The sequence below is a fragment of the Nicotiana tabacum genome, chromosome 19, assembly GCF_000715075.1.
Source record: "Nicotiana tabacum cultivar K326 chromosome 19, ASM71507v2, whole genome shotgun sequence".
In the NCBI taxonomy this organism is placed as follows: Eukaryota; Viridiplantae; Streptophyta; class Magnoliopsida; order Solanales; family Solanaceae; genus Nicotiana; species Nicotiana tabacum.
The window spans coordinates 378127-522305 of NC_134098.1; the positions used below are offsets into that span (position 1 = coordinate 378127).

General features: G+C 38.8%; 3 protein-coding genes and 1 long non-coding RNA gene across 14 annotated transcripts; 2 read left to right on the plus strand and 2 right to left on the minus strand.

The window, feature by feature from the left end:
* Positions 1-6822: 6822 nt before the first annotated feature.
* On the minus strand, positions 6823-7792 carry LOC107790618 (uncharacterized). Its single transcript, XR_001649068.2, has 2 exons — positions 7350-7792; positions 6823-7094 (listed from the first exon to the last, which is right to left on the minus strand). It is a non-coding gene; the product is annotated as an uncharacterized LOC107790618 (long non-coding RNA).
* A 55748-nt stretch (positions 7793-63540) lies between these two features.
* On the plus strand, positions 63541-92900 carry LOC107780082 (protein ANTI-SILENCING 1). 6 transcript variants are annotated; one of them, XM_016600602.2, is made up of 12 exons: positions 63541-63771; positions 64073-64554; positions 72812-73001; positions 73141-74192; positions 79016-79042; positions 81679-81771; positions 87125-87203; positions 87463-87553; positions 90314-90422; positions 90530-90646; positions 90733-90814; positions 92499-92900. In XM_016600602.2, the coding sequence occupies exons 2-11, from the start codon at positions 64177-64179 to the stop codon at positions 90772-90774; spliced, it is 2178 nt and encodes a 725-aa protein (XP_016456088.1). In that variant the 5' UTR covers positions 63541-63771; positions 64073-64176; the 3' UTR covers positions 90775-90814; positions 92499-92900. The 6 variants fall into 6 exon arrangements, with proteins under 6 accessions (XP_016456088.1, XP_016456089.1, XP_075095556.1 ...); XM_016600603.2 differs by having other exon boundaries at positions 72812-72980; XM_075239455.1 differs by lacking the exon at positions 79016-79042 and having other exon boundaries at positions 73141-74213.
* A 14948-nt stretch (positions 92901-107848) lies between these two features.
* Positions 107849-113903, plus strand: LOC107796197 (FRIGIDA-like protein 4a). 2 transcript variants are annotated; one of them, XM_075239458.1, is made up of 5 exons: positions 107849-108486; positions 108961-109467; positions 110806-111182; positions 112259-112434; positions 113074-113903. In XM_075239458.1, exons 2-5 carry the CDS (start codon positions 108983-108985, stop codon positions 113722-113724), a joined length of 1689 nt encoding a protein of 562 aa, XP_075095559.1. In that variant the 5' UTR covers positions 107849-108486; positions 108961-108982; the 3' UTR covers positions 113725-113903. The 2 variants fall into 2 exon arrangements, with proteins under 2 accessions (XP_075095559.1, XP_016474430.1); XM_016618944.2 differs by lacking the exon at positions 107849-108486 and having other exon boundaries at positions 108580-109467.
* A 1981-nt stretch (positions 113904-115884) lies between these two features.
* LOC107796196 (pentatricopeptide repeat-containing protein At2g20540) lies at positions 115885-121031 on the minus strand. Of its 5 annotated transcripts, none has more exons than XM_075239461.1 (4): positions 120945-121031; positions 117879-120085; positions 116460-116531; positions 115885-116379 (listed from the first exon to the last, which is right to left on the minus strand). In XM_075239461.1, exon 2 carries the CDS (start codon positions 119747-119749, stop codon positions 118121-118123), a length of 1629 nt encoding a protein of 542 aa, XP_075095562.1. In that variant the 5' UTR covers positions 119750-120085; positions 120945-121031; the 3' UTR covers positions 115885-116379; positions 116460-116531; positions 117879-118120. The 5 variants fall into 5 exon arrangements, with proteins under 5 accessions (XP_075095562.1, XP_075095560.1, XP_075095561.1 ...); XM_075239459.1 differs by having other exon boundaries at positions 116460-116597; XM_075239460.1 differs by having other exon boundaries at positions 116460-116597; positions 120887-120997.
* Positions 121032-144179: the final 23148 nt, after the last annotated feature.

Consider the following 144179-nt stretch of genomic DNA (forward strand, 5'->3'; position numbering starts at 1 on the left):
TGACGTAGTACATGCTTTCCCGCAAGGTACCGCAGTACCCCGGCTATGATGAGGTAGTGGAGGCACCAAAGGGATTGCAGGACATTACGTCCTTATTGGAGTCTACGTCAAAGCTAAGCCAAGCTGCGAGGAATGAGAGGGACAAAAACTTCAACAGGTATCTCTATAGCTCCCTAAATATGATAAGTTGTTTAGGTTTGAATCAGTCAAAAGTTAATCATAAGTCTCCGTGAGAACGATACTCTACTCACCACTTTATTACTTGACGATCACGTATACTTGAGTGTCTGTTTGGTCGCAATATGTTTTTGGCGCCGTTACCAGGGTGAGGGAAATACTTCCTGACTTATAATTATATAAAACATTTTTAACTTTTTTTTAGCTAAGTTTAGAACTCACATAGTCTAATTAGTTAGTAGTAGTGTGAAAAAAATCAGAAAAAGCTCGGACTTTTCCTGACGATGGATCTTTTGGACAAATTTCTTGAGGGATTAATGTTCGGTTAAAAATACCAAAAAGATTTTCGTTTGTTTTTGTTAGGATAGCTAGGTAATATCCCTTGATTTTTTTTTGGACGCCGGTTATTTTCCAAGGGTGTAACTTGAACCGGGTGTTTTGATTTTTATTTTTTTAAGATTAGGATAGGAAGAAGACTGAGTTGCTCTAAGATACCTATTAACATGTTTGGTACTGGCATTTTAAGCTATGACATGCGCTCTGTCTTCTTGAATATTTGATTTGAATTTTAATGCCTAGGTAAAATAAGTAGCCTACTCTGTGACGCATTTTTCTCAATTGTTTGACTTGTATGTCACCTAGTGCGGTATTGCTTAAACTTTCTCAACTATATGTGCTTGCTTGACTTGAGAGTTGAATAGAATCGTCTTGATTGAGTCATGTGCAATGTGTATGTAAGGATTCATGGTATTTTGTGCTATCCTGTGTAGTATAGAACATGCCCTGTATGTTAATCAAAGCAAAATCATTAAGTGGTGCTAGTCTAGGAGATGACGTAGGCGTTTCTTGCTTGATCATAGAGATGTTTGTCACTCATAAATAAAATTCTTCCATTGCTAGCCCATTTGATATTATAGACCTTTTCTTTGGTGCCCACATTACAAGTCGTATCCCTATTTTGTTCTTAATTTGAGCTTGTTGAACCTTTACCTCCGAAGGCACTTAGGAGCTAAAAGAAGTAAGGTGAGAGGTTTGGGAAGTAGCTTTCGAGTGGAACCATAGAAAGGCCCATAAGATGCACTAAAATTGTGAAAAATACCACTAGCCGATGAGCCTTAATATATGAAGTGTGTGTAGGCAAAAGAGAGAAAAGAAAGTTTCAAGGAAAAAAAAGAAGAAAAAAGAGACAAATAATGTTGATATCAAAAAAACAAAAAAAAACACCTCCTAATCTTACTAATTCATGCTAGTGGGGATGTAGAAGTGCTTAATTGAAGAAAGGGCTATATTGTGTATGGTTTGTGGTGAGTGAATTGGTTGAAAAGAATTTATGCTCGATTCTTGAGTGTAGTATATTAAAGTATTTAGGAGGGTTAGTCATTATTCCTAAATATTTCCTACTCGTCTCTTAGCCGACATTACAACCTTAAAGTCCTAATTGATCCTAGATTTGTCTAGCTTAGATTAGTAGAGATGTACACTTGATTTGGCTACCATAGGATGCACATGAAATTCTTTGTGAGAGTGAGTGAATTTTGTTCAATTGTGAGATGTCCTTAATTTATGTTCAATGGCATATTTGAACGTGTGGACTATTTCTATATTCACTCTTTTGTTTGTGGTGAAGGCACTTAATCTCATGACGGATTGGTAACGGTGTAAACTTCTCTTGTTGGTGAGTGCGAAAGTTGATGGTTCTTAGTGGTAACAATTCAACTCTTGAGGTAGGGTAGTTGTGGATAGGCTGTTTGAGTTGGTTAAATTGTATTGTGTATACTTGGGCATGTTTAAAAAATGGGAAGAATGTGAAATTCGTGTGTTCATGCTTGATTGCTAGTATCGACCATAGTCAAAAGGTAGAGTGTATAATTGAATTAAATTTGAATTGCTCTTTCCTAGTGAGATATATGTTTTGGGGTGTAGTTATAGTTCCATTGCTCAAGGACGAGCAAGAGTCTAAGTGTGGGGTGTTGATATTCGGCTTAAAGTATGTATATTTTTATGCATATTGCCTCGCATTTTACTCATGTCTCGTAGATTTCGGATGTGTAACATAATGATTAGTGCTAATTTGTGGTATTTCTATGTGTAAGAATCATCCGGAGATAATTTTGGGTGAAGGTGCGCGAATTGAAGCAAAAAGGGGAAGAAAAGGGAAAAAGTCATAGTGTAGCGCCACAAGCAGTGTGGGGCGCTACTTGTGACGCACAAAACAGAAACCCTCAGAAGGCCAATGCCAGGGCTAGCGTCCCACGCTACCCTAGGCACTGTTGATGTGAATTTATCCTAGTTTGCCCGAGACTCGGTTCTTTCGACCCCAAGACGCACCCAAATCATATAAAAGCAAACCTAAACCTATTTTTCCAAGGGGGGAGGCTACTTTGAGAGCGGAACAAAAGTACGAAATACTTGGGAGTACGGAATTCATCAATTCTTCCATTCTTCTTCTAGTATTCATAGCTTTTATATTTGAAAATAATATTTTGATGATTGTTATGAACATGAGTGGCTAAGAAACTTATTATTCTGGGGTCATGGTTGATACATAAATGTCAACGTTTGAAGTTTAAATTGACGAGATTTTATCACATTGGGTTGTTTATTTAATTATGTTCTTAATTATTTTTGCCATGTAGCTAACATTGAAATACTACCTACAAATCTAGATTTGAACTCGAAAGTGGGAATTCTAGATTGCATATAGGATTAAATAGAGCAAGCTTCTTGAACCCGGGCATGGGGAAGCGGATTTGCAATTAGGATAGAAATATACCTAATTGGCTTGCTTGGTTGAAATATAGGAAGTGTAAATGTGTTCTTGTTAGTCTTAATTTCATAGACATATAGGTATTAAGTTAACTTGAATAGGCGAGTAAGAGCTCGACAAATTCTTTCGAGTAACATCAACCCTGTCAATCAACAACTCTGATAAATCAATTAGTCAATTTAAGCAAAGAAAGAAACAAGATTGTTAGCTAGCCTATGACCCTGGAATATCCTCTCCTACTGAGTTTTATCCGAAATTGACTACATGTTTCAGTCGATCTCTAGTTTATTTAACTACTTAATAGTTTCTTTGGTTGTTAATTAATTACCTACACATTTTGAGAAAAATCTCTTGAATAGATAAGTTGTTTGAGTTTGAATCAATAAAACGTTAATCATAAGTCTCTGTGGGAACGATACTCTACTCAGTACTTTATTACTTGATAATCATGTATACTTGCGTATGTGTTTGGACGTAACAGACACACGAATATCATACATAACCTTTACCTGCACATGATGATGCACATTTTATGGGGATGGTACATGGTTACATGGAGTATGAGAATCCTCTTGAGACCTCTGGCAAGTAATATCATATGTCATCAGTCCTGAATCTAGCGAATAATGCCAAAGATGAGTTGATCAAAGGGGTCGAGAACCTGCCCACTAAAGTTAATGAGATTGAAATTGGGGAAGGTCCTAGTGATGCTGATGAGAAAATTTGTGGCTAAAATATCAAGCTTAGCAATTAGAAAGTCATTCACTCCTCTCTAGGAAGGAATCTTGGTGGCTTGTTTTGATATTTTTTCTATTCTAGGTAATTTCAGGGTTGTGATCCAAATTTTGTTTGTTTTGTTGAGTCAAACTCGTGTATCCTTTTATTTTGTCCCTTTGTGAGTCTTGTTTGTTTGTTTTGTTATTATTTCCTTTATTTGGGGTTATCTCAAGGTTTTAACTCAGATTTTAGTTTACTTATCTTGAGTCAAACTCTTCTATCTTGTTATTCAATGAAATTTAGTTTGTCGTTTTATCATTTTGTGTCACTCTGTGCTTAGTTCTTTTTCTGCTTGTTCAAGTGACATGATATGCATGCAAAATTTTTGGCATGATCTTAGAAAATTGATTTAGTCTTGAATTGGATAACTCAGATAAAGATACTTTTGAGGATGAATACAGAGTGAAAATACTTTAAAAGTAAGCATGAACCAGATTTACATGGAACCAAATGGTCATACCCATGGAGGTTTAGGATCTATATCTCCAAAGCATTGTGAAGACCAAGCTTAATAATATAAAATGAGTTGAAACTTGTCGAAAGTTTAGCACTAATGGATGGAAAGTATCTTTCAAAAGAAGGTGCAATCCAGACAATTTGAAATGGACCAGTTAGTGCGGAAATGCATTCTCCCACACCAAGAGGGAAAAGTTGCCCAAATTGACAAGGTTTATTCACTGTAAATAAAGTATTGCGCATACAACTTTACACTAAACAAGACCAAGAAGGCAAACATGTCCATCAACGTTGTGATTGCGAATAGATATATGGTTGGCGTTCTAGAGGCTGGGAGGCCCTTTTTCCTCTATACAAACACTTTACATCCTTCGTCACTTCTTTTGAGCCTATGTCATTTTCATTGACCCCCCTCTCTAGCAATCAAGTTTAGATTCAAATTGACAAGGTTCATTCACTGTAAATAAAGTATTGCGCATATAACTTTACACTAAACAAGACCAAGAAGGCAAACATGTCCATCAACGTTGTGATTGCGAATAGATATATGGTTGGCGTTCTAGAGGTTGGGAGGCCCTTTTTCCTCTATACAAACACTTTACATCCTTCGTCACTCCTTTTGAGCCTATGTCATTTTCATTGACCCCCCTCTCTAGCAATCAAGTTTAGATTCAAAAAAAGTCCATGTCCCAAAAAGTACAAACTGGGGTAACTTTTAGAAAAATCAAGTCGAAAGAAAAAAAAAAGTACAAAATAGCTCCCCCAAAAGGAAAAAGAAAAAGAAAGCTCAAAAAAAGGAGAAGAAAAAAGAAGCAAAAAGAAAAAAAATGATGAAAAAACAACAACAAATCATTAGGTTAAATGTAGGAACTACGTTTGACCTAATTCCTTTAAAAGGAACCTTACTCTAAGGTTCAGCCCAACCTCAATAAAAAAAAACTTCCCAGTATTTGAAACTAGAGCATAAGTTTTATTTTTATATTTTTGAAAGAGTTGTAAGTGTACAACCCATCACATTGAGTTTATTTTGAGCCTTCATGCTGCCCTTTCTTTCTAACCATATCCAAAATCCTTCCAAATAAAGACCTCGTGATCAGTTTCGAGAAGGCCAAGCATGGCACGAAATGGGCAATGATTGTCATATGACGAACAAAGTCCTGTCGCTTGCTCAAGAAATTCAAAATAAAAGAGAAAAAAAAAATGAGTCTTTTTGGTGAAAACCTTCACGAGCACTTTAAGGAGATGGTAGGTATAGATAAATAAAGAGAGAAACTTATTGGTAAAAACCCCTCGGGGCACCACTAGTCGAAGGTGAGTCATGAGTCTAATGCAAATTATTGGCATAAAGATGCTCGTTTTCAAAGTTCGAAGGAATGACAAGAGGAAAGGTTAGACTAGTTTAATAAGATCAGGCCGCTAAGTCCAAAATTCATGTCATTATCACTAAGACTGGCTACCACACTTAGATGAGCCCCTTCTTTCCTTCTTTTCCCATAAAAGGAGCATTTTTTGTTAAAATTGCTTTCTTCTATTTGTGCATATCACACCTCCTTTTTCCCTAGGGATAGGGGAGTTTTTCCAATTAAAGTGATATTATTCAAAATGGGATTATTTTATTCAATTCAGAATCGCCATTTGGAATAATTTATGGTGTCCCAAGTCACCGATTTATTTTAAATCCCAAATCGAGGAAATTTGACTCTATTTTTGTGGTCCGCGAACACAGAAGACCGGGTAAGGAATTCTGTTAACCCGGGAGAAGGTGTGAGGCACTCCTGAGTTCCGTCATTTTAGCACGGTCGCTCAACTATTAATAATTGCCCTAATTATCTGATTTAATACATGTTTAAAATCTATTGTGCATTTTTAACTTTATAACCGCTTTTATTTATTTATGGAATTATTTCTGGAACAAGTCACGATTGTCGCACTTATTGTTTTTGAACACACTGCGAACCGCGTAACATGAAAAGTACCCGCGATTAACAAAATGTTTATTATTATTATTGGAGTTATAGTCGAGTCGCATGAAATACACACCTGAATTGAAAAATTATGTATCACGACTATGCCACGGGAACCGTACCCATTGTCGTGGTGATTTAATCACGCGCCTAAAGCAAACTACGATATTCGATTAATAATCAATTTTTCTAAGGTTTGGGATTACATGTGGAGGTCTAGATTTATGGAGTTTATTTGTTGGGAAAGAGTATCAATTTAGTTATTGATTCAAAGCATGCTTATATTTAAATCGCAAAGGCTTATTTCAAAATTAGTTGGTGAAAACTTATATCAAGAGTACAAATCCTGATGAATGAATTGCAAAGTGGACTCGTAACATTAAGAAGAGGCCGTGTTTTCCGTAGTTGACGATGGATTAAAGGAGTTCTTGCTATTTGTTTGTTTATTAATCATAAAGCAAATTGGGGTGTGGGCCAAGCATTCATTTTCAAGTCCCAAACAGGCTATGTAGTAAATATGGAGAGATATGCATTGAAGCCCAAGGCATCATACCCTTAGAATAGTGAGCTTTTCATCAAGCAGCACTGAAATCACCCCTTGTATCTCTAGAAAAAGTTTGGGCTTTTAAGGCAAGCCCAATAATATCGAAAAGGCAAAAGAATCGGCCAATACACCAATAAACGAACTAAACACAACTCTTAATCTAAAGTTATTCAACACATAATTACAATGAATTAACAATAGCTATTACCATGAATTGCATGATCTATCAGTTTTAAACTACTTCCACTTCCATTGTATTTTCTACATAGAAACAGCACCTCAGTCGCATGGCTTTCATTCTTTCCAACGATACTCAATTTACAATGAAATGGCCATTGGGCTATTCTTGTAGATCAAATCAGCCATGGATAGTAGATGAACAGGCAAGCTAAGTTAGAGTGATATCATCCTGTCAGCATCACTTGGCATGAACTTTATTTTTTAAGATTTTAAACTATTGTCATCAAACAAACATCAAGTGGCTTGTTAGCAATTAACTGACTCAGGAATCCATTTTTATATGAGTGTTTTCAAAAATTAGCAAAGGATAAGGATTCAGGCAAATTTAAATATTAAAACTAGTTAGATCTACAACATTTGCCAAACAACAACTTGAATTTGATTCCTGACTTCAAAGTTGAGCAACAGAGATGACTGAACATACCTATTAGCAGAAAACAGGCTGAAATTGAACCAAGTAAAGGTGAGAATCCAAAGAAACAAACCCAGCTAGCAGTTCCAGTACAAACAGCAACAAACAACAACCAACAGCTTCACTTTTGAACTTCGAACAACCTTTTCTTTTTGTAAATTTAGAGAAGGGGAACTTGAACTGTAGAAACTTAGCAATTAACTACTCCCTCTATCTTCTCTGAAATCTCAGTTTTTGTTTCTGGGGCTCTCAAAAATTCTAGGATTTCAGAAAAATTTAGGAGGCCAATTTTTCTATCTTTAACAATGTGTGTCTATATCAATGAACCAGAGAGGTGAGAGTTAGCGTCTCTTGTTAGAAAGAGTGATTATCAATCAGGCGGCGGCTAGGGTTTGTTTGGGTCAAGGGGTGAGATTGGGTTCTGTCCTAGAGTGTAGGGGAAATAAGGGGTTTTGATCTCTTAAGGGAATTGGGAAGGGAAAACGACGTAGTATTGGGTTTAGTACGCCGTTTAATGGTCTCAGGGGTGAATGGTTTGGACCGGGTGAAGTGAACTGAGGCGGGCAAATTTGGATTTTGGGCCTCAAATCAAATGGCCCAAACAACATTAAAGAACCAATAGCCTACTTTCTTCTTGTTTTGCTTTTAAACTCTAACCCAAATTAATTAAAATCCTAAATTAAATTCTAACTCAAATCTAATTTGCAAAATTAAACATACTTACCTATGTTTCTAACAATTAACTAATTTATTTAACTTATAATACATCTAAAGTGCCTAATGTATTTTTGGTATTTTAATATTTTACAAATGCAATTAAAGTGCCTAATGTATTTTTGGTATTTTAACTGCTTGCTGAACTCCTTATTACACCAACGTCAAAATGAAGAAGAAACTAAATAAGCCTATAAGTTACGAGTTACAAGATTCCTATCTATAAGTCTTCAGAAACTTAATCTTGAGTTTTGACTGGTTCTTCATGCAGACTCTGATCTGAATCTTGATGATTGCTAGCTGCAGGTTCTAGTTCGTTCTTCTACGGCTTTTCTGATCAAAATAGGAAATACGATACTCGTGACTTCAGTCATGTCTTGAGCAGTTCACATATTTCATTTGCTTCTGCATTTTGGATTCACTTTCTTTCCTTATTTTGGATTGAGACTTTTTCTTCTGGTCAACTCGAAACTTGTGCCTCGGGGGAAAACCTGCTTAGACATCAAAACAAACAAACGAACAAATTTTTTTCTTCCCCAATTTTCACTAGGAAAATTTTGTGAGTTATTTGTAACAAAAATCTATACTACATCATTATTGAAAACGATAAAAAGGGTCGAGAATGGTGTACCCGGAGAAAACATGATTCATTAGGAATGGTGTACCCTGATTTTCAAAATGGTACCTCAACTAGGGAGTGGAAACACTATATTGGAAAACGAGAATAGGGACTGGAGACACTATACCTAAAATAACGTCAACTAGGGAGTGAAAACCCTATATTGGAAAATGATACTAGGGAGTGGAGACCCTGTGTCTAAAATAAAATCAACTAGAGAGTCGAGACCCTATATTGGAAAAGCGACTAGGGAGTGGAGACCCTATGTCTAAAATATCATCAACTAGAGAGTGGAGACCCTATGTTGGAAACAAGACTAAGGGAGTGGAGACCCTATGTCTAAAATATCATCAATTAGGGAGTGGAGACCCTATGTTGGAAAAGAGACTAGAGAGTGGAGACCATATATCTAAAATATCATCAACTAGGGAGTGGAGACCCTATATTGGAAAAGTGACTAGGGAGTGGAAATCTTATGTCTAAAATAAAATCAACTAGGGAGTGGAGACCCTATGTTAGAAAAGCAACTAGGGAGTGGAGACCCTATGTCTAAAATAAAATCAACTAAGGAGTGGAGACCCTATGTTGGAAAAGCGACTAGGGAGTGGAGACCCTATGTCTAAAATAAAATCAACTAGAGAGTGGAGACCCTATGTCTTAAATATCATCAACTAGGGAGTGGAGACCCTATGCTGGAAAAGAGACTAGGGAGTGGAGACCCTATGTCTAAAATAAATATCAACTAGGGAGTGGAGACCCTATGTTGGAAAATAGACTAGGGAGTGGAGACCCTATGTCTAAAATAACTTCAACTAGGGAGTGGAGACCCTATATTGGAAAAGAGACTAGGAGTAGAGACCCTATGTCTAAAATATCATCAACTAGGGAGTGGAGACCCTATGTTGGAAAAGAGACTAGGGAGTGGAGACCCTATGTCTAAAATATCATCAAGTAGAGAGTGGAGACCCTATGTTGGAAAAAAGACTAAGGGAGCGGAGACCCTATGTCTAAAATATCATCAACTAGGGAGTGGAGACCCTATGTTGGAAAAGAGACTAGAGAGTGGAGACCATATGTCTAAAATATCATCAACTAGGGAGTGGAGACCCTATGTTGGAAAAGTGACTAGGGAGTGGAAACCCTATGTCTAAAATAAAATCAACTAGGGAGTGGAGACCTTATGTTAGAAAAGCAACTAGGGAGTGTAGACCCTATGTCTAAAATATAATAAACTAAGGAGTGGAAACCCTATGTTGGAAAAGCGACTAGGGAGTGGAGACCCTATGTCTAAAATAAAATCAACTAGAGAGTGGAGACCCTATGTCTAAAATAAACATCAACTAGGGAGTGGAGACCCTATGCTGGAAAAGAGACTAGGGAGTGGAGACCCGATGTCTAAAATAAACATCAACTAGGGAGTAGAGACCATATGTTGGAAAAGATATTAGGGAGTAGAGACCCTATGTCTAAAATTAAATCAACTAGGGAGTGGAGACCCTATGTTGGAAAAGCGATTAGGGAGTGGAGACCCTATATCTAAAATAAATATCAACTAGGGAGTGGAGACCCTATGTTGGGAAAAGCAACTAGGGGATGGAGATCCTATGTCTAAAATAAATTCAACTAGGGAATGGAGACCCTATGTTAGAAAAGCAACTAGGGAGTGGAGACCCTATGTCTAAAATAAAGTCAACTAGGGAGTGGAAACCCTATGTTGGAAAAGCGACTAGGGAGTGGAGACCCTATGTCTAAAATAAAATCAACTAGAGAGTGGAGACCCTATGTCTAAAATAAACATCAACTAGGGAGTGGAGACCCTATGCTGGAAAAGAGACTAGGGAGTGGAGACCCGATGTCTAAAATAAACATCAACTAGGGAGTAGAGACCATATGTTGGAAAAGATATTAGGGAGTAGAGACCCTATGTCTAAAATTAAATCAACTAGGGAGTGGAGACCCTATGTTGGAAAAGCGATTAGGGAGTGGAGACCCTATATCTAAAATAAATATCAACTAGGGAGTGGAGACCCTATGTTGGGAAAAGCAACTAGGGGATGGAGATCCTATGTCTAAAATAAATTCAACTAGGGAATGGAGACCCTATGTTAGAAAAGCAACTAGGGAGTGGAGACCCTATGTCTAAAATAAAGTCAACTAGGGAGTGGAGACCCTATGTTGGGAAAAGCGACTAGGAAGTGGAGACCCAATGTCTAAAACAAAGTCAACTAGAGAGTGGAGACCCTATAATGGAAAAGAGACTAGGGAGTGGAGACCCTATGTCTAAAATAAACATCAACCAGGGAATGGAGACCCTATGTTGGAAAAGAGACTAGGGAGAGGAGACCCTATGTCTAAAATAAAATGAACTAGGGAGTGGAGACCCTATGTTGGAAAAGAGACTAGGGAGTGGAGACCCTATGTCTAAAATAAACATCAACTAGGAAGTGGAGACCCTATGTCTAAAATGACTTCAACTATGGAGTGGAGACCCTATGTTGGAAAAGTGACTAGGGAGTGGAGACCCTATGTCTAAAATAAAATGAACTAGGGAGTGGAGACCCTATGTTAGAAAAGCGACTAGAGAGTGGAGACCCTATATCTAAAATAAAATCAACTAGGGAGTGGAGACCCTATGTTGGAAAAGAGACTTATGGAGTGGAGACCCTTTGTCTACAATAACGTCAACTAGGGTGTGGAGGCCCTTTGTTGGGTAAAGCAACTAGGGGGTGGAAACCCTATGTCTAAAACAAAGTCAACTAAGGAATTGAGACCCTATATTGGAAAAGCGACTAATGAGTGGAGACCCTATGTCTAAAATAAAGTCAACTAGGGAGTGGAGGCCCTATGTTCAGAAAATCGACTAGGGAGTGGAGACCCTATGTCTAAAAAAACATCAACTAGGGAGTGGAGACCCTATATTGGAAAAGAGCCTAGGGAGTGGAGACCCTATGTCTAAAATAAACATCAACTAGGAAGTGGAGACCCTATGTTGGAAAAGAGATTAGGGAGTGGAGACCCTATGTCTAAAATAAAATCAACTAGGAAGTGAAGACCCTATGTCTAAATTAAACATCAACTAGGGAGTAGAGACCCTATGTTGGAAAATAGACTAGGGAGTGGAGACCCTATATCTAAAATAACTTCAACTATGGAGTGGAGTCCCTATGTTGGAAAAGAGACTAGGGAATGAAGACCCTATGTCTAAAATATCATCAACTAGGAAGTGGAGATGTAACGACCCGGCCGGTCGTTTCGAGAATATAGCCCCATTTTCACCATTTCTACTTCTTTTTGTGTTATTCATCTATATTATGTTATATCGAGTTATTTGGTTAGGGACCGGAGTGGTTTCAGAGTGAATTGAGGTACTTAATCTCTTAAGTAGAAACTTAAGTTGGAAAAATCAATCGGATGTTGACCTATGTGTAAACGATCTCGGATTTAAATTCTGATGGTTCTGTTAGCTCAGTTAGGTGATTTTGGACTTAGGAATGCGTCCGGAATGTGATTTGGAGGTCCGTGGTAGAATTAGGCTTGAATTGGCGAAATTGGAAATTTGGCGATTTCGGTCGGCAGTGGAAAATTTGATATCAGGGTCAGAATGGAATTCCGGAAGTTGGAGTAGGTTCGTAGTGTCATTTTTTATGTGTGTGAAAAAATTGAGGTTATTCAGACGTGGTTTGGTAGGTTTCGGCATCAGTTGCCGAATTTGGAAATTTAGAAGTTCTTAGGCTTGAATCCGAGGGTAATTTGATGATTTGATGTTGTTTTGAGTGATTTGAAGGTTCGACTAAGTTGGTATGTTGATATATGACTTGTTGGTATTTTTGGTTGAGGTCCCGAGTGCTTCGGGGTGATTCCGGGTGGTTAACGGATTTGTCAAAGTTGGAAAATGCAGCTGAAGCTGCTGCTACTGCTATTTTTGCACCTGCGGAAGAAAGAGTAGCAGGTGCAAGGCCGCTAGTGCGCGTGGGGAGTGTGTAGGTGCGGGCAATGCTAGGCTAGGCAGGTTGCGCACGTGCGAGTTGGAGGTCGCATCTGCGAGCCCGCAGGTGCAAAACCTGGGGCGCAGATGCGGAAAGGGGGATGTTGGTTAGGCTTCGCAGTAGCGAAGGAAACGCGCAGGTGCGTCTTCGCAGGCGCGGGGTTTTGGGCCGCAGATGCTGAAGCTGGGATCCTAAGTGATTTCCGCACCTGCAATGTATTTTTCCGCAGGTGCGGTGGCGCTGAAGCGTGAAAGTTTCCGCAGGTGCGTAAAACCTGGGCAGAAACCATAAATAGAACCCTTCGCGAATTTGGTTCATTTCCACCATTTTCAAGTCGGTTTTTGGAGCTTTTGTAGGGATATTTGAAGGGTGATTCAAGGGCTATCAGTGAGGTAAGTTGCTTGAGCCCTAATACTCGTATATATAGTGATTTTTCATTGTTTAATCATTGTAATTAGTAAAAATGAGGGGTTAGGGCTTGAAATATTTGGAGAGTAATTTAAGAATTTGAAGGACCAAACGATGTCGGATTTTGATGAATTTGGTATGGTTAGGTTCGTGAGTGAATGAGCTTTCTAGTTTTATGAATTTTGTATGATTTTAAGACGTGGGCCCGGGGGGCGGGTTTGAGCCAATTTTGGGTTTTGGTCTAATTTTGTAGTTTTTCTTATGGAATTCATTCCATTTGCACGTATTGATGGTATTGTACTAGTTGTGAATAGATTCGGAGCATTTGGAGGCCAAGTCCAGAGGCAAGAGCATTGTGGGGTAGAGATTTGACCGGTTTGGGGTAAGTAAAGATTGTAAATCTCGTTCTGAGGGTACGAAACCCCGGATTTTGTATCATTCTACTATTTTTAGTGACGCACATGCTAGGTGACGGGCATGTGGGCGTGCACTGTTGGGGATTGTGACTTAGTCCGTCCCATAGCAATTGTAAAGTTGCATACTTTGTTGAAACTATATGTTACTTATATGTTTTAGAAAGAATTTCTTTAAATTGGGCAGAATACCATGTTTGGGCCTTGCGCCAGTGCTGTTTGGACCCTTAGGGGCTGTTTCTTACTATACTCTCATTGTTTTCGATTGAAAAACTATACTCAGTCATGTTTATACTTGTTTACCGCATAACTCAATTTTATGACTCTATTTTGATACATATAAATATTTTGGGCCGAATGCCCAGTTTTACTAAAATGCCCGAGTGGCTTGAGAGGTTTATGACTGAGCGAGGCCAAGGGCCTGATTGTGAGGATGAGTGTGGATCGGGGCTGCCCGCCTGCAGCATACTTTATTATTATAGCACGTGAGTTGTCCGTGCAGATTATAGCGCTTGGGCTGAAGGAGCCCCTCCATATTCTGTACACACCCCCAGTGAGCGCAGGTACCTACTGAGTGCGAGTGCCGAGTGCTGAGTGATTGGGAGGCATGAGTGATTGTGAGGTATGCCCGAGTGGCAAGAGTGTTTGTGAGGTATGCCCGAGTGGAACAAGTGACTGTGAGGTTTGCCCGAGAGGCTATATATGAGTGATGTTTTGCCCGAGGGGCTGTTTATGATTTCATCATTTTGCTCACCTTTGCATTTTTCCTCTGTCTGAAAACTGTTGAAAAATATCTTTAAATTATTTTTACTGGAACTGGGTTAAACGAGTTGTTTTGATTCAAAACCTCATTTTAAAAGTATGTGGTATTTTACTGATATTTCCCGATATGAATGTTATATGCTTTATTGCTCGTCACTACTGCGCAGTCTTTATTTATTGTTGTTACTTACTGAGTTGGCGTACTCACGTTACTCCATGCACCTTGTGTGCAGATTTAGGTGTAGCTGGACACGGTAGCGGTTATTGATTGTTTTGGTTGCAGATTTTCTTGGAGATAGCAAGGTAGCTGTTTGGCGATCGCAGCCCTTGCTCTTCTCCCTCTTACCTTCCTCTAGTTGTATTTAGCTATTTTTCCAGGTTGAGTTAGCCTTGATATTGTTAGACAGGTTGTAGTAGATGCTCATGATTAGTGACACCCCGATGTCGGGTTTTTCCTTCCGCACTTTTATTTTGATTGGAACTCTTTTACGAAGGTTTTTATGTTAAATAACATTGGAATTATCTTTAAAATAAAAATATCAATTTGTTTTGGAAATGAGTCGGCTTGCCTAGTTCCATGATAGGCGTCATCACGACAGGGGTTAGTTTGGGTCATGACAGATTGGTATCAGAGCCTAGGTTACATAGGTCTCACGAGTCATGAGCGGGTTTAGTAGAGTCTTGCGGATCGGCACAGAGACGTCTGTACTTATCTTCGAGAGGCTGCAGAACCTTAAGGAAACTCCACATTCTTGAATTCTTGTCATGTGAATCTGTTGATTCTAGTAACTAAACATCTGTTATTCCATTCTCTCACAGATGGTGAGGACTCGTGCTACCAGTCAGGAGGGCCAGCCACCAGTACCACCAGCCAGGGCCGCGAAAGGCCGAGGCCGCGGTAGAGGTCGTGGTAGAGGCAGAGGTGCAGCCCGTACAGCAGCTGGGGTAGTACCTGCAAATCCACCGGTTGTCCCAGATCAGGACCAGGTTCCAGTTGTTGATGCACCAGCTCGGGCACCACCTATGCCTATTGTGATTCCAGGCCTTCAGGAGGCCCTAGCTCAGATTCTGACAGCGTGTACTGGCCTTGCTCAGGCGGTCTCTATTTCGACGGCCGCAGCCACTTCTCAAGCCAGGGGGAGGCACTCAGACTCCAGTCGCTCGCACACCCGAGCAGGTTATTCAGGGACTTCAGACACCGGAGGCACCACCAGCCCAGCCAGTTGTTGTTGCTCAGGATTATGTGGTTCCTGCTATGCCTGAGGATGATCAGCATAGGTTGGAGAGGCTTGGGAGACTCTATCCACCACCTTTCAGTGGCACAGAAAGAGAGGATGCTCAGGACCTTTTGGACAGGTGTCAGAGGATACTCAGTATTGCTGGCATTTTAAAGACTTGTGGGGTCTCATTCACTACATTTCAATTTTCTGGGGCTGCACTCAGATGGTGGGAGACTTACGAGAGGCGTAGGCCTGTTGGCGTAGCACCCCTTACTTGGCAGCAGTTCTCCGTGGTCTTTTTGGAGAAGTTCTAGTGCGGGCAATGCTGGGCTAGGCAGGTTGCGCAGGTGCGAGTTGGAGGTCGCATCTGCGAGCCCGCAGGTGCAAAAGCTGGGGCGCAGATGCGGAAAGGGGGATGCTGGGCAGGCTTCGCAGAAGCGGAGGAAACGCGCAGGTGCGCCTTCGCAGGCGCGAGGTATTGGGCCGCAGATGCCGAAGCTGGGCTCCTAAGTGAGTTTCGCACCTGCGATGGATTTTTCCGCAGGTGCGGTGGCGCAGAAGCATGAAACTTTCCACAGGTGCGAAAACCTGGGCAGAAACCATAAATAGAACCCTTCACGAATTTGGTTCATTTCCACCATTTTCAAGTCGGTTTTTGGAGCTTTTGGAGGGATATTTGAAGGGTGACTCAAGGGCTATCAGTGAGGTAAGTTGCTTGAGCCCTAGTACTCGTATATATGGTGATTTTTCGTTGTTTAATCATTGTAATTAGTAAAAATGAGGGGTTAGGGCTTGGAATTTTTGGAGAGTAATTTAAGGATTTGAAGGACCAAACGATGTCAGATTTTGATGAATTTGGTATGGTTAGGTTCGTGAGTGAATGAGATTTCTAGTTTTGTGAATTTTGTCGGATTTCGAGACGTGGGGCCGGGTTTGAGCTAATTTTGGGTTTTGGTCTAATTTTGTAGCTTTTCTTGTGGAATTCATTCCATTAGCGTGTATTGATAGTATTGTACTGAGTGTGAATAGATTCGAAGCATTTGGAGGCAGATTCCAGAGGCAAGAGCATTGCGGAGTAGAGATTTGACTGGTTTGAGGTAAGTAACGATTGTAAATCTAGTCCTGAGGGTACGAACCCCGAATTTTGTATCATTCTATTATTTTTAGTGACGCACATGCTAGGTGACGGGTATGTGGGCGTGCAATGTTGGGAATTGTGACTTGGTCCATCCCGTAGCAACTCTAAAGTTGCATACTTTGTTGAAACTATATGATACTTATATGTTTTAGAAAGAATTTCTGTAAATTGGATTGAATGCCATGTTTGGGCCTTGCGCCAGTGCTGTTTGGACCCTTAGGGGCTGTTTCTTACTATCCTCTCATTGTTTTCGATTGAAAATCTATACTCAGTCATGTTTATACTTGTTTACCGCATAACTCAGTTTTATGACTCTATTTTGATGCATATAAATATTTTGGGCCGAATGCCCTGTTTTACTGAAATGCCCGAGTGGCTTGAGAGGTTTATGACTGAGTGAGGCCGAGGGCCTGATTTGTGAGGATGAGTGTGGATCGGGGCTGCCCGCCTGCAGCATATTTATGACTGAGTGAGGCCGAGGGCCTGATTTGGAAGGATGAGTGTGGATCGGGGCTGCTTGCTTGCGCTGAAGTAGCCCCTCCGGAGTCTGTACATACCCCTAGTGAGCGCATGTACCTACTGAGTGCGAGTGTCGAGTGGTGAGTGACTGGGAGGCATGAGTGATTGTGAGGTATGCCCGAGTGGCAAGAGTGATTGTGAGGTATGCCCGAGTGGCACGAGTGAATGTGAGGTTTGCCCGAGGGGCTGTATATGAGTGATGTTTTGCCCGAGGGCCTGTTTATGATTTCATCATTTTGCTCACCTTTGCATTTTTCCTCTGTATTAAAACTGTTGAAAAATATCTTTAAATGATTTTTACTGAAACTGGGTTAAACAAGATGTTTTGATTCAAATCCTAATTTTAAAAGCATGTGGTATTTTACTTAGATTTCCCGATATGAATGTTATATGCTTTATTGCTTGTCACTACTGCTCAGTCTTTATTTATTATTGTTACTTACTGAGTTGGCGTACTTACGTTACTCCCTGCACCTTGTGTGCAGATTCAGGTATAGCTGGACACGGTAGCGGTTATTGATTGTTCTGGTTGCAGATTTTCTTGGAGATAGCAAGGTAGCTGTTTGGCGATCGCAGCCCCTGCTCTTCTCCATCTTATCTTCCTCTAGTTGTATTTAGCTATTTTTCCAGGCTGAGTTAGCCTTGATATTGTTAGACACATTATAGTAGATGCTCATGACTAGTGACACCCCGATATTGGGCTTTTCCTTCTGCATTGTTATTTTGATTGGAACTCCTTTACGAAGGTTTTTATGTTAAATAACATTGGAATTATCTTTGAAATAAAAATATTGATTTGTTTTGGAAATGAGTCGGCTTGCCTAGTTCCACGATAGGTGCCATCACGACAGGGGTTAGTTTGGGTCGTGACAGATTGGTATTAGAGCCTAGGTTACATAGGTCTCACGAGTCATGAGCGGGTTTAGTAGAGTCATGTGGATCGGTACGGAGACGTCTGTACTTATCTTCGAGAGGGTGCAGAACCTTTAGGAAACTCCATATTATTGAATTCTTATCGTACAAATCTGTTGATTCCAGTAACTAAATATCTGTTGTTTCATTCTCTCACAGATGGTGAGGACTCATGCTACCGGTCAGGAGGGCCAGCCACCAGTACCACCAGCCAGAGCCGCGAGAGGTCGAGGCCGCGGTAGAGGCCATGGTAGGGGTAGAGGTACATCCCGTACAGCAACTGGGGCAGTACCTGCAGATCCACCGGTTGTCCCATATCAGGACTAAGTTCTAGTTATTGATGCACCAGCTCGGGCACCACTTGTGCCTATTGTGATTCCAGGCCTTCAGGAGGCCCTAGCTCAGATTCTGACAGCGTGTACTGGCCTTGCTCAATCGGTCTCTATTTCGACGGCCGCAGCCACTTCTTAGGCCAGGGGAGGCACTCAGACTCTCGTCGCTCGCACACCCGAGCAGGTTATTCAGGGACTTTATACACCGTAGGCACCACCAGCCCAGCCAGTTGATGTTGCTCAGGTTTATGTGATTCTTGCTATGCCTGAGGATGATCAGCGTAGGTTGGAGAGGTTTGGGAAACTCCAGCCACCACCTTTCAGTGGCACACAGAGAGAGGATGCTCAGGACATTTTGGAATGTGTCAGAGGATACTCCGTACTGCTGGTATTTCGCAGACTTGTGGGGTCTCATTCACTACATTTCAGTTTTTTGGGGCTGCACTCAGATGGTGGGAGACTTACGAGAGGCGTAGGCCTGTTGGCGCAGCACCCCGTACTTGGCAGCAGTTCTCCGTGGTCTTTTTGGAGAAGTTCGTGCCTCGATCCCTTAGAGAGGAGCTGCGTAGACAGTTTGAGCGGCTTCGCCATGATGATATGTCTGTAACACAGTATGAGATGTGATTCTCTGAGTTGGCGTGTCATACTATCTGGTTGGTTCCCACGGACAGAGAGAGGATCATGAGGTTTATTGATGGCCTCACTTATCAGCTACAGTTCCTCATGACCAGGGAGCGGGTTTCAGGTGCTACCTTTGATGAGGTTGTCGACATTGCTCGACAGATTGAGATGGTTCGCGGTCAGGAGATGGTTGAGAAGGAGGCCAAGAGGCCTCGTGGTCAGGGTGGATTCAGCGGTGCTCCTTTTGGGGGTCAGTTCCAGCACGGTAGAGGTTATCATTTCAGACAGGCTCAGTCAGATCGGTCATTTCACCGTGGTGCATTATCTGCCCATGGTTCTCACAGTTCTCATCAGGGCCACTCATCACTTAGTGCCCTTCCAGCTCAGAGTTTGTCCCGTTCTCCACCTGTTCAGGGCTCTTCCATGCTAAGTTCTTCTACCAGTTATCCCGGTGCTAGGGGTTCCCTTCAGTTTCCGCCGCCAGCACTAAGGAGTTATTTTGAGTGTGGGGAGCTTGGGCATATGTGGAAGTAGTGTCCTCGTCGTCATGGAGGTCTATCTCAGCAGAGGAGTCAGCCTCCGACTACAGTACCAGTTATCTCACCACCCGCCCAGTCGGCTCGGGGTGGAGGTCAGTCAGCTAGGGGTCGCCCTAGAGGGGGAGGCAGATCAGGGGGTGGTCAGGCCCATTTTTATGCTCTCCCTGCCAGACCAGATGTTATTGCTTCAGATGTTGTGATTATAGGTATTGTCTCAGTTTGTCACAGAGATGCCTCAGTATTATTTGACCCTGGTTCCACGTATTCATATGTTTTCTCGTATTTCGCCCATTTTCTAGATATGCCTCGTGAGTCTCTAGTTTCTTCTGTTCATGTATCTACTCATGTGTGTGATACTATTATTATAGAATGTGTATATCGGTCATGTGTGGTGACTATTGGGGGTCTGGAGACCCAAGTGGACCTTTTGCTTCTCAGTATGGTCGACTTTGATGTGATATTGGATATGGATTGGTTATCTCCATGTCATGCTTTTCTAGATTGTCACGCTAAGACAGTGACGTTGACTATGCCGGGAATTTCGAGGGTTGAGTGGAGCGGTTTTGTAGATTATGTACCAAGTAGGGTGATTTCATATTCGAAGGCTCAGCGCATGGTTGAGAAGGGTTGCCTGTCTTATTTGGCTTTTGTGAGGGATGTTAGTGCAGAGACTCTTATCATTGATTCTATTCCGGTGGTACATGATTTTCCGGATGTGTTTCCTGCAGACCTGCCGGGCATGCCGCCTGACAGGGATATTGACTTTGGTATTGATTTGGTGCCGGGCACTCAGCCTATTTCTATTCTACCATATCGTATGGCACCGGCGGAGTTGAAGGAATTGAAAGAACAACTTCAGGAACTCCTTGATAAGGGGTTTATTCGACCTAGTGTGTCACCTTGGGGTGCATCGGTTCTATTTGTGAAGAAGAAGGATGGTTCCATGAGAATGTGTATTGATTACAGGCAGTTGAATAAGGTCACATTCAAGAACAACTATCCTTTGCCTTGTATTGATGATTTATTCGACCAGCTTCAGGGAGCGAGGGTGTTCTCCAAGATTGATTTGAGGTCCGGTTATCACCAGCTGAAGATTTGGGATTCAGATATTCTTAAGACAGCTTTCAGGACCCGATATGGCCATTATGAGTTCTTGGTGATGTCTTTTGGGCTGACCAATGCCCCAGCAGCGTTCATGCATTTGATGAACAGTGTATTCCAGCCCTATTTGGACTCATTCATCGCTGTATTCATTGATGACATCCTGGTGTACTCTTGTAGCCAGGAAGAGCACGCTCGGCATTTGAGGATTGTATTACAGAGATTGAGGGAGGAGAAGCTTTATGCAAAGTTCTCTAAGTGTGAGTTTTGGCTCAGCTCAGTTGCATTCTTGGGGCATGTGGTGTCCAGTGAGGGTATTCAGGTGGATTCGAAGAAGATAGAGGCGGTGCAGTATTGGCCCAGACCGTCCTCAGCCACGGAGATTAAGAGCTTTCTTGGTTTAGCAGGTTACTACCATCGCTTTTTGGAGGGATTTTCATCTATTGCATCGCCGTTGACCAAATTGACCCAAACAGGTGCTCCATTCAGGTGGTCGGATGAGTGCGAGGAGAGCTTTCAGAAGCTCAAGACTGCTTTGACCACAGCTCCAGTGTTAGTTCTGCTATCAGCTTCAGGTTCTTACATCGTGTATTTTGATGCCTCGAGGATAAGCATTGGTTGTGTTTTGATGTAGGAGGGTAGGGTGATTGCCTATGCCTCGCGCCAGTTGAAGACCCATGAGAAGAACTATCATGTCCATGATCTTGAGTTAGCAGCCATTGTTCACGCCTTGAAGATTTGGCGTCATTATTTGTATGGGGTTCATTGTGAGATCTATACTAATCACCGAAGTCTGCAGAATCTGTTAAAGCAGAAGGATCTTAATTTGCGTCAGCGGAGATGGTTGGAGCTTCTTAAGGACTATGATATCACTATTTTGTACCATCCAGGGAAGGCCAATATGGTGGCCGATGCTTTGAGTCGTCGGGCAGAGAGTTTGGGAAGTTTAGCATATCTTCCAGCAGCAGAGAGACCTTTGGCATTGGATGTTCAGGCCATAGCGGGCCAGCTTGTCAGATTGGATATTTCGGAGCCTAGTCGGGTATTGGCTTGTGTGGTCTCCAGGTCTTCTCTTTATGACCGCATCAGGGAGCGTCAATATGATGACCCCCACTTGCTCGTTCTTCAGGATAGGGTTCGGAGAGGTGATGCTAGGGATGTGACTATTGGTGATGACGGTGTGCTGAGAATGTAGGGCCGGATATGTGTGCCTAATGTAGATAGGCTTCGAGAGTTGATTCTTGAGGAGGCCCACAGCTCGTGGTATTCCATCCATCTGGGTGCCGCGAATATGTACCAGGATTTGAGGCAGCACTATTGGTGGAGGCGGATGAAGAAGAATATATTTGGGTTTGTGGCTCGGTGTCTCAACTATCAGCAGGTTAAGTATGAGCATCAGAGACCGGATGGCTTGCTTCAGAGATTAGAGATCCCAAAGTGGAAGTGGGAGCGGATTACCATGGACTTTGTAGTTGGACCCCTACGGACTTCGAGGAAGTTCGACGCTATTTGGGTTAGATCGGCTGACCAAGTCCGTGCACTTCATTCCAGTTGGTACTACTTACTCTTCAGAGCGGTTGGCTGAGATTTACATCCAAGAGATCATTCGCTTGCATGGTGTCCCGGTTTCCATCATTTCAGATAGGGGTACTCAGTTCACATCGCAGTTTTAAAGGGTCGTGCAGCGAGAGTTGGGTACTCAAGTTGAGTTGAGCATAGCTTTTCACCCTCAGAAGGATGTGCAGTCCGAGCGCACTATTCAGATATTAGAGGACATGTTGCTGCTTGTGTCATTGACTTTGGGGGTTCATGGGACCAGTTTCTACCACTCGCGAAGTTTGCATATAACAACAGTTATCAGTCGAGTATTCAGATGGCTCCGTACGAGGCTTTATATGGGAGGAGTTGTAGATCTCCGGTTGGATGGTTTGAGCCGGGTGAGGCTAGGATCTTAGGTACAGACTTGGTCCAGGACACATTAGATAAGGTGAAATTAATTCAGGAGTGGCTTCGCACAGCACAGTCTAGGCAGAAGAGCTACGCGGATAGGAAGGTTCGTGATGTGTCTTTTATGGTTGGGGAGAAGGTTTTGCTGAAGGTATCACCCATGAAGGGTGTTATGAGGTTTGGGAAGAGGGGCAAGTTAAGCCCCCGGTTTATTGGGCCTTTTGAGGTGCTTCAGAGGATAGGAGAGGTGGCTTATAAGCATGCCTTGCCACCCAGCTTGTCGAGTGTGCATCCAGTGTTTCATGTTTCCATGCTCCGGAAGTATATTGGAGATCCGTCCCATGTTTTGGATTTCAGCACGGTTCAGTTGGAGGGTGATATGGCTTATCATGTGGAGCCGGTGGCTATTTTGGATCGGCAGGTTTGAAGGTTGAGATCAAAGGATATAGCTTCAGTGAAGGTGCAATGGAGAGGTCAGTCTGTGGAGGAGGCCACATGGGAGACTGATTGGGAGATGCGGAGCAGATATCCACGCCTATTCGAGACTCCATGTATGTTTCTAGACCCGTTCAAGGACGAACGAATGTTTAAGAGGGGGAGGATGTAACGATCCGGCCGGTCGTTTCGAGAGTTATAGCCCCATTTTCTCCATTTCTACTTATTTTTGTGTTATTCAGCTATATTATGTTATATCGGGTTAGTTGGTTGGGGACCGGAGTGGTTTCAGAGTGAATTGAGACACTTAGTCTCTTAAGTAGAAACTTAAGTTTGAAAAATCAACCGGATGTTGACCTATGTGTAAACGATCTCGAGTTTGAATTCTAATGGTTCCGTTAGCTCCGTTAGGTGATTTTGGACTTAGGAGTGTGTCCGGAATGTGATTTGAGCTCCGTGGTAGAATTAGGCTTGAATTGGCGAAATTGGAAATTTGGCGATTTCGGTCGGCAGTGGAAAATTTGATACCGGGGTTGGAATGGAATTTCAGAAGTTGGAGTAGGTTCGTAGTGTCATTTGTGATGTGTGTGCAAATTTGAGGTCATTCGGACGTGGTTTGGTTGGTTTCGGCATCGGTTGCCGAATTTGGAAATTTAAAAGTTATTAGACTTGAATCCGAGGGTAATTTCATGATTAGATGTTGTTTTGAGTGATTCGGAGGTTCGACTAAGTTGGTATGTTAATATATGACTTGTTGGTATTTTTGGTTGAGGTCCCGAGGGCCTCGGGGTGATTCCGGGTGGTTAACCGATTTGTCGAAGTTAGAAAATGTAGCTGAAGTTGCTGCTACTGCTATTTTCGCACCTGCGGAAGAAAGAGTCGCAGGTGCGAGGCCGCTGGTGCGCGTGGGGAGTGCGCAGGTGTGGGCAATGCTGGGCTAGGCAGGTTGCGCAGGTGCAAGTTGGAGGTCGCATCTGCGAGCCCGCAGGTGCGAAACCTGGGGCGCAAATGCGGGCAAATGCAGGTGTGGGCAAATGCAGGTGCGCCTTTGCAGGCGCGAGGTTTTGGACCGCAGATGCCAAAGCTGGGCTTCTAAGTGAGTTTTGCACCTGCGATGGATTTTTCCGCAGGTGCCGTGGCGCAGAAACGTGAAAGTTTTCGCAGGTGCAATAAACCTGGGCAGAAACCATAAATAGAACCCTTCGCGAATTTGGTTCATTTCCACCATCTTCAAGTCGGTTTTTGGAGCTTTTGGAGAGATATTTGAAGGGTGATTCAAGAGCTATCAGTGAGGTAAGTTGCTTGAGCCCTAATACTCGTATATATTGTGAGGATGAGTATGGCTCGGGGCTGCCCGCCTGTAGCATACTTTATTATTATAGCACGTGAGTTGTCCGTGCAGCACGTGAGTTGTCCGTGCAGCACGTGAGTTGTCCGTGCAGATTATAGCTCTTGGGCTGAAAGAGCCCCTCCGAATTCTATACACACCCCCAATGAGCGCAGGTACCTACTGAGTGCGAGTGCCGAGTGCCGAGTGCTGAGTGACTGGGAGGCATGACTGATTAGGAGGTATGCCTGAGTGGCAAGAGTAATTGTGAGGTATGCCCGAGTGGCACGAGTGACTGTGAGGTTTGCCCGAGGGGCTGTATATGAGTGATGTTTTGCCGGAGGGGCTGTTTATGATTTCATCATTTTGCTCACCTTTGCATTTTTCCTCTGTCTGAAAACTGTTGAAAAATATCTTTAAATGATTTTTACTGGAATTGGGTTAAACAAGATGTTTTGATTCAAATCCTAATTTTAAAAGCATGTGGTATTTTACTTAGATTTCCCGATATGAATGTTATATGCTTTATTGCTCGTCACTACTGCTCAGTCTTTATTTATTGCTGTTACTTACTAAGTTGGCATACTCACGTTACTCCATGCACCTTGTGTGCAGATTCAGGTGTAGGTGGGCACGGTAGTAGTTATTGATTGTTCTGGTTGCAGATCTTCTTGGAGATAGCAAGGTAGCTGTTTGGCGATCGCAGCCCCTGCTCTTCTCCCTCTTATCTTCCTCTAGTTATATTTAGCTATTTTTTCAGGCTGAGTTAGCCTTGATATTGTTAGATAAATTATAGTAGATGCTCATGACTAGTGATACCTCGATGTCGGACTTTTTCTTCCGCACTTTTATTTTGATTGAAACTCCTTTACGAAGGTTTTTATGTTAAATAATATGGGAAATATCTTTGAAATAAAAATAACTGTTTGTTTTGCAAATGAGTCGCCTTTCCTAGTTCCACGATAGGCGCTATCATGACAGGGGTTAGTTTGGGTCGTGACAAGACCCTATGTTGGAAATGAGACTAGGGAGTGGAGACCCTATGTCTAAAATAACTTCAATTAGGGAGTGGAGACCCTATGTTGGAAAAGAGACTAGGGAGTGGAGACCCTATATCTAAAATATTATAAACTAGGAAGTGGAGACCATATGTTGGAAAAGAGACTAGGGAGTGGAGACCCTATGTCTAAAATATCATCAACTATGGAGTGGAGACCCTATGTTGGAAAAGAGACTAGGGAGTGGAGACCCTATGTCTAAAAATAAAATCAACTAGGGAGTGGAGACCCTATGTTAGAAAGCGACTAGGGAGTGGAGACCCTATGTCTAAAATATCATCAACTAGGGAGTGGAGAGCCTATGTTGGAAAAGCAACTAGGGAGTGGAGACCCTATGTCTAAAATAAAATCAACTAGGGAGTGGAGACCCTATGTTGGAAAAGCGACTAAGGAGTGGAGACCCTATGTTGGAAAAGCGACTAGGGAGTGGAGACCCTATGTCTAAAAATAAAATCAACTAGGAAGTGGAGACCCTATGTTGGAAAAGCGACTAGGGAGTTGAGATCCTATATCTAAAATATCATCAACTAGGGAGTGGAGACCCTGTGTTGGAAAACAGACTAGGGAGTGGAGACCCTATGTCTAAAATATCATCAACTAGGGAGTGGAGACCATATGTTAGAAAAGAGACTAGGGAGTGGAGACCATATGTTAGAAAAGAGACTAGGGAGTGGAGACCCTATGTCTAAAATATCATCAACTAGGGAGTGGAGACCCAATATTGGAAAAGAGACTAGGGAGTAGAGACCCTATGTCTAATCTAAAATCAACTAGGGAGTGGAGACCCTATGTTAGAAAAGCGACTAGGGAGTGGAGACCCTATGTCTAAAATATCATCAAATAGGGAGTAGAGACCCTGTGTTGGAAAAGCGACTAGGAAGTGGAGACCCCATGTCTAAAATATCATCAACTAGGGAGTGGAGACCCTATGTTAGAAAAGAGACTAGGGAGGAGAGACCATATGTCTAAAATAACTTCAATTAGGGAGTGGAGACCCTATGTTAGAAAAGAGACTAGGGAGTGGAGACCCTATGTCTAAAATATGATCAACTAGGGAGTGGAGACCCTATGTTGGAAAAAAGACTAGGGAGTGAAGACCCTATGTCTAAAATATCATCAACTATGGAGTGGAGACCCTATGTCTAAAATATCATCAACTAGGGGGTGGAGAGCCTATGTTGGAAAAGTGAATAAGGAGTGGAGACCCTATATCTAAAATAAAATCAACTAGGGAGTGGAGACCCTATGTTGGAAAAGCGACTAGGGAGTGGAGACCCTATGTCTAAAAATAAAATCAACTAGGGAGTGGAGACCCTATGTTGGAAAAGCGACTAGGGAGTGGAGACCCTATGTCTAAAAATCATCAACTAGGGAGTGGAGACCCTATGTTGGAAAAGTGACTAGGGAGTGGAGACCCTATGTCTATAATAAAATCAACTAGGGAGTGGAGACCCTATGTTGGAAAAGAGACTAGGGAGTGGAGACTCTATGTCTAAAAATAAAATCAACTAGGGAGTGGAGACCCTATGTTGGATAAGAGACTAGGGAGTGGAGACCCTATGTCTAAAAATAAAAATCAACTAGGGAGTGGAGACTCTATGTTGGAAAACGCAGCTAGGGAGTGGAGACCCTATGCTACCATGATTGTGAACTTTCTTTATTTTCTTTCTTTTTCATCATTTTAATATTTTTTTTAATTATTTTTTAGAGAATGAGTAAATGCAGGAAAGAATTTGAAGAAGACTTCCCTTTTGAAGTTGTTGTTGCTGCAGAGATGTTTCTAGCTCCCACGCGATTTTTTCTTCTTCTTCTTCTTCTTCTTTTTTGTTTTTTTTTGGTTGCACATGTTTCCTGTTTTTGAAACAAAGAACAATTGTTAGTTTGAAATGGTGGTTAGTTTTTCGGCGTTGAGTGTTTCAGCTGTTTGATCTTGGCCGGCTTCTTTGATGATAATTTTCACTTGCAACTGGTTATTTCCTGAATATCGCTTGCACTTCTGACCCCGGAGAACCTTTGGCTTTTGCAAACCTTGCCATAACGGTTGGTAACATGGGACCTAACCTTTTCAATCTTTGTTTTGCCTTTGTTGGAATTTGACATTCTTTCTTCCAAAGCTTTCAATTTCAGAGCATTAGGGAACCTATGGCTTTTCACACTTTTTAACAGAGGAACTTCAATTTCAGTTGATTTCATTTCGCCCTCACAGGAACTTCAATTTCATTTCGCCTTCTTAGGAACTTCAATTTCATTTTCTTATTTTGAGAGCTTTTTGATTTCGAAGCATCGGCTACTATGGCCAGTCGGGGTCAACTTGATGCCCCTGTCGAGGTTGGGTGCCTTTTGCATATTATCTTGTATCAAATTAGAACCTTGAAAATTAGTCTTACCATCCCTTATTTGTCTTAGTTTCGGAACAGAGTTAGACTGAAAGGGATTCAAAGAAAAACAAACAACGGAATGAATTTAGACAAGAGGTATCCCTTTCGAGGAAAGGAAAGAAGGACTTATCTGGAGTACATGTGGACTTCAATGAACATGACATGCCTTTTGGACTGGATGCCTGATCTGTGTAAACCGTCCGACTCTCAAAAATAACTTTTGCCTCGAAACCGAGAACCTTGCCCAGGATTGTGTCGATGCCAGTGACTGTGAGGATCCTCTTTTTCGATCAATGGCGCCCTTTGCGGGTTTTCGCCAGCTAACCTCTCTCATTTCTCTTCTCATCATCACCTTATAGTGCTCTTTGCGAGTTTTCACTAACAAGACTCTCTCATTTTTAATTTCTCTGCTTATCATGGCCCTACGATGCCCGTGAGGGTTTTCACCAATAAGACTCTCTCATTTTATTTCTCTCATTTTGATTGTAACAGCTCCAAGCGAATGTATCCTCCAATTCTTGAATATTCTCATCGATTGATCGGAAGGACTTGAATGGATTTGGGTAAAAAGGATTTGGATTGAATTACAACTTTATAAATTCTGCCCAGTTTCAAATTTTGGGGGAAATGTGGAGTTTTATTTTAGTGTGACTGAATCCCAGAGAGAGGCTTCCTACGTATCCTTACAGAATCAAGTCGAACGTAGTTCAAGAAACATGAACTTATTTGGATTTTCGTTTCGTTTTCGTTTTCTTTTTCTTTTTTGTTTTGTTTTCTTTTCTCTTTATTTTTCCTTTCCTTTTTTCTCTTTTTTTTTTCAATTGTCATTTCATTTTTATTTTATTTTTTTTATTTTTAAGGTTCCAAAGAGGGTAATCAAAGAAAGGTAACCAGCTCAAAGGGTTGGCAAATGGGTTAATGGTGTTTGGGTAGAGATAATGAAAGCCTTCGTCATCCCAACCGAAGAACATTAATGCTATATAGAGGATCCAACTTAGTACCTTTTGACTGCAACCACGTTGACAGTTATTTCATGGACATTTTCTTCGATGCTTCCCAGGTACAACGCTCTCTTTTGGCAGTACTCTCGCTACAATGTATGGACTTTTCCAATTTGGAGCCAATTTTCCTTTAGCTGTTCCGATTCTTTATTTTATTTCCTTAAACTTATCTTTATTGCATTCTGATTCTTAATTCATTATTTCGAAGTCTGACAGCGTTTTAGGATCTGGGCATGAAGTCCGCAAGCATGTCATGTCATTAAAATCTGCATTGAACAGAACTGAAAAAAGAATAAGATGAGTGACAAACTCAAGAAAAGAAACATGGACGATGAAATATTAATTTTATTTGATTTTTGGATTTTTGAATTTTTTAAAAAAAAAATTAAATATAGAAGGGTTTACATCAGAAAGTAAGACAATAAAGTAAAACATCCAGATTACAGCCTGAAATAATCCAGACTCAGAAAGAACGGCAAGATCGGCCATCGAGATTCCCGTCTAACAAGGAACTTTTCAGGTTTGGAACCCATTTCCAAGTTTCTCCTCTGTTGCGGCGATGGGTACTATGGCTTTTAGCGCCGGATCAAATTCCCCATCATAACAGATCATTCCAACGACCAGCCCATTGTTATGAGTAGGCAAAGGATTATTCGTCATATTGGGAGCCTCTTCATCCCTGAGAACGATTCTTTTTGCTTCTATGAGGTCTTCAACTCCCCTCTTGAGGGTCCAACAGTCCTCTGTATCGTGTCTCACTGCTCCAGAGTGGTATTCACATCTAGCATCAGCTCGGTGCATGGGAGACTCGAGGTTTGGCCGGTTCGGGGCCACTGGCTACAGCAAACCTAGCATGGTTAGCTTTTGGAGCAAACTTGAATATGATTCACCAATAGGGGTGAACTGATTTCTTCTAAGAGGCTCTCTTGGACGAGGGTTGTATTGGAGAAATTTTGTTGGGGATTATTGGTAGGGACGGGCATTTCTGGGAGGTGGAGCTCGATTTTGTGGATAATGTTGTGGTCGTGGGTAAGGTTGCGCGTTCATTACCGCATAATGAGGTAGTGCCATGACATAAGCAGCATCTTGATGGGGGTAAGAATGTTGGGGGGTTCTAGGCAGCACATATGATTGTTTGAATGGCTTACGGGCCCCCCTCGAGCTCGAAGCCATCATGACTCCCTCTTCTCTCCCATTTTTGTTCATCAAACCCCCGCAAACCATTCTGAACGGCCTGTGATGTGGCCTTAAAAGCAGCTGGACTCAAGATTCGACCCGTTTTTAACCTATTTTCTACCATCTCCCCAATTTTGATGGCCTCAGTGAATGACTTTCCCATGGAAGACACATATTCTGGAAGTAGTTTGCCTCTTGAGCTTGTAGAAAGACCGTAACCATCTCCGCTTCATCCATTGGAGGCTTTACCTGGCGGCCTGCTCCCGCCACCTGATTGCATACTCACGGAAACTTTCCGCATTATTCTTTTTCAAATTGGACAAAGAGTTTCTATCGGGAGCGATGTCCACATTATACTGGAACTGGCGGACGAAATCTCGAGCCAAATCATCCCAAACATGCCAATGGGCAATCTCTTGATCCATGTACCACTCGGAAGCAATTCATGTCTAAAAAGCTGTTCACTTTTGAACTTCGAACAGCCTTTTCTTTTTGTAAATTTAGAGAAGGGGAACTTGAACTCTAGAAACTTAGCAATTAACTACTCCCTTTATCTTCCCTGAAATCTCAGTTTTTGTTTCTAGGGCTCTCAAAAATTCTAGGATTTCAGAAAAATTTAAGAGGCCGATTTTTCTATCTTTATCAATGTGTGTCTATATCCATGAACCGGAGAGGTGAGAGTTAGCGTCTCTTGTTAGAAAGAGTGGTTATCAATCGGCGGCGGCTAGAGTTTTTTTGGGTCAAGGGAGAAGATGGGGTTCCCAGAGTGTAGGGGAAATAAGGGGTTTTGGTCTCTTAAGGGAATTGGGAAGGGGAAACGACGTAGTATTGGGGTCATACTACGCTGTTTAATGGTCTTATAGGTGAAGGGTTTGGACCGGGTGAAGTGAACCGGGACGGGCAGATTTGGATTTTGGGCCTCAAATCAAATGGCCCAAACGACATTAAAGACCCAATAGCCTACTTCGTTCTTATTTTGCTTTTAAACCCTAACCCAAATTAATTAAAATCCTAAATTAAATTCTAACTCAAATCTAATTTGCAAAATTAAACATACTTACCTATGTTTCTAACAATTAACTAATTTATTTAACTAATAATGCATCTAAAGTGCCTAATGTATTTTTGGTATTTTAATGTTTTACAAATGCAATTAATTATGCAATTAAAATCTAAAAATATAAAGATTAAAATATTTTTGTTATTTTTAAGATTTAAAATGCTACTAAAAATGCACCAAATACAAATGTGCACAAAACAAATCAAGTAAAATAAAGAAAAAATCCTATGATTCTATAAAATAATTAAAAGCTATTTTTTGAGATCTTTAGGAGTAGTTTTATATATTGGGCAAAAATTACGTGCCCACAGTGCATATCTTTGTCTTTTTGCTTATTTGTCTTTGAGTCAGTACTCTTCAAAACAAGCATGAAAAATTTTCAAAATATGCTACCAGCTTTTCAGTTGCACAAAGTAATTTGGCCAGCACACTCAGTTGTTATAGTCGACACGTCTTGAGGATTTGTGCAATACGAAGGTTCCCCCAAAATATACTCATATGAGCCTACTTGGGTAAAGCAAGCAAAGATAAGACCGCAAGGTTAATCATGGAGTCCTTTAGTACTGAACAAAGACAACTGAGTGTGCACATCATGCAAAACGTACATATCCAATTGTGGTTCTGACAGACAAATTGCTCAAAAGCAAAAAGCATTCAAGTTATCAGAAAAGGTCACCTAAGCAAAGATCTTCTTTTGGGATAAGGCTGATTGAGCCACAACACACAAATGGTACTAGTCGCGAAACCATCATGGAGCAACTGTCTCTTGAAAACAATAACAGAATCTCTAGCAATGTAGCCAACTACCAATGCAGTCGGTCTTCCAAAAGCGAATGAGTACAAAGCCAAGCTGCCAAAGACACCAAGGCCACAAACCGATCACCAAAATGTTATTTGTTTGAAATAGGAACAAAGTAGTGTAGGGAATGAGGTTTGCAAAAAAATGAAAAAAAAAAAAAGACAAAGAAGAGAAGAGCCGCCAAAGGGTAGTTTCTCAAGTCATTGTCTTTATTTGTCTTTCTAGTATGCATAAAATCATACCATTATTCTTCACATTTTCCTCCTAGAGTAATACATCCTAGTCTGAGACTTATTCATCCTAGGCTAAATATTTGCCTAATCTGAGACCCTTTCTCCTAGGATAAGAAATCTTAGTTTGACGAATCTTTCTCCTAAGATAAAAAGCCCTAGTGTGATGAATTTTTTCCTAAGATAAGAAATCTTAGTCTGATGAAATCTTTTTCCTAATATAAAAAGCCTTAGTCTGGTGAATCTTTATCCTAAGATAAAATGACCTAGTCTGATGAATTGTCTCCTAGGATAGACGTTTTTGTCTAATGAATCTTTCACCTAAGATAAAAGCCTTAGTCGGATGAATCTTTCTCCTAAGATAAAAGGCCTTAGTCTGATGAATCTTTCTCCTAAGATAAAAGCCTTAGTCTGATGAATCTTTCTCCTAAGATAAAAGCCTAATCTGATGAATTTTCTCCTAGGATAGAAGTTTTAGTCTGATGAATCCTTCTCCTAAGATAAAACGACCAAGTCTGATGAATTTTCTCCTAGGATAGATGTCTTAGTCTGATGAATCTTTCTCCTAAGATAAAAGCCTTAGTGTGATGAATTTTCTCCTAGGCTAATTGTTCATGCCCTCAGAAAATAAGCGTTGGGGAAATTTTTTAAAAAAATGATTTACTAAAAAAACAAAAACAAAAAAAACACAAAAAAAAAATCCTTCTTGGTCTGTGTTAGCATAGGGTACACCATTCCCTAGTGGCAGTTATCAACATAGGATACACTAATCCCTAGTTATGTCTTTCTTTTGACATAAGGTATAACATTCCCTAGTCGCATTTTGAAGGGTATACCACTCCCTGATTATATTTCTCAATATAAGGTACACCAATCCCTAGTTGTACTTTCTTTTTGACATAGGGTACACCATTCCCGAGTCGCATATTAGTATATAGTGCATCATCCCGTAGCTGCATTCCTCAACATAGGGTACACCATTCCCTATTTGTGTTTTCTTTTTGACATTGGGTATGCCATTCCCTAGTTGTATTTTCTTTTTGACATAGGGTACACCATTCCCTAGTCGCATTTTAGTCTAAGATACACCACCCCATGATGATTCCTTTCCTCTAAATTTTAAAAAAAATAACTAGTTTACAGTGTTTGCTAATAACTCACAAAATTTTTCTAGTGCAAATTGGGACAGAAAAATTTTGTTCGTTTTTGTCTATGATGTGTTGCAGGTTTCCCCGCAGAACACAGGTTTGATGTCCAAGAATCAAGTTCCAAACTCTGATCGAAAAAAGAAGGTTGTTCGGGCAAAAAGACGGTTGGGGTCAAGCTTTGAAGTAATGCACACATCGACCAGCATCTCAAAATCCATCTTCTCGGCTTCTAAATTAAGAAGTGAGCATTCAAGACTCAATCCAAGTCACAATTTAAGATCAAGCTTCAATAATTAGTCTTCAATATCACGGCACCAATGCAGTTCAACAAGCCCCAAGCTCAAGGCACCTACCTCCAAGTGCGGATTGGCGAGCTTCAAATTCAAGACGCCCACCTTCCAATGCCGGTTTACAAGATTTCAAGAGAAGATGCAAGACTCAAGACAAGAAGAGTAGATAGGATCTTGTATTTTTCTTTTCTTTAGTGTAATTTCTTTTTCATTTTGATGTAATAAACTAGACTGCAAACCGGATCCTCGACGGAACCTCACTCGTTTCTCTAATTCATTATTCCATCGATCTACTTGAACTACGCGTGACACGATTCCCTTATCACCCGGGATATATATGCTGTCTAAAACTAAGACTCGGTTGCATCCTTTCTTTTGGCTTTTCCTCTTTGAATAATAGTTTGGTAAATAATTAATCACTCTTTTCAATTTCTTTGCTTGAAATCTCTTCATGTTTCCAAGCAAATAGGGGCATGCTTTATGTCACGACCCAAATTCTCCCTCCGTAAATTTGTCGCGACGGTACCTAGTCTCTACGACTAGGTAAGCCTAACACTTTGCGGAAATGAAATATAAAAACATGAAAATTAACAACTAACAGTAACAGATATTTTAAATAAGCAATTGAGATGTCGCTCGGCATATACAATAATCAACCCTCGAAATATACATAACACTCCCAAGACCCGGAACACCGTAAGTCACAAGCTTCTACGAAGTTCTAATTTTACTATACATCAGTGTCTACAGAAATAAGAGAAGAATTAACATAGGGGGATAAAGGGGGACTCTGAGGATCGGCGGGCGCGGGCAGATGTACCTTGAAGTCTCTGGAACAGCAGCGACTGCAACTAAGAACGAGGCTGGTAGGAGGAACCTGGATCTGCACACGAAAAACATATGTAGGGAAGGGCATGGGTACACCACAACAGTACCCAGTAAGTGCCAGCCTAACCTAGGTCGAGTAGTGACGAGGTCAGGTCTAGGTGAAATATCGCAATAAAATAAAGGCAGAAATTTAACAAGAATGAAAACATATAAAGGTAAGAGCTCAGTACACAGAAATAACAACAGGGGATCTCCCGAGATACCGTCTCGTAGTCCCAAACGTAAATGTGCAGGAGCATCTCCCGGAATACCGTTTCGTAGTCCCAAAGAAAATATGCAAGACAGGGGAATCACCCGGAATCCCGTTCCGTAGTCCCAAAGTAAATGTGCAGGGGATCTCCCGGAATACCGTTCCGTAGTCCCAAAAGTAAATATGCAGGGGGATCTCTCGGAATACCGTTCCGTAGTCCCAAAAATAAATACACAGCTCAAACAATAGAATTCAACAGCTACAACACGAGATCCTATAATTTAAACTAAGTACAAGACAAGGAAAAATAGGAAATTTACTAAACATGCTGCACGGAGTTCAGATAAACAATTAAGGCAAGTAGTCATGCTATTCTAATCTAACAGGATACTACACATGCTGATATGACTCAAATAAGAAGGAAAACAGGTTATTACTTAGCAAAAATCGGGTTTTTACAATAATTAGCCTGTGTACATACTCGGCACCTCACGTACACGGCGCTGACATATCAAAACAGTACCAAGTCCTAAGGGGAGTTCCCCCACACAAGGTTAGGCAAGCCACTTACCTTGAACCAAGCTCAATCAATTCGTAACAATGCTCTGTCCACGAAAATCCGACTCTGAATGGCCCAAATCTAGCCAAAATCAATTATATATCATAAATATAACTACAAGGAACTAATCTAGCTAATGAAATCAAAGCTAAAGCAAAAAATTGGAAAATCGCCCTAAAAAGTCTCCCCAGGCCCACGTCTCGAAATCAGGTAAAAGTCACAAAATATGAACACCCATTCACTCACGAGTTCACTAATACCAAAATTACTCAAATCTGATACCAAAATCTCGATCAAAATCCCAAAATTCGACCTAAGAACCTTTCTCAACTTTTCCCCAAATTTTCAACCAAAAATCCGAAATTAAATGGAGAAGACAACTATAGATTAATGGAATACAACCAAAAACGAGTTAGGAATCATTACCCCAAAGCTTCCTCTGAAAATCCCTCGAACAATTGCCAAATTCCGAGCTCTCAAGTCCAAAAATGGAGAATGGAATCAAACCCTCGCACTTAGCCCTTTTTCTGCCAGAGATCTCGCTTCTGCGAGCCTTCAACCGCATCTGCGGTACTGCACCTGCGGAAATACCATTGCAGGTGCGAAAATCACTTAAGGGGAACTGGGCCCGCATCTGCGAACAAGGGCCGCATCTGTGAGCCCGCACCTGTGCTCCTCTTCCACTTCTGCGTGTCCGCTTCTGCGGATCTATCGCCGCACCTGCGGACCCTGCTGGACAGGGCCAAAACCACTTCTGCGGCTCCATGGCCGCTTCTGCAGTGCCGCACCTGTGGCCCAAAGTGCGCAGGTGCGATTACACTAGGTGGAGCAGCTTCAGCAATTGCATAAGTCCCAAACTCAATCCGTTAAGCATTCGAAACACACCCGAGGCCCCCGGGACCTCAACCAAACATACCAACCAGTCCTAAAATGCCATACCGACTTAGTCGAGCCCTCAAACAACACTAAAATTACTTATCATCCTCTGATTCAAACTTAAAGAACTTGAAACTTCCAAATTCGACAACTAATGTCAAAACAAACCAAACCACGTCCGATTGACCCCAAACTTTGTACACAAGTCGTATTCAACCCTACGGACCTACTCCAACTTCCGAAATCAGAACCCGACCCCGATATCAAAAATTTCACTACCGGCCAAAATCTCCAAAACTTCTACTTTCGCCATTTCAAGCATAAATGAGATACAGACCTCCAAAACACAATCCGGACACGTCCCTAAGTCCAAAATTATCTAACGGGGCTAACGGAACTGACGAAACTCTATTTTGGAGTCGTCTTCACATAGTTCTGACTGCGATCCAAATCCTAAGGCTTAAGCTCCCGTTTAGGGACTAAGTGTTCCAAAACACTCCAAAAACCAAAACAAAACCTCTCGAGAAGTCACAATAGCAGAAATAGATACAGGGGAAGCAGTTAATATGGGATCGGGGCTATAACTCTCAAGACGACCGGCCGGGTCGTCACACTTTATCACCTAATTTTTTACCATACTCCAGTTTTTCACTATTTTTTAATATTAATATTTTTAGGCTTAATTCTAATATTTTAATTTTTATTCTTAGTAAGTTTTGGTATATAATACATTGTAATATTTTTAACATAGCCTAATAGCACATAGAAATCATAAGACTTTATTTTAAGTATGGATAAAAATATAATCTTGTCACATCTCTACTTACTATACTATTTACTTGTCACATCTCATTCCCTTTTCACTATTCCCTTGTCTCATCACCATCTTCATGCACTCTTCCTTTCTTCTTTTTTATTATTTATACACACACAAGCACAACAAAAAGGGAGATAAATAGAAAAATGAAAAGGACATTAAAAAATAACTAGCAGCAGCAGCCTTCTCTACTTCCCCCTTCGCCTGAAACCAAAACACCTTTCTTCCATTTTAGCTACTAAAACAATCACCATCGCACCTCCAATTCTAGCCATGAAAGCTCATTGAAACATCAATAAAATAAGCTCACAAAATCATCCATAAACCAGCTTCGAATCTCCACTACTTCAACCATTAAAAAATGACCTCAAGAAAGCTCCAAAAATGAGCTGAAAAAAGGGTCCTCATAACACCTTCTTCTTCCTCCAAGGTACCACCATTTTCAGCTTCAAAAACACCTTGAAATCAGTCAAAAAATAGACTCAAAACGACCTCAGAAATAATAGCAAAACCACACAAAAACCAATTCCAAAAGTTTTGAATTCAGCTAAAAAGATAGCTCCAAATAATAGCCCGAAGAGGCCGAAGTCGAGTTCGGCTCGGCGGGGGTTTCCATTCGTCATCTTTTGTCGTGGTTCGTTTGCACATTAATCTGAAGGTTTTTTGCTCCATATGTATTGAGAAACATTTTCATCTATGGAGGTCTAATCTTTTAGCTTTCTCGCACATTTTCTTATTCACTACTTTGATAGTAATTATTGCTTTGATTTGGTTTCTTTTGTAAATGTTTGGTTCTTGTTTTACATGTCCATATGGCTGGTTCCTTCATGTTTTATTATATTTGATATATTTGCTTCTTTGAAATGGATCCATTGAATCAATGAAATGTTGGTTTGTTTACTAATTTTATTCGTGAGATTGTGACATCATTAGTTTTATTTAAATTATTTGAGCCACGATTTGATTTCAAAGGAAGTGGTCTTTGGGGCTGTTAGAGAAGAAAAGATTTTGGGCCAAAAGATTTAGTCTTGTCAGGCCCAAAGTAACAAAAACAAAGTTGCCCCATCTTTCTTTTTAATAAAGCTAGCTCATCTCTTATAAATTAGTAGATATTGAAATAATCCTAGATATAGAATGTTGGTAATTTATTAAAAGTTGTAAATAGTTTCAAGGTAGAACAAGTTGTGAATAATTGTTTAAATCGTACACTTCCCCCACAATTTCATATCCATAATTTATGACCCTCACAATAACCTCAAAGTTAGTTAGGGAAATACTCACAAACCGCTAGTGCGCTTTTAGGCGCATTCTTAATTAATCAATTCATCGTGATTATGTAACACGTTATTATTCGGGAAGTATCTCACAGCTTCTCCCCGATCAATATAATTCCTTACCCAGTCTCCTGTTTTTGTAGACCAATAATAAGTAGAGACAATATCCTTTTTATTAGGGATTCAATAAGGTGACTTGGAACACCAAAACTCAATTCCAAGTGGCGACTCTAAATAAAATAGTCCCTATCCAAAAATATCACTTTAATTGAAAAAACTCTTAAACCCATACAAGCCATAACATACATATCTTTTGGGGGTAAAAAGGGATGTGACAATCCACATTTACTAATATTTTTACAACAATCCCCCTTGGATGTCCAAAAATAGATAATATGCCTCGTTAAAACCTTACAAAGAAAAAATCCTGTGGGAAAAAATTTTAGTGAAGGAAAAAGAGTACACATATCTGTAATATGCTTTATTTGTTGCCTCGTTAAAAATCTTACCATGAAAACCAAGTGGGACAAAACCTAGTCTAAGGGAAAAATGTGCAGCACGTATCTTACTCCCCCTCATGAAAACATCACTTTATTTCTCAAAGACGACGCATTCCAATCTTCTGTCTCAACTTCTCAGATGTTGAAGTTGGTAATGCCTTTGTGAACAGATCAGCCAAATTTTCACATGAACGAATCTGTTGAATATTAATTTCACCATTTTGTTGAAGATCATGTGTGTCACACCTCCTTTTTCCCGAGGAATGGGCCAAAGGAGTTTTTTCAATTAAAGTGATATTATTTAAAAAGGGATTGATTATTTAATTAGAGAGTCGCCACTTGAAATTAATTATTCGCAGTGTTTCAAGTCACCAATTCATTTTAAATCCCAATTAAAGGAAATTTGACTCTATTTACGGTCCGTGAAATACAGAAGACTAGGTAAGGAATTCTGTTAACCCGGGAGAAGGTGTGAGGCACTCCCGAGTTCCGTGATTTTATCACGGTCGCTTATCAATCATACTTGGCTTAATTATCTGATTATTATTGTTTTAAAACTTATGTGCGTTGTTGCCTTTTGCCATTTTTAATCACTTTGTTATGGAATTATCTTTGAAAGAATAACATGTATGTGTATTCATTTTGTTTACCGTGTCAAAATCATATCACACGTACGTGTACACAATTAATAATATTTTATTATTATTTAAGATTGTTTCGCTCAAAGTTATACGAACGCATACCTTGGTTTTAATTTTGAGAATCGCAATTATGTCACGCGAACGTATACATAATCATGATAATCTGATTAATTAAGAGGGCGCCTAAAAGCATACTAGCGTGTTTAAAAGTCATTGTACTAAACTAATTTGAGTATTAATGTGAGGTTAAGAGTTATGAAAATTATTTGTGGATGAAGTGTCTTAATTGCTAATGAATCATTTAGAACTCGATGGTGAAAAGGCTCTTGCAATTCATCTTATAATCTATATAAATAGGCCCAAATGACAGTAATACAGTTATTAACCCAATCGTGAATGTCCAGCTTATCTTTTTGGTGAGGAGGTTTAGGAAGTAGCTTTCGAGTGAAACCATGGAAAGGCCCATAAAATGCGCTACAATTGTAAGAAATACTACTAGCCGATGAGACTTAATAAATGAATTATTTGTCTCTTTTTTGTTCTTCTTTTTTCCCTTGAAACTTTCTTTTCTCTCTTTCTCCTACACACACTTCATATATTAAGGCTCATCGGCTAGAGGTATTTTTCACGATTTTAGTGCATCTTATGGACCTTTCCAAGGTTCCACTCGAAAGCTACTTCCCAAACCTCAAATTAGCATATGGCCTAATAATTCGTTTATCAATTAAGCTTTAAGCCCATATTCTTAGCATCGACAATCATTCCAAAATAGCGAAACCAGTGAAGTAGAACTCACATCTTAACACCAAAAGAAATATCCAAGGAATTCAAGGCATGCTAACACCACATTTACTAACTAAAACTAAAAAATAGTAAGCAATTAGGCTAAAACTATCCGTCAAAAATAACAAGTGAAACAGTAAACCAATCATGAATCAATCTTAAGCAAAGAACATAAGATAAAACAGAATACATTCCAAACTTAAAGCAAGCATAATATGAACTTGAATCTGAAAAGTGGAGAACAAGAAATGGACCTTTCAATAGCTAAATATTATTCGAAACAACAAGAACAGAGATCTACAGGATTTTTGTACAAACAAACCGCCACCGAAAACGGCGCTGAGAACCTTGACGGAGCTTCGAACCTTGACCTCGACTAAAGCTCTTATGTAGTGGTATTTTGGGTTGGTATCAGGTGGCGGTTCATGGAGGAATACAAGGTGTTAGGTGTTGATTTTCTGCTGGAATTTTAGGCTGGTTTTTGGTGCGATGCGACTGGTTTTTGATGCTACATCAATGGACGTTTTTAGGTTGTTAATAAGTGGTTTACGGACTATTTTTGGAGTTATTTGGTAGCTGATTTTTGTTGTGTTTTGTGGATGACTTCAGCTGTGATTTTGAGGTATTTTGGGGACCTTTTGGCTGATTTGATTGCGTCCATAGCTGGACGTTTATGGTAATCTTACATGGCTAGAAATGGAGGAAAGAAAATGGTATTTGTGGTGGCTGCATTTTTTCCTTAGAGAAGAAATTGTGGCGCTAAAACTTAGAAAAGAAAAGATAAATGCTCCCCCTTTATGTGTTCCCCCAATTTCGTTCTCTTTTTCTCTTCAATTTTTTTTCCTTCCTCTATTTGTGAAGTGTGCCCATTATATATAGATGTGTGTGTGTTGTATATCTGATGTGAGAAAGTGGGAGAAGTGAAGAAAGAGACGTGAGGGAGTTGGAAAAAGATGGGGGATTGTGGGTGTTCAACTTTGTTAAGGTAAGGATTTAGATAAAGTTTGATAACAAACTTTTATCATTTTTTACGCAAGCTGACTTTAATTTTTTTTTTCTTTGTATAAAATTATGAAGATAAGAAGATTAACCAACATTTCTTACAATATAGTAAAACTAAATATTTACATGTACTTTAAATAATAATAAAAAAGATACCATAACTTACTTATTAAAATTTTAATTAAAAGAAACCAAATACGTAGTTTTTTGTAAATTTTCTTTTTCTCTTTACAAATAGAAATAAAATTTGTACTATAAGTATGTGGATATTATTTGTATTTTTTTTTAAATTACATTTTTTAAATAAAACTTATTAAGAGTAATATAAAAGTTTAAAATATTAAGATTAGGCCTAAAAGAAATACTTACACTAAAATAGTATATGTAACGACCCGACCGGTCGTTTTGACCTCTAACGTATCGTTCGGCGGTTTGAGGCCATGAGCAGCTTCACTTTGGGTATTATGACTTATACGCGTGGTCGCAATTGAATTTCGGAAAGTTCAGAGTTGATTTGGAAAGAGAATTCTAATTTCGGAAGCCTTAAGTTAGAGGAATTGACTAAATTGTGATTTTTGATTAAACAACCTCAGAACTAGGATTTGAAGGTTCCAACAGGTTCGTATGATGATATTGGACTTGGGCGTATGTCCGGATCGAGTTTTGGATTATCCGGGAGCGTTTCAGCGCCTATTGTAGAAGTTGGCATTTTGGAAGAATTTTATAAATTTGGGTTGAAGTGTATTTTAGTGTTATCAATGCCCGTTTGGGATTCCGAGTCTGGGAATAGCTCCGTATGGTAATTCTGGTATTGAGAGCGCGTCCGAAAGTAGATCCGGAGGTCCGTAGGTCATTCTGGGGTCATTTGGCGGCAGTTAGAAATCCGAAGGTTTAAAAGAAGTTTGACCAGGAGAGGACTTTGTTTATCGGGGTCGGAATCCGATTTTGGGAGTTGGAGTAGGTCTGTAATGTCGAATGTGACTTGTGTGCAAAATCTAAGGTCAATCGGACGTGATTTGGTGGGTTTCGGCATCGAATGTAGAAGTTTGAAGTTATAAAGTTCATTAAGTTTGAATTGGGGTGCGATTCATAATTTTGATGTTGTTTGATGTGATTTGATACCTCGAGCAGGTCTGCGTTATGTTATGGGACTGGTGTGTACGATTTGGACGGGTCCCGGGGGCCTCGAGTGTGTTTCGGGATGGTTTCGAATTATTTCGGGCTGTTTTGGATTGATGTTACTGGTGTCTGGTGTCCTTCTTCGCGAACGCGAAGGAAGTCCCGCATTCGCATAGAGGAAATTTGTGAGGCTGCTGGGTTGGCCTTCGCGAATGCGAGCAAGTGGACGCGAATGCGCGACAAGAGCTGGGCAAGCCTTCGCGAACGCGGCCAAGGCGATACGAACGCGATGAAGAAAGGGGGAGATGGGCCTAAGGCCATTTGGCCTACGCGAACGCGTAGAAGGGAACGCGAACGCGAGGGGTCTGGGCAGCTGGCCTTCTCGAACGCGATCAGAGTGTCACGAATGCAAAGAGGAAATTTGGAGGCAGTCTTTCTTTGGCCTTCGCGATCGCGATGGTCTTTCCGCGATCGCGAAAAAAGGCAGACCTGGGCAGTGAAGTTTTAAAGACGGAATTTAGCCATTTTTCCTCCATTTTTTATTTGGTTGGGCGATTTTTGAAGCTCTTGGAAAGGAGATTTTCGTCATCTATGTCAAGGTAAGTAATTCATTCCCTATTGCAAGTTAAATACTTAGATTATATAAGGATATAGACTTGAAAATATGTGGAAATTTGAGATTTTGAAGAAAAACCTAAAAATTGATAATTTTGGATTTTGACCACGAAATTAGACATGAAATTTGGAATAAATTATATATTTGAGTTCGTGGTGTTATGGGTAAAGTTTATCTTTGAAAATTTTCGGAATCCGAACACGTGGGCCCGAGGGTGAAATTATCGACCTTTCGAGCGGATTTGGAATTTTGTCGTAAATTGAATTATTATGAGTATTAGAGTATATATTTATGGATTTTCACCTTTATTGACTAGTTTTGGAGCGATGGGCATTGGTTTGAGTTGTTGGAAAAGCTTTTGGAGCCGTTTATGGAATTTCGGAGCGAGGTAAGTCTCTTTTCTAACCTTGTAAGAGGGAATTAACCCCATAGGTGAATTGATTTTATGTGTACTCTTACTTGCAGGGGCTACGTATGCTCGAAGTGACGAGAGTCCATATGTAGCTACTAGTTATACTTATGTCCGGGTAGTTCTAGGTTTACACCATGCTTTGTTGATACCATTATTTGATTTTGTTTATTGTTTGCCTTGAAAGGAATTAAGATCGAGTATGCTTATTAAGTGCCTTGAAAAGAGTTGAAATTGAGGATTTTGGGACTTAAAAGTTTTCATTTGAATTCTATATTTTTGAAAAGAATTTAAAATATAATAATAATAATAATAATAATAATAATAATAATAATAATAATAATAATAATAATAATAATAATAATAATAATAATAATAATAATAATTTGATTGAGACTATGTTCAACCGCTTCGCAAGTATATTCCGCGTGCGGGGTAAATTTCCACTACTCTCATGGGAGCGGGTCGTTCGCCTCGGCAGGTTAATAGATACATCTATGGTTTGCGTCGTTCGACCCACGGCAGTGCACAGTTTACATTTATATATTGGATCGGGTCGTCATCGGCATGACTTGCGCATGATAGATCTTCGAAACTAATAATAGTTGATATTGCTTCACTGACTTGAGATATAAATTGTTATATGACGAAACTAGAAAATGGAGATTTCCTAAATAATAAAGAATATGCTTATTTACTTCTTGATTATTGAGCCTTCAATTGTTTCAAATAATTCTTGTTTAATTATAATACCGACATGTTAATGATAGCCCATAGTGAGTGTCGGAGTCGACCCCTCGTCACTACTTCTTCGAGGTTAGACGGGATACTTACTAGGTACGCGTTGATTTATGTACTCATACTACACTTGCTTCATATTTTTTTGTGCAAGTGCATTTATGTTTAGCGGCCTTGTGCGAGCAGATGCATGTAGACATGCAGAAACTTAGGTGAGCTGCATTCCATAGTACGACCCGCAGCCAGCAGAGTCTCCCTCAGAGTATTTATATTTTTCCTTTCCAATTTGTATTCCGAACGAACGATGTATTTTATTTTATATTCCTAGTTGATGCCCATGCACTTGTGACACCACGTTTTGGGGCGATTATGGGTTGTATTGTATTGAAATTGTTGTAAATATTATTATTTACACTGTAGATTCCATATTTTACTGTTTAATTGAAGAAAAATATGATTTCTAAAATATTAAGATGAGAATCAAATTAAGTAATTATTGTTGGCTTGCCTGACAGTGGTGTCCGGCGCTATCACGGCCTTAATAGATTTTGGGTCGTGACAACATGGTGTCAGAGAACTAGGTTCATTTAGGTCACACGAGTCATGAGCGAGTCTAGTAGAGTCTCGCGGATCGGTACGGAGATGTCTGTACTTCTCTTTGAGAGGCTACAGGACTGTTAGGAGCACTTCCCTTCTTGATTCCTCATCGTGCGATTTGATTCCTTTGAGGCTTATGGCTTCATTTTCCTTCCCATTCAATCTTGTGCGACGTGAAGCGCTTGTTATAAATTGGGAATCGGGGAATTTTAGTGGTACTGCAGATGTGGTGCGTGATGTTTCTCCCTGCATATTTGATTGGGCTATTGTCGTCGCCTTGCGGAAGGCCGTTTTGTCATTTCAGCTCGGTATCAGTATTGCCTATGATTTACGATTTGGCACTGATTGTTATGATGTTTCGTGTGTTGCTATCGCATAGTGTTGTTGTAATACTAGGATGCTTGTCTATTTGTCGAGGCAATGAATGACTTAGAAGGAGGTTTACTCAGTGCATGATTCAGAGATTCGATATATTATTTTCGGAGGAGGAAAGGCAATAAGACTATAAATGCTCAGGTTTGGGTTGAAGGAATAACGAGACTTGGTATTTTCGAGCGTGGTGGAATTTTCATCTGTGATGTGGTGTCGTCGTCCTTTTTGAATGCGTTAAGGTCCGTCGGTGTCATGGTCTTTATCAATTTACCTTCGGGGGTAGAGTAGTGTGAGATGGTGCCGGAGAAGCGGGTGTTAGAGACAACAGAGTGTAGTAATTCCGGAATTTAAATGGGTATTTCTAATATTGACGGCTCGAGGAAGATGATCTTCGGAAAGGTTTAAAGTTGGTAGCGATCTATTGGTTCAAGTGCTGTAGAGATGGATCTGACTTAAGGCAACAACTGGCAGCGAAGGATGAGAAAGGACATGAGGGAGATGTGTGGCAGTGGATAAACTTCCAGAAGGCCAAGTGTGAGAAACAGGAGTCGAGTAGTTGCTTAAAGGAGTGAGTTTGACCAAAGTGGAGAGTGGCAGAGCAATATATGGGTTCTGTGGTAGGATGACTACACGCCTTGAGGAAGTTTAGAGTGATTTGGGATTCATGGTGGACAGTGACTAGGACTACGTACTAATTTGGAACATTGGCTACTACTGAGAAAGGTTGGATAGGACAAGAGGGAGTTACTTAATATAAAGAGGTCGGCATGGAATTTCCACAAGTGGGATATCTCCTATGAACAGGTTAGTGGTTGCATGGTGTCGATGAAGCTTCTACGAAGAATTTTACTGGCTATCCGATAAGAGGTAGAATATATAAATGTGGATAGTGATTCAGAGTGTTCATGAAATGGTTAACAGGAAGATTTCGAGGAATTTGGCGAGTCGATTGTGCGAGGTCATGTCAATGAAGAAGAAGGAATCTTGGTAGGTTCCAGGGTTATGAAATTGTAGCTTTAAGCTAAGTGGGAGAGCCCTGCCATCTACGATTGGATTGCATGGTTATCTACTTGAGAGGTTTCTGGTTATCGGCATATTGGTGAGTTATTACGACTAAGGAAAGAAAACAAAACATCAGTTGTAATTCGAGCAAAGGATTTGGGGAATGTGTGCTATATTTGGCCTTATCGATTCATGTTCAGGCTTTGGGAAGACTCAGAGTTTATGCTTCGTGTTGAGGTGATGTACAAGGAAAGTGAGTCAGCCGAGTTTTTCTTAGAGAAGGTGTTCGTGAGCTAGCAGGTCCGTGGAGTTTGATTATAATTGGGAACAAGTCAGGGTGGGTGACTCTGAACAATGGTCCTAGTGGATTCAAAAATGTAAAGTGCGGTGCCTAAGGATTTCGAGTTCGTAGTATGGTTGTATCGAGCATTGCAGCGGATTACGAAAAGGGGGCCTGGAGTGTTCTATGTTATCATCAGTCTGCAGTGTAGCACTGGAGAAATAGGAGAAAATAACTTCGGATTCATAAAGGAAATATCAGAATGGGTGTACCAGTTGAAGATGTAAATATGTGCACAAGGAGGGTATGAGATGGTTCGTGGATTTTGAGACAACGTGGTATCGAGAAATGAGGTCACTCCAGATGAGTGCGTATTTGGGTTCGTTATATTTAAAACGGAGCTACTATTATTCCTAAAGCAAGTCCAGGGTAGATTAAGAGAAGTCGGATCGGTTAGCAATGGTTGAATTGGCATGGTGGTGGCAACAATCAGCTCCTTCAGCGTGTTAAGTTATGCACGTGATTTGTGGCGGTACGTGCGAGGCTTGACGGCCACCATAATTGATTTTATTTGGAGGCATTCGAGTATTATGGCATGTTATGTGTGGATGGATCCCGGAAGAGTTATGGCAGTTTAGACCACTACTAGGGGATTGTAATTTCTACGGTTATGTGAATTTGGTCGTGTGTTACTATGGTTCTCTTGAAATGAGTTAAGTGAAAGGTTCATACATGATGAAGTGTGCATCCTACTAGTGGTTCAGGAGTTAAGATGGAATTCTTATACTATCACGTATTGTCATGATTAGATGCAGTAGGCGGCATGGAAATTGGAAGTTGAGGATCAAAGTTGCGGTTCGGGGTTGGCAAGAATGTCACGAGCTCGAATAAGTAGGAAAGAATTCAAATGTTTAAAGTAAGCTGGTATTTTATTTAGCGTCACCTGAGAATGGTGTCCTGTGTAAGGGGCTTTGTGTTCTAATTTGCGGATTTCCGATTTGCTTTACAGCATTTGTATGGCCGGTGGCATGGGTGTGCAGACTTGTTACCTGGTGCAGAAGGTCGTAGGAGTGTATCCCACGGGATGATGGTATAAGTGTGACCTGTAGTCACTTGATTGATTAAAGATTTAAAACCAAGTATGGAGATTATGGTACTATCGCTAATGTGAGAATTTATGCCTAAAGGGCGCTCGGTTCATTTGGTTGCGGACTATGGAAGTTTGTTCCAGATTTGATGGTTGTTCTTGTCTGTTGGGGGAAAAAGGGTTATTGTGGATCCTTGAAAGGTTATTAGTCCGGTACAGTACGATCAGAATCGGCTCGAGGTCCGTGGATGGATCAAAATGTGAATGCGGGATCTATATCAGGCCGGATGTGTTCATTTCAACATAGCGTTGTTTCGGATGGGTCTTCGGACCTTGGATGATATTTCAATTGTCGGCCTTTCCGTGTAGTCTCTATTGTGCCATGTGGGTTGTGAGGCAGTTTGATTATTCGCACTCGTATTGAGATCACGTATAGTTTGTGGTGTTATATGAGCAGGATGGCTCCCGAGATGCAGGTTATTTATTGCACCTTAGTCGTGCTCGAGTTTTGTAGCGTATGGTGCTATCGGTCTCCCCAGGGATGGTATTGTGCACTTGGCGTTCTTATGGTTGACATTCGGGTATTTCGTAGGTATAAGCATTTTGGCTTGATGGGTACTTCCCTATTTATTGTCATATGTGGATCGGGTGGCACGCCGCCACGAGTATATCGTTGGATCGGGTGGCACGCCGCCAAGGGTACGTTGTTTGGATTGGGAGGAACGCCGACATGGGTATCATGGTTGGATCGAGTTGCATGCCGCAACGGTATCATGGTAGGATCGGGTTGCACGCCGCAACGGTATCATGGTTGGATCGGGTTGCACGCCGCAATGGTGTGAAGTTGAGTACAGTATCCCATATCTTCTATTATGTGTTTTGCTTCTCATTTTTCTGAGGAAGGTCCATAATATCTTTTCGGTTGTTTAAATTAGTTACGTGGGTTGAGAAATTCTTTCCAGAGTTCGTTTCCTTATGTATCACATTCGAGTTTGTAGCTTGTTGGCATATTGTGGCATCATATGAGACTTTTGGCAACGTCTGAGGTGGCTTATTGCCTGAGTAGCTTGTACTGGGTGAGACAAGATTATTGGACCTGGGATCAGTGCGATCAGGTTTATATGAGCCACATTAAAGAGTAAATATCGATATTCAGTCTAGAATGAGGTAAGTGTTCTTGTCAGGAGGAGAGACTTCACGAATTGTGATTTGGCAGGTGGTTATGAGTTTCTACACATCTCTTCTGTCGTGGCAGTATTGCAAGAGTTGAAACAGGACTTATATGCTTCATGAGGTGTGTTGTGGGCATCAGATTCGAGGGATTTTGGCTATTGTTGTTAGGGGATGTCAATAAGGACATGTGAATAATGCGGTGCATGGTGTGAATTCAGTGAGAGTATACAATCATGTATTGGTACATCATGTAATGATGGATACGGTGTTCATAGGTTGGAAGCAGACCTGGTAAAGAATTTCAGATGTTGGAATTTGGCTCTAAGGCTTATTTAACTAGATAAAAGAGAGGATTTCCAGGTTTGCTCGAGCGGATGAGCTCAACGGGGTCGTGGAGGCACGAGTAGGTACACGAGGTGTAAAACAGTAATTTCAGACAAACTCTAGAGCAGTTCTTAGCACGTTCGAGGACGAACGTATGTTTAAGTGGGAGAGAATGTAATGACCCGACCGGTCGTTTTGAGCTCTAACGCGTCGTTCGGCGGTTTGAGGCCATGAGCAGCTTCACTTCGGGTATTATGACTTGTATGCGTGGTAGAGCGAATTTCCAGGTTTGCTCGAGCGGATGAGCTCAACGGGTCGTGGAGTCACGAGTAGGTGCACGAGGTGTAAAACAGTGATTTCAGACAAACTCCAGAGCAGTTCTTAGCACGTTCGAGGACGAACGTATGTTTAAGTGGGAGAGAATGTAATGACCCGACCGGTCGTTTTGAGCTCTAATGCGTCGTTCGACAGTTTGAGTCCATGAGCAGCTTCACTTCGGGTATTATGACTTGTACGCGTGGTCGAAATTGAATTTCGGGAAGTTCGGAGTTGATTTGGAAAGAGAATTCTAATTTCAGAAGCCTTAAGTTGGAGGAATTGACTAAAGTGTGATTTTTAAGTAAACGACCTCAGAACTGGTATTTGAAGGTTTCAATAGGTTCGTATGATGATATTGGACTTGGGCGTATGTCCGCATCAGGTTTTGGATGACCCGAGAGCGTTTTGGCGCCTATTGTAGAAGTTGGCATTTTGGAAGAATTTTATAAATTTGGGTTGAAGTGTATTTCAATGTTATCGATTTCCCTTTGTGATTCCGAGTCTGGGAATAGCTCCATATGATGATTCTGGTATTGGGGAGCGCGTCCGGAAGTGGATTCGGAGGTCCGTAGGTCATTTGGCGAAAGTTAGAAATCTGAAGGTTTATGAGAAGTTTGACTGGCAGTGGACTTTTTGATATCGGGGTCGGAATACGGTTCCGGGAGTTGGAGTAGGTCCATAATGTCGAATGCGACTTGTGTGCAAATTTTGAGGTCAATCGGACGTGATTTGGTGGGTTTCGGCATCAAATGTAGAAGTTTGAAGTTCTAAATTTCATTAAATTTGAATTGGGGTGCGATTCATGATTTTGATGTGATTTGATACCTCGAGCAGGTCCGCGTTATGTTATGGGACTGGTTTGTGCGATTTGGACGGGGTCCCGGGGGCCTCGGGTGTGTTTCAGGACGGTTTCGGATCATTTCGGGTTATTTTGGACTGCTGTTGCTAGTGTCCCGTGTCCTTCGCGAACACGAAGGAAGCCCCGCGTTCACGTAGAGGAAATTTGTGACGCTGCTGGGTTGGCCTTCGCGAACGCGAGCAAGTGGACGTGAACACACGGCAAGAGCTGGGCAAGCCTTCGCGAACGCGGCCAAGGCGACGCGAACGAGAAGAAGAAAGGGGGAGATGGGCCTAATGCCATTTGGCCTACGCGAACACATAGAAGGGAACGTGAACCTGAACTCGAGGGGTCTGGGAAGCTGGCCTTCGCGAACGCAAAGAGGAAATTTGGAGGCAGTGTTTCGTTGGCCTTAGCGATCGCGATGGTCTTTCCGCGATCGCGATGGTCTTTCCGCGATCGCGAAGAAGGGCGGACCTGGGCAGTGAAGTTTTAAAGACGGGATTTGGCCATTTTTCCTCCATTTTTCATTTGGTTAGGCGATGTTTGGAGCTCTTGGAAGGGAGATTTTCGTCATCTATGTCAAGATAAGTGATTCCCACCTCTTGCAAGTTAAATACTTGGATTATATAAGGATTTAGACTTGAAAATTTGTGAAAATTTGGGATTTTGAAGAAAAACCTAGATATTGGTATTTTTGGATTTTGACCACGAAATTGAACATGAAATTTGGAATAAATTATATATTTGAGTTCGTGGTGTTATAGGTAAAGTTTATCTTCGAAAATTTTCGAAATCCGGGCACATGGGCCCGAGGGTGATTTTATCGACTTTTCGAGCGGAATTGAAAATTTGTCGTAAATTGAATTATTATGAGTATTAGAGTATATATTTATGGATTTGCACCTTTATTGACTAGTTTTGGAGCGATGGGCATTGGTTTGAGTTGTTGAAAAGGCTTTGGAGCCGGTTATGGAATTTCGGAGCGAGGTAAGTCTCATTTCTAACCTGGTAAGAGGGAATTAACCTCATAGGTGAATTGATTTTATGTGTACTCTTACTTGCGGGGGCTACATACGCACGAAGTGACGAGAGTCCGTATGTAGCTACTAGTTATGCCTATGTCCGGGTAGTTCTAGGTTTACACCATGCTTTGTTGATACCGTTATTTGATTTTGTTTATTGTTTGCCTTGAAAGGAATTGAGATCGAGTATGCTTATTAAGTGCCTTGAAAAGAGTTGAAATTGAGGATTTTGGGACTCGAAAGTTTTCATTTGAATTATATATTTTTGAAAAGAATTGAAGAATATTATAATAATAATAATTTGATAAATATTTGTGCAACCGCTTCGCAAATACATTTTCGCGAGCGGGGTAAATTTCCACTATTTTCATGGGAGCGGGTCGTTCGCCTAGGCAGGTTAATAGATGCATCTATGGTTCGCGTTGTTCGACCCTCGGCAGTGCACAATTTACATTTATATATTGGATCGGCCCATACGTCCTCGGCATGACTTGCGTATGATAGATCTTCAAAACTAATAATAATTGATATTGCTTCATTGGCTTGAGATATAAATTGTTAAATGACGAAACCAGAAATGGAGATTTCCTAAATAATAAAGGATATGCTTATTTACTTCTTGATTATTGAGCCTTCAACGGTTTCAAATAATTCTTGTTTAATTATAATACCGGCATGTTAATGATAGCCCATAGTGAGTGTCGGAGTCGACCCCTCGTCACTACTTCTTCGAGGTTAGACGGGATACTCACTGGGTACGCATTGATTTATGTACTCATACTACATTTGCTGCATATTTTTTTGTGCAGGTGCATTTATATTTAGCGGCCTTGTGAGAGCAGAGGCGTGTAGGCATGCAGAGACTTAGGTGAGCTGCATTCCATAGTACGACCCGCAGCCAGTAGAGTCTCCCTCGGAGTATTTATATTTTTTCTGTCCAATTTGTATTCCAGACGGACGGTGTATTTTATTTTATATTCCTTGTTGATGCTCATGCACTTGTGACATCGGGTTTTGGGGCGATTATGGGTTGCACTGTATTGAAATTATTGTAAATATTATTATTTACACTGTATATTCCATCTTTTACTATTTAATTGAAGAAAAATATGATTTCTAAAATATTAAGATGAGAATCAAATTAAGTAATTATTGTTGGCTTGCCTGACAGTGGTGTCCGGAGCCATCACGGCCTTAATAGATTTTGGATCGTGATTGTATAGAACTTGGGTGTGGTAAAAATTAGTTGTTCGCAATGCGTGAATTTTTTTTTTGGTAAGATGTGCTTTGTTCTGTCTCTTTTGATGTATCCTCTTTTTAGTTGAGCAATGCAAGCAACATTGTCTTCATATAGTGTAGTTGGGTTATCTTTATTCATAAGAAAACCACACATTTCCTGAATATGCAGAGTTATTGATCTCAACCAAATACATTCCCGACTAGCTTCATAAATGGCTATTATCTTAGCATAATTTGAAAAATGTGGCAGTTATTGTTTGTTTCATTGAACGTCATGATATAGTTGTACCTCCATATGTAAACAAATAGCATGTTTGATCATTTCTGACTTGAATTCATTAGAATAAACCGATCCCATATCTATAGTTCCCCGAAGATATCTAAATACATGCTTAACATCATTCCAATGTCTTCTTGTTGTTGGAAGAAGCTGAATCTTGCTAATAAGCTTACTGCAAAAGCAATATCTGGTCGGGTATTGTTGGCAAGATAAATCAGTGCCCCAATTGTACTAAGATATGGAGTTTCATCACCAACGAGTTCTTCATTATTTTCTTGAGGCCGAAATGGATCTTTATTTATGTCGAGCGATCTCACAACCACTGGGGTACTCAATGGATGTGCATTATCCATGTAAAATCGCTTTAAAACCTTTTCAGTGTATGTTGATTGATGGACAAAAAATTCATTTGTTACAGTAGGCCAAGACAAAAATTTATTTTACAAAGATCTTTCATTTCAAATTCTTTCTTCAAACACTCTACAACCTTTGGAAGGTCTTTAGAAATGCCAATGATATTCAAGTCATCAACATCACAACTATGATGATAAATTCATATTCAGACCTCTTAATAAAGACACATAGGCAAATAGGGTCATTTTTGTACCATTCCTTTAGCAAATACTGGCTAAGGTGATTGTACCACCTCCTCCTTGTTTGCTTCAATACGTATAAGGATTTCTGAAAATTTATTCAACAAGATTCCCTTAAACTTTTATGTGCTTCATGAACTATAAATCCTTTAGGGATTTTCATAAAAATTTCATTGTCCAATGAGCCATATAAGTAGGTTGTGACAACATCCATCAACCGCATATCAAGCTTTTCATGGACTACTAGATTTATTAGATACCTGGAGGTAATGTCATCTACCACATGAGAATATGTCTCCATATAATCAATGCCAGGCCTTTGCGAAAACCCTTGTGCCACAAGTCGTGCTTTATATCTTACGACTTCACTTTTCTCATTTCGTTTTTGCACAAAAATCCATTTGTACCCCACTGACTTGACACCTTCAGGCGTTCGAACTATTGGTCCAAAAACTTCACGTTTTTCGAGTGAAGCCAATTCCACTTGAATTGAGTTTTTTTATTTTGGACAATCATTTCTCTATCTACATTCTTCGATAGATTTTGGCTCAAGATCCTTATCTTGTTGCATTACTTCAGCTGCAACATGATATGCAAAACTGTTGTCAACAACAATATTATTTTGGTTCCACATTTTTTTCCATAGAGACATAACTTATTGAGATCTCTTCATTTTCATCATTTCCAGGTACTTGAACCTCCCGTGAGGTCTTATCAATTGTTATATCTTTATGCTCTTCTTGATCAATTGCCTCCACGTTACTATCAACTTGATCATTTGCTCCTTTCCTTTTTCGGGAATTTTTATCCTTGGAACCGATTGGTCTACCACGTTTAAGGAGTGCCCTAGACTCATTTGCATTATCATATTGTCCAACTGGGACATCAACTCGAATTAGAGCATTTACAGCTGGAATATGCGATTTAGTAACCCGTGGAAGGTTAGTAAATGCATATGGCAGTTGATTTGCAACATTTTGCATATACATGATCTTTTGAACTTCATGTTCATATTGATTTTCATGAGGATCTAAATGAGATAAAGATAATACATTCCAATCTATCTCTTTTTCCATTTGTTTATTTTCTCCCCCTAATATTGGGAAAACTGATTCATCAAAATGACAATTAGCAAATATGTTGTAAACAAATCTCCTGTCACGGGCTCCATATATTTAATAATAGAAGGAGATTCATAACTAACATATACTCTCAACCTTCTTTGAGGACTCATCTTTGTGCGTTGTGGTGGAGCAATTGGAACATATACTGCACATTCAAAAAATTTTAGATGGGAAATATTTGGCTCCTGACCAAAAACCAATTGTAATGGCGAAACTTCATGATAACTGGTTGGCCTTATGCGCACAAATGATGTTGCATGCAAAATAGCATGTCCCCACAAAGAAAGGGGATGTTTTGTTCTCATTAGAAATGGTCTAGCTATTAATTGGAGGCGTTTAATCAACGATTCTACTAGACCATTATGAGTATAAACATGAGCAACCACATGCTTAACTTTTATGTCACGACCCCAAATTCATTAAAGGTCGTGATGGCGCCGGACACCGCTGTCAGGCAAGCTAAAAATAAATACTTAATTTGGTTCTCATTTTAATATTTCTGAAATCATATTTCTTTTAATTAAATAGTAAAAGATGGAATTTACAAAATAAATAATAATATTTTTAACAATTTCAATACAGGACAACCCATAACCACCCCAAAGCCCGGTGTCACAAGTGCATGAACCTCAACTAGGAATGTAAAATAAAATACAACATCTGTCCGAAATACAAATTTGGACAGGACAAATATAAATACTCTGAAGGAGACTCTACTGGCTGAGGATCGTAGTAAAGAATGCAGCTCACCTAAGTCCCTGCAATAACCGTGCCTTTGCGCCTACAAGGCCACTAAACATATATGTACCTGCACAAAAATGTGCAGCAAGTCTAGTATGAGTACATAAATCAACGCGTATCCAGTATCCCGCCTAACCTCGAAGAAGTAGTGACGAGGGGTCGACTTCGACACTTACTATGAGCTATAAATAAAATATCAATGATATAATTAAGCATGGATTACGTAGAACGACGGTAAGCTCAATATCATAAAATAAGTAAACAATTCTTTTGTTAATAAGAAATTTCAAAAAACAAAATTCGTCATTTAACATTTTTGGACCTCGGGCCAAGTAAAGCAATATCAATTATTATCAATTCCAAAGATATATCATGCGCAAATCATGCTCAGGTCGTACGACCCGATCCAACATAAATATTTAAATTGTGCACTGCCGAGAGTCGAACGACGCGAACCATAGATGCATCTATTTTGACTTGCCGAGGCGTTCGGCCCGCTCCACAAAAGAGAAAATACAATTTAAAACAACCAATTCAAGATTTATTAAGGGATACTATTCAAGAAAAATACAAATTCTCATTTACGGTTAAGAAGAATGAAGTTTAATCTTTTAAAGTTCCTTTACCAAGTTTCGATATGATTTAAGCAATTTAAATTAAAGACCAACTTTACCCATAACCCCACGAACTCAAATATATAATTTATTCTCAATTCCATACCCAAATACGTGGTCAAAATACAAAAACACTAATTTCTAGATTTTTCTTCCAAATCCCAAATTTCTACCAATTTTCATGTCTAAATCCATATATAATGATCGCATTTGCGACAAATGCATCGCAAATATGAAGCCAAGCTGCCCCTGCCAAGGTCGCATTTGCGACCAAGATCTTCGCAAATGCGAAGGGGACAAATCCGCAAAAGTGACAAATTGTTCGCAAATGCGAACCCCTCAGAAAATTCCCACCCTTCGCAATTGCGAACCCGTCCTCACAAATGCAATGTTCGCATTTGCGACCATTACATCGCAAATGCGATCACACCAGAACAAGCAATCCAACTTCTTCACAAAACACTCTGAAGCTACTCCGAAACTCACCCGAGCCCCCGGGGTTCCAAACCAAATACCCACACAAGTCTAAAAATATAACATGAACTTGCTCGAGGCCTTAAATCACATCAAACAACGTCGAATTCATGAATTGCACCTCAATTCAAGCTTAATGAACTTTAGAACTTTAAACTTCTACATTCGATGCCGAAACCTATCAAATCACGTTCGATTGACCTTAATTTTTGCACACAAGTCAATTTGACCTTACGAACCTACTCCAACTTCCGAAATCAGAATCCGACCCCGATATCAAAAGGTTTACTTCCGGTCAAACTTCTCAAAAACTTTCAAATTTCTAACTTTCGCCAAATGACTCCAAAATGGCTCTACGGACCTCCAAATACACATCCGGATGCGCTTCCAATACCAAGATCACCATACGGAGCTATTCCCAGACTCGGAATCCCAAACGGTCATCGATAACATTGAAATGCACTTCAACCCAAATTTATGAATTTCTTCCAAAATGCCAACTTCCACAATAGGTGCCGAAACGCTCCCGGATCATCCAAAACGCGATCCAGACATACGCCCAAGTCCAAAATCATCATACGAACCTGTTGAAACCTTCAAATCCCGATTCCGAGGTCATTTACTCAAAATCACACCTTAGTAAATTCTTCCAACTTAAAGCTTCCGAAATGAGAATTTTCTTTCTAAATCAACTCTGGATTTCCCGAAATTCAATTCCGACCACACGTACAAGTCATAATACCAGAAGTGAAACTACTCAAGGCCTCAAACCGCTGAACGGCGCATTGGAGCTCAAAACGACTGGTCAGGTCGTTACATTCTCTCCCACTTAAACATATGTTCGTCCTCGAACGTGCTAAGAACTGCTCTGGAGTTGTCCGAAATCATTATTTAATATCTTGTGTACCTACCTGTGCTACCACAACCCAGTTGAGCATTTTAGCTAGAGCAAACCTGAAAATCCTCCTTTTTTATTTTTTCAAATAAGCCTTAGAGCCAAATTCCAACATTTGAAATCCTCTACCCAGTTTGTTTCCAACATATGAACACCGTATCCATCACTACACGATGCACCAATACATGATTGCATACCTTTACTGAATTCATACCATGCATAGTGTAACTTACATGACCATAATAATATCCTCTGACAACGATAGTCGAAATCCCACGAATCTAATGCCCACACGCCTCTCACGAAGCATATAAGTCCCGTTTCAATTATCGCAATACTGCCACAACAGAAAGGATGTGTAGAAATTCATAACCAATTTTCGAGTCGACAAATCATTGAGTCTCTTCTCCTGACAAGGACCATTACCCCATTATGAACCAAATAACGATGTTTGCTTTTTAATATGCCTCATATAATCCGATCGCACTGATCCCAGGTCCAATAATCCCGTCTCACCCAGTATAAGTTGTCCCGGCAATAAGCCACCACAAGTACAACCAAAGGTCTCATATGATGCCACCATGTGCCAACAATCCACAAACTCGCATGTGATACATAAGGAAAAATGAACTCCGAAAAGAACTGCTCAACCCACATAACTAATTAAACAACCGAAAAGATGTTATGAACCTTCCTTAGAAAATGAGAAGAAAAACACACAAGAATAGGTATAGGGAACTGTACTCAGCATCACACTGTTGCGACGTGCAACCCGATCCACACATGATACCGTTGCGGCGTGCAACCCGATCCAACCATGATACATGTGGCGGCGTGCCACCCGATCCAAACAACGTACTCGTGGCGGCGTGCCACCCGATCCAATAATATACCCGTGGTGGCGTGCCACCCGATCCGCACATGACAATAAATAGGGAAGTACCCATCAAGCCAAAATGCTTGTACTTACGAAATACCCGAATATCAACCACAAGCACGCAATGTGCATAATACAAATCCGGGGGAGACGGATAGTGCCATACGCTACGAAACTCAAGCACAACTAAGGTGCAATAAATGACCTTCATCTTGAGATCTATCCTACTCTCACAACACCACAAGTTACACGGGATCTCAATACGAGCGCGAATAATCAAACCGCCTCACAACGCACATGGCACAATAGAGATTATACGGAATAGCTGACGACAGAAGTAACATCCAAGGCCCGAATACTCCTCCGTAAATAACGCTATGCTGAAATGAACCCATTCGACCTGATATAGAGCCCATATTCATATTTAGATCCATCCACGGACCTCAAGCCGATCCTGATCGCACCGTACTAGGCTAATAACCTTTCAAGGATCCATAATAACCCTGTTTCCCATGACACACAAGAATAATCATCAAATCCGGAACAAATATCCACAGCTCAGTACCAAATGAATAGAGCGCCTTCCATGCTTAAACTCTCACATTAGCGATGGTACCATAATCTCCATACTTGGTTTCAATCTTCAATCAATCAAGTAACTATATGTCATACTTCTACAATCTTCCCGTGGGACACGACCCCACATCCTTCTGCACCAGGCAACAAGTCTACATATCCATACCACCGGCCACACAAATACTGTCAAGCAAATCAAGAATTCGCAATCAGTACGCAAAGCTTCTTACACATGACACCAATCTCAGGTGACGCCCAAGACAATACCAGCTTACTCTAACCATCTGAATCCTTTCTTGCTCATCCGAGCTCGTGATATTCTTTCCAACACCAAACGACAACCTTGATCCTCAACTTCCAATTCACATGCCCAAATTCGTGGTCAAAATCCAAAAACACCAATTTCTAGTTTTTTCTTCCAAATCCCAAATTTCTACCAATTTTCATGTCTAAATCCATATATAATGGTCGCATTTGGGACAAATGCATCGCAAATGCGAAGCCAAGCTGCCCCTGCCAAGGTCGCATTTGCGACCAAGATCTTCGCAAATGCGAAGGGGACAGATCCGCAAAAGCGACAAATTGTTCGCAAATGCGAACCCCTCAGAAAATTCCCACCCTTCACAATTGCGAACTCGTCCTCGCTAATGCGGTGTTCGCATTTGCAACCATTACATCGCAAATGCGATCACACCAGAACCATCAATCCAACTTCTTTACAAAACACTCCGAAGCTACTCCGAAACTCACCCGAGCCCCAGGGCTCCAAACCAAACACCCATACAAGTCTAAAAATATAACACGAACTTGCTCGAAGCCTTAAATCACATCAAACAACGTTGAATTCATGAATCGCACCCCAATTTAAGCTTAATAAACTTTAGAACTTCAAACTTTTACATTTGATACTGAAACCTATCAAATCACGTCCAATTGGTCTCAAATTTTGCACACAAGTCACATTCGACATTACGAACCTATTTCAACTTCCGGAATCGGAATTCGACCCCGATATCAAAAGGTACACTTCCGGTCAAACTTCTCAAAAACCTTCAAATTTCTAAATTTCGCCAAACGACTCCAAAATGACCTACAGACCTCCAAATCCATATCCGAACGTGCTCCCAATACCAGGATCACCATACGGAGCTATTCCAGACTCAGAATCCCAAACGGACATCGATAACATTGAAATGCACTTCAACCCAAATTTATGAATTTCTTCCAAAATACCATTTTTCACAATAGGCGCTGAAACGCTTCCGAGTCATCCAAAATCCGATCCAGACATACGCCCAAGTCCAAAATTATCATACGAACCTATTGGAACCTCAAATCCCGATTCCGAGGTCGTTTACTCAAAATCACACCTTAGTAAATTCTTCCAACTTAAAGCTTCCAAAATGAGAATTTTCTTTCTAAATCAACTCTGTATTTCCCAAAATTCAATTCCGGCCACGCGTACAAGTCATAATGCCTGAAGTGAAACTACTCAATGCCTCAAACCTCTGAACGATGCGCTTGAGCTCAAAACGATCGGGCGGGTTATTATATTTAATTCTAGTAGCCATACAATAATCAGTAAAGGCCTATGATGTAAATTCACTAGCATTATCAAGACCAATTGTCTTACTTGCATAATCTGGAAATTCTGCTCTTAACCTTATTATTTGGGCCAACAATCTCGCAAATGCCATATTGTGAGCTGACAATAAGCACATATGTGACCATCTTGTAGATGTGTCTATCAAGACCATAAAATACTTGAATGGTCTACATGGAGGGTGTATATGCCCACATATATCACCCTGTATACGTTTCAGAAATACAAGGGATTCAATCCTAACTTTAGCTGATGATGGTTTAATAACCAATTTTCCTTGAGAACAAAAATCACAAGAAAATTCTTTAAATTGAAGAATCTTCTTGTTCTTTAATGTGTGCCCATTTGAATTCTCTATTATTTTGCGCATCATGTTAGAACCGGGATGGCCCAACCGGTCATGCTTAATGATAAAATCATTAGAAGTAGTAAACCTTTTGTTTACTATGAGATGTGATTCAACCATACCAATATTTGTGTGGTACAATTTAGAAGAAAATGCGGGTAATTTTTCATGCACATATTTTTCCCCGCTTTTATTGTAGTAATATAAATGTATTCAATCTTTTCCTTCGTTAAAGGTCTCAACATGGTAGCCATTTTGGCGAATAGCTTTGAAACTCAACAAGTTTCTTTGAGACTTATTACAATACAATGCATTATTAATAGTCAATATCGTTCCTCCAGATAGTAATAAGGACGGTCTTCCAGAGCCCTCAATAAATTTTGTACTACTAAATATTGTATTAACATAGACTTTTTTCATAACCAAATAAGAGAAAATTTTCTTTTCTTTTAATATTGTGTAAGTTGTAGCACTATTCAAAAGGCATAACTCTTCATTACTCATCTTGATCCAATTGAAGACTGGAGAATTTTATTTTCTTCAAAAAAAATAAAAGTACACCATGAGAAATACGAAAAAAACTAACAACACCGACAACAACATAAGATAACTTAAGTACTACTTGAAAATAAAAATAACTTTAGGACGAGACAAAAAAAACACTGAAAATAAAAATAACAATAATTGCATTCCCTAGTAAAATGATCAAACTTTAGTTTTGATCCCCAAAGAAGTCTTCAACTTCCAAGTGAGTAAGATCATCGAGGCCTTCAAAATCATTATCATTCAAAGCAAGATTTTCCTCGGCATTATCATCATTTATGTTTGAAGTGAGACTCCACTAGGGCATTAGCAGAAGATACTCCATCATTATTTGTCTTTATTTTGATGGAGTTTTGATAACACCTCACAAAATGCTCAGGTGCACGACATTCAATTTTCAATGACCTTTCATGCCACAATGATGACAGTTACTACTTTTGCCTCTTGAAGGATTATTTTGAGAACCCATATGTTCTCTCGTTTGCCATGACCACCACGATGACAATTATTATATCGTCTCTTTCCATGGCCACACCCACGTATATTCATATGGCCATGATAATTATTCTGTCTTTTCTAGACTTATCACGTCTCGCTACTATATACGTTTCAGGAATCGGAGCTGACCCTGTAGGACGGACTTTATGATTTTTCATCAAAAAGGTATTATGTTGCTCACCCATAAGAAGGCATGGGATCAGTTCAGAATACTTTTTAAAACCTGTTTCACGGTATTGATGTTGTAATACTATACTTGAGGCATAAAAAATTGTAAATGTCTTTTCCAACAAATCCTCATCATTCATAACATCCCCACATAATTTTAATTGGGAAGTTATTCGAAATACAACAGAGTTATACTCACTTACAGTATTAAAATCTTGCAATCGTAAGTGTATCCACTCATATCAAGCCCTTGGCAATACTGTAGCCTTAAGGTGATCATACCTTTCCTTCAGGTCATTCCACAATTCAAGTGGATCTTTCAGTGTCAAATATTCAACCTTCAAACCTTCATCCAGATAATGACGAAGGAAAATTATGGCCTTCGCGCCTTTAACGGCTAAGTGAATCTCAGCATCGAGAACCCATGATAGGTAATTCTTTCCAGAAATATCAAGTGCCACAAACTCAAGTTTTGACAAATTCGACATAATGAAAACTATCAAAGAAGACAAATAATTAGAAATTATTTGGATAATAGCGTAAAGAAACGATTGACATAATATCAAATTTGTGATCTATATACACTAAAGTGATAATTCCATAGAAAAAAATACTATTTTTTCAAATTATTAATATCTCTTTGATGTTAACTAGAACAAAAATGTCTTATAACTTTAATACAATTTCAATTGTCGAACATCATAAAACAAGTATTCTTCTCTCAGTTCATTCTATTAACATGAAAATTAACAACTTTCACGTGTCAATCATGCAAACAACGTAAAATAAAGAAACGTAAAATTCTTTACTTTTACACATGTTTAGAGATGTTTGAAATTATAAAACTGCATATCAAAGACACTAATCATAAAATCAAAATATAAAACAAAGAAAACATAATGAACAAATATACCTGAACAACGAAAAGAGCTTAACTCCGTGCTGATAAGGTGTTAAGAAATATAGATCAAAGTAACAATATAAAACAAGAAGATAAGTAATAGAATAAGAGAAGAAGAGATAACTTTGTTTTGTCATCAAGTGCTCAAGTGTGTCCCATATTCACATTTTATGCATCTATTTATACTATTATATAGAAGTTTGCAAAATGATTGTCTTAAACATGACATTAACAATTGAGATCACGAGGGAAGTCATGGAGAGGGGTTATGAAGATGTGAGAGTTATAATTTATAATAGTGATGAGTAGTGGAAGGTTATTTACATCATGGGTAAAAGTGACGGGAGTAGTGGACATCCACATTTACTAATAGTTTTACAATACTTTTTAAATTATTAATTTTTCTCACTTTGATTATTCAAATCCCCTTTTAGCCGAAATTTCTTGAAAAAACATAATTTTTGGGGTTTGGGTAAAATAGTTTAGTGTGCGTTTGGACATAAGAAATGTAAAATTCCAAAAAAAAAGTAAAAAAACTTTCAAGTGAAAATGGTATTTAAAAATTAAAGTTGTGTTTGGACATGAATATAATTTTGGGTTGTTTTTGAAGTTTTGTGAGTGATATAAGTAAATTTTTTGAAAAATAACTATTTAGAGCCCGTTTGGACATAAGAAATTTTTTCTTTTTTTCCAAAACAAATTCATTTTTTTTCGAAATCAGCGTTTGTTTATAAAATTTCTAATTTTCACTTTAAGATGCATTTTGGAAATTTTCAAAAAATTGAAAAACTCCAAAAAGTTGTTTTTAAAAATTTTCACTTAAATCACTCACAAAATTTCAAAAATAACCCAAAATTATATTCATATCCAAACATAACTCTAAATTTCAAATACCATTTTCACTTGAAAAATATTTTCACCCTATTTTAGAATTTTACAATTCTTATGTCCAAACGCCCACTTAGAGTTTTTAAATTTTCGAAAAATTCTAAAATTTATATTCAAGTGAAAATTGTAAATTTTATGGCCAAACACTTATTTCAAAAAAAAAAAAATATATATTTCGAAAAAAGTGAAATTTTTTCTATGTATGAATATATACCAAAAACAATAATAAAAAAATATGTACCCTCACCCCTATATAAGCAGAGCATTGGCAGAGCTGTGCGCCTTTCTTCACAGTTCACTGCCTTTCTTTTCCCTCACATCCTTCCCTTCATGTCTGCTCTATCCTAGCGCTAGTGTTTGAATTGGCGGCGGTCAGCGTTTACAAAGGACGATATTGATATCACAAAACACGCCAGTGAATCATTCCAAAAATAGAAGATATCTTCAAAGGGCTTGCATGAAACTGAAGAAGACGCCTTTTAGGGTTTTTTCTGGCCAAAACCTCAAACATTGGTATCTCCATTTTTTTTCGCCAAGAATTTCTGTCTGCACAATATCTTTTTAGGGTTTTTATTAACCCCTTTTCCCGGAAAAGAGCACCGAGCAGTACCCATTAGACATTGTTAGGTTTAAAATTGGATGATTTTGAGTAGAGCTGTTTTTGTATCTTGTTGTGGGTGTTCCTTACTTTCTTTGATTTGTGAGTAGAGTTCTTCTTGTATCATGTATTTGGCCTGTAATGCAACGTGTCTATCGGCTTTATTTCTGTATAACTAATAAAGAGTTATTTAATACTGCTTGCTTTGCATTTCAGGCTAATCGGTGAAAACAATTAGCATCTTGGTGGAAACAGTCATTATAGAATCGTCAGGGACTAATCTGTGTGGTAAAAAGTAGAGGCCTTGATAGGAGACAACTATGGCCTTGGCAGAAGCAGTTAAAGTAGAGCCTTCAGCGGACCTAGAAAATGACGAGGAAGTTAACTTTGTCTGGGGTAGAAAGAGAGGTATTGGTGGTAAGAGGAAGGAGGTTCAGTTTTATGAATCTTTTACCTATGATGATGTGGAGTATGCTCTATATGATTGTGTATACATGCACAAGGAAGGTCAACTTCCTTACATTGGTAAAATCATAAAGATATGGGAAAACCCAGATAAGTCCAGGAAGATAAAGGTACACTGGTTTTTCCGGCTATCGGAGATCTTGTATCACCTGAAAGGTGTAAAAGTGGCAGCTGAGAATGAAATATTTCTTGCCTCAGGTGAAGGCACTGGTTTGGCTAATGTTAATCCATTGGTGAGCATCGCAAAACTGCTTTCTCTTATTGCATTTTCTTTCTCTCTGCCTTTACCTTAGATTAAAATAGGAATTAACTATGTAGAATTACTTAAACCATTTTGTTTTATTTGTAGCATAAACTTCTCAACCGACTACTTGTTGTTAGAGGAATTCAATTTATATGCATATGTGATCCCATATATATCTATCAATTGTCCACCTTGTCAATGTTGTTAGTAAAACTCACTTAGTTCTTGTGAAGGCCCTTCTGCTTGTTTCTACTTGGTTACGGTGAGTCTTCAAGGGAAGATGGGCTTGGCACAAAGGAAATAAGAGTATAAGACAACAAATCAACTTAAAGTAGATGCTATAATTTGCTGAAGTTGGATAATATGATGAAGATTTAAATTCGATGCTCTTTTCTAACTTATATAGTGGTTAATGTGGTGGAAGATGAATAAAAAATAGGAAATCTGAGCTGGCTACTTACTAACTGATAATGGCAAAGCAGAGGAACATGTAAAAGTTAGGAGGGTTTTAGCTTCGAGAAAGCTCTCATCTTCTTCGTTGTGGCCTTATCATCAGCATCAATAGAAGATTGCCCGGGCCGATTGCACCACGGGTGGAGTAATCATAGGAACCTGAATAGCAGTATGGATAACTCGTGTAGGTTGCTGCACAATAGGGATAGCAGCCGGAGCCTGAATGCCCATAGTAGCATGTGCACAATAGTAACCGATCTTTAGTTTGATTAGGTGCATCATGAGCCTTTGTCACCACTGTTTGTGGTGCTCCAGTCTGTCTAGCAGTCGGGGGCCTAGCTTTAGTAGCCTTAGCAGTTTTAGACCTGATTGAGTAGCAGGTTGCACACCGCCCTGAGCTCTAGGCCTTCCACGGGTAATGCGTCATCAAGTCCCCCAGGAGAAGATCTTCTCTTCACTATTTGTGATGAAAACATTCAAAGATTAGTTCTTATTTCACAGTCCATCGCATGAGATAAGAATGAAAGAAGGGAAAACTTTCTAAATGGCTTTGTATCCTCCTATTTATAAGTACGAGTGATAACATACAGGACTCTACTGAGACACTGATCCATGATAAAAGTTAGAATGCACTGCATTCTATATCAGATTTGTGGAGATGGGGAGAGTGCGGACAACTTGTTCACAAGTTATGGTACCAAAGATTGTTAGTGTGAGAGGAGTCAACCTGGAATATCTTACCTATTTAATTCTCTAGGATGCGTGGGATGGTGTGCTTCTTTGCACGGTTGACAGTAGGAGTTGCGGTACAAACAGTGGAAAATGTAATGAAGAGGAGGATCACTTATATTAGTTGGTACTTCATGTCTGGATGTTTGAGCGAAGATTAGACGTTCTCGCCACATTACTATGTGGCTGCGCTATTGTGGTTCGTGGTCCTAAATGTATTTGGAATACAATGGGTGATATCAGACATATGCTTTACGTAATTGGGCTTTTAAAAGGAGTAAGAGAAGATCGAGGACATAAGATGTTGCTCTAATAGCCTTTATATAGGTCATATGGAAAGGGAAATAAAAGAGCACGAAAAAGGATGAAAATGATATGTAAAATTGGAAAATAGCCTCTTATTTCTAGTTTCTTCTTGGTGTGCTCAACAGGTCACCGGTGTTTAGAAGTTTGGGTATCTTTTGTAGGGAACCATATTTGGTATAGGTTCTCTACCTTTTAGTATACACCTCGTATATAGGGGTTCCTCATCATTAATAAAATTCTTTACCTTATTAAGTTGAATTGCAAAACATGATAGCAATACTTCATAGACCAAATATAATTCATTCAAATATGACATTTGGAAGTGGAATATTAGGGGATATGAAAGCTTTTTCAGTGAATAAGGCCTCATTTGTTTTATTTAAGATTAAGACGTCTGAATCTGGATACACATCTGAATATCAAGATGTGTATTAAGATTAAGACATCTAAATCTGAATACACATATGGATATTAAGATGTCTATTAAGATCTGAATACTAAATGATTAAGACTGTTTGATTTTTAATATCTGAATGTATAAAATTTATCTTTATTTGAAAATTAATAAACATAAAATTCAAATGAAATGCTAATTAATCTAAAATTCTATCAATAAAATATATAATGTTTTTTAAAATATAGCAGTTGCTGGTGGTGATGGCTAACGGTGGTGCTTGTGAATGCCGACTGTAGGCGGTGGTTGATGGTAGGTTTGGTTGATGGTGGTGGTTCAGGGTAGTAGCTAGTGGTGATTAGTAGTGGTGGCGATTATGATTGAGGATGGTGGTGGTGATAGTTAATAATGGCGGGTGTGATTGAGGAAGGTGGTGGTAGTTTATAATGATGGGTAATGCCGGTTATGATTGTTGATGGTGATTGGGTGGTTAGTTGTGGTAGTTGAGGTGGATGAGTGTTTGTGGTTGAGAATGATAGTGGTGGGAGTGGTGCAGATGGCGGGTAGTGGGAGTGGATTATGGTGGTGGCTATGATTGAGGATGATGGTGATGATGGCTGTTGAGTATGGTGGTGGTGGTGGCGGCGTCATGGTGGTAGTTGATAATGGTAGGCGGTGGCGTCAATTAATAATGAATATGGATGATAGTATCTTAATTAAATTAATTCTCTGTTATGGATTTTGATTATACATACCTATTCAGACCCATTAAGTGGTTGTGAAGTAAAAAAAACAAACACACTTATTGATTAAGATCGGAATAATTAAGATTCAAACTTTAAAAACAAACACACTTAATGTCTAAGATCAGAATGATTAAGATTCAGTCCTCCATCAAGTGCAAACAAATGAGGCCTAACTATTATTGCAGGTTATAGAAAAAAAAAAGAGGCGTGTTTTCCAAATCGATCATTCTGGCGAAGTTTCTAGCTCTAAATAATTGGAATTCTGGTATGGCAGGAATACTGTCGACCATTACGAGCGATAGCGAAGCCAAGCCGTATAAAGGCGAGCAACCCTTATAGCAATAGCAAATGGCCTACTTATAGCCTATCAACAGGTCAGTCAATATCGTAGGGATCCTCTTGCCTAATGGAGTTGTGCTTCATGTACAAATGGTCTTGAGGAGATGTGAATCACTTATTTGGCATGCCTCTCTATTTAACTATGCTAGACAATGTTTAATTCTTAAATTAGTTTGGATTACTCGGTCAATGCTTGAAATAGTGTACTATGAAGTATCGTTATCAAGGGAAAAATGCAACCCAAAAATGATAAGTCGGTTGGGGCTGCAAGTGCATAAAGCAAATAAAGTGCGAGCTTTCATAAAGAAAGGCACAAATGAAGAAGAAAAAGAAAAACAAATTTAAAATTCTAGAATAATGATTATTAGCGTAAGTAACAATTGCATGGACAAAAGAATTAATTACAATTAAGTGAACTTTTTATTATTTATTGGTGCCTACTCTGGACAGTACCTATTTGCTAGGAGGGGTACGCCTTAGCGTTTTGGTGGCCGCATTGAAGCACCGATTGAGCAAGGCAAAGCGCTTAACTTGTATGCACCTAGCAGTAAACGCGTTTTAAGCAAGCTTTTCACAACACTACCATGAAGGACGAGGAACAAGAGCTCTTGAAACGCAGAAAATGAATTTGTACAATTTTGAGAGCCAATCTTTTAATTTTGGTTAAGTTTTGGAGCATCCACGAGGTTCTTATTAGTATAGAGAATTGGGCGTCTTTTAGTAAAGAATCATGTTATAGGTTTTCTATTTTTCCAAATACATAAACATGGTGTTTTCACACAGTAGGGAATATATTACTTTTCAAAAACAAACTCTGAATCTTAGAATTAGTCTATCTTCTGATTGTTCTATTCATTTCAAGATAAGAAAGAAAATGTTTTTTAAATATTTGTTGATATGGCATGGAGGGAGGAAAGTTGTTGGACGCTACTTTGAGCTAATCATAGTTGCATCAATTCTGGTATAGGTTTTGGATGCTAGAAAGATAACAAAGTATGCTCCATTGAGTGATTGGGCTAATGCCCATTCATGCGCACTTTATTTTGATCGAGTCATTTGGTGATCACTTCAAATCGATAAAGTAAGCCTTGATGGGCCTTACTAGGCTAGTGGCTTAGTTATTATAGCTGAGGGCATTAGTGGTCCTTCTTTATTTGTCATAGGGAAGCTAATGATATCTGCTTTGACATGTTTTCCATTGTTGTGGGACCTTGCAAAGGAATATGGGTGAAAGCTTGTTGCTTAAAATTGATGGCTTTAGATTAAAGACAATAAACTAATGGATGTTTAAGCTTTCTTATTTTTGAGGAACACAAGGATGGAAAGATCTTTTTAAATGTTTGGATTTATAGTTAGGAGACATAACTAAATTGCTTTTGCTCTTTGGATGTGGAAATGAATCCTTCGCATCCATCTAGAACATCTTAAGACAATAGTTGGTAGTTACTTCCTAGATTTGTAAAGTATAGAGATGTAACTTTATGTATCTAAACAGGAGAACTAAAGTGCCTGCCAAGGTGACTTGCTTCACATGGTTGTCTCTAAATGGGGCCTGTCTCCCTCAAGACAACTTAATGAAGAGGAACATTACACTAGTTAACAAATGCTACGTATGCCAACAACCCAACAAAAGTCATAGAGTGTCAACCACCTATTCCTCCACTGTTCAGTTGCAAAAGAAATCTGGAACTTTTTCTACACTATTTCGGTCTGAGATGGGTTATGCCACAATCAATAAAGCAAGCTTTTGAGGATTGTTATTTTTGGAGAGTTGACAAATTCATCAAAAAAATCTGGAAAATGGTGCCAATAGTAATTTTTTGGTGTATTTGGAAAGAAAGGAACCGAAGGTATTTTGATGACATTTCAACTCCACTCTACTTCCTCAAAGCTGCGTGTTTAGTTGGAACTATCTCACCCCTATTAATAGTGCTGATATTTTTGTGGATTTTATTAGCTCCCTGATAGTTGTAGCATAGACTTTTGTACTTGAGCTAATTATCCTATCTCTTTTGTACTCCTTGCATCTTCTTGATGCCATTTGATGAATCTAATTTACTTCATCAAAAAAACTTTATTTGATCTACATTTCGGGATGAATTTGTAAGAACCGGAAATAGAACATGAACATCTCAATAGGTTGTTGGATATTATGTATAAGAAATTTGTTACATTGACGGAACGAGGCACATGTAAGTGGGGAGGGGAAATCATAGATGAGGTGTTCAAGTTTAAGTCCTATGTAGCATAATACTTGTAAGGAATTCTCTCATACATTAATTTGGCTACCTGGAATGCCAAGAAAAGTTCCATTCTTTACCGGGATAGCAACATGGGGATGTTAGCCACCCCTATCGTCTACCAACGGTCTACTCATGGAAAATTTGAAAAAATCAGAAAGTAAATGACTTCAGCTTATCTAGTAGTTATATTTCTTATTTCTTTATAACAGTTATTAGCAGTGAGGGAGGTTATTTCTCTACTTTCTCAACTGATTATGGTCCCATGTTATGGATCTAGTTAATGGACTTGCAGGACAAAAACATCGTTACTATGGAGTAAATTAGAAATTTAGGAAGAAGTTTCTTTTGCGACCTATGGTGCTGCTGGTTCGTTAAGAAAGAACCTGTAATCTCTTAAGTAAAAGTACTCAAAAGACTGGAATAATTTTCTGCATACCTTTTATTGAATTCAAATAACTTGGATTAACCACCCACCTGTAAACAAGGAAATAACTTCCTAATACTAGTGGAGTGAGAAAGTGGAGTAATAACTTCCATATTGCTATCAGCGTCGGTAAAGAAATATGAAACGTCACTAATTTATAAACTGAAGTCATCTACTTTCTGATTTTTAAAAAAATTTCATGTGTAAACCATTGATCAAGTGTTGGCGGGAGATAATGAGATCAAGGATTGATGGAGAGGATATTTTGATCAATTGTTGAACTCGAACCAAAAGAATAGTATTTAAGACCTCCCGAGGTCTACGTTCGATAGAAATTTTAGTGAAACTCGTAGAATTAGGCCGACAGAGGTAAAGTATGCCATGAAAAATATGAAGATTAGAAAAGCTTGTGGTCCAGATTGTATCCTTACAGTGGTTTGGAAGTGTTTGGGGAGGTTGGAGTGGAATAGTTCACCAAGCTATTTAATGCTATGCCAAAAAGTGGTAGGATGACCAAAGAGTGGATGAAGAGTACTTTGATCCCAATTTGTAAATTGAAAGGGATATTCAAAGTTGTGCAAACTATCGTGGCATTAAACTCATAAGTCATACAATGGAATTTTAATTTCGGGAAAGAGTAATAAAGTGTACACTTAGGAACAGTGATATAGAACCGATTTGGATTTATGCCCAGTAGATATACAACAGAAGCCATATTCTTGCTAAGAAGATTGATGAAAATTTATAGCGAAAGAAATAAAGATCTACATATGGTGTTCATTGACCTAGAGAAAGCATATGATAGAGTGCCACATAAGGTTTTTTGGTAGGTGATGGAGAAGAAAGGAATTCATATTAAATATATAAATGCCATAAAGGACATATATGAAGGAGCCGTCATTAACGTGAAAATGGTAATAAGAGATACATATGGGTTTCCTGTAATAGTGGGTTTACACCAAGGTTTGGCATTGAGCCCTTACTTGTTTACCCTAGTTATGGATGAGCTAACCAACACAATACAAGATGAGGTCTCATGGTATATGCTATTTGCTGATGACATTGTGCCATTCGACGAAACTAGCGAGGGTGTCAAACTAAAAGCTTGAGCTATGGAGGAGCACTTTGGAAAGTAAGGGTTTTAGGATAAGTAGGAGTAAGACTGAATACATGCACTGCAAGTTTAGTCCGCATGAGAAGAACGAAGTGGAGGTGAGACTAGATGGGATTGTGGTGCCAAAATGGCGAACAATTTAGATATCTAGGTTAGTTATTCAAGAGAATGAAATGATAGATGAAGATGTTACCTATAGGATCAAAACTAGACGGTTGAAATGGAGAAGTGCTACCGGAGTGTTATGTGATAGAAGGATGCCTACCAAAGTGAAATGTAAGTTAACAACTATAAGACCGTTAACATATCCACAAGATGAGTATTGTAGAGATGCAAATGCTAAGATGAATGTGCGATTATACAAGATTAGATAAGATTAAAAGTGTGCACATTCGCTAGAAGGTTCAGGTAGCACTCATTGATTATAAATGAGAGAAGGTCGGTTGAGATGGTGTAGTCGCCCTACAGATGCACCGGTCCTAAGTGTGGAACTATGGTGAATGAAGGTGTTCAAATGGGGATGAGGTAGACCTAAAATCACATGGAAAGAAGCTGTCTTGAAAGACCTGCAAATCTTTGGAATCAATGCAGACTTAGCTAAAGATAGGGTACAATGGAAGAAAACGATCCATATATGTGATACTTACTAGTTAGGCTTTTATCTATAACTATTTTATTTTGGCATGTTAGAGATATGAGTTGAGCTTGAAGAAAGAAGTAAGGATTCATATCGCCGACCCCAATTTTGTTTGGGATTGAAGCGTAGTTGTTGTTGTCAATGTGTAAACCGTTTGTAGACCAGAAGAATTTACCCAGTTGCATAAGTGCATTGTGTTGAATATGTTTAGACTTGGGTGGGTAATGCCATGGACAGTGAGAGAATGTTATTTGGGTGGTGTTCAAGACAAAAAGAAAAGAGAGTTTTTTAGATTACTCCTTTGGCACTCGTGTGAAAATATGGAAGGTTAGAAATGAAAGAGCATTTAAAGGGATGGAGAACTTTCATATAGATGTTAGTAGTTCAATTTTTTGTTTACACATTAGGAGTACACATGACATTCCAGTAAGTTTCAAGGATTGGTTGTTGTCTGTGGAGATACATGTTACTCCGTAGGCTCACGTAACTTCGTATACAACTAGTATATGCGTTGGTCCCTTTTCTCCCAATTTTTTTAAATAAAAATGTTTGCCTTTGTTAAAATATAAGCTCTCATTTATATCTAAAAATTGGTATCATGAACGGCAGCTGCTGCTGTGATCTGATTTTCTCTCCCCTGGTGGTACGCGAATTATACATCATATTGATGCTGTTTGCTTGTCCCGTTATCGTTACTCTACTTCCAGTATGAATCTGTCCATTTCTGAGAATTTGCATATAGCTATCTTTAATGTTGCGTGCTTAATGTTGTAATGTTATCATATGCCTATCGTCGGTGAATGCTGCCTCATAACTGGAAGAGAGTTGGCTGCTTAACTTCTTGTCGATTAACTTGACCAGGAAGCTATTGCCGGCAAATGCAATGTTGTCTGCATTTCAGAGGACAACAGAAATCCACAACCATCAGAGGAAGAAGTTAAAACGGCTGACTTTGTTTTCTACCGTGCTTTTGATGTTGGAAAATGTTCAATATTGGATAAGATGGATGACAAAGTTGGTGGGCTGGATGGTATGTGCCTCAGCTCCCTGGGTAGTCCTCTCTCTGTGGTGTCACCATAGTATAAGTTTCGATTTTAAATGGAATAATATAAAGTTACTATTGTGTTCCATTATATTTTGTTGTGGTAGATTTAATCTCTTATGCAAACTTGTTTACATTTTTGGTACAGTCAAGTATGTTTTTAACAGGAAGGAGAGTCAAAAGGCCAGTCACGTCCTCAAACATGCTTCTGACCAGAACGGTGATAACAATGCTGTGGAATTCCAAGCTACTACTAAAGAGTCCTTTGGGCTAAAGGCACTAAATGATCTTGGAACTTTCAAAGCGAGTCATTTAGATGGAAAAATTGATGTGGATGCACAAAGTTCTCTGGTTAGACAGGACGCTTTACAGAGAGAAACAAATGTTTCACGTGTTAATAAGGAAACAACTAAGAAAGCGAATTCTGCCTCTGGTGAGCAAAACTCACATGATGTTTCGCGAGTTGCCAAAGCTGCTGGAAAATTGAGCCATATAGTGGGAAAAAGTGATGTAAATGTGCAAACTTCACCGGTTAGACAGGACCCCTTACATGGAGATGCAAATGATTCTCGCGTTAAGCAGCAATCAGCAATGAAAGGAAATCCTGCTCCTGTGCAGATTGTTAACAGCACAACCACTACAGTTGTTCACAAGCAAAATACTATTAGTGAAGAAAATGCACGCTGCAAAACTAAGAATGAAAAGGATGATAAAAAAGTTAATAAGCCTCCAATCAATCTGGTGGAAGCTGGTGAAACAGGAAAATCTCCGAAGGATCTTGGCGTTTTGGACGGTAGGCCTTCAAATCGAATAAAAGTCAATGATTCTGTGATTTTATCAGAGGACAAGGGTGTGAACAGTGTAGAGAAGTCCACCGTTTGCAGAAATGAAAAAAAGGTTTTGGGAACAAGTGCTGTTCCTTCTGAAGAAAGAAAGAAATCTGTAGATAGTAAAGATAGTGCAGGTGGACTGGACAAGAACATGAAGATCAGAAAAGATAGTGCTGCCTTGGATAGCAGACCTTCGAAGAAAGCAAACATTGACGCTCGTAAAGTACAAGAGGATAGAGATAAAAGTAACATGTTAGGTAAACGTGCTGATAATTTAGGCAAGTTGCCTAAATTATCAACGGGAACGTCCCCCAAGGAAGTTGAGAGAACGGAAGGCAAGAGCTTCGAAGTCACTCGGAGACCCGTTGCCGTAAGTTGTGCCTCGAGCACTGTCATTTTCTTGCCAAGTTTAATTTTTTATTAGATAAAAAATTGCGCATAGCCAACCTAATTTTTTGTGAAGCCGGTGATGCTAGATTTGATAAAGAACTAATTCTTTTTTATGATATAATGATGGTATTATATGGAATTATGTACTTCTCCATACTAGTGAGAGGCTCCTAGACCATCTTCTCTTTTGATTATGTTATAACATACGAAGAATTAGCAAAATCTCTTGAATTGAAGCAAAGCTATGTTTTACAACCTAAAACATTTCATTAAATTTGGAGAGCCAAGTCTCATAGTAGGTCGGGAAGATGGGTTTTATGGCCTATTACTAATGTTGTTTTAGTTATATGGTCCTTTTAACATGAAATCGGAAAATAGAACACATAATGATCTTTGTAGGAGTCGTTTTCTTCTATTCAAATTGTAACGGACCCTAAGAGATAATTTCCTCTAATTTGACCTACAAATTATAAGTTGTAATTCAATGAATTTGCTATATAGCGATAAAGAATGAGAGTTTGGTTCGGTAATGGAAAGTTGTTGCATGACTCTGAAAGGAAGGAGATTGATGCTCCGGAGAAGTTTTTCAATCCAAATTGAAATCGTGAGATAGTTTGGTTCAGAGTCCTTTCACATGATATATGATTTGTCCTTTAGTAGTGAGGGAGGATATGATTGTATGGTTGGAGGGAAAAGGGCAAAGTCTTTTATGGTGAGTTCATTTTATAGGAAGCCATCCTGAGATAGGGAGGTGTGGAAGAGAGCGTTGATACAAAAGCTACTAAGAAGGTGTAATTCTTTGTGCCGCATACCATGAAATTTTGATGGCAATTAATTTGAGTTATATGAGCTCAAATTAATGATTATAGATCATCGAGGATAGACCTGGAAAATTGGACAACTTGGAGAGATTACTTCTTTATGCCTTTTGGATGTCTTATATGGGAAGCACAAGAGCACGTTCGTGTGTGAGGGAATATTAGAATTAGGTGGAATACATAATTACCCCCCTCAACTAGTTTCAGTTTACCAATTACACACTTATACTGTGCTAGAATTTTATAACCCCAAACTATTTTGAAGTGGAATTATTTCATCCTTTTTTTCCGACATGGCATAGAAAGTGATTATACTCTCCATTAAACGAGTGAGAAGCAAGTAGAAAAGCACGCTTGACCAACAAATCAGTAACATTGGCTGGAAAATTCCATTTTTGACCGGCCAAGCTCCATTACTCCACTTTTCTTTCACTCCATCTATAATTTTTTCTCTATTCTTTCAAAGACCCATCATTTATATCTCACTAACCACAAGCCCAACTCTTTTATCTCACTAAGTTATTTGTTTGAGCCATAGAAAATAAAACCCAAATAAAATTGTTTAATTGAGCCAAAGAAAACAATAGGTCGTCCTTTATTCTTTCTCTAGAAATTTACTTCAATGACAAATCTATATATTTTTCTTTACCAAGTCTAGTATTCTTGTCAAAATATTCACTACATCACTTTTGAGCATTTTTTTCGCTTTGGAACTTTTTTTCGTAAACGAGGACAATATTATTGTTAATAGGATTTTAAATTTTTCATTATATACATAAGAAAGCAAAGGGGAAATAAGACTAGTGTTCTCGCGGTTTTTTCTTCACTATTTAGGAACAAGCTCTGTTTGATTTATTGATTTCTCAGTTGGACGTTGGTGGCTTGGTAGTGGTTTGGATTTGGTAGTTTTTTTGTGATGATTCAATGGGTGGTTGGTTCAATTCTGGTAAAAATATGATGAGTAGAAGATGGTGGGAGAAAAAGTGAAAAAGAAAGCAAAAAATCACATTTTAGAAAAAAGTGACGTGGCAATACATATGTAGTGCGTGAGTATCATTGCCCAACTAAAATATGATTTTAGTCACGTGGGGTGGTAATAATTTCACTTTGAACAAGTTCGGGGGGTTATAGGACCCCAACAAACCTAAGGTGTGTAGTTGGAAAAATGGGACAAGTTAAAAGGAGGTAATTATGTATTGTCCCTGCTATGAGCTCTTTTTGTTTTGCATATATTGGTTTGCTATAAATAGAAAAATACCAATTTATGTAGATGGTTGGAACAACTTGTTAGAAAATGGTGGTTTTAGCCACTCAGTTTGTAAATAGGTTTGACACCATTTTGGTGTGACATCTGAAAAAAACAATTAGAGAATTAGGTCTGGTGATGTGCTATGCTAATTGGATATTATTACTATAGATAAAAGATGATGTGTTAGTTGTGGATTGTCTAGAGTTGAAATAATATGAGGGATTTTCCATATTAAAAAAATAGAAGAACCGATTATAAGAAAGTTGCTAAGGACTTGAAATCAAAGATAAAGATATTAGGATGATATAGCATTGGTCTAGGGCCCATGTATTTTCTTGTCTAACACATCAACCAGTTAATGATGTGGGGCATGAACTAGAGTCCAACTAGCGATGAAATCATGAAACTCTATTTTAAGCTTCTTAGAGTTAGAGTGGAGCCGGGAAAAGGCGAAGACATGGATAAAGATCGCATATCTATAGTTAAATCTTTTCAAACTTTTGAATGCTCCCTCTATTCTATTGTATGTAATTACTTTCCTTTCTTTTTTTGGAACTATCTAATCTTGCTATCCAGTATTCCAGTTTACCCTTGAAGGGTAGCCTTGGAGCAACAATATAGTTATCTCTATGTGACTTATAGGTCACGGGCTCGAGTCGTGGAATTAGCCACAAAAGCTTGAGACAGGGTAAGCTGCCTACATCACACCCCAAAGGGGTGCATCCCTTCCTTGAACTATGGGTGAACATGGAATGTTTCGTACACCGAGCTGTTCTTTGTTTTGGGCTGTTAGCTTATGGCTAAAAACAATCATTATAAAAAATGGTTGTAGCTGTTGGATAACGGTCAGGAAAAAATAATTTCGCCATAACTGGACCTGGTCGTGCCAGGTGGTCCACCTGTCTCCTTAATGGTTTGGTCTATTTTCGAGCTAATTCAAAAAATGAAGGGCCACTCCTAGCTGTTTCTATGGTTGGCCCAGCCTTACCCGTTTTGGTATGGTTGGGCTAAGATATTTTGAGCCTATTTAAAGTTGAGGCTACTAGGCCCAACCAAAATCAGCTTGGGCGAGGGCAGCATGTGAGGCCACGGAGCAGCTATTGGAGTATCAGCTATTGGCATCATTCCACTGTTCATCGACTCTAACAGAGGTTGGAAAACAGATTCCATAAAGTGGAAGCCTTCAGATTTAAGTCGGCTATTCCTGGATATAATTCTAGGTTGAAGCAACTTTGACATGTACACCATTCTGTTCCAAACTATTGTGAAGGCATAGACACTGAATCTCTTTTCTTAGTTCAGTAATTTGTTCCCAGTTAACTGTCTTTTGGAGCACCGTATTGTCAAATTAAGGCACTGATCTGTTAACAGTTTTATTTAAGTAAGCAGATAGTTGGTGAAATATGAGCAAAAAGAGAATGACAAGAAAAAGAGGTTTAGGGTAGGAAGTCCAAGTTCAGAGTCACAAAGCAGTAACACATTTGAAGCCAAATTCGAGAGGACTAGTATGGCAACAAGAAAACTGCTATACCACTAGCATGATCTATCTTGGTATATGTTTCCATAAAAGATAAAATTGAACCCATGTTGTCTTCTCTTTCTCTCTCCAGTCAATATTCATTCTTAGCCTCACTTCTAACTTTTTCTTCTGTATTCTTCTCCTATTTTTTATTATTCCCTTATACCTTGAGATTTCCCTTACTTACTTGCTTCCTTGAGTGCTTCCCATATATTTAAAGCCTATGTCATAAAACTTTTGGATAATCATGCAGGGTTTCTCTGTATGTTTCTAGAAACTGCTTGCCAGTTAGACCATTCACATAAACAATTCAATAAAAATCAGATATCTCAAAAGTCTCACCTTGAAATATGATCTCTATATCTGAGAACACGGTAAGTTCTACTGGTGTTTAATTTACCCTTGCTTGTAGCATAGTGTTGAATCTTAAAGAAAAAAACTTAGCATAATGTAGATCAGATTATTTATGATGTACTAGTTTTAGCTGAGTCTCTTGTCTGACACGAAAAAACTGTTGAAGGGAAAAGAATTCCACCAGAATTAGTTGTTGTCGTCACTTCAGGGAGTCAAATTCCAAATCGTTTCCTGCAGACAAGAATGCACTGTCAACATCTCCGGGATTCTCGTTGCTGCCGAAGATATAAAAAAGATGCTAAATTCAAGTAATTATGGAGAATTAAGATGCTAGGTTGATATGCTTGTAAATTAGAAGATGACTCGTATACTTTTTTTTTTGGTAAAAGTCTGTCTTTTTTAAAAAGAAACTGAAAGCAATATTATTCTTACATCTTATCCTTCTTTCAGTGAAAGAAAAAAGTTTGACTGATGATTTCGTAGAAACTAGTTAGTGTCAAATTATGTCTTCCTACAGGATGGGAAAAAATTGGACGTTTATTCATATTTTTTTTGCCTTTTTCCTTTATCTGGTTTTGGTCGGTGAAAGAAATGTCTTGGATTTACTTGCTGCTGGCTGGTGTATGATTTGATTCTAATGTCATCATCCTTTGTCTGCTTTAGACTTTATGGTATAATGATTTTTATGAGATCTTATTCTTAATTCTGATGCATGTGATCTGTTGTGAGATGATATTAGCTTATGGATATAGTTTGGTGGAACTTTATGCTGCTTCTCTCAATCATGGCTGCTAAGCTGTTTTATTTATAATCTTTGTATTCATATATCAAACTTATATATCCTACTTTATTTTTAATTACAGGAGTCAAGCAAGTGGTTTAAGGCACCTGTAAGTGATCCTATCCTTGGTCCTATTTACAATGCTGATTATGTCCTATGCCAATTAAGTAACTCTATCTGATATGCTGATTATTTTTAGGAGATATATGTAGCTTGTCTAACGTCATAAATATAGGTGAAATGTTTTGAAAAGGCACGTTGTCGGTAATTTGAGCTCAGAATTGTTTCTTTTGTTGTTCTTAAATTGATTCCTTTAGTCAAGTTCTTGCTTTCCCTATTGTGGCATGGTCAAGTTGATTAAAGATCAAGTTTGATGGCTCATGTGTTGGTCGACAAGGTTGGGAGAGCATCATCATGGGAGAAGTGTGACCTTGAACGAATTGCTTGAGCCAAGAAGTCTAGGTCATTGTTTGGCCTGTTCTTGTATTACCAAAGAAATACAAATAAGGGTGAAATATTATGCTTAGGCTAGGACAACATGACCTCATAAATGACTTGCTTTAGTGTTTTTAGCTATTTAGGAATACCATTCTCGGTTACTGCGTATACTAATTAGTTACAAATCCCTTTAGGAACAATAGCTATTGTGAACTCTATGAATAAGATTTCAAAGCTTTGTCTTCATGGAATGAATTGAAAATTTCGGCAATTATGCTGGTTCTTCTTAGTTGTGAAACATAAATTTACCCATGTGAGATAACTAAGGGATATATGAGGGATCCCTTGAACTTCTCCATTTCTTCTCTTGACTTTAGTGGTGGTGTCGAAAGTCCTTGGAGTCTAAAACTCCTTTCCAGGGTTTGATCTATATCCCGGAGCATGCCAAAACTTTTCTATGTTACAATCCTCAAGAGTATGCGTCAGGACTAAAAGCTATTTGTCCCATGTTGCAATACAAAATGGTTAAGCTTTGAACCTGACATAAAAGACAAGCTATGTCCATTGGATTTCTACTCACTATGAACTTACCGGTTCTCATGATATGCCTGATCTTCATAGAATGGACCGTGGTAGCAGGTGGATGGTCTATTTGCTTAATAGTTACATGTGTGATGGATCCAGGCAAATAGTGGGATTTATGTTAAAACTTGCTCAGTTTTTCAGAACGGTGATAGTTTTCAAGTTAATTGATAAGCACAAAGAAAAAAGTTGACATGTGCCGCATGGCAAATAACACAAAGAAGAGAGCTTGTTTAGTCTTTGAAGTTTATAAAGTTGCGTGCGAATGCAATCATTCTTTCTGATATCCATAATGTGGAAACTCTATACTATAATTTGCTCTTACTTAGCTCATCAACAAAAATGTCGCTTGCACATAAATTCCTTTTCTTTTCTATTACTAGTGAAATGTAGATTGGAACGAAAAATAATGTTACGATCTTGATGCTTTTTGCATAAAATATGCTTCCTTTGTCTCAATTTATGTGGCACTATATCTTGTTTAGTCAGTCCACAAAAATATTACCTATCCTCTAAGTTGCTCGGATTCGGGTGTGGGTGTCGATATAGGTGCGAATCTAGAGGTTAGATCCTTCATGATCTTGATTTTAAAGATTCGGGGTGCGGATCAAGTTACAAATACATGTATGAGGATTTAGATATTTTAGCTAAAAGTAATTCAAATATAAAAAATAGTGTTATAAAAATATGTCTAAATTATGAGATATTATGTGAAAAACTTACAAGATATCCGGAGAAAGAGAAAATATTGATCAAGAGGAGAATCCAAGAAGGTGATAAAAGGAAAAGGAAACCATCAAAGTATTCCTTTATTTTCAATTTCACCCTAGCTTTTGTTTTGATTTAAAAAATCATTGTATTTGTTCTGAATTTCTACGTCGAGTTTGGTCAAAGTACCCAAAATCAGTTGACTAGATCTGGTGTGAATCCCATACACCACACTCACATCGTGTCGACACGGGTATCGCACCAAAGTGAAGAGTCCTAGCAACTTAGCATTTCCTTATTTAGAAATAATTTATCTTTAGAATTTCTACTTTACCCTTAATAAATTGATTTACAGCCACACAAATATCTATGTTTTGTTTTAGACCAGAAGTTTCAAAAGTTTTCTTTTCTTTCTTGAACTCTGTGTCGGGTCAAACACCGCTACATAAATTGGGATGGAGAGAGTAATGCATAATGTAACATAACTTTTTATTTTTAATAGTGGTGTCGTAATCAACTTGCACACACCTTGATTGTTTCATTGAATACCTATTATCTCCTACCAGTACAGGCACCGGTAAATCTGCCTACTAAGACGTAGACAGACAGGAAGAAATCTACCGTAACGTATTTATTGACTATTTCTTGAATATAACCATGCTAATAGAAAAGAAATCTATTCAAAGTAAATAAAGTACTCAAGCACATAGCTTGCTAGTTTTTTACTTGTATGCCCATGTCAAGTTGTCCACAAATTTAAGATTAGAAGTTTCCTAACATATGTGGAGCTCTGACCACTTATTTTAATGGAGCTATGATTCACACATTGGAACTGTTAGTTTGTGTGGCGTATCTTACATTACAATCATTGCCATAAGAAAGGGCCCATGTTTTTCTATGTAGCAAAACAATCTATTAGATGATATGATATTTTTGTCGGTGAAAGATACGTATCATTTTTGTCGTATAAGCTCAATTGATAAAATATCTATCATTTTCATTGTTTTTTATATTTAGCCGTGGGAGGAAGTGATGCAAACAGCAAATGAGCAAGGGACGCTTATCTTACTAGAAAATTTGAATCCTGAATATACATCAGGAGAGGTGGAGGTAATACCCTATCCCTTGCCTATTAACTTTGTGATATTATCTAGTTTGACTTGATACCAATTTTGTGATTGTTCCCTTTGGGTGAGCATCATGCTTCTAAGAGTTTTCTTTTGCTTTGTGGCCTTTAACTTAATGTAAGGTTTTGATTTATGCGTCCTTCATGTTACTCATTCCTCTCTTTTTGTTTAACTACCTTATCATAAATATTATTTTACATAGTCTCTTCCTATGTTGCGCGGACTCTTCATTTTAGCTGTCGCACTGGTGTCGACACAATACTAGTAGTGGTAAGGGTGTGGGATACATACCAAGTGTGGTCAATCGAGATCGGATACTTTGACCACATTCCATGGACAAATTCGACTATAATGAAAAATAAAAGATTGAATTTTAGCTTTGTCTATTAGTGTCTAGTGCCTACAAATTGATACAACAACAACAACAACCCAGTGTATTCCCACAAGTGGGGTCTGGGGAGGGTGAGATGTACGCAGCCTTACCCTAACCCTGGACAGGCAGAGAGGCTGTTTCCGATAGACCCTCAGCTAAATGCCTACAAATTGATAAATTCTCAAAATGAAAGATTGAACTATTGGCTGCACTCGATTACCTATAAGTTTTCGCAGAATAGCTCTCATAACTTTGGATATTTTTATAGATCTATTTTTAGAATCTTGATTTTTTTTTTAGCCAAAATTCCCCCACCCGTATCCATACCTGGATTCGTACCCTGAATCCTAAAATTTAGATTATGAAGGATTCGACCTCTAGATCCGCATCTAGATCGGATAGTCGCACCCGAGTCTGAGCAACATAGGGTCTCTTCAAATTAACACTATGATAATTATAGAGTCTTAGCTAGCAAACACTTAACTTGCAGAGTGTTTTTGTGATGCTGGCACAAGCAACGCTTTCTCCAGGTATGTTGTGCAAAGAGAAATTTCTCCTTTTTATAACTTCCTCTTATCAATCTTTGCTTATTCTTGCCCTAGAGGACATTGTCTTCCAATGAACGAACTAAATGAGTTTATGAGCTTTATGAGCTCACTGTTTGATGCTCGCTTTATATATGTGATAAAATGAGTATGTATTCTCCTTGATTAAGTCTATTCCCATCAATTTCCTGCTGCCCATCTCATCGCATGCATGCCTAAAATGTGACTTTTCATAAACCCTTTTAATGATACTAGGATACGCAAGTTGAAGTTAAAGTCAATGAGTTCATAATTCCATGCATCCCACTTTACTAGAAATGCAAAGCAACATATATTGTCTACTAAAATCCCCGAGGGTTAGTGGAGCGCGTTCTGGAGATAAGAAGACACATATCTACGAAGTTGCTCGAATATGTTAAGGTTTCTTTTCTCTTAATAGCCGAGAAATGAGGGCTAGTGGTGCACGGTTCAAAACTTTGTAGATGATGACCTCCCCCTCCCCCTCCCCCCCCTCCCCCCCCGGGGTGCATATGAAGGTTTCTATTTTCTATCTTTAAGCATTTTGATTTGAGAAATGTTCAATAGTGTAATAAAGGGGTAGGAAGGGAGCGAATTTTGACTTGCTTGCCTAAATGACCACACGTCATATCTTTCTATAATTGAAGAAGGTCTATTGTTGGCTCTGTGAAAAGGTGCCTTAGGGAGTGAAGGTTTATCGTTAGGAAAAATTTGACTATAATACAAGTTCTCTAAGACTTTCTTGGGTAATTAGAATTTGCTAGTTTTCTAGGAGGAAATTTAGGTGGATGTTTGCATAATACTTGCATCACCTTAGTTGGATATCCTAAATTCAGTGTTTCACCAATGAGAAGCCATTTTTGTGAAAACATGATATTGGAAGGGATTATGGTACTTAGTTATGTATCAAGTGCTCATTCTTTCATCCGACACCTTTTTAGTTTGCTAGTGAAGTTGGAGAAATAGTTTCATCAGAAGTGATCAGGGATGGGTGAGAGCAAGTGGTTCTCCTTAACCTCCCATAACCTACCCTCCATCACTTCCTTAAACACACCAAATCCACATATCCTTCGGAAATTTCCACCTAGGGGCATCACGAGCGGGAACCACTTGCTCTCGCATCTCAAGTGTGATGTTGGTAAATGACAACACGTCATACCTTTCTCAAAGAAGGGGAACCTTGGAGCAATGATAAAGTTCTCTCCATGCGACCTATAGGTCATAGATTTGAGCCGTGGAAGCAGCCACTAATGATTGCATTAGGGTATGCTGTCTACATTATACCCCTTGGGGTGTAGCCCTTCCCCCGTACTTGCGTGAACGCAGATGCCTTGTGCATCGGGTTTGCCGTCATTACCTTTCTCAAAGCGCTTCCCAAGCATCTTCTAAACTTACCAATTCTCCTTCACGACTCGGCAGTTTAGAATAATTGTCTTGCATGATCCAAGCATAATACTCGGGAGTACATCACTCATCTTGCTCCATGTCGACTGCCACCAACTCCCAATCCTGTTGCAGGTGTTTAGCCCTCAGGATAGCCATTTCTTCGTTGAAGTTGTTCTCGGACAAAACCATGTTGAATGAAGATGCACTCCTGGGTTAAGCCAAATTGGCTTAGAACCCGTAGAGGAGTGTATGGTTGGATTCCTCTTAATCCCTCTAACTCAAAGAAATATATTTTGTTGTGCTTTTACGAATGGTCTCTCGTACATGCGGGACAATCTCCATTGGATGGAGTCTCCCGCGACGTGTCAGAGAGTGGTACCATTCCTCAACGTTGTTTGAGGCGTTCCAATGTCCCATTCTCTCATAATGAGTGCAAATTCTGTTGGCGCTTACAACACAATCGTCCTCTTCAAGTATGCTAGTTTAAACAAGGTGAAATGTATTAAGGACGATTCTCAATAAGTATGAACATGAGATAATCAGTTCAAGGATAGGTGAAGAGGCTAATTTGATTAACTCTTTAACTTGAATTATGAGTATAACTTGATAGAGTTTGATACATCTTTTGCATAGAAACTTTAGCTATACACACAAAATTAGCCGGCAAAATTAAAGGATGCTAAGAAGAATATAAGGATTAGGAAAGCATGCGAGCCAAATGTTCATATATAGGTTAAAAACTGTCTTGGAGAGGTTGGGGTAGTATGGCTTACCAAGCTATTTAATGTTAACTTAAAGGTGGTGAGGATGCCCAAGCGCCGGAGGAGAAGTACGTTGATTTCAGTATATAAGCACAAAAGAGAAGTTCAAAGTTGTATGAACTTTCGCGACTTTGAACTTATCAGACATGATTAAATTTTGAGTTTTAGTGATTCCGTGATAGAGTGTAGAATTTCAATTAAGGACACTGCAACAGTGGTGGAGAACAAATTTGGATTTTTGCCTAGTAGATTTACAGTGGAGGATATATTCTTGCTGAGAAGTTTGATGCAAATTTGTTGGGAGAGGAAGAAACATCTATGCAAATGTGTTTATATAGAGTATGATAGAGTGCTATATATGTCCTTTATGCTGGAGAAGAATGAAATTTAGATAAAATTTATAATTGCCTTAAAAGATATGTATGAGGAGCTATCAGTAGTGTGAGAAGAACGGCTATGCTATTCTGGACATAAAAATTTTACATCAGCGCCAATGGTGCTATTTCCCGTGCTCTCTTGCCAGTCTCTTCCTTCGGAACATCTATCTTTTTAGGGTAGTTCTAACGGTTCCTAAAATCACCTATTCGATTTATAACATATTTCACACTACACTTCATAGTATATCTATAATTAGTTAGTGAAACGACAAATGATTGAGAAGTAACACTCACTTTTTTCGTTTTTAGCATGCATTCTACTTGATGGCTTTTGCAAATGCAGGTGATCTGTCCTGGGTGATTGATGTATTTGATGTTTTCTTCTTGTGTTTACTACATTGTGCTTTCGACCAGAATTGTCTAAGGTGTAAAGCATAGAAAAGCAGCGAAGTCCGTTAGGACTTTAAGCGTAAAATGCATTATTAAAGCACGCGTTTTAATGAAGAAATGAGCTTATGTCGTATATGTAATGCATGAAAAAATATCTGTAAAAAATAAACAATAATTTTTTATACAAAGGAACTAGGAATATTAATCTATAGTGTAATATATGAAATAGAATTCCTTGGTTAATCTCGTCCATAATTATTTAATTATGTTTATTTAGATGTAATGATGCAATTCATGTTTTCAGTGACAAAAGTTCTTATACTACGTGTATAGTTTCTTGATACTATTCATTGGAATTCACTCGTAATGTTTTTTAACAATTTAAATTTTCACTTCCTATTTATCTCTAGTTATGCTCTCTTTAAGATAGAGCTTGTACGCGATGAGGCTCTACCTTTATGAGGTGGTGCCTGTATTCAGAGGCGGACCCACGTGTCTGGTAAGGGGGGGGGGGTCACCGGAGCCCCTAAACCTCGGGAAAATTTCTACATATACATGTATTATATGTATATATACCCGGAGAAACTGCTTTATATTAAATTAGGCACCCTAAAACACTAGAGTCTGGTTGGAGCACTGGTCAAGTCTGCAATTTCCTTTGCTTTCTTATGGAATGTCCGGGTTCAAATCCACACTGCCTCTCCTTCCTTAAGGTTATTTTCTTTTGCAGCCCAGATTTTTAATTTATTTGTTTTTGCCTTTTCATTTTAGGTTCCACCTTAGCCACCTACCCACCCCCAAACACACCCCAACCCCCTTTTTCTTTTGAGTTTTGAATAAACCCCTCCCCTAAAAAGCTCCAAATCACACTTGTCTTTTCGCGTTGCTAAGAGCAAAACTCAGAATCCCTTTTACCAAATTTCAAACCCAACTTCACCTCAACTCACTCACGTCACATGTCAGTCATCACCAGAAGTTTGCTGGCATCCGCCGACACCCAACAACTACGGGTGAAGTCCTCACTTCCGTCTAAATTAAAGATAGTAGTGCCCCCTCCATTTTTAAATCCTGGGTCCGCCTCTGCCTGTATTAAAGCGCCTCTTAAAAGTGACGCAAATCACTAACTAGGGATTCGACTAGCTTCAGTGCTTGAGTGCACATTAAGTGAGCCCTTAACAATACTGTTTGTTACCCTCGGTATTTTTCCAACTAGTGGACCGGGGATGCTACCAAAGCTCGGAGTTCGTGTACACGGCCATGAAATTTTCAGGGGAAATTAAGTTTATCTGGTGAAAGAAAATGGCTAGATTGTACCGTGTACTACGTTCATAACATGCACTTTCTGCCCTGCTCTTAGTTTCCTATCAGTCCGATGGTATCCTTTTCTATTAGCACCAACAATTGGTTGGGAGGGGGGCTGGCTTGTATTCATAGCTTTTGCCTGGCTGTCTCCTACATACTGATGATTGTGTTTATAACATTGCAGGATATTATCTGGCATGCATGTAGAGAAAACTGCACAACCAAAATGGTCCAGCGCACTGCTTTCTCTAGCCCTTACTCTGGTATGTTTTCAACTGGTCAATCTTTCTATCTATAAGCTTCTACTGGTTATCTAATCGGAATATTATTTTTTTGGGGTCTGTCAAAATGATATATGAAGTTTATGCTATTTTAACGATCCCTGTCCCATTTCCTTATTTTTTTTTTCTTCTTTTGTCTTAAAACGGTAGAGTGGATAGTATTTAATCAAAGAAATGCCACTTTTTGCTCGTGGCTAAATCCCGGGTGCCTGCTTTTAACTTCATTTTTTTTATGTGGCAGGTAGAGCTTTAGTTGCATTCAAAACAAGAGGAGTAGCAGAAAGGGTTACTAAAAAGTTGGCCGATGGATGCCTAATGGTGTCAAATCAGAGGTATATATCGATTTATATTCTTTTTGGCACAACAATTATTGAATGCTCGAGTGTCTAGATGAATTTTAGGATGAGGACTCAGAGTAGTTCATTGGGTTAGTTAGATTGGTTAGAATAACACAAGCTCTTCAAAAAATAAAAATTGGCAAAGTTGTTTCCATTAATGCTTCCATGTAGTAGACTGTTTTGGTACTTATAAATTAACATAGTAGACTACAACAACATATCCAGTATTATCCCACACCGTGAGGTCTGGGGAATGTAGTGTGTACGCAGACCTTACCCCTACCTTGTGAGGATTTTGAGGTTGTTTCCAATAGACCCCCGGCTCAGGAAAACATAAGCACCACATTAATGAAAAATTAACAAAGTAGACTGTTGGTTTTACATGAATATTGAGTTCCAGACCTGGTTTTTTGTGAACATGAACAAGGAATTCATTCTTCCCTTTTTTTTTTCTTTTTTTTTTTGTGTTAACTGAATTCTGTACAGGACACCAAATAGATAGGGTGGTTGTCACGATCTAAGCCCCTGGCACATATTGTCCGTTTGGCCCATGATTTGTCCCTTGGGCTATGTTATTATCGAGTCCAACAACGCGCGTACCATGTGAACTTGTGTTGTGCCTTATAAAACTCTTCATTTTTCTCTCCCATTCCAACGTGGGATTCGCCTAAAGTGACATGTGCACCCGTTCTTCGGAAACTTATCAGTCTTGTTTGACCCTGCCTTGTCTCCCTACCCTGCATCATAGGCCCGTTCTTAGGACTCAACGTCCTTACTGAGGGGCACCACTAGGGGTGGGGGGGGTGTTCATGGTTTGATTTGGATCAGTTTTTCCCTAAAAAGAAACCAAACCAAGAAAGTCGGTTTTTCAAATATTGGAATCAAACCAAACCAATTAAGTCGGTTTTTTTTATCGATTCGGTTTATGCCGGTTTTTGTTGGTTTTTTGGTTATTTATCGGCTTTTTCTTAAATATGAGACGTACACTACCAAACACATATTCCGGCGACTACATTTTCAACGTAACGCTATCAAACCAATTGCTCTTTAAGAAATCTATCATTTACCAAGATATATTAATGATAATTGAATTAAATAGTGATGAATAATTTAAGGACTCAATTAAAAATAGATTATTTTTAACATGAAATAGTTTCTTATACTTAACAAAAGAAATCTACCAATCAAACTAGAATGTAAAGGCAAAAAAAGGACAGCACAGTGCACAAAGCATCCCTCCTTCACGCAGGGACTAGATTATTATAATAGCAAAGAATTAGACTAAAAGTGCAAATAATCAATATGTACCATAAAATTTTAAAATGTTTGTATAATAATAAATGTGGTTCGGTTTTTTCGGTTATTTTTTTATTAAAACCAAAACCAAACTAAATTTTATCGGTTTTTAAAATTCAAAACCAAACCAAACGAAAAAAGTATTTGTTTTTTTGGTCGGTTTGGTTCGGTTTTTCTGGTTTTTATGAACACCCCTAGGCACTGCCATACTGATAGAGAATCTCTGATACCATATTTGTCACGACCCAAGTCCATGGCATGTATTATCCGTTTGGCCTAATAGAGCTAACATATTTGTCTTTTGGTTTACGCCATCATCGAGCCCAAAAGCGCGCGTAACATGTGAACTTGTGTTGTGCTAAGCTTTTCACTTTTCTCTCCCATTCCGATGTGGGATTTGCCTAAGATGACTTGTGCACCCATTTTTTAGAAGCTTTCCTTCCTAGAAGCTTGCCTGCCCTGCTTGATCTGCCCTCATTGGCTTGCACTCCCTCATTGGTGCCACAACTGTTAACTGTTTTTTAATCACAAGGTCATTCAGCAAATTAATTTTAGTCTTTTGATTTCCTGGTGGTTTTATCGAACACTGGGAGTTGGACTTATTCTTGGTTTGGGGAAAGCCTTAATATTACTTGTGACTATACGACGGGATCAACTTGGTTTCTTTGCAACCTTTAATTTTCTACAAAGAGACCTGGTTGCTGGATAAGTGGATATGCAATTGCAGGATCCCTGCTTTTTATTTATTAATTTGTCTTCTTTTTTTCTGGTCTCCTCCCCCCTTCTTTCCACTTGCTCGTCGTCATATAAAACATCTGGTACCCAGTGAAGCAGCTGTTAAGATATTGTTTACTTTGATATTGGTTTTTTGTCATATACGATCATATGGGAATGACCTTATGGAAACTTTATCATAAAATATTTTTTAGGGAAGGTTTGGGAGTGTTTCATCATGATTTGTAGATACATTGGTGTCTTTTTGTTCTTTTCTTACCTTTTTAAACGGAGAAACATAGGATTTCAATGTACAAATTTGGTGTTAATAATACATGTTTTAGTTAGATATTAGAGTGTCTGCTGACTAAACCCTCTGCCCAAGGAAATAAGATATGACCTACTTTGAATAGCACACAGGGTAAGAGTGAGATATCTGACTAGATTATTATATTTGAGTTTGATAAAAGAAATTTTACAATAATAATGTGAATTGTGAAAATAGTTATATTTTATTTTAGGTTAATGGCAACATAAAGTCTAAAATAGTTTAATGAAGTGTTAATTTATGTTACTTAAAAAAAATTTGAATGAGAAAAAAGTTTTCATTTAGTGAAAGTTATGGGGAAGGAGTAAGGTGATATAAATTATTTTTTTCGAGTGAACCTGAAACGGAACAGCATAATATTCAAACATGTTTGGCTAGGATGGTTTCCCATTGCCTAAAAGTTTTTTAATGCGCAGGCCGCTCGTTGCAAGCTTTGTATCTCTTCCTAAAACGGAAGGAAACGCTTCATCATTAGCTGGGCATTTATGTGTTGACAAACTAAGACTACAACTGCAGCGGGAAATGGTCAGTATCTCTCCTGTCTACTGTGTATCCCAAAAAAAAAAAAGACATACCATCTGAACACGTTTGTCTAGCTTAATCAATCCTTTTTTATCGTGTTTATTATTCAGAGAGAAGCAGTGTCTACTTCTCATTGTTCTCAGCCCAACACTATTGAGTATGAAATGGCCAATGAGTGGCGCTTATTGCAAGCAAGATCTGACAGCTGGTGGAATCGGTTATATAAGGTTTGGAACTAGTTTGGATCAGTAATGTTCTTCTTGTATCTTACATTACCTTCATTCTGAGAGCTCACTTTAATTGTTTGTTTTAGCAACAAAAGGAGGACCTAACAAAAATCGCGTCAGGACTCTGAGAGAAAATAAGAAGCTACAGCTTTGTACAGTGTACTTGTGGTTAGTATCCTTTAACCGCATGTCTTATTTTGTACTAATCTCGTTCTTTTATCGAGGGATTTTGTTAATTATATATAGGTAGGTATACAAAATGTTTGATGCAATGGAGATTCTGATGTATGAATTTGAAGATGGTCACATTATGATGGCACCAAATCAAACATTATCTTATTTGAATGTCATCTATATATGAAGAGAAGAAAAGGCGGTGTTTGTCCATAAACAAACATACCCAGATTAATGTAGTTGATATTTGCTGAATAAATTTTGTCTACCAAAACGATAAAAAGCTTCCTGTTTTAGAAGTGGATAATGCAGAAACTATGGGATGATATTGGCATCAATATGTAGGATTGGCTACTTGTAGGAAAGAGAGCGTCAATAGAGAGCTTGTGTTAAAGACTACTTTTGCATCAATAAGCACAACACTCTGGTTTCTTATCTTCTCAGATTTGAGCATTGTTAAGGCTTTGCTCACACCTGGTTCGTTAATAGAGAAGGCAATATTTTAGTAAGGCTGTCATAAAAGTAAATTTACACACAGTTGGCGCCAAATTGAAAGTGTAATGCTATTTTTGCTTCTATGGTGCATGGATATTGTGGAGAATTACAGTAGGTAAAGCGTCTAAACCATACAAATGTTTTACATAGGTTTATATTTTAGATCTAATACTTAATATATTCGTGGTTGATTATATCATATTTCTTATCTTATTCTTTCTTATGGGCTGCTTTTTATGTTGGGAAGTACACGTGTCTTTTTGGAGCTGACTTCTTCTGGTGAAGGTGTTGTTCCAATAGTTTCCTCTGGAGCTATGCATTTTTGCTTGATTGACACATTTGTGGGTTAGGATCTAACCTTCTGCATGTACAGTGATGTTACTGTATTATCTGGAAAATGTCAAAACTGAGGTTTTCCTTTTTCCGTGAAAGATTGAGTGAAATCATGACATGCTCTATCATGTGATAGAAATGCTATATTGAAGTGAGGGTAAGAACCACCTAGCTAATGTGATGTGGCCTAGTATTCTTTTCAGTACTTAAAAAAGTGTGCCTTGTGGTAAGTTTTAATTCCGAGCAGTCATCTTTTAGGTTCTTCCTATGTATCCGCACATCGATCCTTTGTTTTGGTTGGCCTTTCAAGTCTTTTGGATCCTCCAGTTCTTTTTTCCACACATTGGAGTCCTATGTTTTCTAGCCCCCAGGGTTTAGGTCTAGTGTTGAGAGCGGAACATATGATGTGCGGTTAGGCGCACGTCATGAGTTCAAACTCTACTGCAGACAAGAACCTGGTATTTGTTTAAGTGGAGAAGGGTAGAGGGGCAACCCATTTTCCACCGAGTTTCAAACTGTGTGCAGCTGACTCTCGGGGCTTTTTCGGTTAGAAAAATTTTTAAAAAATTGTGTTTTCTATCTTTAACTCTGTTCCCTGAAAGATGGCTAAAATTTTGTGTTGCGTTCAGTTATAGTATGTTGGAGATGCACTAAATCTAATTTACCATTATTTGCATGCATGAAAGTTGACTACAAATCCAATGCTATGAGATGCTTATCTCTCACGCCTAGCAACAGGCTTACGAATATGAAATCAGGCCAAACTTTAGGACGGAGCTGGAATAGATAATGTGTTTGCTAGTTGACAAGGTTACCAAATATTTAACTGATTTGTTCTTCTGCTTCTCAGGTTCGGATAAATGACCAGTAGCCGCTCATTCCTTCAGGGATCGGGCAATTTTTGGCTGTACATATATGAAACATTCACGTATTGCAGTGTTTTTTGTTACTTAGGTTCTCCACTTTTGAAGTTGTAGTAGAAGTTGGGTTTCTTTTTCATTCTGTGATCTCTGTACCCTAATCCCTAACCAACCTTCCATTGGCCCCCCCGAACCTCATGGTTGAGGGCAATTCATCAACGTTAAAAGTTGCAAAATTTTCCTTGCAATGATGTATGCATATTTCTATCAGAAATTTTGCTCTATGAATTGCTCTTGGCCTGAACGTTTTGTTCAATAGCTGTAGAAATAAGAATTCGCTTGGAAAAGCAGTGAAGTTTTGAAGTTGGCAATGAAACTTAATCTTTGTACCAGACCACAATTTCATTGCTTGAATAATATGTACAACTGTTGGCAATAATCATAAACGTAGATATGGATATTACTTCATTAATCTCCAAAAGTAAAAAATGTTAATTGGTTTTTCTTATGCATTATCATGCCTTTCAGCTGCCTCACATTTTGTTATTTTATGTTAATGCCACCATTGTGGTGGGAGGTAAAGGCTTGACCTTGACCTGTGTATTATAGTCAGTAGGCAAAAATTTGGACATGTAACTTTCCGCATCCTTTACAAAAGAAGGCTAGTAATGACCATATGGCATAGAGCAGGCCTAATACAGAAAGATTAATATGTAATATGTCAACCTCCGTGAAGAATTAGATGTTTTCTTTTGTAAACTCCAGTTAGCAAGAATATTAGCTGTATAATTGGTCTAGAAAAGTAAAAGTTGTCTTCCTGCACAAGCTCAAAAATTCTCCAGTACAAATGATATTTGTCAAGGAATGATGGATTGGTTATTGATTGCATTAATGATTACTTAGAGAGTCGGATTCAATAATAACCTCCCTGTAACCTTTGTCCAGGCACAGGCCCATGAGTATGGCTTTAGCTTCAGCCATATTGCTTGAGAAAAAACTAAAGAAGCTAGAGAAAAAGCCATCACAAGATTTCCTCTGGGATCCCTTAGAATTTCACCATCTCCTGCTAGCCCCGGGTTTCCTTTACTGCATCCATCTATGTTGAGTTTTAGGTAGCGATCTGGAGGTTTAAGCCATTTAATAGACGATAGTGAGAGCTGGTTTGATATTATCCAAGATAAGACACAGGTGTGTCCGATTACTAAAGTTTGGGAGGGAAATGAAATTGATAGTAGTGATAGTGATCATAGTGGCTTGAATCATTCCCTCTCCAAATCTAGCTGCACATCTTCTTTTCCACAGTTCCCAACAAATGATACTAGGTAGGCATTTAAGTATGAAATCAATCACTTTATGCTTCCCTTTGGTTAGCCACCATATAAAGCGAAGCCGTCTTAAATTTCCAGTTTAGGGAATTCTAAGATAGTTCCTAAAAAACTTTCATGTGGCTAAAGCACTCTTAACTTTTCAGAAAAATATGGTCAATAATCAACATGAACACATAGAAGGGCCCGTGAGTAGGAAGCCTTTTATGAATTAGCCTCATCATAAGGCAAGAGATTTTAAAAGGCGTTTTCTTATGCCAAATATAGATGGCAGAAAAAGTATGATTCCTTGTTTGTTTCATTTCCACTATTGGATAAAGTCAAGATAGGAAGATCATTCTTGAAGAGGTCAGGAGGAGGTAGAGCTGCAATATATCTTCGGCTAGAACCTCTCTTAGCTTATTCACATCCCATGAACCTCCTTGCTCTGACCATTTATCCCACCAGAAAGAAGCTTCACCATTCTTTAGTCTCGAGAGAATGTGTTTCTCAGCATCATCCTTTATGTCCATCAATTTTCTCCATATTTGTGAGTGACTAGGCTTCCAGGTGGCCTTAACAGGGTGACTTTTGTTACAATATTTAGCTTCCATAAACTCTCTCCAAAGAGAAAACGTAGTCCTTAAACTCCACCAAGCTTTAGCAGCAAAAGCTTTATTAATATCATGGATAGACCTGAATCTAGCACCACCTTCCTTCTTTTCCAAGCATAATGAGGTCCATGAGTACCGATGGTATTTTTTCCCTCCCTCGGTATTAGCCTAGAGGAAGTTGGAGCATTGTTTTTCAATTAGTTGAAGGGTAGTCCTTGGTGGATTGGTAGCAGTCAGTATATGCATTGAGATTGAATAGAGGACTGCCTTGATAAAGATTGTTTTTCCACTAAAGGACATGAGCTTACCGTTCCAACCTTGAATCTTTTTTCCCCACTTTAGCTGTAAGTTCATTGAAGTATTCCACTTTCTTTACTCTTATGTAAATAGGGGCTCCTAGATATTTGAAAGGGAATTGTCTCTTAGAGAATCCGATTACCTAATTGATGTATTCTATCTGGATGTTGCCAGAATTAGGATGCATGTAAAAGTGAGATTTTTTGAGGTTGATAACTTGTCCAAAGATATTGGTATAGTCTTGGAGGCATTGGTGAATAATCTGGATAGAGGCAGTATCAGTGGAGCTAAAAAGAATGGTGTCATCTGCATTTGAGAGATGTGTAATGTGTGGGCCATTTTTTCTCATTTTATAGGGTTTGAAATCCTGACTAAATATGATTCTATTCAACTTTCTAGATAGGGGTATGAAAGAGATAACAAAAAGGGATTGGGAAGATTGGATCTCCTTGTCTAAGGCCCCTTGAGGAAGGAAAAAAACCTTTTTTGCAACCATTTAAAGGCAATGGAATACAAAATATTTGATATCAATCTAAAGATCATGTCTATCCAACTTTCACTAAAACCCAACTTCCTTATCATTTGACACAGAAAAGACCAAGAATGTCATAGGTTTTTAATATATCTTATTTGATGATGACATTGTCCCCATTGTTGTCTCTGCCCATATTATGAGCTAATTCCTGGGGGAGTATGATCGACCTTTGATGAAGCCGGACTGATTTGGAGAGATGATTCTAGGTAGTAATTCAGTCAACCTCTTATTCATGAGCTTAGATATGATTTGAAAGTCACATTGACCAGACTTATATGTCTAAGATGTGTCATTGTTTCAGAATCATCTACCTTTGGTATGTGAACCAAACTAGTGTGAGTGATGTACCTTGGTAGGTCATTACCTGCAAAAAAGAAAGAGATTAAGTTAGTTAAATCTTGAGCAATAATCCCCATGCTTCTTGAAAGAAAGAAGATGTAAAACCATCAGGTCTTGGGGTAGAGTCTGGGTTCATGGTGAAGACAATATTCTTTATTTCATCCTCTGTGGGTTCTTTAACTAGGTTGTCATTTTCTTGATCAGTGATCAACTAGTTTATGCAATCCAAGCTATCTAGTTCAGCTTGCTCTTGAGGTTTTTTGAAGATATTCTCAAAAAATCTAACAACTTCATTAGCTATTTGATCCTTATTCTCTAACCACTGGTCATCTTCATCCTTGATTTTCTGTATAGTCAATCTTCTCCTCTTTCTAGTAATAGAAGCGTGAAAAGATGGGGTATTTAAATCTCTTTCCTTGGTGCATTGTAGATTTGCTTTTTGTTTCCAATTGGCATGTTTTATTTTCAGATGTCTAGTCAGTTCAGCTTTTTTCTGATTAAGATTGGTTCTGTTCTGCTCAATGTTATTCAAGACAAAAAGCTCCTCAAGGTTCTCAATTTTCTTCTCAAGATCTTTAGTATCTACAAAATATCTCCTAAAGTGAGCCTGGACCAAGCTGAAAATTTAGAGGTAACTCTCTTCATTTTCTGATGGAATTTCTAGTAAGGATTACCCTCGATTTGAGTATTCCAGCTCCTTGAATCAATTATTTGAGATCTCCTTATTTAGTCCAAATATTCAAGAACTTGAAGTACTTTATTGGGGGTGGTGAAGAGTCTGCCACCTTCAGTAGGGGATGAGCATGATCGGAGTTGACCCTAGGCATATGAGTGACTGAGGATTTTGGGAATTTATTGGCCTAGTGGTTAATCAGGGCTCTATCAAGCCTTTTCCAAATCCTCCTATCAGGTGCCCAATCATTACATTAGGTGAATTTGTTGCTAGAGTATCCTAAGTCCATAAGGTCACAGTCAAGTATATTAGGGGTGACATGTGGGCCGGGTCCGGTCCTAAGTGGGCTTCGCGGGCCCGGTTCTAAGTGGACCAGTCCTAGACGGGCCGGTCCTAAGCGGTCCCGGGCTTCGCGGGCTTCTCGTTGGAACCGGTCCGGGACCGGGACCACCAACTAGCGGTCCCGTGTTAAGTGGGCCGGTCCCGGGCCTAAGCGGGCCCAAACGGTCCTAAACTGGCCCAAGTGGGCCCAGCGGAAACTTTCTATTTTTTAGATTATTTTTATACAAGTTAGAAAAAAAATAGTAATAAAAATATCTAAGGCAATTCCTAGTAAATTATATTATACAAATGTCACCTAAATTTTTTAATTCAAATTTAAAGACAAAAATATTGTAAAGAGATATTCAAAGCAATGCGTTATAATATATATACTATACTATACTATATATACATCTTAAGATATATAAGCTATATTCGATTTACTATATATACATCTTAAGATTTATACATTAATATTCGATTTATATACTATATATATAAAGACCAAAACCAGCTAGTAGAGAGAGAGAGAGAGAGAGAGAGAGAGAGAGAGAGAGAGAGAGAGAGAGAGTATAGTATATACTATATTATACTATATGTATAGCTTAAGGTATATAAAAAGACAAAAATATTGTAAAGAGATATTCAAAGCAATGCGTTATATTTTTATTATAGCATTAAAAAATCATGGTAATATCTTTCTTAGTCTTCCTCTCCCCTATGGAATGAGCACAACAAGGTGCTAATACCACCATTGAGAAGAAAAAGAAACTAATCAAGATGTACTAAAATACAAGTTACATATTAATTTACATGGTATCTCTTACAAATTTCATAAATCCTTCAAGGTCCGGAGGAATTTTCGTTGGTAGTGGCGGAAATGAAGCTTGGTCATCACCGCTTCCAGGCGAAGCATCATCCTCCGCAAGTTCAACTAGCATTTCTTCATAAGCTTCATCTACCTCTGGTTGTGATTCAGCAAGTCCAAAATTTCTTCTTTCCGAACGGATCCAATCTCTGAAAAATACTGATTTTTCCAAGCTCTCCCTCATAGACGCTCTATAATCACCGAGTTGAAGTCTTGCTTGACTGAAAGCGCTCTCTGATGCCACTGTTGAAGCTTGAATAGTTAAAATATCTCGAGCCATCCTAGAAAGAATCGGAAAGTATTTTTCCTTGTCCTTCCACCATTCCAAAATATTAAAGGAGCCGTCGGGATTCACTTCCTCAATTCCCTGTGACAAATAAACTTCAAGCTCATTTAGTTGTGAAAAATCACTAGTACTAGAACCTTGAGAACCTCTGAACCCTGCCCAAGCACTAAGTGCTCTTACTCCCGCAGTTCTTTTAGATGATTGAGAACTAGAAGAAGAAGGAGTTGGAACATTTGGTCTAGCATGATCTAATGCAACTTGATAAGCATTATAAATAGTTTGAATATTTATTTTAATTGAGGCTATTGCGTCCGCAAGTGTAGACAACTCCTCATCTTCAAGTGCTAAACCATTATAAATAGTTTCATACCAAAATTGAGGACCTCCTAATTTCATAGTAGGATTTAACAATGCAGCAATACCATAAATAGGAGGAATAGGGAAAAAATATTTTTTAAATTTTTTTCTCATGGAATCAATAGCAAGTTGATAAATTTCCTCACCCTCTGAAAAATAATCAAACAAATTTGCAAGTTCTGCAATATAAACTAAACAGTTAGAAATAGTAGGATAATATTGCCTAGAAAATTCATTTGTAGCAATATAAAATTTTAAAAAAAAATCTACAAGCATTTTAACATTAGCCCAATCCGCATTTATAAGGTACTCATCATCATCACTTATATGAGCATTAAACGTTGAGTTTATGGGGTTTCTATATTCATATGCAATAACTAAACTTTCATACATGTAATTCCATCTAGTTGGACAAGGTTTATGAACCTTTCTTTCTCTTAGGCCAAATTCATCGCATCTTTTAAAATATTCTCTAAGTCTACTTCTACGGTTTGAATAAAAAAGCCAATTAAGAGCCATTTTAACCTTTTTAATTTCAACATTTAAAATTCGCATACTATCACCCACAATTAAATGGTAAATATGACAAATATATCTAACATGAAAAATGTTACTAAATGCAGGACTTAGTGTAGTGGTAAGCAAGGCTACAATATTTGTGTTACTAGTAGCATTATCCATTGAAACTGACATTATTTTATCACTAATGCAAAAATATCTACAAATATCCGTAATCGTGCTAGAAATAAACTGCCCTGTATGACGTGAATTAATTATTCTATAAGCAATAATGCGCTTTTGCATTATCCAATCCTCATCAATCCAATGACTGGTAACAGTAAGGTAATCACAGTCATTACCACTTCTACCAATATCAGTTGTAATAGCAACACGATAATTTATATGAGTAAATAAATAGCGCAAATATTGTTCATATTCATATTTATATTTATAAATATCTCTTTTTACGGTTGTGCGAGGAAAATTTTTATAAGTAGGATTATAAACTTTTCTAATATAATGCACAAAGTGAGGGCTAGAAGGAAAACTATAGGGTAAGCACATAATAGTAACCATTTTTGCCAATTCTTTCCGATCTTTTTTTGGATCATAATATAAAATACCACCGGTAACAATGTTAATTCCCGGTTGAAATTGATTTGACCCGATACTAAGGTCAGCCATACTAGGTGCACTTGTCCCCTCAGCCAAAGCTTTCATACGAAAATATCTAGCTTTATCTTGAGGGTGTAGCAATATGTGTCTAGTCAAACTTCCCGTCCGTCCGTCCCAAACTTCCCGTCCCCCCCGACTTCCAACATATTTAAAAACTAACTCTTTGCCACAAGTTTTACACTTAGCCCTATTTTTTTCTCTTAGTTGAGTAAAAAATGGCCAAACAAGAGATGTTTCTGCCCGTTTAGAAGGTTGTCTAGAAAAAGTAGGGGCAGTAACATGAGGGTCAGACGGGGGATCATTTAGATTATTATTAGTTGGGTTAACTTCAGGAGCAGGACTAGTGGGTGTATCGTCATCCGGTTGCGTTTCATCAAAATCTATTTCTTCATCATCATTTTCATCAATAATTGGATTACCATAAAGAGCATTCATATATTCATGGTTTAATTGTTCACCGGGTGCAATATTATGAAAAAATTGGCTCTCGGTAAATTATAATAAACTATTATCGCTATCAAGAATAGCAGGTGTAGGACGGGTAACAGGTTTCGGCCGGGGAGCCGGGGGAAGTGGAGGAGGAACAGATTGGCCACTAGATTCACCACTCTTGAATTTTTCCTTATTTTTACTAAACATTATTTTTAGGGAATAATCCATCTTAATTAATCAAGCAAAGTAAATAAAACAAACAAAATTATAATATTAAAACTTAAGAGTTGGAACGAGTTTACCGAATTGACGAACAACTTGTTGAAAAATAATTATCGTTGAAGACTTGAAGACTTCAATTCACCAACTTCACAATTTTGCACAAATTGTAACAATTAAGTAAGCAATTATAGAAGAATATTAGAGAGAGATTGAGAGAGATTGATGATTTTGTGAGAAAAATAAAAGAATGAGGGGGTATTTATAGTTGAAAATAGGGAAAAAGTGTAATTATAAAAAGTTTGGGGTTAAAATAAAATTTGGGGGTTAAATGGCTATTTTGCAAATAGCCAACGGCTATTTTGGCAAACCAAACGGCTAGTTTTTAAATGGCCAAACGGTCAAAAAAAAATTAAAAAAATTATCCGTTGGGTCCGTTTAGGACCGCTTGAACCGGCCCACTTCTGAGCCGGTCCCGGTCCTAAACGATCTCGGTCTCACGGGCCTCCCGTATGAGACCGGCCCACCACCCCACGGTCCCGGTCCTATCCGGCTAGGACCGTTTAGGCCCACCGCCTATGTGGCTTGCGGTCCTGGGCCGGTCCCGGTCCTAACCGGCCCACTAGCCACCCCTAAGTATATAACTGATAAAGGCTAGAGCATTCTGATGTTTATGGGGGCACCGCCTTCCTTTTCCCGTGCCTTAACTATGCAATTGAAATCCCCTACAATACATCAAGGGCTAGGGCTACCAGATAATAATCTATTTAGAACATCCCATAGTGGAACTCTCAGTGCAGATGTGATCTTAGCATAGACTACAGAAATCATGCTATGATCACCATTGTGTAGAAAATGAAGCTGCCTCACATTTCTTCCTTAGAGATGGACGCATTCCTTTTACTTTTGGAAAAAAAATCTCCCACACCAATAAATAATCGTGGCATTATTGGATTATAAATAGGGTGTTGAAAATAGTATAAATAGCATTCATTGGTCATTTTTTTCCTTTGAACTTATTGAAATTTATACTTTACTCTAGCATAATTGAAATTGTTATGGCATTCTCTATTTTCTTTTCCTTTTCGCACCAATTTTTGGATTTAGAAATTGTGTATTCAGCAATCTCTATTTTCCAACTTTAAGTTGATTTTCCTTTACCTACTTTCAAAGTTTTTTTTTCTGGGGGGGGGGGGGGGTTATTTTTCTATTCCTAAAGGACAAAAAAGATAACCTATACGACTGAATCCGAATTGAGGTAATTTTGGGAAAATTCTACCTACGACTGACTGCTTTTTACACATCATTATAAGTGCAACAAAATAAAGAGCGAATACATCTAATTTTCGGTATTCAATTACAAAATAGATTACATCTCCCATCATGTCCTCTTTGATAGTACTGTGGAGAATGTCAACGTTTCTTGCTTTGTTGTTGAGTTTATTGTATTTTCTTTTCTTGCTTTCTCTTATATCGCAGACCTACAAGTCTTTAAAAAAACTTCATGAGGGTATATCTGTAGGTTTTCCTTGCTTGTAATCTCTATGAAAAAAAACTAAGTCCTCCCTTGTCAAATCTTGAAATAAGTTGACCAATCGAGTGCCTCTACTACATCTGCATGGTTTCTCAACCAAAAATCAAGGCTTCCATTCTCCATGTATTCATAACCAAAGACTTCTCATCAGCAAAGATATAGTAGCCAAGCAATGGTACCGGATTTTCATGCTTTACTTTCCTAATTATTTCCATTTCAGCAAAGAACTCGTGATCACCATCTGAGTTGAGCTTGAATGGTGAAATGAGAATTCACATTTGTTTTTGTTGTTGTTATTGTTGCTTATCCCTGTTGAGTTTTACTTTTTTCGCTTTTGTTTTGAAGGTCATTTGGTTGATTGATATTATTTGTTAGATATTAGGCTTTGTGGAGATCAATTTACGTGGTCAAAAATTAGATTAAAGACAGAAAAATATTGAAATTACAAGAGGAAGAAATAAAGTTAAAGGGTAATACAGGAATATTCACATGTTGTCCATCGACTACGCCTTTCGGCCTGATCTAGGCCCTAACTCACCTTGCGCAGGAACCCTTAGATTTTCGGGGCGTTGGATTCTCACCTCTGTGTGTGTATATATATATAGTTCTCATACAATAACATGTCCGTTCATGTAGTACGGGATTTGCTGCAATCTGAATAGCAGACTTACTATCACTAACGATTGTCACTGGTTGTGTAATCTTCACACCCAACTCTTTAAACAAACCAAGTAACCATATGATCTCAGCAGTTGCAGCAGCCATGCTTCTGTACTCAGCTTCAGCTGAGCTCCTTGACACAATTTGTTGTTTCTTTGATTTCCAAGACACCAAGGAACTTCCAAACTTTATCACATAACCAATAACTGATCTTCTTATGTTGGGACATGCTGCCCAATCTGAATCACACAAATATGTTAACTCCCCTGTCCTTAAGATTCCCATTAAGATTCCCTGTCCTGGTGCACCTTTTAAGTAACTTACAATTCTAACTGCAACATCTCAATGAGACTTCTTGGACCTTTACATGAACTGACTTAAGGTTTGCACAACATAATTGATGTCAGGTCTTGTAATGGTGACATACAACAACTTGCCAACTAGCCTTTGATAGGCACTGATGTCCTGCAATAGGGAATCATCCTTGACTCCATTTGCCTGATCATATTCCACTGAAGTGAGTTTTGCATTAACCTCCAAGGGTGTGCAAGCAATCTTAGCCCCACTTAACCCCATCTCTATGAGTTGCAGTACATACTTCCTATGGTTTAACAAAATGCCAGCCTTGAATCTTAGTACTTCAATTCCCAGGAAGTACTTAAGTTCTCCTAAGTCCTTGACTTTGAACTTCTGGTGTATGATATCCTTGGCCTGTTTAATCAAGCTTGCACTGCTTCATGTGATAATAAGATCATCCACATAGTCTAGGACAATCATTACCTCTTCCTGTCTCCTCAGAGTGAATAGGGAATCGTCATTATTGCTTTGAACAAAACCTGCACTTAGGAGTGCTTATGTTAACTTGATGTTCCAGTGTCTTGAGGCTTGTTTAAGCCCATATAAGGACTTCACAAACTTGCAAACTTTCCTGTCACCTTGTTGTCTAAATCCCTAGGCAATTCCATATAAACTTGCCCATACAAATCATCTTGCAAGAAGGCATTGTATATATCCATTTGGAACAGGTACCGCCCTTTTGAAGCAGCAAGTACTATGATTGACCTCACAATGACCATCTTTGCCACTTGAGATAAAGTGTCATGATAGTCCAATTCTTCTCTTTGACTATACCCCTTTGCCACTAGTCTTGCCTTATATCTCTCAATGTCCCCATCTGCTTTATACTTAATCTTATATACCCATTTTGAGCCTACTGTATTTTTACCCTCTGGAAAATCAACTATGCACCGTGTTTTGTTATCTTCCAAAGCCTTTATCTCCTGCTTCGTAGCCTCAACCCATCTATTGTCCTTGACAGCTTCTTTGAAGAACTGTGAGTCAACCTGTTGAGAGAACTTGGCCAAATAACACTGATAACTGGAGGATGTTTTGTCATAAGACAAATAGTTTAAAATTGGATAATTGTAGGTAGCAGCCTTTTTGTAGTGATGTAATCTTTCATCCACAGTGGCTCTTTGGTCTATCTTGAAGATTTCCTGCCTGTGTTTGGTGGTACATTTTTATTTTCTTCTTCAAGTGATTGCTGCATTTCATTGTGCAACTCATTATGAGCCTCTCCATCCTGGAATACTGCATTAGGACTTTGAGCTTCTGCATCTTGAAAACCTGCTGCATCAGAACCATAAGAACTTGCCCCCTCAACTTCATGTTGTATATTATCTTCAGTATCTGTGTAATCTACACATGTTGCTATTTCTGGTAAGTTTGACTCATAAGGAGTACTACTGTAATCTGATATCTTCATATGTAGAGGAGAAGACATAGACAATTCAGATTTCTTGCTCATATTAGTGCTTCCTTTGGCAAAAAGAAACTCAGACTCCCAGAAAACAACATCTCTGCTAGTAAAGAAGTGTCTAGTTTGTAAATCCAGAAGTATATATCCCTTATGTGTTTCAGAGTATCCCATCAAAATTGTTGTTTTGGCTCTCTCAGCAAATTTGTCTCCCTTTGACAGATTTGTTGCATAACACAGACAATCTAGAACCCTTGGATGAAGAAGAGAAGCCTTCCTACAATGTAGTAACTCAAAAGGTACATTGCCCCCTAGAATGCTAGATGGTAACCTATTTATCAAATACACTGCAGCCTTAACACAAATGCCCCAATACTTTATAGGAATGGACCCCTGAAATTTCAAGGCCCTAGCAGTATCAAGAATATGCCTATGCTTCCTTTCTACTATACCATTCTGTTGATGAGTATAAGGACAACTACTTTGATAAATGATGCCAAAAATACTCAACAAAGCTGCACATTGTGAATTAAAGAATTTAGTCCCATTATCTGATCTCAGTACTTTAACCATGACTCTAAATTGATTTTGAACCATGTTTAGAAACCGTTTTATTGCTACTATTATTTCAGACTTCAGTTGCAAAAAATGTACCCATGTGTATCTAGAGTGATCATTCACAATAGTTAGGAAGTAATACTTGTTATCAAATGTAGGAATCTTATAAGGGCCCCACAGATCCATGTGTATAAGATGATACAATCCATCAGCTCTAGAATCATTAAGTGTGGGAATGCCAACCTAGTCTGTTTTGCTAAGGGGCAAACAAAGCAATTATTCTCTGCTATACTACTAACATAACTATGTAACTCCTTTATATTCTTCATAGTTGATAGTGAAGGATGTCCCAGTCTCATGTGTCATAAGCTGATGGTTCCTCCACACAGTCTACTCATTACACAAACGGCCTTCAGCTTGTTAGTTAATCTTCCATCTCTAAGAATATATAATCCACCTCTCTCTCTACCAATCCCCTTCACCATGCCATTGCAGAGGTCCTAAAATACATAGAAATCAGGGAAGAAGTTGACATTGCGAGACAGTGCTCCTGTGAGTTTTGAGACTGATAATAGGTTAAACCTAAAATCAGGTACATAAAGGACTTTTTTCACTATTTTTTTATCCAACAAACATGCACTACCAGTATGTGTGATATCAGCCCTTCTCCTTGTAGGTAGATGTACTCTATCATTGCTAGACTTGTCTGTAGCTCTAGTGTTAGTTAACAACTCTAATTTAGAGGCAATATAATGAGTTGCTCTTGAGTCAACAATCCACTCCTCTTCTTTCTGACTGGAATTAGATATTAAGCAAATAACATTACCTGTCATGTTAGCCTGGTGGTCACCAAAATCTTTGTTAAGTAAATTCAGAATTTGATTGTACTGTGCATCAGTGAAGTAGTATCCCTTGTTCTCAGCTGTTGTTTGTCCATGTCCATCCACTTGAGAGCATGATCCAACATCTGCTTGATTCACAGCTGCAAGGGGTTCTCTCTTCCAATTATCTGGCCTACCTCCACCATGATTTTGACTCCCATTACGAGAATTTCTCCAGTTGTCAGAGTTTTATGTACCTTGCTTCTTCTTTGGAACAAAATCGGATGGATAGCCAATGATTTTGTAACAATTCTCCTTGGTGTGACCTTTCATCCGGAAGTGCTCACATTGCAGAAATTGCCATTTGCCTAGAAATCCTTATCCCGTGTTTGTTGCTTGCATAGCCAAGGAAAGATCACCTATATCAGTCACAACATTAGCACCCATACTCTGCCGACTTTCATCATATATAATCATTACATAGGCCTGATTTAGCGTAGGTGCAATTGTCTTCATGAGAATTTGTCTTCTCGCCTGATCGTAGGACTCATTCAATCCGCTGAGGAATTGCATAACTCGTTGTTGATGTTGTTGTTCCATATTTTCCTTAGACTTAGGGCATCCACAATTAAATAAAGGGAATAACACATCATACTCATGCCAAAGTTCCTTTAATTTTGTGAAATAGGCTGAAACTGAGTTGGTTCCCAATGAGAGGGTTGCAATTTCACGATGCAATTGAAAAATTCTTACTCGATTGACCTTATCGAATCTCTCCCGTAGATCCTCCCAAACGAGATGAGCATCTGATGCATACACAATGCCACCAAGAAGCTCGCTCCTCACACACATTGTTCATAATCCATGACAAAATAATATCATTACAGGTCTCCCATTGCTCCTGTAAATCAGCTGTCTTGTAGGATTCCTTTTTGCATGTACAGTCACAAACCCTAGCTTCCTCTTCCCCATAAGTGCAATCCTCATCGCCTACTCCATAACCCATAGTTTTCTGACCCAGTGAGCTTTACTGGAATCGATAGAGAGCTTGAAGTGTCTGAAGGACCCCAAAACAGGGGATGTGTGTGATCAATTGTGTTCTCTCTCGTTATCATGTCAATAACAATAATTGATCGAATGAAATTGAGAGATTTAGGCCAACAATCAGTTTGAGTGTCACAACGTGAGATTCCGGTATCTCCCGCTCTGATACCATGCTGAAATGCAAGAGATTTGGAGGCGTAACAATGGCAGAAGTTGAGAGAGAGAGTCGACTGAAGAAGAAATGAAATCATTGTTCTATTGAAGATAATAATCGGTACATTTATACACCTAACTATCCAACTAATTTAAGTTAAGCAACTAACTATTGGACAACTGACTAACATCTATCACATAACAGAAAGACATGTGACTAATACATGTATGTATATATATATATATATAGTTCTCATACAATAACATAAACGTAAAAAATAAACAAGTTGGGAGATAATGAAGGAAAAATCATGTGGGATAACGTTGTAATAATTAATTGATTTTCCTTTTGAAATCAATTAATTGGTAGTTTCGTGAGTAAAAATTATTGACAAGGGTACTTGCCTTTACAAAAAAAAAATTGTTTTTACTTTTGTCAAAAAAAAAAAAGAAAGGTTTTTGCTGGTGCTCAAAGGACTTCTCTTTTTTGGCCAAATATCTCAGTTTTTTATAAAAACATATTTTTTATATAATGCTTTTGATTTCAAAAAGCTTGACCAACAAATAGGAGTAAAGATGAGTGTGCATATGTTCCGAACTCAAACGAACATTGTTTGAGTTCTTTTTTTTTTTTTTCGATTTTGAAAAAATGCAATCCAAGCTAAACCAAAATAAGTTTGGCTTGGTCTGGTTTTCTTTTTTCGTTTCGATATTTTCAGGTTTAATTATTCGGATGTGTAATATAAGCTAGTTGACATAATCAAATATTTATATTTAAATGACGAAAAATTTTTGAATATTATTGAGAATGAAAAGTAATGATGTTAAATCTCTTAAATATGGTTTCTATTATTAGTCACGAGCAAAACTTTATAAAAACAATCTTTAAAAGTAGGGAAAATTACGCGACACATCAAGCATTTATACGGTATTTATTATTTATAGCTATACTTTCAGTAAATTTACCATTCATATCTATATTTTAATTTTTATAGCAAATCCATGAAATAAGAGATTAATTATTTTGAACTGAAACAAGAGAGCAATAAGCTCTTGTAACTTGGTTAGAGCTCTAACTTAGTTAGTGAAGGTCTTGAGTTCGACTCTCAAAAAGAACATTTTATTTTCTGTATTTCTGTATTTCGCCTTGGTTGTATTCGTTGCACGAACAAATACAGTCAATACATATTGTATCCTTTGTATATACACCCGTGTATACAGCCGATACAAGTATATATATATATATATTTTTTAATTTCTCAATCAAAAACCAAACTAAAAATCAAAAAACAATCCAAACTAAAAATCAAAAAACAATCCAAACTAAAACTAGATTTGGTTCAATTTGGGTTTTTGGATTGACGAAATACATAAAGGGTTCCTTTTAAGTTGTCACCAACGTTCACCTGGACACCTCTCCTTCCCAATGTCCAGCTGGACACCTCTACCGAATATATATGTGTGCCATTTAAATACATGTAGCTGATGTGGCATATGCGTGATAGCTACCAAAATTTTGAGCGCGTGAACTCATTTTTTCAGCCTATTTTTGTTTTCTTTCAAAAAGAAATATTTTTTTCTCTTGGTCTCGTTTCCACTTTACAATCACCTCTATTACCGACCACCATTCACGGCAGCTTCATCTACGCCACGCCGCCATTCTTCCATAATTCTCTTCACCGCCAGGTTGCCACCAGCTTTGTCACTCTCATCTCCACCATAAAGAACACACCGTTCTCCACCCCCTTATCCTCATCTCCATCAATTAAATTCCAGCAGCCGCTTCAACCACTACCGACAACAATACCTTCCTTCCAATTGAAACACAAACAACAACAATTTTAAGGAAAAAATTACACAAAAAGAAAACAATAAATTAGAGAAAGAAAAGTGATACAAGTCCAAATTCATAATCAAGAAAATGAGAGAGAGATAGAGGATTAAAGATTCCAACACAGTTGAATCTTTCAAATTCTTCTAGCAATGAGCTTTTCCGGCGAGAGAGGCCACAAGATGAGAATTTTCGGCGAGGTCCGTGGGTGACTGGGTTATTCGCTTGGTTATTCGATGTTTTTTCATATTTGTATTTGGGTTTGTTTGGGCAGAAGAGGGTTTGGGTTTTTCTGTTATTTTTATTTTTTAGTTTATTGAATTTCTTTTTAAATTATTGTTTACCATTTTAATTCAACATTACATGTGTTATTATCTTATTGGTTCATTTATCACATAACCAGTTCCAAATGACACATATATTCGATAGAAGTGTCTAGTTGGACATATGGGAAGTAGAGGTATTCAGTGATCATTGATGACAACTTAAAGGCTTTTTATGTATTTCGCCTTTTGTTTTCCACCCAATTAATGCACACATGACACACCTAGATACACCAAATTAAATATATTTGGGGCATTTTGCATATGCTTTATTGTTCTTTGTATCAAATCCTTTCGTCTTATCCCGCTCACTGAAATATTAATTAATCCTACTTCTCCGACCTAGCGCAGTTCGATTTTCTCACGGTCGTCCATGGCGGCAGATACTGCTACCAACCCTGACCGGATACATGCCTTCTTCAGCAACCTCGAGTCCCGGAAAACCCTACTGGCCACCGTCACCGACCTCCACAAAACCCTAACCACCCACTTCACCAACATCGACAAAACCCTCTCCCAGAAATCCGAAACCCTCGACAACCAAATCAAATCCTTCAAGGAAAACACCGAAAATGCCCTCCTGAAGCTCCAGAATCGCGAGAATGCCCTCCCCGACATAGAATCCGGCATGGCCGCTTTCATCGCGGAGAAGAAGGACGCCGCCGTCTCGGAGATTGAGAATGCTGCTGAGGGTTTGGGGGATTTGAGCGAGAAGAGCTTGGCCGAAGTGCTGAGGATTTACTGTAGAAGAATGGATGCCAGCGGCCTCGTTAGATTCCTTCAGACGAAGCGAAAGGAATCTACTGGTTTGAGGACGGAGATTGTTGCTGCCCTTGACACTTCCGTTGACCCAATGAGGTTTTTCACTTACTCTTTCTAGAACTAGAAGGATATTTATGTACTCTCACCTCCATTTTATGTGAACCTACGGCACTGGTAATTTAAGGAAAAAACAAACACTTTTTTCGAACTTATAGTTTAAATTAAATTATTTCTAAATTCAAAAAAGGGATACTTTTGTTAACGGATAGAATAGGAAATAGGTTCACATAAATTGAAATTGGAGAGTGTGTATGTGTGTATTATATTTTGCTCTCTTTTCTGCATTTGTTAGATGACTATGTGCACTTTGTTCCATCTTTATAAGGTGATAATGTTTGATAATAATGTGGTAATGGAAGAACGATAGCTAGTTGGTAGGTAATGAGAGATATTTTCAGCAATCTATTGCGCCAAAGAGACTATGTGCACTAAATCCTGCTTCAAACCATTTTTCATGATAAAATCGGCTCTTGGGCACATCACACCTATTAGAAAAAAAGGACATTTACAAGTCTCGACAAAGACCATTCCTTAACTGGGTAGGACGTCTGCAGCTCCTTTTCACTGTCCACAAGGTTTCTATAGCTTATGCACATCCAACTCAACAAGCATATAAACATAACTCTGGCCTATCCCCTACCTAGCACATATTCTTCTTGGTCCTTCTAGAGAAATACTTATCTGTGTCGTCAACAGCTCTCTGTATTATTTTGATAGTGTAATAGTTTATTGTGGATCCATTTTAAAAAAAAAGGTTTACTATAGACTCTCTAGATATGGGGATCCGTCAAGATGGAGACTTAGATACAGAAAATTGGAAATAAACCAATTCACAATTTTAAAACTGTTTTGCATCCTCAATATAAATATGTTCTTGACGAGGCAACATGAATTTACTTGTGAACCAATTAATTGTATAGCAAACAAATAAGGGGATGAGCGAAACAACAGTGATCTGGATTAATAACTTTTGGTTGCTCAACTCTCAGTTGTTGTAGTAGTCTATGGAAGTTATCCATAATCTTTTTTTTTTTTAATCTTAGTTTGGGGACTTCTTCCATATCCCACGACTTAAAAATACTTAATTATTTTTGGAGAAGTAATTGAAATCGAACACCTAAAAGACTTTCCCCTACTGTATCAACGCCTTCCTTGGCTTTCACAATTATGCATCTTTTAGGTTTTCTATGTTTGTTTTTTTTATTCTTTTCAGGGTGGGGTTGGGTGTGTAAGGGAGGAGACAGGTTTGGTCAGAGTCAGAGTTGTCATTGCATATGCCAAAGCAAAGTAGAGACTTCGAAGCCCACATTGTATATTGTGTTGAGTGTTTTTGGTCATCTAATTCTTATCATTTTTTTTACTGGTTTCTTTCAGGTTGATCTTGGATGCTGCAGAGGAGTTTGTGGGGATGAAGGTAGAGGGGAAGATGATAGGGGCAGATAGGAGGTGGGCATGTGATATGTTAGTTCAGTCAGTTGGGCCAGTTGTGGAAGGGGGTTATGGTGCGGGGAGGAGTTTGAAGGAGAGGGCAGCAAGGGTGTTGGAGAAATGGAAGGGAGTTTTGGGTAGTGGGGACAGGACCAGTGGAGTATGCGCTGCTGAAGCAACAATGTTTTTGCAGTTGGTTATATCATTTGCACTAAAAGAGAGGTTTGAAGAGGAGTTCCTAAGGAAGCTGGTGATGGAGTTTGCTAACAGGAAAGATATGCCAAAGCTTGCGGTTGCCTTTGGATTTGGGAACAAAATAGTGGGTGGGTTCTCATGAACACCGTTTATCTGTGGAATTAATGTCATGGAAAAATCTGATATCCAGTATCCTCCATATAGGCGTGCCAAATTTGGATTTAGTTGGCTAGAGAAACTTAAGTTGCTTTAAGATATACTCCCTCTGTCCCAATTTATGTGTCATACTTTTCTTTTTAGTCTGTCCCAAGGAGAATGTCATACTTATTTAGAAATAATTTCTCTTTAAACTTCCTGATTTACCCTTAATGAAATGATTTACAACCACACAAATATCTATGATTTATTTTAGACCGCAAGTTTCAAAATTCTTCCTTTCTTTCTTAAACTCTGTGCTGTGTCAAATAACGCCACATAAATTGGGACAGAGGGAGTAATATTTGGTTTTAAGATATTTTTCTTAACTTGCTTCCTGTTCAAAAAATTATTTTTCTTAACTTGCTCCGGAAAATATTCAAATTGAAAAAGAACCTATTTCATGCTTTGCTAGTAATTGGAATATATTACACAGAGTTTTTGCCTCCTTTAGGATGTGTTGCCTGACACTTTTACTTGCCTTTTAAACTCTACTATGCTTGAAGATTTTCTTCACTCTATGGGGTGAGAACCATGAGGTCTCAAGTTCAAATCCCAGAGGTAAAAAATACTAGGTGATTTCTTTCCATCTATCCAAGCCTTGGTGGATAGAGGTATGTGGTACCCGTTGCTGGTGAGAGATGGTAGGTATCCCGTGGAATTAGTCGAGGTGCGTGCAAGCTGGTCCGGACACCACGGTTATAAAAAAAAGATTTTCTTCATTCTAATTTCTGCAGTTGTCTGCATACAATATGATTATATGTGAAGTGAAATTCTACTCTAATTTCTCATGACTTTGAATATGTAAATTTGTAAATGGTGCCTGAATTTCTGTTCGGTGGAACAGCGAGTATTATTTAGGGACCTGTGTTAGCTTGGAATCGGGAAGTTGTTGGATCCAGCTATTTGCTTTTGGGCCAAGAGCTTTATGGTTTTTTGTGGTTCCTTTGAATGTTGGACTTGCATTCATTACTATAGAAGATGACTATGTTACCTTCTCTTTGATCAGATATTATTGAAGAGCTGGTGAAGAGCGGCAAAGAGGTTGAAGCAGTATATTTTGCTTACGAGTCGGGATTAGCAGAGCGATTCCCTCCAGTCTCACTTCTTAAGGCATATCTTAGGAACTGTCGAAGAAATTCTAATAACATATCAAAGAAGGGAAGATTTAGTTCAGCTGCAGTGGTGCGTATATTTCTCTGTCCAGCCCCTCTGTTTTCTCCTCATTGTGGTTGCCTGGTTGGTTTAAAAAAACAAAAATTGCCTGGATGAAGAAGTGATATACAAACACATTATTGTGTTTAGTACAACGGAGAGATGAGTGAATCCCCCGCATCCAAGGAAAGGAGAAAGAACTCTCTTTTCATTTCATTTCCCTGAAAGTTTTATATTCTCAATAGTAAGGTAAATCTGTTGCAGGAGGATTACAGAGAATTGATGATTCTAAAAGTAATTAATGCCATTCTTTTAGTCTTTATGGAGGACATAGTTGTAGAAGTTGCATAAATTGTTTTTAAATCCAAGCCTGCCTATGTCATTTTAAACCAAAGTTATGCGGGAAAAGCAGTGTCATATGATGATATAGACTAATTTCCATAAAAACAGTAATTTTGAGGGCGTGCAGATCAAAGACTGTAGAGTGTAGACTTTAAGGACCACCTCAAATTGTACAAGCACCTTCTGCTGTAAATCCTTTCGTGAGATTCTCAGTTATTCTTGCATCTACTTTTATGAATCTGTTCTTTTTTGCTGCTGTAGTCATATGTTCCCTTTATTTTTATTTATTTGTTTGTCAGTATCGGATAAGTGTGACTTGTTTCTCAGGACAAAGCTAACATCATAGAGTGGGAAGCCACTAAGGCTATAATAAAATGTGTGGAAGATCACAAGCTTGAACAAGAATTTTCTTTGGAAGGACTTAAAAAACGGGTGACAGAGTTGGAGCAGTCCAGAGCAAAAAGGAAAAAGGGCACAGCTCCTGGGCACAAGCATTCAAAAAAGCGGGGCCGTGGAAGTGGCTCTGGCAAGGCCAGTGACCAGTCCACCTCTCGGCCTGTTAAATCTGGAAGATTGTCGAATGCGTCTCCTTCTTTCCGCTCCAGGAATCCTCCTCCATCACATCAAGTGCCACCAGTTAGATATACAGGAGCACATAGCTATACCAGCCAGAGTGTATACGAGGCACCTAGCACGGTCTCATATGCTCCAGCTTATAGTGGAACCCACACCACAAGTCCGGCTGCACTTCCTCCACAATATGGATATGCAATTCAAGAAACTGGAGCTTATAGCGGAACTCACACCCAAAGTACAGCTGCACTTCCTCCACAATATGGATATGCACTGCAAGAAGCCGGAGTTAGTGGAGTGCGGAGTTATCCTGGATCCTATGGAGGGCAGAGTGGTTATAGTGCATATGATTATACTCTTACTGCTACTGCTTCTGCATACCCACCTTCATATCCCCCGCAGTAGTGTAGACTTTTTAAAAACAGACACACATTTTTAGCTGTACCTTCAGCTTTTTACGTGGTATCTAACAAGATAGGAAATATCTTGTAACTCTTTTGAATTAAGTGTGTGCTCCTAACATTATTTTGCGCAGCTTTGTCCCTAATGGTCTTCTTTTAGTGAATTAGTAATTTCTTTGACTATACATGTTATTTTTAAAGATTTGAAGCATCCATAACTGATAAAAAAAATTAAGAGGCGAATACATAGTCACTTAAGTATGTGCTCTCCTAAGGATTGTTAGTCTTATGCTAATTTCTTTGTTTTCTTGAGCCGAGGGTCTTTCGGAAACAACCTCTCTACTCCTTCGGGGTAGGGGTAAGGTCTGCGTACGCACTACCCTTTTCAGATCCCACTAGTGGAATTTTACTGGATTGTTGTATGCTAATTTCTAGAAGTATCTCTTTTTCCGTCAAAACAGTTGATGTATTCTTTCATCCTTTGACTATAAAAAAGAGGTGCATATACTTATAGGGAGAGTAATTGGTCACAATTTTGAGTTGCGTTGAATTCATGTCAGCTTGTATGATTTTATATGTTGCATTCATCCATAAATCGATTTCTGCAAGGTTTTTGATGCTCATCGCGCATTTGAGTATAAGTGATCGTTTCAAATTTGTACCATATACTGTAGGAACACTTTACCAATTCTTTCTTTGACATATTAATCTCTCAGCATATTGAACCTATTATCACCATCAGAACATTCTTCCAAAAAATAAAAAAATAAAAAAAAACACTCCCTATTAAGGAATTGAAGATGGTGAAAAATAAAGAACTCTAGGTAAAAATAGGAACCACAGTAATGTAGCTCGAAATAGAAGCCAGAAATCAAGGTTCACGCATGGCATCTTGTCCTTTGTTATTTTTCTGGATTTGTCCCATATATCAAAAAAGAAGAGACCAAAAAGACGACAATGTCGGCAAGTATTGCACACTCCCGATTAACCCTCACGGCAGCATCCAAACACTACAGTCATCTGGCGCCGGTTTCTCATTCCCACCTTCGATTTCTCGCTATCACCTACCTTCCCATCAAACCTAATGTTCTACGGGAAGCAGAATTAATATTGTCCATTAAACTTGTTCTGTCACAATTCCATGAAATTAACATGTGCACCCGAGGCATCTAGATGCACAACCGCAGGCAGTGAACGGTCACCGGGACTAAATTCTTCTTCTGTCACTTCTTCATCTTACTCTGCTACTGAAGAATCCGCCCTCTTCAACTATAACGCCACGGCAGGACACCTATTTTTAAATATCTCACAACCTTTGCTTTTGGCAACTTTCCAAACAAACATCCAGGCTCCAGCTAAAGGCAACTCCAGCTCTAAAAGATAATTTAGTACCTAACAAAGAATATGCAGCCCGGTGCACTAAGCTCCCGTTATACGCGGGGTCCGGGGAAGGGCCGGACCACAAGGGTCTATAGAAAAGTAGCCAAATTAACCACCTAAGTGCTTAAACCCTCCACCTGAAGTGTGAATTACATAAACCACCTCACAAAAGAAATGGCATTACTGCCCATTTGATTGCCCTGGTGCAAAGCTGCTCCACTCTTTTGTTGATAAGGTAAAATTTTATTAAATAAAAAAGGTACCAAGATGGTACAAATACAATAGGCCAGCAACTAACACAAAACGGATTTCCAGCAAAGCTGCTCCACTCTTTTGTGAAGAGCATGTGATTTCAGAGACATCTTAATAATTACTCAGCTACACTAACAGAAATTCTATTTTGTATGTATGAAAACTATAGAAGGTACATGTTAGAAATAAGAAAAGAATTTAAAAAGAAAAAGTTATAGTAAGCAGCATTGTCTGGTTTCCTGTATTGGTTTCTCATGCTCTTTTGGATTGATGAATTCAGTCACACCAAAAATTTTGGCTGTAAATGACAATTACAAAGAAGCATGAGTTTTTAATGGACCATTTCTCAGGCAAACACAGATAACAACTACGTATACTCGAAAATTCATGAGAGCAGTGTTTAAAACTCAGAATGGAACAGCCACTCTGACCATAGAAACCTTTCACAAGCCAACTTCCTAATACGGGTGAGGATAAGCCCCCAAAACCATTTTGTTCAACAACCGTCCTTCAAAGGGATTAAGACTTCTTGTTCTTTTCAATTAGCATTTTATTCTATCATAGAGGGAGCTCTACATAGGTGGTTAACCCCCTTCGTGTGAAAGATCAACAAATTCAACTCCTTATTAGCTACCAATACGAAACAAGTGAGGACACATACCTACACGTGTACGAACATGAACCCATAAAGACACATCTAGATACCTTCGCAACTTCAATGTAGAACTTTTTTTAATAAGGTGTGTCAAACTTAATTTGACTTCTCTCTAGAACACATAAATACATACTCACACTAACATTAAGCATGACTTTGCAACTTCTATGTAGAACTTGATTTGACTTCTCTCTAGCAAGCTATCATGGGATCCAAGCTCAAATTTAGGTCATAGTTGATATAGGATATGAACAAATACTATTCATTATCCCAGACAAAGGAATACAAAACTCTACTTGTACCATGTTTCTCAGCGTCAATATCAATCCCAATAATTCACGAGGACACCAGCAGCTTTGCATCCTCTTCAACCTATCAAGCACATTTTTAATTGTTTAGGTAAAAAATAGAAGAGTTCAAGTATTGACACAATTATACTGTCAAAAGCTTACAGCGATGGAGCCAGGTTCAATTTTTGCAGTGGAACCTAGTTCAACAATGGAACCTGGTTGAACTTTGCGTGCCTAAGCAAAAGATAGAAACAATGGAACCTGGTTCAACTTTGGCAGTGTTCCAAGCAGCTACAAGACCTAAAGACATCAAATATATAAAGTACGCTATAATGTGTGGATGGAAAAGACGGGCATAACTCGGTAGTGGATAAATTAAACAAATACATTTGACAGAAAGGAAACAATAGGCAACAGTAATATAGGAATTCTCTGAGTTGCAACTTTCTTCCTCCTTTTCGTCAGCAAAAAACTTCCTAGAGATTACTCTAGTGGAATAAACCAATATGAAGTTCTAATGAGAGATAAAAAGACACTTGGATTTACCAACAAAAGCACTGTCCAGTCACTCATATATTAGCTATAAAAAGAGTTCACAAATGGAATCGGGCTAGCTCTAAATCAGAGATAATACATGCCAGTGACTAAGGAATCAGCTACACAACAATCCTTATTGCGAAACATTAATTCAATGATGAAATAAATAGCAAATTAATAATTGGAACACCACGACCAAGAAGGCAGACTTTTTCCAGAGGAGCTCCTATGTCAATAATTGCATCGCCAACGTTTCACTCTTTCGAGCTTCAGTTCCTTCAAAGTCACTAAAGGAAGAAACTGTTGCAGCAGAGGTGAAGTGTCTCACCTTATTAGGTAAAAGTAAAACCCAAACCACCTCCCCTTACATTACACCACACAGTGTTTCCAGAGAGGAAACGCACTAAAATAGCAGAAAAGAGCCTCTCCAACTTTTCTTCCCACATCCAGTTTTTCTCTCTGACAAGAGTGAGTTGCTCTAGTGGTGAGCACCCTCCACTTCCAACCAAGAGGTTGTGAGTTCGAGTCACCCCAAGAACAAGGTGGGAGTTCTTGGAGGGAGGGAGCCGAAGGTCTATCGGAAACAGCCTCTCTACCCCAGGGTAGGGGTAAGGTCTGCGTACACACTACCCTTCCCACACCCTACTAGTGGGATTATACTGGGTTGTTGTTGTTGTAGTATCCAGTTTTTCTCTCTACTCATTTTCAAAAAAGTTCAAACTTTTGGATCTCTCCAGCCTCCCAACATACCTTATTCCTGAAGAACAGGTCTCCAAAGTCATACCAAACAATAAATAGGATAAAAAAAAATGCATGCATTCCAATTCAGTTGGTTCACTTAAACTCTACATGAGAAAACAGAATTTTAGAATGCTTTTGAATTATTACAGCAAATAAAAGAAGAATATAGACAAGGGAATTGGTTCAGAATGACATAGAGCATTAACAAACAAGTCTAATGACTAATATAACATAATACAAGAACAAAGGTGTTGCTGTGAATAAAAATTCAACCAATTTGAGGAAAAAGGAAAAGGTACTTACTCTGCAAGGATGAAATGCTAGACGACTGATTGGCTCATACAAAGTCATGGTGTCAAATTAGGGTTTCTAGCTCTGTGTTATTGGAGATTGCTTGTATTATGATTCGTCATGGGACTTCCGGGCGCTAAAGAATGTGGTATAAACTATACCAAAAACCTTGAATCGAAAAGGACATACGCAAAAGTGACCACTTCTCATCGGTGTTAAAAAGACATCTCGCTGAAGTGCTTTGAAGTATAAGTTCAAGGACTCAAGTACTCAAGTGTTATATCAACTAGATCATTTTCTTTGCTTTGATGGAAGGCCAATAGCTCTAGCACCTGATGGATATCTTTTGAGAATGGTTTTGAGTCATCACCTGATAGAAATTCTTGAACCACACTGTTTACCTCAATTAGACTGCAGCCTGGTGTTTTCTTCATGCATTTACTTCTTATGAATTTCCTCATCCTTGATACACCATCCCACTTTCCAAGATCTGCATAAATATTAGCGAGTAGAATGTAGTTGCCTGTATCTTCAGGTTCAAGCTCTAACAGATGTTCCATTGCAATGACTGCAATTTCAAGATTGCGATGAGTTCGACAAGAACTCAATAGAGAACCCCATATAGCAGAGTCAGGCTTCACTGGCATGCTTTTGATGAGTGCAAGAGCTCGTTCAAGACGTCCTGTACGCCCAAGAAGATCAACCAGACAACCATAATGCTCTATCCGTGGCTCTATGTTATAATCATTTTTCATGGAATCAAAGTACCTCAAACCATCCTTCACCAGACCAGCATGCGCGCAGGCACATAGAAGACCAACAAAAGTGATCTCATTTGGTTCAACGACGGACCTCTGCATTTCATGAAACAACTTCAGTGCCTCATGAGCTCTACCATGGTTTGCTAGGCCTCCAATCATTGTACTCCAGGAGATCACATCTCTTTCAGACATCTCATTGAACAACTGCCAAGCTTGGTTTACACTTCCACATTTCGCATACATTTCCATTAGTGCGTTGCAAACAGAAGTCTTCCTCAAATATCCATACTTTTCTGCATAGAAATGAATCCATTTTCCTAACTCAAGAGCTCCAAGTTGTGCACAAGCAGGCAAAACAGCAACCAGACTAATCCAGTCAGGTTTCATCCCTACCATTTGCATTCTCCTAAAAACATCCAAGGCATCTCCATAGCAGCCAGTTTTTGTGTATCCTGCAATCATAGCAGTCCAAGAAACAACAGTCTTGTTTGGCATCTCTTCAAATAAAGCTCTTGCCTTTCTCACTTGACGCAACTTTATATGCCCGGAAATGAGACTGTTCCAAGAAATCACATCTCTCTCGCTCATTTCCTCGAATAATTTATGCGCGTAACTCATTTGATCACACTTCACATACATATCCAATAAAGAATTCTCTATCACACTACTAGACTTCAACCCAAATTTACACACCTGCCCATGGAATTGTTTACCTAGATTAACACACAAAAGCCCCCCACATGACCTAATAACAAATGGGTATGTATATTCATCAGGAGAAATAGTTGTTTCGTCACTCTGGGTTTGTTCCATCATTTGCTTATAGATATTGATACATGGCACATACCTCTGTCTGTTTGTATAGGCTCTGATCATACAATTGTACAAATAGTTGTTTGGCTCCTCAACTTGTTTGAACAGCAAACTGGCATAGTCTACTTCTCCCAATTTGTCACAAATCTCAATCATTTTGGTCACCAAGTAATTACTCTGTGAAAGGGAAAACTTGACGATTTGGGCATGTATTTTCTTCATAAAACCCGTGCTCTTGCAGTTTCTCAACATGGGTATAAACATGTCTTCCAGTCCTTTGACCGTCAGGAATCCATATTTGGCATCCATCCTGCACTCTGATCATATTCTTTATCAAAACGTTCAGGACTCTGAAAGGGGCTGTGTCTTTCAATCAGTGTTGAGGCTTGTAGTTTGAAAGTTTCAGCTGTCCCAATACAACAACAACAACAACAACCCAGTATAATTACACTAGTGGGGTCTGGGGAGGGTAGTGTGTACGCAGACCTTACCCCTACCCTGGGGTAGAGAGGCTGTTTCCGATAGACCCCGGCTCCCTCCCTCCAAGAACTCCCCCAACCTTGCTCTTGGGGTGACTCGAACTCACAACCTCTTGGTTGGAAGTGGAGGGTGCTCACCACTAGGCTGTTTCAGCTGTCCCAATACCTAGGGAAAAAATAGAAATCACATAAATGTTCACAGCAACTTATACCAGCATTGCAGTAAAATCAATAATCTAAATTTTGTCACAGTAAAGTCACTTGCTCCACATTTCACAGAATATCTTTTTGGCCGGAAATGTCACTGAACTACACCGGTCTTCCTATTTCGCAACCCATAGAATTTAACTTTTTGTTTGATAAGGAACAAGCCATGCAAATAAAAGACACACCCAATTTCCCCATATTATTACCCGTTTCCCCCAATTTTTACATATTATTAGACATTCCAAAACCCACTTGAACAAGTTGGTTGGAAGAGAGATTTGAATCTGGAATTTTTCAATCAATATCACCAAATGGCAGTTGTGTCAACCTTAAAAACAAACTTTGAAATGAGGGAAATGCAGATCAGTCTATTTGAAAAATAGTTGAAAGAAAGCTGAAACAACTATACAAACAACAGCTTCGCTTCAATCAAAAACTAGTCAGGTTGGTAGCATGAGTCTTCAATACATTTTAGTCTATTTGGACCGTTTCATTCTAAAAAGAAAGCTAAACGGATCCCAAAAAAAGTTCAAACTGAGCCAGACAATAAAAAAAGGAAACCGAGCATACATTAAAATCCCAAAAAATCCCAAATGAGAATTCGTTTAGCATAAGCCTAAGATGCCTATAGAAAATATCTTTGTACATAGATGCAATCAAGATTGTCCCAATAAATGGATGCAATCAAGATTGTCCCAATAAATGCAGCAAGTTGTGAAATTTCAAACTGCAATTCGAAAAAGGTGAAAGAAAAACATACTCCAAAGTTCTTCCGAAATAATTGCAGTAACTGATAACTTTAAAGTGATGAACTTTACCTCGTTAAAAATATGGTGGCAGAGGAGAGGAGGAAGAAGCTAAGGAACGCCCGGGGTGGGGGTAGGGGTGGGGGGGATGGACAGGGCGGCTCATGAAAAGTTGTGGGTTAAGCTTTTAAAAAAAGTTCAAACATATTTTTATTTTAATTCAATTTTGTCTAATTGTTTTAGATGTAAAATTATTAATGATATGTATATAATTTATTTTAATCGTTCTTTCCTATTTAATAATATAAATAATATATTTAATCTTTTTTTACCACCCATGAAAATATTAAAGTTCCAATAATAATCATTTTTAAGTTGAGTAACCTTATTCATACTAACATATTTGAATTCTAATTTTTAATGAAAAACAAATTACATCTATGAAGTGAAAACACAAAAAAAAAAAAAAAGCAAAGCAAAGTTTCACTACTTTAGTTAATTTTGATTGTTATTGTGCGTGCTTGAAAACTTGAGAAATAGTAATGACAATGAATGTACAATCTAATTTCAATATCCTTGTTTTTTAGAGAATAAATAACCTTTGTAGGAGAAAAAAATAAAAAAATACAAGTTTTATTATGAAAAAAAGGAGAAGACAATATTAACGTCATATTGTAAATTGACCAACATTCATTTTCAATCCTTGAGTTAAATAGTTATCTATTCATCTTCTATAAGTATATTATACTTTTTACCTTATACTATTCAATATTTTTGAAAGAAAATCAATCATAGAAAACATAATTTAGAAAATGGCCTCCCAGAGAATTTGGGATAAGTGCACGGTTAGCCACTAATTAGAGATGTTGTTACTCTTTAGCCATTGTTTAAAATATATTTACTTTTTAGCCAATGCTTAATAATTTTTTATCCGTCCAGACGAAAATACCCATGTGCTAATATTAAGGACATGGTGTCCTTAATTTTATGAATGTTGTGTAAATATTAAGGATAAAGTGTCTTGTATTTGCACTTTCCATTGTTAAACGTTAGGACATCATGTCTTTAACTTCATATGTGCAGTGAAAATGTTAAGGACATGGCGTCCTTAACTTCATGTGTGCAGTGTAAATGTTAAGGACATAAGGTCCTTAACTTGTATTTGCACCTTCTATTGTTAAACTTTAGGACCTCATGTCCTTAACTTCATATGTGCAGTGTAAATGTTAAGGACATGGTGTCCTTAACTTCATGTGTGCAGTGTAAATATTAAGAACATAGTGTCCTTAACTTTATGAGTGTTGTGTAAATATTAAGGACATGGTGTCCTTAACTTCATGAATGTTGTGTAAATATTAAGGACAATGTGTCCTATATTTGCACCTTCCGTTGTTAAATAATATATTTTTTAAGTTGAGTAACCTTATTCATACTAACATATTTGAATTCTTAATTAATTTTTAATGAATTTTTTTTTTACATCTATGAAGTGAAAACACACAAAAAAGCAAAGCAAAGTTTCACTACTTTAGTTAATTTTGATTGTTATTGTGATGTCACGACCCAAAACTAACTCCTGTCGTGATGGCGCCTATCGTGGAACTAGGCAAGCCGACTCATTTCCAAAATAAACCAATATTTTTATTTTAAAGATAATTCCAAGGTTATTTAACATAAAACCTCCATTTAAAGAGTTCAAATCAAAGAAAAACAGAAGTGCGGAAAGAAAAGCCCGACATCGGCGTGTCACTAGTCATGAGCATATACTACAATCTGTCTAACAATATCAAGGCTAACTCAGCCCGGAAAAATAGCTAAATACAACTAGAGGAAGATAAGAAAGAGAAGAGCAGGGGCTGCGATCGCCAAACAGCTACCTTGCTATCTCCAAGAAAATCTGCAACCAGAACACTCAATAATTGCTACCGTATCCAGCTACACCTGGATCTGCACACAAAGTACATGAAGTAATGTGAGTATGCCAACTCAGTAAGTAACAACAATAAATAAATACTGAGCAGTAGTGACAAGCAATAAAAACATATAACGTTCATATCATAAAATCTTAGTAAAGTAAAACATGCCTTAAAAATCAGTGTTTGAATCAAATTATCTAGTTTAAACCCAGTTCCAGTAAAATCATTTAAAGATATTTTTCCAACAGTTTTTCAAACAAAGGCTCAATGCAAAGGTGAGCAAAAAAAAATGATGAAATCATAAACAGCCCCTCGGGCAAAATATCACTCATATACAGCCCCTCGGGCAAACCTCACAGTCACTCGTGCCACTCGGGCATTCCTCATAATCACTCTTGCCACTCGGGCATACCTCACAATCACTCATGTCTCCCAGTCACTCGGCACTCGCACTCAGTAGGTACCTGCGCTCACTGGGGGTGTGTACAGACTCCGGAGGGGCTCCTTCAGCCCAAGCGCTATAATCTGCACGGACAACTCATGTGCGATAATAATAAAGTATGATGCAGGCGGGTAGCACCGATCCACACTCATCCTCATAAATCAGGCCCTCGGCCTCACTCAGTCATAAAGTATGCTGCAGGCGGACAACCCCGATCCACACTCTTCCTCACAAATCAAGCCACTCTGGCATTTCAGTAAAACAGGGCATTCGGCCCAAAACATTTATATGCATCAAAATAGAGTCATAAAACTGAGTTATGCTGCAAACAAGTATAAACATGACTGAGTATAGATTTTCATTCAAAAACAGTGAGAGGATGCTAAGAAACAGCCCCTAAGGGTCCAAACAACATTGGCGCAAGGCCCAAACATGGCATTCAACCCAATTTACAGAAATTCTTTCTAAAACATATAAGTATCAAATGGTTTCAACAAAGTATGCAACTTTACAGTTGCTACGGGACGGACCAAGTCACAAATCCCCAACAGCGCACGCCCACACGGCCGTTACCTAGCATGTGCGTCACTTCAAAATAGTAGAATGATACGAAATTCGGGGTTTCATACCCTCAGGACTAGATTTACAATCGTTACTTACCTCAAACCGACCAAATCTCTACCCCGCAATGCTCTTGCCTCTGGAATCGGCCTCCAAATGCTCCAAATCTATTCACAATCAGTATAATACCATCAATATACGCTAATGGAATGAATTCCACAAGAAAAGCTTCAAAATTAGACCAAAACCCGAAATTGGCTAAAAAATCGCCTGTGGGGCCCACATCTCGAAATCTGACAAAATTCACAAAACTAGAAAGCTCATTCACTCACGAGTCTAACCATACCAAATTCATCAAAATCCGACATCGTTTGGTCCTTCAAATCCTTAAATTACTTTTTCAAAATTTTCAAGCCCTAACCCCTCATTTTCACTAATTACCATGATTAAACAATGAAAAATTACCATATATACAAGTATTAGGGCTCAAGTAACTTACCTCAATGAAACCCCCTTGATTCCCTCTTCAAATCTCTCCCAAAAGCTCCAAAAACTGAATAGAAATGGTGGAAATGAACCAAATTCGCGAATGGTTCTATTTATGGTTTCTGCCCAGGTTTTTCGCACATGCGGCCATTTTCTTGCACCCGCGCGACCGCACCTGCGGTCCAAGAAGCCGCACCTGCGCAACTCACTTAATCACCCAGCTTTCGCACCTGCGGACCCCTTCCTCGTACCTGCGAACTCGGATCTGCGGTCCCAGGTGCACATCTGCGGTCCCAGGTGCGCATCTGCGAAACCAGTCCAAACTCCTCCTCTCCGCATCTGCGCTCAAGGCTTCGCACCTGCGGGCTCGCAGATATGGCCAATTCTTCGCACCTGCGTTCCCAACCTTGGCCCAGTGTCGCCCGTACCTGCGCACTCCCCACATGCACCAGCGTCCTCGCACCTGCGACCCTTTCTTCCGCAGATGCGGAAAGAGCAGAAGCAGCAGCTCCAGCTGCAATTTCCAACTTCAACAAATCCGTTAACCACCCGGAATCACTCCGAGGCCCTCGGACCTCAACCAAAAATACCAACAAGTCATATATCAACATACAAACTTAGTCGAACCTTCGAATCACTCAAAACAACATCCAAACACCAAATTACCCTCGGATTCAAGCCTAAGAACTTCTAAATTTTCAAATTCGGCAACCGATGCCAAAACTAACCAAACCACGTCCGAATGACCTCAAAATTTGTACACACGTCACAAATGACACTACAAACCTACTCCAACTTTCGGAATTCCATTCCGACCCCGATATCAAAAAGTCAACCCCCCCGGACAAACTTCTCAAAAAATAAAACTTTCGGCATTTCAAGCCTAATTCCTCTACGGACTTCCAAATAATATTCCGGACACGCTCTTAAGCCCAAAATCACCATACAGAGCTATTGGAATTATCAAAATTCAAATTCGAGGTCGTTTACACATAGTTCCATATCTGGTCTACTTTTTTAACTTAAAATTTTTAATTATGAGACTAAGTGTCTCATTTCACTCCGATGTCCTTCCGGACCCGAACCAACTAACCCGATATAATATAATATAGTTGAATAACACAAAAAAAATAGAAATGGAAAAAAGGGGTTATAACTCTCGAAACGACCGACCAGGTCGTTATATGTGCGTGCTTGAAAACTTGAGAAATAGTAATGACAATGAATATACAATCTAATTTATTCAATGTCATTATTTTTTAGACAATAAATAGCTTTGTAGGAGAAAAAAATAAATAAAAATACAACTTTTATTATGAAAAAAAGGAGAAGACAATATTAATATCATATTGTAAATTGATCAACATTCATTTTCAATCCTTGAGTAAATAGTTATCTATTCATCTTCTATAAGTATTTTATACTTTTTACCTTATACTATTCAATATTTTTGAAAGAAAATCAATCATAGAAAACATAATTTAGAAAATAGCCCCCAGAAAATTTAGGGTAAGTGCATGGTTGGCCACTAATTAGAGATGTCTTTACTCTTTAGTCATTGTTTAAAATGTATTTACTTTTTAGCCAGTGCTTAATAATTTTTTACCCGTCCGGACGAAAATACCCATGTGCTAATATTAAGGACATGGTATCCTTAACTTCATGAATGTTGTGTAAATATTAATGAAAAAGTATCTTGTATTTGCACTTTCCGTTATTAAACGTTAGGACATCATGTCTTTAACTTCATATGTGCAGTGAAAATGTTAAGGACATGTCATCCTTAACTTCATGTGTGCAGTGTAAATGTTAAGGACATAAGGTCCTTAACTTGTATTTGCACCTTCTGCTGATAAACTTTAGGACCTCATGTCCTTAACTTCATATGTGCAGTGTAAATGTTAAGGACATGGTGTCCTTAACTTCATGTGTGCAGTGTAAATGTTAAGGACATAATGTCCTTAACTTTATGAGTGTTGTGTAAATAATAAGGACATGGTGTCCTTAACTTCATGAATGCTGTGTAAATATTAAGAACAAGGTGTCCTGTATTCGCAAAAAATATCTTTTCGTATTAATTTTAATAGAGTAGTGACTATTTTTGCTCAACATTAAAAATACTGGATAAATTTTAAGTACAATATTAAAAAGTGGCTATAACACACCATTTCTACGAGAATTGGGGGGCCTAAAGCCATGGGCTTACCTGCTTGGCCCTTCAGTCGGCCTTGATGTGGACCCTACTCAGTCCGCTAATCTTACAAAAAAATTACTCACACAAGTATGACTTAACATGTGATACACAAAATAAACTTTCTCAGCCTGGAATTGTCAAAAAGTTAATAATAATAATAAAAAAGTTTAACAACACACTTATTAACGGACTACGTTTTGTATGCTGTAACTAGTTAGGTATTCCTTGTTAGTTTTTGCATTTTACTATTTTACTTGCAGTTCATTTATGAAACATAAGATACTGGTAAGCTAGTAAACTGTGCCAACTACAGTATTAAGAGGTCGTTTGCTACGATGAATAAGTAAAATTAATCCCGAGATAAACATTTAGAACGAAAAAGGGCCAAAACTGCCCCTGAAGTATCGAAATTGGTACAAAAATGCCCTCCGTCCACCCATTTGAATAAAAATACCCCTACAGTTATTTTTTTGGCTCAACATTACCCTTATTACTAATAAAAAATTCTAGGAAAAAAAAATTAATTAATATCCACGTGTCACCGATCCATTGACCTAACTTAAACTTCAACTAAAATATAACTAAACTCACCCTTAACCCGTCCGAATATTGACCTGCTTCGATTTTCACATAAAACTCTCCTCTCTCTCTCTCTCTCTCTCTCTCTCTCTCTCTCTCTCTCTCTCTCTCTCTCTCTCTCTCTCTCTCTCTCTCTCTGCCTTATTGCTACTTGGGCGGAATTCACCGGCAGATCTGCCGGAAATAACAACGTACACATTAGCCTATCTCATTTACAAATTATGAGTAGAAAATCCTTTTTTTACTAGACTTAACACAGTAATCTAATCGAGAAAATTGAATCCATGATAACAATCAAAATAAGAAAACAAATACTAGTGAAGAAATTATCTAAAAAAATTACTAACTATTATTAGTACATCATATGAACCTAGTGTATATGAAATATGATAATTGCACAATACCCGTTACACGTAGTAGAAAAGCTTACATATTAATTGAATAAATAGTGAAATAAATAAAAAATAGTAATACACATCACATAAACAATAAAAAAATTGAAAAAAACATCCTCAAAATTTCATGGAGGAACGACAAAGAACACCCATTGCATAAACAAAAAGAATCTAAACTTTTTGCATTAAGAAGAATATGACAATTCCTTTCATCTTCCATAAAAATAATTCTAATAGAGAACTCAATTTTGAGTTTGCCTCATGAATAATAGTAGACATACACTCGTAAGTAAATGCTCACTAAAATGAAATAGCAAAGAGAAAGAGAGAGAGAGTTATAGAGAGAGAGAGAGAGAGAGAGAGAGAGAGAGAAAGAGAGCAAGAGAGAGAGAGATAGATAGAGAGAGAGAGAGAGAAAGAGAGAGTTATGTTTTAAAATTCGGGCGGGTTACGGGTTGGGGTTTATGTTAGGCCAATGGGACGGTGACACGTAGATATTAATTAAAATTTCTTTTTTAATAAATTTTCTGCTAGTAATAAGGGTAATGTTGAGCAAAAAAATAAAAGTAGGTTATTTTTATTCAAATAGGTGGACAGAGGGCAATTTTGTATCAATTCTAATACTTCAAGGGCATTTCTGGCCCTTTTCCGAATTTAGAATCGTTCAATCCCTTGTTTGGTTATTAATTTATGAATAAGTTATCCCAAGATTAAAAATAGTATCCGGATATAACGACCCGGTCGGTCGTTTCAAGAGTTGTAGTTCAGTTCCCCCATTTATTACTCCATTTGTGCTTTATAGCTGTTATATGACTTATCGGGTTAGTTGGTTCGGGACTAGAGAGAATTCAGGGTGAATTGAGACACTTAGTCTCTTAATTGAAAGCTTAAGTTAGAAAAGTTGATCGGATATCGACTTATGTGTAAACGACCTCGAATTTGAATTTTGATAGTTCCGTTAGCTCCGTTGGATGATTCTGGACTTAGAAGCGTGTCCGGATTGTGATTTGGAGCTCAGGAGTAGAATTAGGCTTGAAATGGTGAAAGTTGGAATTTTGGGAAGTTTGACCGGTGGTGGAATTTTTGATATCGGGGTCGGATTCCGATTCCGAAAGTTGCAGTAGGTTCGTGGGGTTATTTGTGACTTGTGTGCAAAATATGAGGCCAATCAGACGTGATTTGATAAGTTTTGACGTCGTTTGTAGAATTTAGAAATTTCGAAGTTCCTTAAGCCTAAATCCGTGTGTAATTCATGTTTTTGATATTGTTTGAGGTGGTTTGAGGATTCGACTAAGTTTGTGTCGTGTTTTGGGATATGATGGTATATTTGGTTGAGGTCCCGGGGGCCTCGGGTGAGTTTCGGATGGTTGGCGGATCATTTTTGGACTTGGCTTGATGCCTAAAGACAGCTGGTGTAATTGTTCTATTTTCCTCTTACGCGTTCGTGAGAGTGGCCTCGCGTTCGCGAAGGGCATCTGGTAGCTGAGGAAGATTTATCCTTCGCGTTCACGAAGAAGAGGATGCGTTTGCTAAGGTTTGGATTGAGAGTGCAACGCGAACGCGAGATGGGGGACGCATTCGCGATGAAGAAAAGAGGCAGTCGGGGACCCCGTGCTATTGGTCTACGCGTTCGCGAGGGTGAGGCCGCGTTCGTGATGAGAGGGTTCACTGAAGGTTCGCGTTCGCGAGTGGTTGATCGCATTCGCGTAGAAGGGATTTTTGGTCAGAGGAATCTTGTGCTTCGCGAACACGAGGGTGCTTTCACATTCGCGAAGGAGGCGTATCTGGGCAGAATAAAAGATTCAAAATCGAGGGTTTCGAGTTCATATCACAAAATTGATTTGGGAGCTCGGTAGAAGGCGAATTTTGGAGGGATTTTTACGTGGGTGTTTGGGGTAAGTGATTTCTATCTAGTTTTGGTTAATTTCCATGATTATGCCTTTAATTCTACCATTAAATTTGTGATTTGGGGTGAAACATTCGGGAAAATAAGGAAGAGTTCTTAGGCTAGATTTTTAAGGTTTTGAATGGGATTTTTATGATCGGATTTGAGTAAGTTTGGTATGGTTAGACTCGTGAGTGAATGGGCTTTCGAATTTTGTGACTTTTGTCAGATTTCGAGATGTGGGCCCGGGGGCCGAGTTTGGATCGATTTGGGATTTTGGCTATAATTTCGTATTTTCTTGTGGAATTGATTCCTTTAGCCTATATTGATTGTATTGTACTGCTTGTGGCTATATTTGAGACGTTTGGAGACCGATTTGAGGGGCAAGTGCATTTTGGAGTAGAGTTTATCCCGGATTGAGGTAAGTAACACTTTCAAACTTGGTTCTGAGGGTTCGAAACCCCAAATTATGTGTTATGTGATTGGTATTGAGGTGACGCACATGCTAAGTGACGGGCGTGCGGGCGTTCACTGTGAGAATTGTGACCTGGTCGATTCCACGGCACTGTCTAGTGGTTCTATCCAGTTGATATCCGTATTTTCATCATGTGATAAAATAATTGAGCTGTCACTCATGCTAGATATTATGTTTAGGCTTTATGGCGGTATTGTTGGAACCCATAGTGGTCGTTTCTTGTTGTTGTCTTACTGATTTCATTGATATTTCGTACTCAGTCATATTCATTCATTTCATATCATATCTTAGCCTCTGTTGTTAATTATTGATACATCATATCATTTTTTTTGGGCTAGTTTCATGATATTGTGAGCCCATGAGAGAGAGAGAAACTGGAGAGATTGATGACTGAGTGAGGCCGAGGTCCTGATTATGAGTGACATTTATAGGATCGGTCTGCACGCCGCAGCGGTTATATTGATTTATGATAGCGCTTGGGCTGAAGGAGCCCCTCAAGAGTCTGCACACACCCTCAGTGAGCGCGTTTGATATTATTGAGGATGGATCTTCCCTGGACATGGATCTTGTCCGAAGCATTTTATACCTGGAGATGGATCTTCTTCACAGGCTGTATTTTCCCTACTTGGTACTTGGTGACTGATGGTCAGTGATGTATATATTCCGGGATGGATCTTCCCTGGGCTGTTTGGGCTATATACAGTACTGAGTGATTGAGCATTTGAGAGTGTGAGCACATAAGGCTATCATCATGGTGCATCATATACATCATGTGCATTGGCATGATAGAAGTAGAGGAGTTATATTTTTCATATAATTCAGATTGATTCACTTTACTGTTTTAAGATATCTATCGAACTTGAAAGCATGTCTACATTTCTGCATTGTTATTTTCTGTATTGAGTTGTGCCGGTTGAGTTAGTCACTACTTTTAGCCCACAGTTTGAGTTTGTTACTTACTGAGTTGGTTCTACTCACGCTACACCCTTCACCTCGTGTGCAAATCCAGGTACTTCAGGTTACGGCGGCTGCTGATCTCGGAGACAGAATCTCGGAGACTATCGAGGTAGTTGCATGGCATTCGCAGGCCTTGTCTCTCCCTCATTATCTTTATTTGTACTTCAGTTTTTATCCTTAGACATTGTAGTAGACTGTATTCTGACATAGATGCTTATGTACTTGGTGACACCCCGATTTTTTAGGAGGGGTTCGTATTGCGTTGTGGTTTTATTTCGGTTTTTAAATGGTTTCTTAAATATTAACTACTTCCGTTTAATTTTCAAAGCTTTTATTTGGTTGAACTAGTTGAGTAGTTAGCTTGCCTAGTCCCACGATAGGCGCTATCACGATGGTTGGTTTTGGGTCGTGACACCGGATAACCTACACCTGCTAGAGGATGGAATAGTAATCACATGATAAGTTATCCAGAATAAGCAGTAAAATTGACAATCCCAAGACTAATACAACATACAAAACAGTCAATAATAAATAATACTAGGATAACTAATCTCAGTAATTAATTTCAGCATAACTAATCCCAGCATAACTAATCTCATCATAACTTGTCTTCAAACCAAACAATTCCTAAGAGTGAACCCACTACTCTAGCCTTGGTTGGCAGGATTTACCCACAATTCTGCTTGTAGGCTATAGCAGGCTACTTGATAGATTAGTCATGTAGCAATCCAAAATCCCACCACAGGCGTCGTGATGACACTTAGTCTCTAAGACTAGGTAAGATGATTACAATTACATTTCGAGCTATTTTTTTAAACATATAATTTAATACAAGTGTCGAAATCAAAAGCGGAAACAAATATAAAAACCTCCCAAGACTGGTAATAGTAAGTCACGAACTCTAACTGAGTACATGCAGTGATCCCAAGGATTGAATATATAATACTGCTCGAATAAGAGTGGACAGTACAATAAAAATGGAAAGACTCCAAGGGACTGCGACGACCAAGCACCCCTAACTTGAATCCTTGCGATCACACTGTAATCTTTGTTTGAATCCGATATCTCCAATACCTGTCTGTACAACAATGTACAGAAGTGTAGTATGAGTACACCACAGTCGGTACCCAGTAAGTATCAAGAATAACCTCAGTGGAGTAGTGACGAGGTACAATCAAGACACTCATTAGTCATTTAACCTGTGCAATATAGTAATATACATGAATAATAGGAAACAAGTAGGAGTGACGGCAACAAAGATCAATCAGGGATATGAACAACAAGGCAACAAGAACACCATAAATATTGCTCAAACGAATAAAGAACATAAGTACAACCAATTAATCAAGTCCTTCAAATATAATTCTTTCAAATATAAGTTTTTCAAATAAAAATCTTTCGAATATAATTCCTTCAAATAAATATCCTTTGAGTCTAATTCTTTCAAATAAAAGTCACTCTGTAACACCTCATTTCATAATCATAAAATACGGGTCTCAACTCACTTTCATATTTGCACGACACCTCGTGCCCATATCTCTATTACAATCGCACGGACAACTCACGTACCAAAATATCAACGTATATAAGAATCCGCAAGATCAATTTATTTTCAATAAAGTAAGTTTACAATTTTTAAACCAAGTAAGAAATCAACAAAGAAATGAGCTTATTTTTGAACTCGTTTGGGTGAAAAAAATGACATTTCAATTAAAATATAGCATCTGATAGCTACTGATTTGAATGCAAAATTTATTAAATTAAAACATAATAGCAATTTCTTTTATTCGAAACAACTCAAACCTCGAAAACCAGTAAAAACCAGAAACACAAATCCTCAGAGTCTTGTACAAAGAGCAAAAGCCAACACAATACAACAAGGAATACAAAACACATAATAAAATCAAATAATACATCACGGAAGAACACAAGAATTTACATATCACGAAAAAACAAAATAACCAAAGGCAAGTGCAGCCATAGAGAAATATCAACAAAGGGCACTTCCAAGGTACTGCCTCGTAGTCCCAAATCATAAATAAATTTCAACAAAGGGCATTCCAGAGATACCACCTCGTAGTCCCAAATCATAAATAAATTTCAATCTTTCCTTATATCACCGCGGGAGCCTTCACATTTAGTTTTTAAAATCATTTTTCCCAAAATAACATCCCGCATTTTAGCCACCCTTATCACACTGCATGGCTTCTAGTAGTTTTCCTACTAGCCACGCGTATCAAGCCCCCCTTATCTCACCGCATGCATTTCAATACCAAGACCTTATACCACCGCATGCGTATCAATATCACAATTCGCACCTCAAGTGCCCGATTATTACTGCATAACACAACTTGCACCTCAAGTGCTCAAATGTCATAAAATATTATAAATTTACACATCAAGTGCTCAAATATCAAAATATATCACAAATTGCATCTCAAGTGCTCAAATATTACAACATATCAAAAATTACACATCAAGTGCTCAAATATTACAACATATAACAAAAATCAACAATATATTATTTTCCACAATAAGGAGCTCATGGCTCGACCATAATGTGCACAAAATCTTAACAAAAATATCCGGGAGTGAACAACTCAACAAAATAATATTTCACAATTTAACACTTTGCCTCAATATGATTTACGACCTTTATAACTCAATACCAATTTCAACAACATGAACTGAGAAGTAATTCATCAAGGAACAACGCCTTCTTTAATCAAAATTTTTGGCAAATAGATTAATGCCTCTTATTAAACTTACATAATAAATTATTTACAAATGAATAATCCATAATGAAATTATCTCCAGGAAATATCAACTAAACAAAAATACAAGATTCACATAAAAATCAAAGTGGAAATCACACCAAATTATCATATAAAAATAAATTCAACAAACAAGGATTTATGCATGACAAATAAATGATTTACTATGTTCCAACAATTTTCCAATTTAATACATAAGGGCGTCTACGAATTTCAACCAATGTAATTTGCACATATAAACTAAGTACGTACTCGTCACCTCGCGTACATGGTTTTTAATTACACAATTTTCACATAAGACTCAATACCTAAGGGGTAATTCCCACACTCAAGGTTAGGCAAGATACTTACCCTTTTGAAGTTAGGCCGATATTCTAAAATAGCCTTCTTGCTTGAATTGACCTCCGAACCCAGCTCAAATCTATCCAAATTAATTGTATAACTTCATTAAAATTCATCAAAAATAATTTCGAATAATAAAATGTCGACTTAAAATTTTATTCTAAAAATTTAACGCGGGGCTTGCCTCTCGGAACCCGATAGAATTTTTACGAAATTCGAACACCCATTTCGATACGAGTTCAACCATACCAATTTTATCAAATTTCGATAACGAATCGATCTCCAAATCCTCAATTTAAGATATAGAAAATTTCTACTATTTTCAACCCAATTCACTAATTTCATGATAAAAACAATAATAGATTCATGTATTTTAACCAAAATCGAGTTAGGAATTCTTACCCCAATGTTTTCCTTGAAAAACTCTTAAAAAATCGCCTCACCCGAGCTTTATTCGTCCAAAAATGGAAGAATGCGATGAAGTCTTATTTTTTGACTTTATTATGCTGCCCAGGGGTTTGTTCTTCGCATTTGCGACCCTCCCCTCGCGTTCGCGATCAACAAATTCTTCAACAGCCATTTCCAAACTCTTCTCAGACAAATTATAGTATAAAGGTCATAACTTTTTGTACAAAACTCCAAATGATAAATGGTTTGACTTTCTGAAAACTTGACATAAAGGGCTACAACTTTTATGTTTTGTTCATCTCCCAATTCCTTATATATTTCTAGATATATGCTTCCAAAATTATCCCTGTGCAGCAACAATTTCTTTTTCGCGATTTCCAAACTCTTCTCAGATAGCCTATAGTGTATCCATCATAACTTTTTGTACATAACTCCATATACCAAACTGTTTGATTTTCTGAAAACTTGACACAAAGGACTACAACTTTTATTTTTGTATCATCTCCAAATTTCTTATAAATTACAAGATATAAGCTTCCGAAATCGGGTGACGGACAACATGATTTCCTTCTTCGCGAATGTGAGAGTCTCTACGCGAACGCGAAGAACAAAATCCCAGAAACCAAATCCTTCTTTGTGAACGTGAGAGACACCTCGTGAACGTAAAGAACAACACCGGGCATCAGAAAACCAGCATCCAAAGTAGCCCAAAATGATCCGAAATACACCCGAAATACACCCGGGACCCCAATTAAATATACCAACAAGTCCCAAAACATATTACGGACCTACTCGAGGCCTCAAATCACATATAACAACATCGAAACGATGAATCACACCTCAATTCAAACTTAATGAAACTAAGAAATTCCAACTTCTACATTCGATGACGAAACCTATCAAATCAAGTCCGATTGACCTCAAATTTTGTACACAAGCCATAAATGACATAACAGACCTATTCCAATTTCCAGAATCGGATTCCGACGCCGATATCAAAAAGTCAACTCCCCGGTCAAACTTTCAAACCTTCAATTTCTTATTTTCGCTATTTCAAGCCAAATTCAACTACGGACTTCAAAATAAATACCCAGACACACTCCTAAATCCGAAATCACCATACGAAGCTATTGGAATCATCAAAATTCCATTCCAAAGTCGTTTGCTCTAAAGTCAAACTCTGATCAACTCTTTTTATTTAGGCTTCAAAAATAAGAAGTGTTCTTTCAATTTAATCCCTAATCATCCGAAAACCAAACTCGACCACACACAAAAGTCATAATACACATCACAAAGCTGCTCGTGAAAACGACAAGTCAGGTCGTTACAAGTTGAGGTGTATACAAGTTAGTCCGTCCACCTCTGGCAATGAAAAACTAATATTAACACTAAAGGGAGACAATTTTGATGTCAAAAAACTATCTTCCCTTGTTTTACCTAGCTATATCTTTTTTTCCCCAAGTTTGAGATACTTGAGTTGAACATGATCCAAATTCTGCTTGGTCCTTTCCTTTACTTTTTCTATTTTGGGTCTGGAAAAAAGTACTCTTCATCATGTTCTCTTTCAGATATTTATATTTCTACTTCAAGATTTAAAGAAAGAAACTTCCTGTTGAGTCGAAGGATTTCTTCTTTTCCTTTCAGGCCAACTGATCAACATTATACAGTTGTGACATTTACTAAAGTTGATTGTTACATGGGTTATGTTTGTGTTAAACTATGGCATACACTTGTGTTTTCTTTTAGTTATTACCAGATAAAGCCTTGAAGAAAGCTTAATGTACGACATGTAGCAGACCATTATTGTCGGCAAAATTTTAGGCCACTCGGGTCTGGTCACCCGGACTCATACCGGTGGCGAGGCTATAGCACACGAAAATATGAGAATCGGGTAAAATTCTAGTTTTATGGCCCTAAAACGCCAAAAAATGAGTAACGGTCATGGCGAGGCGATGACTATAGTTCCCTCAGTGGTTTTGAATGGGCCGCAAAATTTTAGGCGACTCGGGTCCAGTCGCCCGGACCCATGCCGATTTTGTGGCCTATAGCATACGAAAATATGGGAATTAGATGAATTTCAGTTTTATGGCCCTAAAATGCCAAAAAATGAGAAACGGGTATGGCAAGGCACTGGCTATGGTTCCCTAGGTGGTTTTGGATGGACCGGCAAAATTTTAGGCGGCTCGGGTCTGGTCACCCGGACCCATGCCGGTGGCATGGGTTATAACACACGAAAAGCTGAGAATCATGCTGAATTCCTATTGTAAGGTTGTAAAATGCCAAATAAGGATAAACGGTCATAAAACATGATTCATGTTGTTTTTTAATTTTTCGTGTGCAGTCCACGACATCTGCATGAATTCTAGCGACAAGCTCCGAATCACCTAAAATTTTGTTGGCCCATCAGAAACGACATAACAAACAAGAATCATTTTTTTGCTATGACCATTCCGACTTTTTCGGCGTTTTAGGGTCATAAAATATGAATTTGGGACATTTTCCAATTTTTCGCGTGCTTATGTCCACGCGATCTTCATAAATTCGGGCGACGGGCTTCGAATCGCTTAATATTTTGTGGGGCCATCAGAAACGACATAATGAACAATAGTCATTATTTCTCCATGATCGTTCCTCCTTTATCAACGTATTAGGGCTATAAAACAGGAATTCAAGATGTTTTTCAATTATTTAAATCTTCATGAATTCGGGCGACGGGCTCCGAATCGCCTAATATTTGTGGTCTATCAAAAAAGAGATAATGAGCAATAGTCATTTTTTCGCCATCATTGTTCCTCTTTTTTCGGCGTTTTAGGGCCATAAAACAGGAATTCAAGATATTTTTTATTTTTTCGTCTGCTCCACGCCATCTTCATGAATTCAGGTGACGGACGCCGAATCGCCTAAAAGTTTATAGGCTTATCAAAAATGACATATTGAACAGTAGTCATTGCTTCGGCATGACCGTTCCTTATTCTTTGACATTTTAGAGCCATAAAATAGGAATTCAGGACATTTTTCAATTTTTTGTGTGCCAATAGCCAATCTTCATGAATTCGGGCGACGTGCTCCAAATCGCCTAAAATATTTTGGGCCCATCAGAAACGACATAATGAATAATAGTTTTTGCTTCGCGATGACCGTTCCTTATTTTTTGGTATATAGGATCATAAAAAAGGAATTCAGGACGTTTTTCAATTTGTTATGTGCTAATATCCACGCCATGTTTATGAATTCGGGCGACAGGATCCGAGTCGCCTAAATTTTTTAGGGTCCATTAGAAATGACATAATAAACAATAGTCATTGCTTCGCCATGATTGTTCATCATGTTTTGATGTTTAGGGCCATAAAACAGGAATTCAGGACATTTTTTAATTTTTCGTGTACTAATGTCCAGGCCATCTTCATTAATTCGGACGACGGGCTCTGAATCATCTAAAATTTTATGGTCCATCAAAAATGACATATTGAATAATAGTCATTTCTTCGCCATGACCATTCGTCATTTTTTGGCATTTTAGAGCCATAAAATAGGAATTCATAACGTTTTCTAGTTTTTCGTGTGATAATGTCCACACCATCTTCATGAATTCAGGCGACGGGCTCCGAATCGCCTAAAATTTTTATGGGCCAATTATAAATGACATAATAAACAATAATCATTATTTCGCCATGACCATTCTACCTTTTTGGCATTTTATGACCATAAAATAGGAATTTATGATGTTTTCTAATTTTTCGTGTGCTAATGTCCTCGCCATCTTCATGAATTCGAGGGGACGGTCTCCGAATCGCCTAAATTTTTGTAGGCCAATCAGAAATTACATAATGAATAATAGCCATTATTTCTCCATGATCATTCCTCCCTTTTCGGTACTTTAGGGCCATAAAACAGGAATTCAAGATGTTTTCCAAGTTTTCATGGTGTTATTGTCCACTCCATCTTCATGAATTCGAATGACGGGTTCCGAATTGCCTAAAATTTTGTGGGCCTATCAAAAATGACATAAAGAACAACAGTCATTGTTTCACCATGACCATTTGTCATTTTTTGGAATTTTAGAGCCATAAAATATGAATTCATGGCATTTTCCAATTTTTCGTGTGCTAACGTTCACACCATCTTCATGAATTCGGGCGACGGGGTCCGAATCACCTAAAATTTTTGTGGGCCCATAAAAAATGACATAATGAACAATAGTCATTGCTTTTCCATGACCATTCTGCCTTTTTCGGCATTTTAGGGCCATAAAACAGAAATTCATGATGTTTTCAAGTTTTTCATGTAATGTCCTCGCCATCTTCATGAATTCGGGTGAAGGGCTCCGAATCGTCTATAAGCTCATCAGGAATGACATAATGAACAATAGTCATTGCTTCATTATGATTGTTCTTCCTTTTTCGGCGTTTTAGGGCCATAAAACAGGAATTCAAGATGTTTTTCAATTTTTCATAGTGCTATTGTCCATGACATCTTCATGAATTCGAGCGACGGGTTCTGAATCGCCTAAAATTTTATGGGCCCATCGGAAACGATATAATGAACAATAGTCATATCTTTTCCTTGACCATTACTTAAGGTATTTTAGGGCCATAAATAATAATTCAAGACGTTTTCTATTTTTTCGTGTGCTATTGTCCACATCATCTTCATGAATTCGGACAACGCGCTCTGAATCGCCTAAATTTTTTGGGCCCATCAGAAACGACATAATGAAAAATAGACATTGCTTCACCATTGTTGTTCCTCGTTGTCACGACCCAAACTAACCCCTGTCGTGATGGCGCTTATCGTGGAACTAGGCAAGCCGACTCATTCCAAAACAAACCGATATTTTCATTTCAAGGATAATTTCAAGGCTATTTAGCGTAAAAAACTTCGTAAAGGAGTTCAAATAAAAAAACAAAAATGCGAAAAAGAAAAGCCCGACATCGGGGTGTCACTAGTCATGAGCATCTACTACCATTTGTCTGACAATATCAAGACTAACATAGTCTGGAAAATAGCTAAATACAAATAAAGGAAGATAAGAGGGAGAAGAGCAGGGGCTGCGATTGCCAAGCAACTACCTTGCTATCCCCGAGAAAATCTGCAACCAGAATAATCAACAACTGCTACCGTGTCCAGCTATTCCTGGATCTGCACACAAAGTGCAGGGAGTAACGTGAGTACGCCAACTCAGTAAGTAACAACAATAAATAAAGGCTGAGCAGTAGTGACGAGCAATAAAGCATAAAAAGTTCACATAATAAAATCTCAATAAAATACCACATGCTTTAAAAATCAGGATTTGAATCAAAACATCTCGTTTAAACCCAGTTCCAGTAAAATCATTTAAAGATATTTTTCAACAGTTTACAAACAGAGGCTAAATGAAAAGGTGAGAAAAATTATGAAATCATAAACAACCTCTCGGGAAAAATATCACTCATATACATCCCCTCGGGCAAACCTCATAGTCACTCATGCCTCTCGGGCATACCTCACAGTCACTCATGCCTCTCGGGCATACCTCACAGTCACTCATGCCTCTCGGGCATACCTCACAATCACTCATGCCACGCGGGCATACCTCACAATCACTCATGTTTCCCAGTCACTCAGCACTCGGCACTCGCACTCAGTAGATACCTACACTCACTAGGGGTATGTACAGACTCCGGAGGGGCTCCTTCAGCCAAAGCGCTATATCAAGCCAAATCATGGCATAAATCACTCAGGACCTCAGCCTATATCGAACATGCTGCGACGTGCAGCCTGATCCCATAAATATCCTCACAAATCAGGCCCTCATCCTCACTCAGTCATAAACCTCTCAAGCCACTCGGGCATTTCAGTAAAAACAGGGTACTCAGCCCAAAACAACATTTATATGCATCAAAATAGAGTAGGGAAAACTGAGTTATGCAGTAAACAGGTATAACCATGACTGAGTATAAACTTTCAATCGAAAATAGTGAGAGGATAGTAAGAAAAGGCCCTAAGGGTCCAAACAACATTGGCACAAGGCCCAAACATGGCATTCAGCCCAATTTACAGAAACTCTTTCTAAAACATATAATTATCATATAGTTTCAACAAAATATGCAACTTTACAGTTGCTACGGGACGGACAAAGTCACAATCCCCAACAGTGCACGCCCACACGCCCGTCACCAAGCATGTGTGTCACTTCAAAATAGTAGAATGATACGAAATCCGGGGTTTCATACCCTTAGGACTAGATTTACAATAGTTACTTACCTCAAACCGGTCAAATCTCTACCCCGTAATGCTCTTGCCTCTTTACTCGGCCTCTAAATGCTCCGAATCTATTCACAATCAGTACAATACCATCAATATATGCTAATGGAATGAATTCCACAAGAAAAACTATCAAATTAGCCTAAAAACCCAAAATTGGCTCAACCCGGGCCCACGTCTCAAAATCCGACAAAATTTACAAAACTAGGAAGCTCATCCACTCACGAGTCCATACAAACAAAATTTAACAAAATTCGACACTGTTTGGTCCCTCAAATCCTTAAATTAAACTTTCCAAAATCCCAAGCCCTAACTCCTCATTTTCACTAATTACATGATTAAACAACGGAAAATCACCATACATACGAGTATTAGGGCTCAAGCAACTTACCTCACTGATAGCCCTTGAATCACCCTTCAAACATCACTCCAAAAGCTCCAAAAACCGACTTGAAAATGGTGGAAATGAACCAAATTTGCGAAGGGTTCTATTTATGGTTTCTGCCCAGGTTTTTCGCACCTGCGGACAATTTCACGCTTCTGCGCCACTGCAACTGCGGAAAATCCATCGCAGGTGAGAAACTCACTTAGGAGCCTAGGTTCCTCATCTGCGGCCCAAAACCCCGCGCCTGCGAAAGCGCTCCTGTGCGTTTTCCTTCCGCTTCTGCGAAGCCTGCCCAACATCCCCTTTTCCGCATCTGCGCCCCAGGTTTCGCACCTGCGAGCTCGCAGATGCGAACTCCAACTCGCACCTGCGCATCCTGCCTAGCCCAGCACTGACCGCTCCTGCGGACTCCCCATGCGCACCAGCGACCTCGGACATGCGACTCTTCCTTCCGCAGGTACGGAAATAGCAGCAGCAGCAGCTTCAGCTGCATTTTCCAACTTCGACAAATCCGTTAACAACCCGGAATCACCCCGAGGCCCTCGGGACCTCAACCAAAAATACCAACAAGTCATACATCAACATACAAACTTAGTCGAACCTTCGAATCACTCAAAACAATATCCAAACACCAAATCACCCTCGAATTCAAGACTAAGAACTTCTTAATTTTCAAATTCGGCAACCGATGCCGAAACCAACCAAACCACGTCCGAATGACCTCAAATTTTGTACACACATCACAAATGACACTACAATTCTACTCCAACTTCTGAAATTCCATTCTGACCCCGATATCAAAGTTTCCACTTCCGACCGAAATCGCCAAATTTTTAACTTTTGCCAATTCAAGCCTAATTCCACTCCGGACCTCCAAATCACATTCCGGAGGCGCTCCTAAGTCCAAAATCACCTAACGAAGCTAATGGAACCATCAGAATTAAGTTCCGAGATCGTTTACACATAGGTCAACATCCGGTTGACTTTTCCAACCTAAGGTTCTAAATAAGAGACTAAGTGTCTCATTCCACTCCGAAAATACTCCGGACTAGAACAAACCAACCCGATACAACACAATGCCGCTAAATAATACATAAAGAAGCAGAAATGGGGGAAATAGGGCTATAACCCTCGAAACGACCGACCGAGTCGTTACATCCCCCCTCTTAAATAACCGTTCGTCCTCGAACGCGTCTAGAAACATACCTAGAGTCTCGAATAGATGTGGATATCTTTTGCGCATCTCCCGCTAGGTCTCCCAGGTGGCCTCCTCCATAGGATGACCTCTCCACTGCACCTTCACTGAACCTATATACTTTGACCTCAACCTTCGAACCTCCCGATCCAAAATTACCACCGACTCCACAAAATAAGTGATATCACCCTCCAATCGAACCGTGCTGAAATCCAAACATGGGACAGATCTCCAATATACTTCCGGAGCATCGAAACATGAAATAATGGGTGCACACTTGACAAGCTGGGTGGCAAGGCAAGCTTATAAGCCACCTCCCCTATCCTTTAAAGCACCTCAACAGGCCCAATGAACTGGGGACTCAACTTCCCCTCTTCCCAAACCTCATAACACCCTTCATGGGTGATACCTTCAGCAAAACCTTCTTCCCAACCATGAAAGATACATCACGGGCCTTCCTATCCGCATAGCTCTTCTGCCTAGACTGCGCCGTACGAAGCTGCTCCTGAATCAATTTCACCTTATCTAATGCATCTTGGATCAAGTCTGTACCCAAGAGCCTATCCTCATCCGGCTCAAACCATCCAACTGGAGATCTACACCTCCTCCTATATAAAGCCTTGTATGAATCCATCTGAATACTTGACTGATAATTGTTGTTAATGCAAACTTCGCGAGTGGCAGAAACTGGTCCCATGAACCCCCAAAGTCAATGACACAAGCGCACAATATGTCCTCCAATATCTGAATAGTGCGCTCGGACTGCCCGTCCGTCTAAGGGTTAAAAGATGTGCTCAACTCAACCTGAGTACCCAACTCTCACTGCACTGCCCTCCAAAACTGCGATGTAAACTGAGTGACCCTATCTGAAATGATGGAAACTGGGACACCATGCAGGCGAACAATCTCTCAGATGTAAATCTCAGCCAACCGCTCTGAAGTGTAAGTAGTACCAACTGGAATGAAGTGTACGGATTTGGTCAGCCGATCCATAATAACCCAAATACAAAGTCCATGGTGATTCGCTCCCACTTCCACTCTAGGATCTCTAATTCTGAAGCAAGCCACCTGACCTCTGATGTTCATACTTAACCTGCTGACAGTTGATATACCGAGCTACAAACCCAACTATATCCTTCTTCATCCGCCTCCACCAATAGTGCTACCTCAAATCCTGGTACATCTTTGTGACACCCGGATGGGTGGAATACCGGGAACTGTGGGCCTCCTCAAGAATCAACTCCCGAAGCCCATCTGTATTAGGCACACATATTCGGCCCTGCATCCTCAACATGCCATCATCACCAATAATCACATCCCTAGCATCACCTCTCCGAACCCTGTCCTGAAGAACGAGTAAGTGGGGGTCATCGTACTGACGCTCCCTGATACGGTCATAAAGAGAAGACCTGGAGACCACGCAAGCCAACACCCGACTCGGCTCCGAAATTTCCAACCTCACAAGCTAGCCCGCTAAGGCCTGAACATCCAATGCCAAAAGTCTCTCTACTGCTGGATGATATGCTAAAATCCCCAAAACTCTCCGCCTTGCGACTCAAAGCATCGGCCACCACATTGGCCTTCCCCGGATGGTACATATTAGTGATATCATAGTCCTTAAGAAGCTCCAACTATCTCTGCTGACACAAATTAAGATCCTTCTGCTTAAACAGATGTTGCAGACTCCGATGATCAATATATATCTCACAATGAACCCCATACAAATAATGATGTCAAATCTTCAAGGCATGAACAATGGCTGCTAACTCAAGATCATGGACAAGATAGTTCTTCTCATGGGTCTTCAACTGGAGTGAGGCATAGGCAATCACCCTACCCTCCTGCATCAAAATACAACTAATGCCTATCCTCGAGGCATCACAATACATGGTGTAAGAACCTGAAGCTGATGGCAGAACTAACACTAGAGCTGTGGTCAAAGCAGTCTTGAGCTTCTGAAAGCTCTCTTCACTCTCATCCGACCACCTGAATGGAGCACCCTTTTGGGTCAATTTGATCAAGGGCGATGTAATAGATGAAAATCCCTCCATAAAGCGACGGTAATAACCC

Coding starts and splice junctions, on each gene's coding strand:
- LOC107780082 (XM_016600602.2), top strand. CDS start 64,177: ATGGCCTTGGCAGAAGCAGTTAAAGTAGAGCCTTCAGCGGACCTAGAA. Junction 64,555..72,811: donor TGGCTAATGTTAATCCATTG/GTGAGCATCGCA, acceptor TAACTTGACCAG/GAAGCTATTGCCGGCAAATG. Junction 74,193..79,015: donor TCACTCGGAGACCCGTTGCC/GTAAGTTGTGCC, acceptor TTTTAATTACAG/GAGTCAAGCAAGTGGTTTAA.
- LOC107796197 (XM_075239458.1), top strand. CDS start 108,983: ATGGCGGCAGATACTGCTACCAACCCTGACCGGATACATGCCTTCTTC. Junction 109,468..110,805: donor ACTTCCGTTGACCCAATGAG/GTTTTTCACTTA, acceptor GGTTTCTTTCAG/GTTGATCTTGGATGCTGCAG. Junction 111,183..112,258: donor ATTTGGGAACAAAATAGTGG/GTGGGTTCTCAT, acceptor CTCTTTGATCAG/ATATTATTGAAGAGCTGGTG.
- LOC107796196 (XM_075239462.1), bottom strand. CDS start 119,749: ATGGATGCCAAATATGGATTCCTGACGGTCAAAGGACTGGAAGACATG.